The 144179-nt window shown below is 37.5% G+C and overlaps 1 protein-coding gene across 3 annotated transcripts; it reads right to left on the reverse strand.

Annotated features, from left to right (window-relative positions):
* Positions 1 to 721: 721 nt before the first annotated feature.
* Clvs2 (clavesin 2) lies at positions 722 to 83504 on the reverse strand. 3 transcript variants are annotated; one of them, XM_057763243.1, is made up of 6 exons: positions 83248 to 83504; positions 81433 to 82326; positions 64137 to 64311; positions 22741 to 22851; positions 11727 to 11947; positions 722 to 5453 (listed from the first exon to the last, which is right to left on the reverse strand). In XM_057763243.1, the coding sequence occupies exons 2-6, from the start codon at positions 81819 to 81821 to the stop codon at positions 5366 to 5368; spliced, it is 984 nt and encodes a 327-aa protein (XP_057619226.1). In that variant the 5' UTR covers positions 81822 to 82326; positions 83248 to 83504; the 3' UTR covers positions 722 to 5365. The 3 variants fall into 3 exon arrangements, with proteins under 3 accessions (XP_057619226.1, XP_057619225.1, XP_057619224.1); XM_057763242.1 differs by having other exon boundaries at positions 82892 to 83504; XM_057763241.1 differs by having other exon boundaries at positions 82884 to 83504.
* Between the last annotated feature and the right edge of the window lie 60675 nt (positions 83505 to 144179).

Raw genomic sequence — 144179 nt, forward strand, 5'->3', positions numbered from 1 at the left:
CTAGCTTTTCTGAACAGCGTAGAGAACACCTAATGGAGAAGCAATGAAGGATTTTTTTCCAGAAATCTTCAACAGAATTGTACAAGAGATTGAGGCATTGGCTCCAACGTACCCCAGCTGATCAGATAACAAACAGTACCATGAACATCATTGTTTCTCAACAAATATTCAAATGTACGGTGGATATTCATTTTAGAAGATTGTTTTCAATCTCTGTAGTTGTTGCTGTCAGCAAATGATAACGTTACAAACTATATTCGAGGCGTGGAAGAGTACATAACTTAAAATTGCAGCTATGCGTTGTCTTAGGTTGGACAAATTGTTTCCATGGGAAATCCAAGACAAGTAAGGTTGATTGTTACATTGTTCTCTTAAAAGAAAATGACACAAGCAGCCTGAGCACACAGTAGGAGAGCAGTCTTAAATCTTCAGTAATGTCAAGGTGTATGATAAACTTTGTGAAGTCTGGCAGGAATTCCTGTCTCTTATAATGTATGAGATATGTTTTATCATAATGCTTTGCCACAAAGAACTCTTCCCAAGAGATCAAATAGTAAATAATGTGTAGTGTAACACAAACAATGTATAATAGCAACAGTTATCACATCTAAGTCAATAAAACAGTGTTTGGTACTTTTGAAACACTTGGATAATTTTGTCTTAGATATTAGTGGAACTTTGGAGACAAAACACTTATTTAGAGCTTTATTTATTTTTAATTTTTAAAATTTATTTTGTTTATTATAAAAATTTCAACTAAAAACATCATGCAATGACACAAAAATGTAAAACAAAACTAGATCAGAAATAAGACAATGGCTTGAACCTGTGATATGCAAATCATTTATGTATTAGATCATTGGGATTTTTCAAAATAGGTTGGGACTTGTCCATGCTAAACATGTTGTTAAATTTTCATTATGTCTTCTGTAGGTCCAATTTATTCACAAAAAAATAATGTTTACATAATCAAAAATTCTGAAAACAGAAAGGGCAGAAATATTTGCGTGGCGATCTGAAACTATGTCAAACCCTGACAAACACCAACACTGTCAACGCTTCCCACCTCTTGCCGTAAAGTGCAGTTATCTTAGCCACAACTATTTGGTTTCTAAATGATCTTCATTTTTACAATAACATTGTACTCCTCTAAATAAAAAAGGTCCAATTTGAGCATTTTACTACAAAGAAACTCAGTTTTATGATTTTCCTACAGTTTAGGTGGATTTATTTCCGTATTTCTCAAATAACAAGCTTCAGAGCATTATGTGTGGCACTAACTAACCTCTAGCTTTTTTATAAGCTAAAATCTTGAATGTATGAAAGCTCTTCTTCAGACTTCAAAGGCAATGAGTTAATAATTTCATACTTCAAACTTGCTTGTATTTCTATTTTCCCAATCTAAAGTGCTAAGCAGTGATCAACCATTACAGTAGTCTATAGGACACTAATTTTCTCAACTGAAAACAAGAAAAGTCCATTTGTCCCCGGTATGTGCCTCTTCCAGTGGCAGCTTCAAATGCTCAATAGTGACCAATCACTATAGTAGCATACAGGAATCTATTTTCTCAATTAAAAACAAGAAAACACTATTTTCCCCTTATGTGTACCCTTTCCAGTGGCAGCCTCAAAGGTTTGATGAGCACACAGCTATTTCAGGCTACTGTGCACACAGCAGGTCTAAACTGGAATATCTGCCTGTGGCCTATTGATGTCATCTAAAAGCTGAACTAGCACATGCTGAGACGTGGGTCACTTTACTGTGTATGTTGAGAATCTTTCTGGAATGCCATTATGGCTCATGGTAACATTTTAAGGAATCATTAATAAATATGCAGTGAATGACAGAAGCAAAGGAATAATATGAACCAACCCAACCAGGCAGGTTTAATAAAGCATCAGAAGTATTAAGTCTCTCATCAGATTTCCTTAATAAAATGTCCTTAAAGGACAGACCATAGGTCTGGCTATAAACTTGTATTTCTGTGCAGAAAAAGAAACAGCCTGCCATGTCTATAAAGGTTTCCTTCTAACATGAGGCCTAAACTGATTCTCCTTTTCATGGTACTACACAGTCCATTCTGTTCCCTTAAGAATGCTGCAAAAACCTTAAATGCTTGGTTTAACTATGTGACCTGCAAACATACACTAAAGAGGACATCTTACATGCTTTTCTTTCTTAGGGATATGGAAATTTTAATAGTGTAAATAAGCATTTTCTATGAAATGGCTTATGGAATGCGCGTGCCTACACAAATGCAAACTATTGCCGAAATAATATCATGCACGCCCACGTCAACACCTTGCTTGAAAAACTCTACTTAATGCCTTTATCCTGCTTTAACATAGTACTCTATGTTAAATCGCATTTGGAATGAAGTTACTGCATTGATCTTGCACCACAAATACTGTATGAACATTGTTAAACCACACCCTTAGATATTCTTCTTCAAAAATATCTACATGTTACCCTTACAATACTGAAGAACATGTTGGTTTTGTTAGAAGAGTGTGCAAATAAACTGAATAAGTTGTTACTGATGCTTTGTTCACTTTTAAAGAGGCACTTCTTCATATTCTCTAGAGTACATGTTGTCATATTATCTTATATAGTAGCCAACAAACTATGTTTCTGAGAACATGAGAAAAAGAGCTCTTTATTTTTCAGCCAGTTTCGGAAGCAGTCAATCTTGAGACAACAGAAAGAAAGAAAATATTTGACTGACACAGTGAAAAAATATATAAAAAATGGAAATTTGGCATAGAGCTCAAAGGTAGAGCACCTGCCTGCATGCTCAGGTCTGGGTTCCATGCCCAGCACCATTTTTTAAAAAGCAGTGACCTATTCCGAATTGATATGGTATCTCGTAAAAGTTCATAAATGTCAAGGAAATGAGACCATTTAAATGACAGAATAGAGGATTCAAAGGAAAGAGGAGCAGCCATTAGAACCATCTAGTGTGAAAGAACACTGGCATGCTTATATACTAGAGAATGTACCATAAACACCGCTACATGATGTAAAACATTACAATAGGGAAAAGTTGCCTAAATCGTGCTTTAGCTGATGCTGAGGGGAAAATTTATGAATTTGAATAAATATCCCTTGACTAAGCAGCTTCAAAACCATTGCTAGAAAATCAAAAGACATCATTGTTTTAATTTGTTCATTCATTTTTTTTTAAATATTGCACACCATCTAGCCAACTTTCAGTTGCTCATTTAAAGAGGAGCAGACGCTTGGCAATGCCAATGAGAGTTTTCCAAATATGAATTGGGAGAGAGTGTGGATGATCCTAGTTATTTTTATGTGACAGTAACTTTACAGTTGGAGAAGGATGCTGGCCATGCTGGATGACATCTGAAGCTGGTAAAACTCTGAAAACTGTCAACAAACAGTGAATGTCAAGAGAATGATATTGACAGTCTATGCGTACATTAGTCTTCTTTTATTTCAATGACTTCTGCCTGATGCATGTTTACAACATGAGAAAAGTCCAGGACTATAGAAGTATGTCAGGTAGACAAAGAAAAACACACATCACTTATTGGTGCATCAGTTATTACGTAGTAGAATTGCCCTGGCATTTAATTCCCATTTCATTTCAGTTTCGGCTACAAGGATAGACAGAATACCCAGATAATCACTATTATTCTAAATTCAGCTGAAAGTTGTCATTCTTAAAATATCTTTAAAGTATATTTCAAAAACTCATAATCTTTACAATTTTATAATCATTAGACAGCCCATGTTACTTTAGACTGGTGTGTTGATTCAACTTTGAGATTTTGAGCAGCATGATTGAAACTGGATTTTTGAAATGTTGGCATATGTGTGTATCAAGGCTCTTATATGACTTTATTTGTACTAGTTTCCAAAAGTTATTGAAGATAATTTTTTTAAAATAAAAATGGTAAGTTCTCAATCTCAAAATTCACCGTGCCAGGAAAGTGATAACAATCTTGCCTTTTTACGCAGGAATTTGAAATTTAAATTAAGATGTTTAACATAGGCTATAATTATATAATTTATGAAATAAAACTTTAAATCATACACAAATTTGAGTCTAGACTTAAACTGCTGTATGCTGTCTTAGATGCCTTCCAGTACTCTCAAAGTATCTGTCAAATATCATGTACTTTTAATCTTTTCTCAAAAAAATGTGAGCATAAAAGAACATGCTAACTTAAATTTAAAAAAAAAAACTCTTTTGCTTTTTATTGCCTGCTATCTATGATATATGGAGATTCATGGTGTCTTTAAAAAGGAAAAACACACTCGTTAAGGTGCCACATAATCCAGATTTCATTTTCTGATATATGAAATCCTTTGAATAGGTATCCTGAGGTCTGTCTTATGTTTTCCTTTTTCTTTACTTCACTGAAAGTTATTTTCCATGATATATCAATGCCTATCATATCAAGAATTTATTGAAACTCAATGAAAATATATGTTATGTGAATATTGATATTTTTAACAAGTACACAATGATTTGAAATTAGCCCCTATTTGTAAGGGATAAACTTTATGTTCAATGCTGAATGTTGAAATTATTCAGGAACTAGTTCATCTTTTTTTAGTCAAATTTTGGATGAAAATATTCTTAAGTACACCAGACAAGGATTACAATGGGACTCTTAAGTAAAGAGGACATTGTGAAAGCAACAGTTTAGACAAATATCCATTCTCTATCAGAATGCTGTGTCTTGAGTGGAGAAAAGCATTTTTCTACAAGACTCTGTGAATCAAAGAACAGAGAAACATCGAGGTTTTTCATTCACCAGATCCTCATCCACTATTTTTCTTCAGAATGCAGTCAGGGATGGTCGTATAATACCTCCTCTGAAAAGAAAATCACTAAACAGGAAAACATTAATCATAACAATTTCCTGGAATAATTGTTTGCTGTGCCCAAAGTATGTTTAAATATTGACAGTGTTTCAGAGAAAAACGATGAAACAATTCACTATGATAGCAGAAATATGGCTTCATAGGAAACAGGGATACATTTAATTAAATTTCATAGTGTATGTGTCTTTATGCTTCTTTTTATAGTCCATTTCACTGGCTCAAACTTGTGAGTCAATCTTTCTCAAATTACTTTACTACCAAAATTTACAAACTTGATGTGAAGACTATATTGTATTTACAAAGAACTTGGCACTTACAGAATAAATTATTGACTTTTTAAAATCTAGCCCGGGGCACCCATGGTTTAGGCAAATGTGGAAGCCAGGTGCCTTATGCATTATGCTACATTAACATGAATAAGGTTTTCCAGCAGGTAGATGCCACAGTGCTGTCCCTGTTGTTGAAAGCCAATACCTCCCATTTCTAATCCGTGGGGGAGAAGTGGAGAAGTTCTTAGTCCAGAGAAAGTAAAGGCTGCCTGTTTTCTTCTTCGTTTTTATCCATGCGCTTCAGGGCTGTGGGATCCACCACCGATTGTGATCTAGAAAGAATGAAACCAGGGGCAAGGAGTTAGCTCCCAGGATTAACCGCATGGCATCATCTTCCAGCTTTCCCCCACTGCTTCTCCCAGGACCAGGAGCCTCATCAAGGGATTTATGAACTGCGGATACCACACGTTTAGAGTACGGCATCAGAGTGAGCAAACGATTCCCTCTGGCTTCCTGGGTTGTGAGCGGCAAGAGGTTCTGAGCAGAAAATAATAGGAGTAATGTTGTCCTGACAGCTGAGCAAGCGTATTCTCTCTACTACACTGAAATTTTCTAATAATTTCTAATAAAAAATTTCCAATTAGAAAAAGAAATGATAGGTGCTTTTGATGATGATTTCAACATCAGTATGAGGCTGAATTCCTGCCTTAAAATAACCCATAGAACAAATCCAAAATAACTGTAACTCATTTTTAATCATAATCATCTCTCATTTTCAATTATTACATCACCACCCAAACCAAAAAAATCAGAATTTGAATGTAATTATGTTAAGTTTCCCACTAGAAAAATCCAAATAAAATAAAACATATATTTGAACACATCAGAAAACATTTAAAGATGTTTAAAATAAAAAGGCTTATTTGGGCAGGAAGATTCTATAAATAAGAAAGCACACAATTTCAAAACCCCCCATATATAAATTCTTTTGATAGCAAGGTGGGATTCTATACCCGTTCATCATTAGGAAACTGCATGAGAATGTGAAGAAGAGAGAACAATGACACATGCTAATATTGTGGCAGGAAGATGCCCTTTCAATGGCTATGGCATTAAGAAGGAACTGCCCTTTTAGAGCCCTCGCTGGTAATGGATTCTTCCACACTGATGAACTCCAGCCAATTGCCTTTTGCTGTAGCAATGTGCCTCTTAGCAGACTTCATTAACTCCCAAAAAGGAAGACTCTCAGCTAAATTACAATTGCACATGCTAATAAAAAGAGTGCAATGGAACTAATTATGTTTTCAAGAAGCACAAGATTCACCAACAAATGCTCCATTTATTTAAATAAACAATCCTGTTTCAGAAAAGAAAATGAAGGTTCTTTTTCAAGTGGGGAGATGGTCCGTTTCTTAGTTAAATTTTCTTTTCTCTAAATATTAAATAGACACCAGATTTTGCAAAACAGACTGATTAAACTCTTCTGTGTTTCTCTGTGTGTTTTCATGAGAAAAGGATGATGAACAAAGAGGAGAACAGGAGGAAAAGAAGGCAGAGAGAAAAGGGGAGAGGCAGAGTAGAGGATCACAGAGTTAGATGCATAGTAAGACTTTGCTGTCTCAATTTCTAATGAATTTTCATACAAATAATAATGATATTAAACATTCAAATGAAAAACAACAAGAAATATAGAGTACGATTTAGGAAAACACAAAATACCATAAGACTACATCTACTATTCAGACTCTGAACTGCCTTAATCATCTCCAATAGGTAAAATCCAAAGCTGTGTTTACCATAATATTCTGTTAAAACACACTCCCAGATATACACATACATTATTTTCAGTTTAAATAAAATATATTGTCTGAATTGGAATTAAATTGCTACTTTATTTTTTCTGGCATTACAGTTTTCAGAACTGTTGGTGGGTAAATGTTGGCCCCAATTGCACAGCAATTTCACAAGAGAAAAAAAAAAAAACTACACTCAAAAAGATAGTGTTGTCTTTGGTACTTAGCTGCCCCAGTTGTATTACTATTTAGTCTGGGGTTTATTCTTACTCTCTTCTGTGAGGGAGGGGGTGGAATTCTCTCTATGAGAGAATTGTGTACAATCACAATTCTTCCTAAGTATTTTATTCCAGCCATGATGTAGGAAACTGTCTACCATTAACTTGCTATGTATATCTAGATATTTTATTTCAGTAATAAAAACAAGTTAGGGTCTGGGGAAATGACACTGTTTGTAAAATGCTTGTCATGCAAATATAAGCACCAGAGTTTGGATCCTCGGCATACAAGGACAAGCTGAAAATTTGCCAGTATCTCTAACTCCAACTGCGAATTCAGAGATAAGAGGATTATTGAAGCTCAATGGCCAGCCAGGGTAGTAAAATTGGTGATCTCCAGAGCCAACGAAAGACCATGTATCAAACACAAAGGTAAGAGCTGTCAAGAAAGACACCTGACATTGACCTCTGGCCTCCATACTTATGTATATTTACCCACATACACATGCACCTACACAAGTACCCACACACATACACACATTATATACACAAGCATATACAACACGAAAACAAAGTTAAATTTGTCAATATTTATGTATGCGGCAATTATGCAGCTATAATGGGATGCAATAAAATATTTTAGACCTAGACTTCAGAAACAAGTATTTCAATTCCAGTTGCTTCTATAGCCGATTTGCTTACCTTTCAACCATGGGAAAGCTATTAAAAGGCCTAAGATTATATTCTTATATATTATTATATATTACATATATCATTATTACATATATTATATATGTAAAAGTGGGGGAGAACCTCTTCTTTACATTAACATAGTGAAGATAAAATATAATAACGCATACCTAAACCTCACACACATGACAAACAGAAAGGGCTAAGGAAGTAGCTCACCGAATATGATTATTTGTTCACTGAAATTAGAACTGGAATTCACTCTCCTTCTTGTCTCTTACCCTTCTTATAAATAAGATCAGACAAGTACTATCTTGTCAGTTAATTGCAAGAAGCAAGAGTATGAATTTCTGCAAGTCAGTAGAATACAGATTGACACATAGTAGGAAGTGTTCATACCTTTCAGCAAAATGATTATCTGCAGGAAACAGCTGCTCAGGTCATATGAATTCACAGTGGCTGTGACTGCATGCACAAAACCTAGATAACAATAGGCCAGGCCAGGCAACGTCTCTGCATGGATGAACTGTAAGAGTTGGGATTGGGGCAACTCATGAAGTCCCACCACTCACTGAGATACTATTGACAACTGATGACTTATAAAGGAGGGAGAGTCCATTTTCTTTGGAATATCTGCTGCGGGAGCTCCTTCTGCTCCTTCAGCCAATAGCCTTTAAGATACTAGCCCACTTGGGCATGATCTCTTTTGCTTTCAAAAGCAGTGGTAGCCATGCACTCCCTCTCTTGATTCAGACTCTGCTTCCCGTTACTAGACTATTTTCCTGATTCTTCAGAGGGCTGTTATCTAGAATGGTGATTTGTAAGTTTTTCCTTTAAATAAATAACCCTTTTATTAATCATAATTCCAAACTGGTATGGGATTGTTTTGTGACTTACGCCTTCAAATATCATCACTGAGAGATTACTTATGTTTTGACAAAACTGTAGTATTAGTCTTGCTGCATGTTCTCAGGTACTAGCCTAGGGCCTAGAAGTGTAAGATACAAAACATTCCCAGCACTGAAGACAGGCATGCTCTAGTGAAATTTGCATCTTTTCAGCTGATCATGTTCTTCTCTTCCCAACAAATTCACACAGCAAGACAACGCCAATAGGATTGAAAAACCTTCAAATGCTATAAACACTCACTAATGAACAAGAACCTTTAAAGTTCTGATCAGCTCCCATCAGCAGCAAAACAAACAAATGGCATGGTGGATGAGCTAGAAAGCCTGCTCTTCAAGAAAGAAAATGCCCCAGTGAATTGGAGTAAAGAAACATAATCCCAACTGACTTCAAATTAGGGCTACACAGCTTATCTAACAAGGAGATGTTACTCCATCCAAAGCATGTTCCCGTGACAAGGTTAAATGCAGAGCATACAATTATGGGGTCATGGGCTAATAGTGGACTGTTCAGTTTAGGTGCTCAGTGGGAGCCAGCAATATGTTTTGATTTCTTACATAGCAACTACTGACAACCAGAATAAAAGCTAACAAAGGCAAAACACATAGACACCACTAGTCACAGTAGATTCAGCTGTTGCCTATTAGTTATGAATACTGACCTTAGGCAGCCATTGAAAGACAGAAAACAACACACTCTTTCACTCAGCTGGCATGTAGTGGGCCACCATGGAAGAAGACTTCCTCCAGGAACAAGGAATTCAGAGAACAGAAGGAATACATCCACCATCATCTTCACAAAGTTCATACTATAGAGTAAATAACAAACTAGCCCCAGTCATTACATTGGTAAATGATAGGAAGAAGAATTTAGAAGAACACTGTTTGATATGGAATGACTGGAATGAGTAGCATGTAGAAATGGTTAAGACTGAGTGGTTGAAAAAGGGAGCAAAGACCCTTTTGAGGAGGTCCCGCGCTGGGTACCAGACATTTCAAGATATGTGGAAAACGAACTCAAGCCAGAGATGTCAAGTAAAGGCTTTAGAGAGGGACTAACTGGAGAAGCTGATGAACAGAGAGAAGGCTGCTGCATCTGAAGGTAGGGGAGGAAGTTGCTATAATAACGTAGTGGAGAAATACAGCAGGCCCAGATGATACAGTGACTTAAAGTGTTGTTAGTCTTGATACAATTATCAGTCACTTGCATTTAAATGGGAGTTGTGTATGACATAAAGGATGTTTGTATTTCCATGCAGATTATAAACAAGGGAAAGGGAATCAGATAACAGTGGAATTTATGAATGCAATTTGATAATTCTTGGGAAGGGAAAAGACAAACTGTGAGTGACAGAGGTGCTGCTGGACTGAAGAGAGAAATGCATTCATGGGATGTGATGGAATTGTGTGAATAAAACTGTCACAGGAGGAAAAAAATCAAGGGAAAGGGCATTGTTAATAGCAGAAACTAGGGGCCATTAGAGACATCTGTCTCTTAAGCTTTATAACGTTCACGTCCAGAGAGGCCACTACTGTCACACTGTCATAAAAGAGTGAACCGACTTTTTGTCAACAATCTGAAAGTCTCCAGATGAGCCTTGTTCAACACACATACACACACACACACACACACACGGAATGGGAAAGCACTGAGAATACATTATTTTAACAAGTTTTCTGTGAGAACTAAAAGGCAGAACATTAAGTACCATTTTATGATAAATATGTAATAAGTGTTAGAATATAATAACAATTGTTAGTAGAATTACTTTTGTTATCCAGAGACATTTACTTTTTCAGCATTCTTGTTTAGGAACCCTTTTAGAGTTGGAGAAACACTGTGTAAATACACACACATACCCATTTAATTACACACATGCAGGCTTTGAAGGCAACTCAGTACCAAAGAGAATCCTCAGCAACCTATCAACAATCACTTCAGGAGGTTAATGAACCCTCAGGTTTGCTGATAATTACTGTATAAGGCTGCCAAGTGAAGGGAGCTAAGAAACCTAACGTAAGCTTTAAAACAAATTTGCTAACAAGTAAGAAAATGATAGGTAGCAGTGAAAAATTCCCCAGTTCTTTCCTTTTACTTCCAGGAGGTGTACAGCTGCCGGTAGTGAGCAAACATCATTTACAAACATCATGCACAAAGACATGTACATGTTCATACACACATGAAACAGAGAGAGAAAGACAGAGACAGAGACATAGAGACAAAGAGACACAGGAGCAGAAAAGGAGGAAGGACGAGAAAGAAAGAGTGGAAGGGAGGGGGAGATTCACTCTTTAGGATTTTGCTTGATACTACCTGAATCAATGCTTTAACCAAAGAACCATGAAACCTCCATGAAAAAAAAAAAAAAAAAACAAGATGCAAGATAGGGTTTGTCATGAAAAGTGAAATGTCTGCATCTTTCGAGAGGTAGCAGAACACCACATACTTCTGTTGATAGTGATTAGACTTGTGTGATCTGTTAGCATCGTTAAGCTGCACTCTGCTGGGGCCAGGGAAGTCTGAGAATCAAAGTAATATCGTTTGCTACAGGATTCAGAGGCAGAGCAATTATGCAAGCATACATATGCAATTCCTCCACCCGCTAACTGAAAGAAACAGCATAAAGCATTATGAGTCAAAACAGGAAGAGGGACTGTAACACAATAATGAACCTTATGATGATTAAACCTGTGAGGTTGGGACAGAAATGGCTACCTTTAGACAAAGACCGAAGAGAAAGATTGAGCAAGTAACACAAGCTTGATTGTAGTTTTCAAAGTGTGTGTGTGTGTGTGTCTTGTAGTTGTCTACATGACCCATAAAACTTTTTTTCCTAAGTGATCAAGTGGACTTTATGTACTTATAAAATGCCATTGTCACAGCAAGACTTTAAAATTCTATTAGAAAGGAAATGAGACACACACATGAAAATTACGAGGTCAAACTCAGTGTCCCTTCCCCGGGAGCTTTACCGACTTCCCAGTGGATTGGAGCATACCTCTTCATGGATTTGGGGGAGAGTTCCTTTTCTACTTCCTTCACAGGCATGCTGTAGGAGTCCACGTTGTACTCGCTGTCATCATCGTACTCATGGTCTAGCAGGGTTCTTGCCCACGTCCCCATGTCATATGGGGGCAACATTCCTCCAAACTCAGAAGGCAGGATCTCAGGATGGATTAGTTGGTGTAGACTGTTCAGGTTGTTACCGTGCAAGAATATCTATAAATGCAAGGTGACAGATGTGGGAAAAAAAAAAACACATAGAGAAAACTAAATACCACATAAAGGTTGGTGGGAAGGGGAGAGGCTAGAAAAGCAAATATAGAAGGTTTATGTGTCTCTTACAACATGTAAGTTCTTCTCTATGAAGTAAACAAGATTGTATGATTATCTAACATTTCATATAAAAGTCCTGAGGAGCAGGAATATTAGTTTCTAGAAGGTCAGATAGCTACTGGGCTAAAGACCTAGAATTACAAGTTTGGTTTTTCTGGTTCTTTATAAGAACTATGAACAGAATATTCTAAGTTTCACATCACCTTTGTAAACCTGTTGAAATACGTAATGGTGCTATTCAATCAACTTTTTCTCACAAGGGATTTTTTAATTCCAGAACTTTCCAAGTTATCCAGACCAAAAGCTGCCTCCATATCAATTTCTCATTATTGTCAATGAAAATAAAAATACTGTAACTATTCTACTTTAGCTTTATAATTTGAAGTGAATACTATAAGGGAAAGTTGATTAGTATCCTCATAAGTAATGGCTGAGTGAGGCCCGCATCTCAAAGGACACATGATCTGCATTATTGCCAAAATCCTCTGTCCTAGAGATTTCTATATTCATTGTCTAAATGAAAGTAGAACAGTGAATTGAAATGGCAACATCATAAGTAAATTTATTATTGGTATTATTTTCTACATAGGGTTTTTATAATCTGAAGATGAATTCGAGCACAGTTTGAATTACTTGCTACCTCCATCAGTTGCTACCCTTTCTACATTTTTATTAAGAATCATTTAAATTATTTTATTTTAAATGTTTTCAACAATACAAATATTAGAATTCTATTAATTCACAACCCTTTGACTAAAATAAGATTTTATCAGTGAACAAAAACTTATTTTCAGTAGTTAATAGCCAATTTGCATCACTATTAATAAGACTTTTAGAGAAGACATGATACACTGAGGTTTCAAGATATAGACAAAGCAAGCTAGAACTGAGCTGAATGCTTCCTACATGTTGACTAGTTTTCATAGTTTCAGAAGGTTCTGTGTATGCTTTTCTTAGCATTTTTTGACATGACACAGAGCCCAACTGCCTTCTAATGATTTATGTTTATATCTGTATACAAATGTGTATGTTTTAGCCATAGATACCACTCTCAGTTTTTAACCAGATAAACTCCTCTTTGCCGTGCATGGTAGTGAATATAGGGACACAATGTTGCTTCAGATACTGAGAATGGATGATTGAGGGCTCAGCCCTAAACAAGACAATTTATTCTATTCCACCTAAGGTTTGGGAAACGTTGTGGAAAAGAGGGCAGAAAGATTGGAATAGCCAGAGAAATAATTTCTTCTGGACATTGCACAGTCAATGCAGCCATGATCTCCTACTGCTGCAATTATATTGCAATAGATAGGGGTCTGCCAACAGTCAATCATGGACGCTTATAAGACTCTCCCATTCCTTGCTGAATTATTGGAAAGTAATAGGTTCTGGGACAAGGATCAATATCTTCTGCAATTAATTGCGTGTCCACTTATGAGATGATAAGGCTGCAATGGATAACTCCAAACCCATGGTCCCAAAGAAGGCCCTAGTTTAACTCAGTGAATAGAGAGATGAGGCTGTGGGTAATGGGGTGAAAATAGAAAAAAGACAATGGGTGACAGTAATCAGAATACACTGTATATACATATATGTCATATGTATGCATATATATATATATTATGTCTATGTGCACAAACGTGAAACTATCAAAAATTAAATTTTAAAAAGTTTAAAAAATTTATGTTTCTCTCAAGTCTTCCTTTATAATCAAGCTTTCATCATCAGCTATGGACCCTTCATTCCCCTCCGAGAACAAGAGATTTTTAAATTGTAACTCACTTTACTTCATTTTCATTCTATCATCACTAAATTATAAATTGATCAAAAAGCATCACTAACATCCTGTTGATGAAGGCTGCTTGTTTGTTCCCAGCAGCCCAGACCCCAAATAATCACATAGAAACTGTATTAATTAAAACACTTCTTGACCTATTAGCTTATGCATATTTCTAGCTAGCTCTTGCATCTTAACCTATTTCTATTATTTTATATTTTACTATGAAGGTTGTGGTTTACTGTCTCAGTGCATGGGCATCTTCCTCATCTGGTGGCTACATGGAGTCTCTTTGACCCTGCCTACTCTCTCTATATATCTTATCCAGCCTGGCTATATCTGTTAAGTCATTGGCTGAAAGCAGCTTCTGTATTAACCAATGACAATAAAACATATTCTTTGCATACAGAGAGTAATCTCACATCACCATCCCATGCAAATTTCTGTAATATTTATTTTGAAAGTATAGTTTATAGGTAACTTAATTTCACATTTTGGGTCCAAGATGAATAGATTAACTAGCACATTCATATTTGTTCTCTGTATCTTTAGAATCTACACGTGTAAATATATAGGAAAATATATCTTTAACATCAGGCAAATTTTGAGAAATTGCAATTACCAATCAGCTATTATTCTTAACAAATTATGGAAGACTAGAAACAGGTGTCAGCCAAACATTGGCGAGTGTACAGAACAATCAGATTCTTTAATAAGCAATTGCAGTGTTGGAAGATGCCAGCTGCACCACCCATAAACCAGGTTAATTGAAAATATAACATCTTCCCACTGCAATTTAAGACCACACAGCCTGTGTGTGTGTGCGTGTGTGTGTGCAAGCGTGCATGCATGCTCACATGCATGTGCATCATATATGTATGTATGTATGTATATATTTATGTATGAATGCATGTATGATGTATGGAACACACACATACATACTAATATTCTTCAGTTGAAATTATTTCCCCTGAAAGAATCTAAGTTTCAAAACCCTTGTCATACCAGCTCTCTAACTCTGAAAGCATCAGATGTGTTTCATCATAACAGAATCCTCCATCGAGTCATGAAGGAAGGTGTTGTGGTTAAAAACAACCCTTAGAGCAGTAAATTCTGCAACTCTCTGCTGCCTCCTCCCTCAGCATCGCTTTCAGCATTGGCCTTGATTCCACTCTCACTGAGGAAATAGGGCACTCAGCTGCAATCCACCCACCAGCATCTGTGCCCATGTGTTCTGCTTCACCACTAGAATAGAGACAGCATAATTCCCACAAAGACCAACCATTACACGAGCAAAACAAGAGCTATTCTCTTTTCTCAACCCAATTTTATTTCCCAACAATTACCCACATTTTTCCCATATTAAAACATCAATCTCTCCCATCTGAGGAGGAAAAAAAAAGCTTGCTGTCTTCAATACCTTGCAAACAGATGCATAAAAACTCCCTTGGCGCTTTGATTCTTATCTTAGCTCCAACTCTTTATTAACAGCAGAACTCACAAGGGAAGTTGTTTTTATGCATTGTCCAAATACTCACCTCTAACATTTTATAAGCCCAGCCCATTTCTACCCAATCTCTTAACACTACATGGTATCACCTTTTGTTCATATCGCTCTCCCTGATGAATTCAATGTCCAATTTTCATCTCATTTATACACAACCCTTACAGAACTACGTTCTTCTTTAATCCTCTTTGCTGATAACTTTTTTTAAGACAAAGTTTCACTACATAGCCTGGTTGACTGGGAATCCATTATGCTCATTGGGTATACCAGACTGCCCATGAACTCATAGAGATCCACCTTCCATGGCCTCTCAAGTGCTGAGATTAAAGGCATGTACTATCATGCCCAAGTAGACTCTACTTTTAAACCAGATTTATTATTCATAAACTACCATCTTTGTTGATTCTGTTCAATCTGCAGATTTATAATACTAACTATACTCTAAAAACCAGTGTCTTGAATCCAGACTTATCTTTAACTCTATATTTGAATGATCTCTCTCTCTCTCTCTCTCTCTCTCTCTCTCTCTCTCTCTCTCTCTCTCATTCGCTCTCTTTGGTATTTTCACTTCACTTTTCAATGGATGTCTTAAATTCAAAAGGTACAAACTGAACTCAAAAATCTTACCGCCAAACTGTTTCTCCTTATTCTTAGTATCAGTAAAGATTTGGTTATCTTTCCTGTTTCTCAAACCAATACAAATGAATCATATTTCACTTATTACATACCCAAATTGTAAAAAAAAAAAATGGTGATATCACTCAAAGTAGCTATAGCCCCACTACTAAAATCACCTTCCACTGTATTATACCACAGCTCAGATCTCCTGGGTCGTCCTGCTGCCACTCTTCTTCAGAATGCTCTTAAGATGGCAGCCAGAATGGCCATGACAATACATATACCAGATTACATCACTCTGCCCACAATCCACCACTGACCACTCTATTCCCTGCAATAAGTAAACCCTGTATAGCCCCATATTTCCTACAAGATCTATTCTTTTTAATCTATCTCCCACTGCTGCCTTAGAGTATTTGTAGTGCATCTTTCTTCTTCTTGAATATTTCTGCCTCAATATATTTATGAACTCCGGTGGTCTGCAGAAATCATGCAGTGATATTTCAGCTGATATAGCAGAAAGCTAATCCACCAGAATGAGTGCGTTCTGACGGAGATAAACCCAGTTTGCAAGGTGCTAGACCTACCACCTTCTGCATACTGACTCATTCTCATAATGGATCTCTTGTAAAGCTATAAGCACTTTTCCTTGGTGCAAGATTCAGCAGAGTATGGATTATTGGGCACAATTCTTTTCCATGTACTGGTATATTTGGTCATCCCCCCACCCTTTGTGAGACCTTCAGTGGGAAATTTAGTCACACAGTCAATAACTTTGGTTCCACAGTCTAATCTCCACTTTGTTCCCAGAGATATGTTAGAAGCCACCTCTCTACGACTCTCTTCCATTTGTCAGAACATGTAGTCAGGAAAGGACTCTTTCATATAGATCACATTTGGGACCTTCAAAGATAAAGGGGCATCCAAGCTCAGGAAATTGCCTTTGTTTTGCATGTGTATATAAACTAGAAACTTTACAGAATAAGAGGAGAACAGAAAGAGAAGAATAAAGAAACTGATGCAGAAAAGTACATAGTGGAGAGTTGATTTTGCCCTCAGATCTAAGTCCCATGCTTGTTGTGTGTCTTCTTCTGAGCCCTGAAGGGGACACTGAGGCTGGCACCCAGAGGTCCCCAATAATGAGTCACTATTCTATAGTCTTTGTTCATAAATACCCTTGGTGTGAAGCCATCAAATGGTGAACACTTTCAACTATCTGTTCCTGCCTACACGTAAGCAAGTATCAATGTTTTCTGTATCATGTGTTTTAAACAACATTCACCTGCTAACATAATACTTAATTTACTTAGAGTTGAGATATATACATACAGCTTTTAAAATTTACAAATCATCACACCACCGTTTCTCAAAACCAATAGTTTATTAATATCCTAAAAAGATACTCCTTCATAACTTTAAGTGTAAAGTGATCTTCTGATTTTGGCATCAGGAATGCATCACGACTGCTCAACAGGGAAATGTTTGCTCTTAGAGGTTTTCTTTTTCTTTTTCATTTTTTTGGGGAGGTCTCTTGAATAGTTTTATGTTAAGAGTATCTATTGAAGTTTTATTATTGACTTCCTTTGTTTTTCTTTGTTTTGTTTTGCTCTTCTGATATGAAAGATGTCTGATCTTTATGGGTTCCTCTGCTTCACAGCACTAAGAATTACCCTGAAAACTGTTTATGTTGCTTTCTAATTCATTTTCCTGTGCCATTTATGCCATCAAATAAACTACATCGGGAGACTGGAAAGAGAAAGGGAAAAAGTGACACAAACCTGAGAATCAGTAAAGTTTAGAATTTGGAACCCACTGTGTTGAGGACAAGAAAAAAACTCTGTGCTAGTTAATGAAGAACTTTATTCAGAGGGTGGCAAAACCATAAGGAGAGACCTGTTCAAGGTCAAAGTGGGGTGATGAGTTGAACCTGAGCCCTTGCTTTCCAGAGTCAGCAGCAATGCCTTTATTTGACTGGCAATATAGGAGCAAAATAGGCGAAAAAAAAAAAAAAGAGAAAAACTTAACTCCAGGAATTAACACTGCACTGAACCATGAGAACATTAGGCATTGGTTATGGTGGATGGGAAAAAGCTTGGTATGAAAATTCCAGGCATTGATGAAATTATGTGAAGAAAATTCATAATATTGAACAGAGAAATTTTCAGCATTCTGTTATGTTAGCATTTAACTTAATTTAGGAAAATGAAGTTGTAGCCATTTCTTGTACCTCTGGGTTTGTAGAGGAAGGCTCCCAATCTCCTTAAGTTTTTCTTTTAGCAGATTTTTCAGAACATGTATTTATACTGTTAGCAATATGAGGTGCTTGAATAATGACTGGGTATCACTTTAATGCCAGTAAGAATAAAATACCTTTGTCACATGAGTTCATCATATAAGTAAAAATTAAAGGAATTTAACCTTTAATTATTGTACATAAAAATCTTCAAGTCATGTAACTTTTATTAAAATTGTGGCGTTCCAAAGCAATCTACCAAAATCAGGAACAAGACGAGGCTGTCCACGTTCTCAATGTCAATGCAATATAGTACTCGGAATTTTAGCTAGAGAAATAGGACAACAAAAGGAAATAAAAGGGACACAAATTGGAAGAGAAGAAGTCAAACTTCCACTGTTTGTAGATGGTATGATAGTATACATATTTGACACCAAACATTCTTCCAGGCCACTACTACAGCTGATAAATACTGTCAGTAATGTGGCAAGATACAAGATTAACTCAAAAAAATCAGTGGTCCTCTTATATATACATAATAAATAGTTTGAGAAAGAAAATAGAGATATATCATCTTTTGCAATAGCCACAGATAACAAAAAAATATCCAGAGGTAACTCTAGTCAAACAAGTGAAAGACCTGTATGACAAGAACTCTAAGTCTTTTAAGAAAGAAATTGAAGAAGATATCAGAAAATGGAAAGATCTTCCATGCTCTTGGATAGGTAGGAACAACTTAGCAAAGATACCAACCTTACCAAAACTAATCTATAGATTCAATGGAATGTCCATCAAAATCCCAATGCAGTTCTTCACAGACCTCAAAAGAACAATAATCATATTCATATGAAAAAATAAAAAACCCAGGATAACAAAAACAATCCTGTACAATAAAGGAAATTCTGGAGGCATTACCATCTCTAACTTCAAGCTCTACTATAGAGATATAGTAATAAAAAACAGCTTGGGCTGGGCGGTTGTGGCACATGCCTTTAATCCCAGCACTTGGGAGGCAGAGGCAGGCAGATCTCTGTGAGTTCAAGACCAACCTGGTCTACAAGAGCTAGTTCCAGAACAGGCTCCAAAACCACAGAGAAATCCTGTCTCGAAAAACAAAAAAAAAAAAAGCTTGGTACTGGCATAAAAACAGATATATGGATCAATGGAATCACACTGAAGACCCTGATATTAATTCACATATGAACACCTGATTTTTGACCAAGAGTCCAAAATTGTACAGTGGCAAAAAGAAAACATATTAAACAAATGGTGCTGGAACAACTGGATGTCAACATGTAGAAGAGTAAATTTATTATTTATTACTCATTCACAAAACTCAAGTCCAAATGGATCAAAGACTTCAACATAAATCCAGTCACACTGAACCTGACAGAAGAGAAAGTGGAAAATAGCCTTGAATGCATGGACACAGGGGGCCACTTCCTAAATATTGACACCAGTAGCAGACACACTGAGAGCAACCATTAATAAGTGGGAACTCCTGAAACTGAAGAACTTCTGTAAAGCAAAAGACAAGGTCAATAAGACAAAATGGCAACCTACGCAATGGAAAAAGATATTTACCAACCCCACATGACAGAGGGCTGAACTCCAAATTACATAAAGAACTCAAGAGACTAGAAACCAAAATACCAAATATGCCAATTTTAAAAATGGAGTACAGGTCTACACAGAGAATTCTCAACAGAAGAATATCAAATGGCTGAAAGACATTTTAAAATTTGCTCAACATTCTTCACCATCAGAGAATTGCAGATCAAAATGATATCTTGATAGAGGGAGCCATTATGAGTTTGGGGAGAAATCTGGTGCTAGGGAAATTTCCAGGAACCGAAAAGGATGACCACAGCAAAGACTCCCAGCTACAGCGGAGATGGTACCCACACAAGCCTTACCCTATAATCAGATTAGTAACTACACAAATTGTCATCATAGAAACTATATCCATTAACTAATGGAAGTAGATGCAGTGACCAACAACCAAACACTGGGCTGAACTCCTGGAGTTTATTTGAAGAGAGGGAGGAGGGATCATATGAACAAAGAAGGTCAAGATCATCATGAGGAATACCACAGAGAGTTGACCCAAGCTAGTGGGAACTCACCAACTCTGGAATGGCAGCTGGGGTATCTCCATGGGACGGAACTAAGCCCTCTGAATGTGGGTAACAATTATGCAGCTTGATCTGTACTGGGACTTATCCCGGCTGCATGAACTAGCTTTTTGGAGCCCATTCCCTATGGTAGAGTATTTTGCTCAGCCTTGACATGGGGTCGGGGGGGTGGGGGGGGGGAATTGTTCCTTCCTCAACTTGATATGCCAGACTTCGTTGACTTTCCAAGTGAGGCCCTACCCCCTCTGAGGAGTGGATAGGGAGGAAGAAGTGGGAAGGTTAGGGTGAGAGAGAGAAGGAGAGGGATAAGGAACTGGGGTTGGTATGTTTAAAAAAAATGCAAAAAAAAAAATGTAGAATTCAGTTGCCTTGCTTCCATCTGGCTAGAAATGCTTTCAAGAGAGAAGGATCATGTCACAATAAGACTGATTGAACATCAAAGCATTTGCAATGCCTGTCAAAACCACATAAGATCTGATGAACAAAATTTCCTTCTAACTTGTCCCTTACTACCTCCCCACATAGTTCATTCTCCAGATTTTCTGCTCTCTTTGCTTTTGTTAAATATCTTAGACCCATACACACCTAAGACTTGTGCTTTTGTTACTCCCTCTGTGGAATTTTCCACATAAGCCTAAACCTCTAGCTTTTCTATCTACTAACAGCAATATATAGCAGATTTGTTTAACCTACTAAGTCTCATTCTCAACATATAAAATGAAAAAAAAATGACTTTCTCTAAAGCATTTTTGAGTATTAAATGAAACACACATAATACTCTGAGAACAGCATGTGGCAGGAGGGAACAAACAGAAGTGGGATTTGTGCTAAAATCCCCAGCAGATGTTTTGAATAACCTGATTACCACTTCATGGAACACAACTTGAAGGTGCATTTGTGAGCACTTCATTATATTTTTAAACACTCCAAAATATGCATGATTTCATGCTTAGCAGTAGAAACAACTCTTAGTATAAATTACAGTTGTTTGCAGAGTTCTTCCTCCTGAACTACTGGAATATTTTTAACAAATTCATACACAGTCAACCCTCTGCTCCCTAATGCTTGATGTGAACACATAATTACTGAGCTTTCATGCTTAGAATGAGGACTTGCAGTACTGGAAGACACGAAGGGCTTAATCACTGAGATTCACAACACTATTGTCATTGGCATAGGTTTAGAAGTAAGTATATTTCAGAGTGTCACTAATCATTGGATGGTGACGAGGACACAGAGATAAATAGAACTGGATGCTTTGAGGGCATTTTCTGGCTCTACAACTTCCCAACTGCGTCTGTGGGGAAGCAAGTTGCTTATCCATCCTCAGACTTCCCTTTTAAGCTCGGAAATAGGAGACCATGTTAACTAAATTTACTTTTCAGAGTTCAGCATAAAATCAGTAATCAGAGGCTGGCAAAGAAGAGCTAGGAATAGGTTGGTCTGTGGGTACAAGTTATTCAAGCTCTGGTGGATAAGAAAAATATGTACAATGACTCTTGATAATTATAGTCACTGTCCAGCTTTTTAAGCTACAGTATTTGGAATGCTTTCGTCACAAAGATGCATTATTTTTAAAAGAAGATACATGTTTACCTTTTTCTGAACTGCTCAAAATGCATATATGTTTAAATAAATAAATAGCTGAAAAATACTTTAAATATTCCTTACAGAGCTGTTAAATGAAAAAAAATGATATAGTGTACAATTAAAAATATTTTTAAAATCTATGTTCAGTCAACATGCCTATTCAATTTACCATGTACTGTGGTGCTAGCATTAAATGATTCAAATAATTATTATAGTTCCAGAAAAGTCATGATTTTCTTTTATGTATATTTATTACCATCCTCGTATGATAAAACTCAATCTTAGGAAAATCATATAACATGCTATTTAGAGAAATATTAAAACTTCAACACATCAGCAATGTTTTCAAAACCTCTCATGGATCATGACAGTCACTACGCAGATATATCAGATTCTACAAGATTTACTTAGTTTAGTAAATATTGTGAAATAATCACACTCATTTGTCAGTAAATAAAATAATAACTTGTGTCTAGACCTTACATGAAATTAATTGTGCCAATAAAAATGGAAAAATAGCCGGGTTTTCTGAGGTTTATAGTGAGATTGTGATATGAAGGTACTAATATACTTCATTATTTGGTTAAACAGTAGGAAAGCTCATTTTCAAATATCCCATTCATGAAACACTGTTGAGAATTTAGAAAGCTTATGAGCTCTCTAAAAATCTGCCCATGTCTGCTATGCAGAATATTAACATAACAAGACTGAAGAGATTCTAGCATGGCTGACATCAACAGTCGATATGTGCATCATAACTCATTGAATGTGGGCAGGAACAGAGATCAACTTTTAAAACAAAAAAAGCAAAGGTACCCTTTTCCGAGTCTTCTCCTTCAGGAAAGGCCGGATCACAGTGTACAGGGCATGGATATACCAAGGTTGGTTGACAAAATGAATTCCTCCAAATCTTGCGGGGAAGCTGTCCTGTAGCAACACAAAGGTAGAGAAATCAGTACAGACTCTTCTACAATGGAATGGTCCCAGAAACACTGCATGTTACTTCATTATGTGAATATATACAGTAAAGAAAAAGGAACAGGCCTTGTCACAGTGAGAATCTCTGAAGAAAGTCCAAGAGTACATAATACAGTGAATCCTCAAAAACAGGTTAGTAAAAGAAACTTCAATATCTTTCAGACTGAAATTTAAGCCTGCTAACTTCTAACAATTATCAGCATAACAGAAACACAATAAATAGACTGATTAGGAAAAGGTATCAAATACCAGATTCAGGTAGAATAGTTGTTTTATTTAAATTATTTATACTTATAATAAGATATATTTAAGTTCAGATATTTTATTGACTTCAGTAATCATTTCTAATGCATTATATAAAATGCATTTTGTAACCAGTGTGATGGCTCTGCAAAAAATGCTTGCTGCCAAGCCTCAAGATCTGAGTTCAATCCCTGGGACTCATACGGTGAAAGGAGAAAATCTGCAGGTTGTCCTTTGACTTCCAAATGTGCACTCTGGTGAACCCACCTACCCCTGACCACACAATAAATAAATAAGTCAAAAAGAGACTCAGTGGATGTGGTTAAGGGTACTTGACAGCCTGAGTTCAAGCCTGGGAACTTGCATGAAAGAAAGATAGAAACAAAGAAAGAAAGAAAGAAAGAAAGAAAGAAAGAAAGAAAGAAAGAAAGAAAGAAAGAAAGGAAGGAAGGAAGGAAGGAAGGAAGGAAGGAAGGAAGGAAGGAAGGAAGGAAGGAAGGAAGGAAGGAAGGCAGGCCTCCCCCCATAGCTTGTGCTCCTCTGCTAGCCAAAATTCAAAAATTAAATTAAAATGCAAACTAAGGTACATTAAAACATCCTTATTCTCTTTACATCATTTCTAGGCTTTATTATAAATGTCTGCCTTTCCTTACTTCAAAGAGTAAAAAGGAATGATGCTTAAGTAAGATGAAAACCCAGAGTTGTAGAACAGGAAACTTCAGGATACATTTGGTGGATTAAATGAGGATCAAAAATGCTCTGAGTTCACTCCAGTGGAGAAAAAAGAAACTCAGTTAAAACCTACTTTCTCTTTATCAAAATGTACCTGGGTAAGCTCAAGACCCGAGTGATGAAACAAGTCTGCTCTGCCTACCTGTGGGTAGGAATGTGCACCTGTGGCTCAGTCCCTAGCATAAAGCGATACCCAAGCCAATGACTCACAACCTTGACACCTGATTGAATATGCTGAGGACTCTTCTCCAAAAGCCCTGATTCTTCTCTCTTCCAGTTTGTCAAGTCCGCAAGAATCAGCATCACTGACCCTCATAAACACACAAGTGAAAGCAACAAAATAAACTCCTCTAACTAATCTTGTCTTTCAAGTAGCACCATAAGTAATGGGTATATTCTTGCCCAGAGCATGAATAGGAATGAATAAAAAACAAGGGTCATGGGGAAGGAAAATCTAATGTATTTTTTTTTTATTTAAGTGTGCTTTTGGAAAAGATTTTCTGATCCAAAACATGTGCCAGTGTAAGAAAAGAAGCTGTTTTTAATTGGGATACTTTATAAGTATGTAAACGAGAGAGAGAGAGAGAGAGAGAGAGAGAGAGAGAGAGAGAGAGAGAGAGTTGTATATGTACATATATAATTGTGTGTGTATATATATATATATATATATATATATATATATATATATGTCACAAAGTATCATTTCTGACATTCAGCACATTTGAGGGTGGCTACACATGCTTAGTGTCACTGTAATCCATTGTAACCCTTGAATACTATGACTATGGTATATGGTAACTGACTTCTCTCATTCATGCACGTCATTTTTTAGATCTTTTGTACGTTTGCCATGGCCCACATTACAGCCCTCAAGACATCTTTCACGTGCACATTCAAGGGTGTAGTAACACATTTTTCTATGCATTGATGCTGCTTCCTGGAGCAAATGCTACTCAAGTTAACAAAACCAGCAAGAGTGACTGAATCAATTTACACTCCTCCGTCCCCTTGTACTGCATGCCAATTCCATTTAGTTTGCAAAACTGGTATATTACCACCTTCAAATTTTATGAATCTACTAGAAATAAAATGAATTTTTCACACAAACTTTATTTTCTAGATTCTTGGTCTCTGTACATATTTATATTTTCACCAGTAGTAATAAATGTTGTGAGCACAAAATTACATTTTGTGTTCTTGAGAATGTGAATTATATGCTCTCTACTGATTTTTCCTGTTTATGGTTAACTCAACTTTGGCTCACAGTAATTACAAGCATGTAGAAGAAACTGTTTTGGAGATGCCTTTCTCTATGTAAATTCTGCTTCAGTTTTCACCAGGTATGAGATGCTAGTCAACTCATATGACTTCAAGTAGATTACCCATGCTGAGATTACCCTGACTCCAGCATACGTTCATATTTCAGACACTCTTGAAATAATCATGATCCTGGGCAGATGAGAAGGCTATTAACATAGTCATTATGACTATTGATATGGTTACTTTTCAGCAAGATATAGAAATGACAGAGAAATTTTCTTGATGCTTTCCTGGCCAGCTGAAGCTTTATTTCAAGAAACAGCATCCCATCCAGTCACCCACTTGCCGTCAGCATGTGCAAGCACACCCATACCTGAGTACCCATGATCCTCCACAACTCTGGGTTCTTGGGTTGGTGTTTTATTCCAGAACTGCCTGGACCTCAGCTACTCTCATGGTTGTCATTATAGAGTATTGTCTGTGTTTGTCTTCCATTCCTAAGAGTTCAACAATGCATCCAGAATTATTTATGCTGTAATAAATTCAACACTCTTCTCCTTCGTGACAAAAAGATGTTTTAAGGATTGGAAACAGGCTGCACTGTCTGGAATAGAACTATTTACTGTGTGTTTGAAATATAAGGCACTGACATCTACAACAAAGCTGAATGAGCATCAGTCATAAGGATATGACACTACAAGTTTCAAATCAGGATAATCAAATTTTTGACATTTTCGGGGAAGTCACTGTCTTCTCTCTCCTGAAAAGCAAACAACACTTGCATACATAGATCTTTTTAAATATACAACTGGATCATACCAAATTACAATTAAGTCAAAGAGAAATAACAGAAAAACTCTTTACTTTCCTATTAGGTTTATCTAGCTCAGAGTTCTGACTCAAATCATGTGTAGAAGTCCAAGACATGATTATGAATTCCTTCTTCTCCTTCACTCTGATCTTCCTCTAAGCATCCACCAAGTGCTGCAGTATTAACATCCCTGAACTCCAAGATTGTTGAAGTTTCATGTGCCCAAGCAGTGCAAGGTCAATCTGATGTTTCCAAACCCCAAACTCAGTACATTACTTTCCTTCATGTTTTTCCCCTGTGGTGACTGTGTCATGACTGTGGACTGTTGTCTCCCCACGCTCAGCATGGTTTCCTCAACCCCCTGACATATTTTCTACTCTTACTAAGCCCTTGTGCTTAACTCAGTCAACATCATATACACAATGCTCATTTTGGTTCCTTTTCTCATTTCTCATCAGAGTGCTCATTCACAAAAGTCTTCTCTCTGCTTCCAGCAACACCAAAATCCATCACTGCACTCATTTCATACCTTCTTCTTGTCTTTATATGTGTGCATGTGCATGATTTTGCAGACATGTGTGTAGGAGTTTATGGATATGTGTGCATGTACAACTAGAATGGATAAGAAAAAATGTTGTACATTTACACAATGGAGTACTACACAGCAGAGAAAAATAATGACATCTAAAATTTTGCAGGAAAAAATGGATGGACCTAGAAAACATTATTTTGAGAGAGGTAACCTAGACACAGAAAAACAATTATCACATGTACTCCCTCATAAGTGGTTTTTAAACATGAGAAACCCAGCCCACAAATCACAATCCCAGAGGACCTAGACAACAATGAGGACCCTAAGAGAGACATACATGGATCTGATCTACATTGAAAGTAGTAAAAGACAAGATCTCCTGAGCAAATTGTAAGCATAAGGACCATGGGAGAAGGTAGCAGGGAAGGGGAGAGGCCGAGAGGGGAGCAGAGAAAAAATGTATAGCACAATAAAATCAATTTAAAAAAGAAGCCCTAATCAACCTCAGATATAGTTCTTCATCTGTTGTTTTTGTTATCTAATCATTTTGTAATCTCTTACTGGGACCTGGGTCTTGTCAGTTAGGATAATCTGGTTAGTCAATAAACCCTAGAAATCCCCCTGTCTCTCCCTCTCCCCAGGACTGAGATTATATATGTGTGCCATTACGTCTAACTTGTCGCATGAGCAGTGAGTGCAAAACTCACATCCTCATAGGAATACATCAAGCATTTTACTGACAGCCATCTTCCTAGGCCTTGATAATATTTTTGTTGTCTGTCTTTGACAATGATTTGTGAACTCAATGAAATGAGTAGACATTGAGAGTTCTAAACACCCTACAAGGATCACACCCGACCGTAGAGGCAGGGTATGGAAAGCCAAATATGGATCTTTAATGGAATTATGAATGAAAGATTTCTGCCAGTGAGATGAACTTCAAGTCTGAAGGACCAAAGGCAATGATAGGGACCTTCCCGCTCTGGTGACAAGTACTGAATTAGCTCCCAGCGAGGACACTGTTGCAATTAGGCTCTAGATCCCCCTTTCACTTTGTAGATGACGTTTAGAAGACAAGAGGCCTTCAGGACAATAGCAATAAATATGAACATAGCAGGCCTCTGAATCACAGATGTAGAGGTGTGTACTCAAACCCAGAGCTTTGTGGCAATCTTCCAGGAACACCATTGCTTTGGTTTTCCATTAAACTTTAAGCACTTGTACTGTGTAAATAAATCTACATTTTCTTGAACTACACAGAAAGATGCTTTGCACATGAAATTGAGTCCAACCATGCCATATTCACGTTTATGTTCCTTGAAATTGCAAATGCATCGCAGAACAGAGATAGGCAAATTTGATCACATAAAAGACACTCTGGTATTTACAACTTAAATAAGCTATTTAAATTATTTGTCTTCTCTAAACCAGGTTTCCTTTTCTGTAAAGAACAACACTTAATATGAATGCTAATTTCAAATTTCTATTACTTGCTTAGCATATCTTATAGAAACAGGGCTAGCACACCCACTATCAGTCCACTGTGTAAAAGAGAAAAAAAATCCTAAAGGTATTTTATCATGTGATATAAAGGCAGTCCTTTGGCCCAAAATAGCACTATAAAATACAAGAGAAAAACACACAAGGTGCCTACATCACAGCTCTACTCAACAACCAAGAATAAAAGGATTTCCCTGCAATTAGGGAAAGGGCGGCTGGATTGGATGAAGAAAATGCAAATGTGTTCTACCTTCCAAGTATTTCTACTGGCTCCATTGTTTTCATTCATTGTTTTCATTCATTCTTTTTTCTTTATTATTATTATTATTTTATTACTTTAAAAAATACAGATCCGAATTCCCACTTCTTCCCCTCCTCCGACTCCCTCCATACACCCTTCCCCTGCCCCCTCCAACCTTAAGAGAAGGCAAAGCACCCTGGCCTGTGAAAAGTCCAAGTCTCTCCCCACTACATCCAAGTTGAGCAAGGTATACATCCAAAGAGAATAGAATCCCAAAAAGCCAGTACATGCAGTAGAGACAAACCCCAGTGCCATTGTCATTGGCCCCTCAGTTGGCCCCGACTGCCAACCACATTCAGAGGGACTAGTTTGTTCCCTTGTCAGTGTTTGATGCACAGGGTGCATTGCCTCTGTGCTGTAGAGAACAGAGAGTGTGCCACCAACAACCCACCAACATCTGCATTTCTCTAAGCCTGTGCTGCAATGACACTCTACTAAATATCCATCTTTAGGAAATGTTGGATTTAGGAGTAGCTCCAGCATACAGCATGACTTCCCTCCATAATGGATACTACTGTAAACTCAAGATGTAAAAAACAAGCCAAGACTCTGTTTTTTATCCAGCTCTCCAGACACCGTGAATGAAAATATATATCTAATACAAATTTATGTCAGTGAGTTTGTCATGAGTTGCTCTTGTTTTTCTCACACACACACAAAAAAATGTGTGCTTCAGATAAGGATTTTGAACTATTAGCATGTTATTAAAATTTGTAAATTAATTTTCTAAAATATAAAAACTGTGATAATATTATTAGTTGGTATTTTTGCCAAATGGGAAGCAATAGTATAATTCTGATGTTGTTAGGGTATTGCTTTTAAGCTATAAATGAAAGAGAAATGAACCACTTTATAATAATGGAATCTATAGTTGTGGAACCATTTCATAAGTGTGACTGTCTAGGTTTCCTAAGCCAAATGGATTCACTGGTGCATCACATATAATTATAAATTGTAGCAATCAGCATTCAGGGATACATCCTTCCTACTATAAATCTACTTTATTTTTATAGCCCTGAGGATTGAACGTACAGAATCATACTGGCTAAGCAAACATTCTACCACTGACCTTCTAAAAGTTTTTTTTTAATTAAAATAGAATTATATTCCCCCTTCCTTTCCTCCCCATAACACTGTCCACATACTTCCACACCTACTGTCTCTCTGATTCATTATGTCTTCTTTAATTTTGAGAAAAAGTCTGACTACATTGCCTAAATTGACTTTGAAACTCACTCTGTAATCCAGGAAGGCCTTGGATTACAAGACTCACAACCTTACATCAGCCTGTCACATAGTTTGATTACAGGCACGCACCAATATGTCTGGCCCACAAATCTACTTTTAAAATGTCACTAGGACACAAAGCATTATGTCCTTACTTTATGGCACTTTTGTTATAATATAAAACCTGTTTATAAGCAAGAGTTAACTATTGAAAATACTATTAAAGTGCCACTAGTGTTGTTGCCAATCAAAAGCAAAAGGAGTATTATAAGCATCTTGGTCTAAGACTCCAATTTTATTCGCTTAAGCTTTGTACAGATGACATGGAACTCTATAACAAAGCTTGTAACTGTGATATTAGCCATTCATAGATAGATGCCACACTCAACATTACTCTGTGTGTTGTAGAACAGGAAGCAGAGAGGCTGCTCTAGCAGCTGGTGCAGCTGGTCTGTTTTAGTGTCATTATTTGTCTTCCTCCTCTGTGTTTATACCTACTGCAATTGTTGTGGTTTGGCATGCTAACCACACTGTTTCCCTTAATACATCTTTTGAGGATACCACTTCTGGATATTTAGATAATATTTTAAAATAGCACACTCATCCTTTATAGTTTTACTAAGTATTTGCATCTCATCTCCAGAAAGGTCAAATTCCTAAAAGAGGTCAAGCTGGCACTTGTTCAAAACCCTAGCTCAGCTCTTACTACTAACATTTGGAACAGAAAAGAGGTAAATTATAGTTGTTCCTTACATTCCCTGTATCATTGTTTCTGGATCGAGAATTCTGGAAAGTTATTCATTCACTTCCACCATCACAAAAACAAAGGTTTTTATTGATATTTATTGAGCTCTACATTTTTTATCTGCTCCTCTCCCTGCCTCTCCCCTCCCCTTCAACCCTCTCCTAAGGTCGCCATGCTCCCAATTTACTCAGGAGATCTTGTCTTTTTCTACTTCCCATGTAGATTAGCGAAAAAATCCCAACTTGTATGTGTTCTGCCAAATTTAGGGGATAACACCTATTTAATTTCCAACTAATAAGAATGTCTTTTTTCATGTCAGTCTTATAAGTAGTAGTGACCATATTTAAATGAATGTGAATAATAGGTTGGAAACGAAAGGGTTTGATCCTTATAGGACATATATATGAAGATTTAGCTTAAAATTGTACTCTTGCTACAGGGCTCTTTATCTCTCTTGTAACTACTAACTCATCCTTAACATGCCATGCTACCCATGAAGACAAACAATGAACTTGACTTAATTCAAAGCATTGTATAGAGACAATAATTCAGCAATAAACAAAGATATTGATCTGACCAGAAAGGAAAATAATGAATCACGCATTCCATAAAGAGGCTATTTAACCCTTGGTAGTTTCTTTATCACAGATAAAAAGAAATAATGGTATGCTAAAGCAAAATGAAAAGTCAATTCCTCTTACAAGACCCAAGTCAACCTTCAAAGATAAGTAGTCCGGTGTTTCAGACTAAACATATGGTAAGTCATTCTAATCTCTGAAACAAAATATATGTAAACCACAAATTTATATTCTCGCCATTTATCTAAACAAATGTGTGTGAGTTTAAATGTTTTAAGAAAGTAATATGGATTTGCCCCAATGGACATTAAAAATTGTTAAGAAAAGAATGACTTAAGCTAGTTGGTTATGGCACACACCTTTAATCTGAGCACTCAGAAGGCAGAGGCAGGCAGATCTCTGTGAGTTTAAAGTCAACCTGGTCTACCAAGGGAGCTCCACGATAACCAGGCTACACAGACAATCCCTGAGAAAACAAAATAAACAAAAAGAGTGGCTTAGGTTTTGTTTTTTATGGGACTTTCTAGGTATAATTTTTTTTGAGTTTTAACCTTTTGAAATATCAGTGTATTTTGAAATGATTTCATATTACCAGCAGTTTAAATCTTAATATAAATATACCCAAATATTCAGATAACATTTGAGGTTCAGGTTTAATCAGAAGGCTGACTTTTAAGGTTTGTCCCTGTATAGTTAACTAGGTATTTGTTTTGGAACCAGTTGTCAGGTATTTTTCATCTATCATAAAAACACATGTCAGTATATGTTACTCATCACAGTAGTTGTAGAATGTAATATATATGTACATATATATTCATCATTTCTCACATTCTATTTAAAATTTTGTCATTTTTATTAAGCATATTGGTGTATGACTGAAATTCCATTTCACAGATAGCTGAGGTAGGGGATTACCAGTAACTTGATTTCATTCAAGGCTACATGATAAGACTTTGTCTCAAAAAAATTTTAATAATGATAAACTCTCATTCTCCCATTCTGTGTTCATTAATACTTGCATAAAAAAATTCATAATAACATGCCACATAAAAATTTTATTCCTACTGTCACTATTCTTTCTTAAAATTCATTTCCTCTGCAAGATCAGAAATAGTCTAGTTTTTCTTTTTTTCAGTTCTGTCTGAGACATGTTTTTCTTAAATTTGTTAGAAATGATGCTCTGATGCAATATTGTTGCCTAAAAGTTTTGTTGCATAAATAGATCTTAGAAAGACACGATGGAGAGACATATCTTCTCACTGCATACTCCTAGCAACCCTGTTATAACAGTGAATCCTCCAAAAGAATGATGTCCTTCAAATTATCATGGATATGTACTATAGGAAAACCAAGTATCATGCAACATTTAGAAGGGGGAAGCATTTGACTACATCATTTTGATAACTCTACTATCAGGATTTGTTGTTTGGACAAGATGAGATTCTTAGTTGTCATTCAAGGGAACCAGGAGCAAAAAATAGTCTCAGATCACTCAGCCAATAATGACATTCAGAATTGTTCAAGTTCATGAAGCTTACAGGCCCAGTGTAGCATGAATAATAAAGGCTCAGAGACAGAAATTGGGGTTCACCCCAAAACCCAAAAAAGTAAGGCAGCTAAGCCACTAGAAGTCTTAACTCTACCAAGGCTGGGCAACCATAAACTAAGTAGACTAAGCCACTCTCTCCTCCCATTTTATATTTCCTTTAGTACTAAGATTAAAAGTGTGACTCTCTAGTACTGGGATTAAAAGTATAGATTACCACCACCTGGATTTGTTTCAGCATTGATCTTGTGTAGCCCAGGGTGGACTTGAACTCACAGAGATCCATCTGCCTCTGTCTCCCAAATCCCTAGGTTAAAGTTGTGTGTCACCATTACCTGACATCTAGTGGTGTTAGCTTTGCCTCTGGTCTTCAGGCAAAATTTATTTACTAAAATGCAAATAACATATTATTATATTTCCCCTTTTTGTCTAAAATAAAAAAGACTGTAATTAATATTAGAAAAACTATATACAGTAAGTTCAATTACTACATACAATTTATACAGGCAATAAATACATCAATAATGTCTAGTCCCTTTGCATTTGACAAATTCAGAGAAAATATTCCATATCTATTCTATCTTGGTGAGTTCAAATTTTTATTACTAATTTACTTTCTATTATAACTTGCTTTTTTTGTGTCTGGTAAACAAGACAAACTATAGCTATCTTGTCTTCAACTCCCTCAGAGACCCAAGAAGGAAATAATAACTGAGTAAGCAGGAAATGCAAGCAACTTCCAAAACATGTGAGAAATGACAAAAACAGATGGCTGTCTGGACAGCCACCCAAAGTTCTCTGCAACATTACGGCATCTATCTTCAGTCTACAGGCCAAGCATATCTGACAGACTTTTCTGTGAAGCAGGATAATGTGAAGTGCTATCCCTCCTTGTCTTGACAATGTTTGTCAGTCACTTTCTTCTGTTTCCTGCTTGTCCAGTTAGGACAGCATACTGTCAGCAGTTGAAGCAAGGGCGTTTTCCTGTCCAGTGGTTTACTTTTGCCACAAAGAAATTAAGCTCTATGTGGAGTTTTGTAGAGACACTTCATTTGTATTTTAATAAATAAAGCTTTCCTGAAGATCCTAGAGTAAAACAGTCCCACTAGTCAACCTTACATATCAGGCAGTGGTAACACACACCTTTAATCCCAGTAGCCACACTAATTTGCCATAGAAAACCAGCAGTACATGCCTTTAATCCCAGTGGTGCATAACTTTAATCCCAGTCCTAGAAAGGATTATAAAACAGGAGGAGACAGCTCACAGTCTCAGTCTCATTCTGAGATTCTTGAAGACAGGATTGCCATTTTGGACTGAGGTAGAGGTAAGAGTCAGTTCCTGGCTGCTTTGCTTTTCTGGTCTCCAGGTTGAACCCCAGTTTCTCTCTTTGAGTTTTTGTGCATCGGAGTTTCTTCAATTCCCATTATCTTCTCTGAAGTAGATTGGTGCTGCCAGAAGCAGACATGTCTCATTGTCATAAAAGAGAAGAACCTAGGTTATTAAAACATCTTAAATTACATATTCTGTAGATCTTTAAAGTGTTTGAAAATGACCTGTCTGTCTAAAATATATCTTTGTTTGACTTTGGAAACATACCTAATGTGACTACAAGTTTGATTATATTAGGTGATTAACTACTAACCTGCATTTCCTTATTATCCTAGGTAGTTCATAATAATAATTTTCAAGGACTACAAATTTTCATTACATTGTTAAATGAGTTATATAGGGACAATAGCTTGAACAAGAGTATAAATGTATGTACAGTATGGTCTAACAAAATTAATCTCAATATACCAAATTTGTATACAATACACAAAAGTACAATCCAGTACAAAACATGTAAAACTAGTAGTTGCTCTCTAAAAGTATATTCAATAACCTACTTTTTTATCTAAACATAACTATGTCATTTCCTTTTTCTTTTCAGAGTAAATTCAATAATCTACATTTTTATGATATCATCCAGAGAGTAACATGGCATCCCATTCTACTTATCAAAGAGTGAAGATTATTTCCACTTGACCATGTTAAAATGAGGATTTTTTTATATTCTGGTCATTATTGTATTATAAGACAGGCTATCATTTCCAATTTTTATTTTATTTTTTAAGTCTGAAAAATAATGCTAGCAGAGTTGTTTTGTTTGAATTTATAATGAAAAACCCCATCTCACCTTTCACCACTGAATTATCATGTGTAAACAGGAATGAAATATTTAATATTTATGGAAAAAATACCCACATTGCTACCCTATTCTTTCCTTCCTTTTGATGCATATTGAACATATGTATGTGTTTATATTTATAATATGCAGCATTCTTGACTTATAAATTCTAATAATAAATCCACTATTTCCCAAAATAGAGATAGTAAAGACAGCTTAATTATAACATACTGACTCACTGTGTAACTGAATGGGCAGAAAGCCTCCTTTTCTGTGCAAGACAGGAGTGTTATTCTCTCAGCTGTTCCTATGTCAGGGAAGGCTGATTATACATTAAAGGGAATCCCAACCACCAGACCCAACATGAAGCACAGACTCTCTTCTGTCATTGATTGTTATTATGTTCCTGATGCAATTCAACACTGAGGGATCCCTAAAATCATGACAGAAACTATGTTCACATATTCTCACAATCCACTAATAGCAGAGGAGAATGTATAGTAAAATTACCCACCTTCTAACAAATGTCACACCAACAGGTTGCTAAGTCAGGCTCTTACCAAATCTTTTAGCTCCCATCCACATATCAGCTGGCAGTAGGAATGCCTTACTCTTACACTGACCTTCATATCAATAATGGATCTGATTTCCCACCTGTCTTTTAAGTTATTTAAAAAAATGTGCACCCAGAGCTGCTGATCCCACATCCAAACTTGCCAAAAGGTGAGTTGCATATCAGAATATCCTAGAAGAATCGAAACTAGTGAATTAAAGTAAAATCAGACAAATGGCCCTAAATGGATATTTGGGGACCCTGTTGGCTCTTCTATCAAATGTGAAACTAGAGTCAGCATTGTTCTAGGTGATCAGACAGTGCTAATGGGTTTGGAAAACAGGAATTAATAGTCATATCTGCTAAGGGTACCTAGACATAAAATAACTCTTGAAAAAAAAACTTAAACTATCTATTACTCATGCCTTCTCATGTTGTTTCTTATCATCAATTACAAGAAACTAACTGAAGCAAAAGTTTATGTACAATAATGCTTACTTGACTTTTAAATTTGGTAACTAGTAATATATTGGAATTAATTTTAAGTTACTTCAACAGAAGAAGGAATAAATGAATAATGTATTTGGAAGTTGAGATATTAAAGAACCAGTTAATAGTATTTTCAAACAATTCCTATTTGTAAAACAATCAAGAAATCACATGAAAACTTATTTTTCAAAAGAACACTAAGCACTTAAAATACATCTAAAATACATCCTAGTTAATTTCATTTTGTAGAACAACAAATAACTTTTTCCTTTCCCTCTGTATAATTTATGTGCTTTAAATGTTCCGAAATGACTATATACTTCATACATCTTACATGTATCTCTATATACCTTCATAAGTATATATAAAAGTAAAAGATTACATAATTTTATAATGTTAGTACAGGGGCAATAATAATGGTATTTAGTTTTTAAGCATCAAAGAAATTTAATAATAAATATTAGCTAAATCTCAATGCTGAGAAAGGTGAGAGGAATGGGAAGTACTCTTCTTACCACAAAGTAGATGATGTTCTAGTAGGAAGAGTGACAAAATTGAAAAGGAAAGATTATTGCTTCAAGGTCATAAAGTTTAAGGAAGAGAAAGGATTGTTGTGGAATATTAGATTAAGTTGTTACATTTGTTTATGTAGTGGAATATTTGGTTGATAATGCAAAGATGCATTGCATCCTTTTATACTGCATTTGTGAAGCTGTGTTACTTTGCCTGCCTAAAACATCTGATTAGAGTAAGAAAGAGCTGAATGGCCAAAATCTATGCAGGAGAGAAAAATAGATAGGGCTGCTAGGCAGAAAGAATAAATAGAAGGAGACAAAAAAGGAGGGAAGAACAAGAAAAGGAGAAGGAGAGGATTCCAGGGACCAGTCACCCAGAGTAAGAAGGAAAAAGAATTATATAGACTACTGAGAGGTAAAAGCCAGGAGGCAAAAACTAGACAGAATAATTTTAGTTAAAAATAGCTGGCTAGAAGCTAAGGTAGGACATTCATAAGTAAAAATAATTCTCCGTGTTTGGGAGCTTGGTGGTAAGTCCCCAAAGAGAAAAGAGAAAAAAAAACCTACAAAGGATGGATTAATAAAGAGAAGATTTAGAAATATGGGGAAAGAGGTCCCATAAGAGGCAGTGTTTGAGAGACATCATTTAGAATTTGTAGAGTGTCCCAGGAGGAAAGAACTAAGAAAAATGGTAACATCCAGGTCTCCTTAGAACACAATTGCTAGAGGTAGCTTAAAAGTATGTTCACAAAGGCCTGGCAGTGCGGCAATGAAGGCATTTTTGAGCCTCCTTGACAGTGAGAATTGTCTGACTTTGAGAGTAGAGACTGGCATTCAGGAATGGCATTGTAGGATCATTACCTTAGCAGGAGTGTATAACCTAGAATAGAAACTTAATGTCTTAACATTCATATGTAAGTGCAACAAGTGTGGAGACGGCTAATTCCAATATGTAAAAATAAAAAACATGTAGAGTTTTAGTTTCATAATTTGTTTGGTGTCCAACTAACATGTAAGACATGGAGCTAAATACAAATGACCCTTTTAAATCTATTCATGGTCACCATGGGCAACAAATATGAGACAGTGAGGGTTAGGAGTAAATTAGACTGAAGTGAGGCCTAAGAACAAATAGAGATGAGAATGAGTTGTCTCTGGTGCAAATTTGTTGAAAAAACAAGCAAGACGTGATTTTGTTTTTTGACCTGCTTAGTCTGTTGGAGGGAGATGAATAGAAAATATTCCTTGATTTACGCTGGGCGGTGGTGGCGCACGCCTTCCCAGCACTTGGGAGGCAGAGGCAGGCGAATCTCTGTGAGTTCGAGACCAGCCTGGTCTACAAGAGCTAGTTCCAGGACAGGCTCCAAAACCACAGAGAAGCCCTGTCTCGAAAAACCAATATATATATATATATATATATATATATATATATATATATATATATTCCTTGATTTAATTCCAAAGAGAAATAAAATGCAATGATGAAATTAAAAAAAAAGATGTGAGATCAATATTAGTAGTACCACAAGGCTGTTAAAAGACTGAGTCTTAAATTATATCATTTATAAACTCTAAAAGGAAAACAAGGTGAGGCGTGCAGATTGGAAGTAGGATAAGGCCGAGGCTATATAAGTTTACAAACGACTGGAGGGTGCAGAAGAGACATAGAAGAGGATACTGTTCAGTTCAGTCTTGGTTAACTGAGACAACTCAATGGTATTAGAAACTATAACATGAAAAGGATAATGTTTAAGGGAAAATATTAAATTTCAAGTATCAATAGATTCTTATATAACGATGATACCAAAATACTATATATAGGATAGGTACTTGGAAAAGCAGGAATTGATCCATTGATGCACATAAAAACATCTTAAATAGTATGAAATATATATGCCTTAACAAAAATATTATTAATAAAATATTTTAATAACTGATAATAATTATCAAATAATAATTATCTTGGTATTATTATGTGTGTGGTTTTCCCTAATTGAAGCTATTAGCTATTGTCATGAAACTGCTCAGAGTACAGAAATGGAGGAAATAGATTGCTTGAAGCCAGACTCATGATTTCCAATAATTTGCAAGGACTCTTTTAGCTCTACACCACTTTCCAAGATTTTTGTGGTGTCCATATGGGTTGTGAAGCAGGGGACTATAAAGATAGCTTGAGAGAATCTAAGGCACATGTTTTTCAAAGAAGCTCATACGAACAACAGGATGTGGCTCAGGCTGAAGGCAGCTGCTGCTCTTCATGTTCTAGCTACTGAGGACTTCCCATTCAGTCTCCAAAGATTTGTTGCAAGGCTGGGGGTGATAAAGATGTTGGGGGTCATTTTGTCTATTATGAGAATTTTTGTTACCTATTAGTTTTACAGCAACCAAAAAACAATGGGGTTCATTTTGGTATCCTAACCCTCTTTCAAAATTCAGAAACACTGGCTGTATCTTAAATATGATTTTAAAATAACTTAGTTCAATGCTCCAAAGGTTTTACTGTGCTTTTCTTGCATTTCCTTTCAAATCTTGTAGATACTTAACAACTTTGATTAAGATTTTAATTAAGCCACCAGAAAATTGATTTGTCCCAATTATGACTTTTCTGTCTTTTGCTTAAGGCCCTGTGGTTTTACTGCCGTGTAATAGCCACCCCAAAGTATTCTTAGTTTCCTTCAAATAACTAATCTCTTCCTACAAACAGAACTTTACAGAACAGAGAACTTATCAAACTGTTAGACAATGGGGCACCATACTAGTGTCAATATGCCAGTAATTAGCTTGTATGCCCACCATAGCATTGCTCTGGATTCAGAGCCACCACTCACTCTTAATTATCATGATGAGGACTGGAGGGTGGCATTAGACATTTGGTAGCAATGGTATCAAGACATACAACCATGTTTATATTCCTGTGCACAGACATTTATAACCTTTCTTTCCAAAATCTTAGCCATGCCTATATGAAATTCCAGCCAAACAAATCACTGGAGAATAAAATACACATACACGTTTTCTAGAGGAAAAAATATTATAGTAGGACTGTGTGTGTGTGTGCATGTGTGTGTGTGTGCACTTCCATGTGAATTTATCATTTATTTTGTTGGGTGTAACCACAATAATATTCATAATAAAGAGTGACAAATTGATACTTATATAAACATTGTCTAAGCAATCCAATTTGTTCAGAATTTAGTATTTTCTTTCATCAATCCAGTTTCCTAGATGGGGGACATGTCAGGGAGGTTTGAATTTCTTTTCTCTTACGCCAAAGATACTGTACATCATCTCATATGTTTCTTTACCATCTGCAGGCCCACTTTGGTGAAATCTTCCTTCATCTGTTTTAATGATTTGCTTATTGTTTGGTTGTAAGACATTTTTAAAAGTATCCAAGAGAAATTGGGTATGTCACTCACAAGTCTTACCCACGGAGCAGTTTTTTTTCATCTTTTTAACATGGTATTTTAAAAATATCTTTAAAATTTATCACTATGGAAGTCAGGGCAAAAATGTAAAAACAACAATTACCTAGTTCTTGCTTGCCTAGCTTTCTTAGACAATTCAGGATACCTGCCTAAGGATGACCATAGTAAGATCAGTCTTCCTGCATCAATTAATAAGTGTGACAATCCCCCAAAGTCAATGAAGAATTACTCACAATCCAATATTACCAAGGCAATTAGACAATCAAGGTTTTTCTATCAGGATATTTTAGATTCAGTCTGAGAGCTAATGCCAACTAGAATATCATCTAACTAAATAAAGTATCTTTTACTTACTGTGTTTGACCAGAAAGTTCTTTGATAGGTTACAATCTTAAATGAAATTATTTAACAGCAGGTGTTTCCTGAAATAAAAATAGTAGTCTGAATCCATTCATTTGTCTCCACTACTTTTTAGATTTCTTTAAAAATGGTGAGAAAAAAGTTTCACGTGTATATGTGTATGGGTGTTGTATGCACAAATGTGTGTCCAATAAAGATGCACACACCCATACACGCACCTGTCAAGGCCTGAGATCCATGTTTGGTGTCTGCCTCTATTACTTTCTGTTATTATTCTCCATGCTCCTTTTTACACAAGTTTGTCACTGACCCAGGAGTTCAAGTTTCAGCCACAGTAGTTTGTCAGGAAACCCATAGGAGTCACCTGTCTCCCCCTCTTACACTCAGTCCAGTCTTTACATAAATGTTGATGATCCAAACACAAACATTAATGTTGATGATCGTTATGCTTACAAAAGAAGGAATTTAACCACTTACGCTTCTCCTAAGTCCAAGAAATACTTTGAAAGCAGTAAAACCACAAACAGTTGCAGAACTGAAGGATAAATTCAACACTTCAATTACTCTGAATATGTTTTAAAATAGTAGAAGTAGATAAGTGGCCGATAGATGGCAGAAACAACATAAACATAGAACGCTGGGAGCAGAGGAGTAGCAGATATTTTGAACATGGATTAGTATATTTAAAGCACGAGTTAAATGAAAAACAATTCAGAGTGCAAGCCATGCAACCAGAATAGAGAACAGCCACATAACTCAGAACCAATGTGTTCTAAAAAATGGTTTTGAGAAGGAAACAGAATAAAATCCCAAATAATTTTTATAAGAGGTGACTGACTATAAAACAATGATAATAGATCATAGGTATGTTAATCAGGATTTTGTTATTTTAAGATAATAGCTGGGAGAAACAACTGAAAAGATTGAGGATTTTCTGGGCTTACATTTTCAGAGGACTCATTACTGTGGAAATACGTGATATAAGACAACCCTTCACATCATCTGGACATAAATCAGAGAAAAAAAATCAAGAAATTGTAAGATATGATGAGCTTCCAAAGCCCATCCCCAGTCACTCCCTCATTCCACAGCATCCTAAAACAGGATGACTATCTGTGACCAAAACTTTAAATCATGAGTCTACAGGGGAGAATTGTGTATTCAGTCCATAGCCCTGCAGAAGTGTCTCTAATTACAAGCACATGTGTTTTATTATTTTAGAGATACATTCTTACTTAATACTATAATATTATGTCAAGTGTGGAAGAAGGAAAAGTAAGGTCAAGAGCTTCCCTACTGAGGCAGGCCAGTGTGCTTCTTCAAATATACTCCAATGGGAAGACATTCCATGCACTGTTAGCTGCTTTAGTAGCAGAATTTGTACTTTTACTCCCTTAGAGTCTTTTGAGGGGGCCATGTGAAAGAACATCCAGTTTTTTTCTTTAGCTCCTTTGAAGATACAAACTGGTCATTAAAAATGTGTACATAGAGAGAAGTAGATGAATCTGAGAGGTCAGTCTAGCTTACATAGTGAGTTCCAGATCATCTACAGCTACATATTAAGATTCCCTCTCTCTTCATATGTATATGAATTATTATAAATATGATACAATCTAGTGTCTTAATATATTTATAATGTGAAATAATAATAAAGCTAATAACATAGCCATAACCTTCCATAGTTGTGTGTCTATATCTCTGTGTTTGTGTGTGAGAGAGAGAGGGGGTTAGCACTTATGTCTGCTCTCCTAGGAAATTTCAAGCATACATTTCAGACATATGGCATCATTCACTCTAGTCATCCTGCTGAATGATATATATATCCCTAGAGGAGACTCACCTTCCGTAAGTTAACTTTTTGTCATTTAACCAACCTACCCTCATTTCTGCCTCTTTTAGCAGATATGTGAGCTAGAGCCCACATTGTCACTTTCTTGTGGGAACAACTATCCTCATAGAGACCCCTCAAACAACAGTGATCCTCTTTCCTACACTCTATAAAGATCCCAGTAATAAACATTAAGAGAGGATTATGATCTTTCCTGTGATATTGTCAGAGGTTACCCTACAGCTAGCTAACACAGGTTTTTCTCTCTCTCTCTCTTTTTTTTTTTTTTTTTTTTTTTTGAGACCTAGGGACTTACTTTATTTAGTTTGGCTGTGCTAGTTTTAGTCTGATGTGAACACAGAAGAAAGACGTGCTTTCATGGGGATCTGCTCAGAGTTCATGTCACTCAGATATTAGCTGGACTTTGAGACTGATTTACAGCAGTGGAGAGTGGCAAAGAGAAGCAGGTCTGGAGAGAGGGTGACCAAAGGTCAGGCTGACCTTTATGTTTCACCAGCAGGGACAGAGCAATTCTCCAAGCAAATGATCGCATAGGAGTCTAAACAACAGAGTGCGAGCTGGCAGAGAGCTTGACTCGAAATGACTCATCCCTGCCTCACACTGCCAAGGCACCGAGAGCATTAAAGCAGAACGCTAGAAAAGGTTCTTAGGTAACTGGAACTCCACTGAAGATTAAATATTCCTCGGTGAACTCAAGAACCCAGTCTCTTATCTGTCTCTTATAATAGCTGCAAAGGGCCAGAGATAAAAATCAAAGACGAGGCATGGTGCTGAACAAGAAAAGATCTAAATTCACACACCTTTTTTTTAACAGCCCACTTAAAAGTCTATTTCAAAGAAATAGGGAAAGTGATATTAAGATATGACGAGACAGACCAGGGTTAGTTATAAACTATGCACCCCTTTTCAAGGGCATTTATACAGCTCTTACTGTGATCTCTGTGACTTGCTAAAACCATGCAAAGGTTGCAAACCTTCACTAAGGTAAGGCAATGTTTCTCCAGATCTAAGAGCCATTCTCCGTGTCCTCAACCTTCCTAATGCTGCAACCCTTTAATACAGTTCTTCATGTTGTGGTGACCTCCAACCGTACAATTATTTTTGTCACTACTTCATAACTGCAATTGTGTTAATGTTATGAATCATAATGTAAATATCTGATATGCAGGATTCTGATATGTGACTCCAGTGAAAGGGTTGCTAAACTCCCAAAGAGGTTGCAGTCCATAGGTTGAGAACTACTGAAGCAAATGATTCAAGAGATCTGGGCACAATGTGCTTTAGAAAAACCTACTTCACCAATCTGTGTTTTTATACATGAGCTTCTTGGTGCCCAAGCATTCCATCATCAGACTGTATTAGTTAAATACATGGTTTATGATGTATTCAAAATGGATTGCCAGCATATTGCAGCTGTTACTATATTTCTCATTATGTCATCTTTTTTCACAGGATTACCATCTTTAGCTATTAAAATACACTTATTTTGTCAAGTCAAAACTTACCCTTGAGAAAGCATTATTTTAGAATTTTAAGTACAGTATTTATTAGGGTATTTATTGTTAATTGTCAAAAATGACAAAATTTAAAATCACCTGAGAGATGGACTCTAGGCATGCTTGTTAGAGATAGCTTGATTACATTAATTGAGATGGGACCATCCACTGATTTTTGGGGGCACCTTTCCCAGTGGGATCCTTGACTATATACACAGAGAAAGGAAGCTGAGGAGCCACATAACTTTATTATTCTGTCTCTTGGTGGTAGGTATGATGTGATTGCTTTGAGTCCCTGCCACACTAATGCCTGTGCCATCATAGGTGTGGCACCTTTCAACTGGGATCCAGAAGGAACACTTGTTAGTCACTCTGGTCAGCATATTTCATCCCAGCAACGGTAAAAGGAAGACAATGAACTTCTACTCTTCCACCTCTATTGAAAAAAAAACTGTCTTTTTTCTTTTTAGTTTATTTTTGAAAATGTTTCATCCCAACATTTCTCCCTTCCCTTTCCTCCATCTAAGTCCTTCTGTGTACCCCTCCCCACTCTTCTTCAAACTCACACTCTCTTTTTTTTAATCAACTATTATTGTATCCATGCATTTCCCAAATGTAACCTAGTGAGTCCATATAAGACTGCTTGCATGTTTCCAGAGGTGACCATTTGTCATTGGACAACCAATAGAGGCTAAGATATGACTGAATTAGTGGTTTCTGATGTCCATATATGTCACTTTGTATATTGCCTTTTATTTGTAATCATTTTAAAAGTCCTTTAGCCATATTTTCTTAGGCTCTTTTCCTAACAAAGTTCTAATTGCCTTTTCCTTTTAGACATATTGCCAAATTATTAACATTTTGCTAAACATTTAACACTTTAAATTAACATAACACTTGAAAATATAATTGCATATTTTTCTAATGATGAATATTCCTATACTGTATAAGATCCATCTATATTATCTTTCCTTCTTTAGTATTTTATTTTGAGTACTATAACAAAAATAACACACATTGGTTGTCCTAAATGCCACTCAGTTCTCATGGTTATGAGGATTTAGAAGGTCAAGACCAAAACAGTTAGCATCAGGTGAAGGCTGGCTTTGATATCTTTTCATATAGCTAGCATAAAGTGACAAATTGAGGACACAAGTTTTCCTAAGTATCTGTTGCCAGAGCACAATCCCACAGTGAAGGACCTCTCCTCGTGTTAACTTCAAAAGGATACAAACGTTCAGTCCATTTCCTTGAAGATAAGCTAACGAACATGAACTTTTGTAGAAAATGAGAAAGCTGTACTCTTTAAAAACCAATTTATAAGGTAAAGGAATGGAGACACAAGGAAAAATATATAAATGGAATGTAACGGGGAGGACGCTGATCAATCAGACTTCTTATACCTGTGTCACGTACATGAGAGAACCAACTGATAAGAAGAATTATTTGGGCTCATGTTTTAAGAGGTTGCACTTCACCCTGGCAAGGGTAAGGAGGCAGAACACAGCAGCTCGGATTATGGAGACAACGAAGCAGAGATACATCATGCACACACTAGCTATCTGTCTTTTCCCCCACATGGATTCTGTTCATGTACTCAGTCTATGCAATCCTGCCACTCACATTCAGGAAATTCTCCGCAAAATTATTTCTTTCTGTAACTGCCCGCATGATGCACCCTCAGGTGTGTTTTAGTCACCTCATAAATATTTCCCCATCCAATCAAGATTAACTATCACAGCCTATTGTCAACTGGACACACGAATACAGTTCTTTAAACAGAAATGAATAGCTTCAAGTTTCTAAAGGAACAGACTTTCTATGTCTTTGAAAAATTGCTTATGTATGTAGCAGTGCATTAAGAAGAGGACATTAATCCTATGTTCAACAGCTGCTATACGATGAAGGTCCTTGGGCATACTTTAGCTGAAGTCCAAAATATTCTTGTTGCCAAACTCTCAGAGATAAAAAATGTTGCTTTATAAAGTGATTTAGTACTCCTTATACAAGAAAAAGAAATATCTTAAGATTGCAGAAATAATCTTCCATTAGAGTGGTCCACGTAATTTCTAAGAGTCTAAGATTCTCAACTTTTCCTCTACACTAAGTTTTCCGTTATACAGTCTGACACAGCATGTGCATCTGCAGTGTGGATCTGCTCACAGTGATTTAGATCTATTTGTCCAATCAAACATTCCACATACAATCATAATACATTAATAAACAGCATTCATGGGATGGGGAGACAGTTAATGGGTGAAGAACTTGTCACAGAAGCATGAGAACTGAATGCAGATCTCAATGCAGTAGCACACATCTATAATGTTAATGCATCTATGTAAAGATGCATAGAAGAAACCGTGAAATCGTAGGGCCCAGCTAGCAGAAAACCTGTCGCAAAGAGAGTAAAAGAAAAGTAAGGATACACACTTAAAATTATCCTTTGAACTTCACACTTGCAGTGTGTCACAAGGATGCCTGCCCTCTCAAATGAATGTATACATGTAATCAGACATACATGTGCACATAGCACACACAAACACGCATATTTCACAAAAAAGATAAAAGAGATGTCATGTCATTACTATTAATTGAGGAAGATTATGTTGGGGTCTGAAATTTTAATATTAAAATCTATAGTTATAGAGGACTAAAATTAATCCAAAAATCATAGGGCATAAAAACATACAATAGTTAATTTTGACTTATTATTATTTGATCAGATTTTAGAAGAAAATGAATGACCGTTTTTGTTTTTTGATGTTTTTAATTGAAATAGAATTGCATCACCTTATCCTCCCTTTCCTCCATCCTAGCTCATCTCCCTCTAACTCCCTCTATTCATGGCCACACTCTCAACTTGATAGACCTTTTTCTTTGATTATTACTGTGACATATATAGGTATGTATGTGAATGCAAAAATATATCAAAGCAAAATGCTGAGTTCATTGTGTTGTTGATGTGTATATAATTCCAAAGCTGACCACCCTGCATTGGGCAATCCACAAGGACACTCATCCATGGAAAGGACCAATTGCTTTCTCCCAGCAATTATTACTTGCCTCTAGTTCATTGTACTGGGGTGGAACCCTGAAATTTCCCGTCTTCCATGTTAACATGCCAGCAATAATGCCATAATTCCAGTCTTGTTTTTACCGCCGTTTCTAAGAAAGACTGTGTCACAGCAGACTTCCTGATACTCTCATAAATTTACTTCTCTAAAAATATGCAGTACACTCATATGGTAAACAGAATTTATCACTTGAGTCTAAGCAAGTGCAAATGCAAACCTTTTTGTGCAAATATTTTCCACAAGAGAATTTAACTTAGACAAGCCGTTGTTCTTTCAGTACATTCTAAATTTGTTCTCAAACCATTGTTTCGTCTAAACATCTATTTTATCCTATCATCTCTTAAGCCAGATGAGCTCTGAGTACAAACACTCTGGTAAATCCTCGCTTCTCCTTTCTGCAAAAGAATGGGTGGGTACCTACTGAGAAATCCTGTGGTTGGGAAAACAAATGTGATCAGTATGTTCAGGTATAGAGCAGTGACAGGCATTTGACAAATCTCTCTTTCCAAAGAAAAAGTTGAAGTGGTGTGTGACAAGGGATAAAGTAAGGACAAGAGAAAAATAGATAGGAATCAATTTAAAAAAAAGGTGTTCTCTCATTCTGTACATTATTAAATGACCAGGACTGTGACTATATGACCCTCCATCATTCCTATGGTAGGTTATTTCACATCTCTGAGCTTGGACTGGAAAATGGTTCAGTGGTTGAGAGCATGTACTGTCCTTGCAAAGGAACTGATCTTGGCTCACAGCATTCATGTTGGGAGACTCACAACTGCCTGTAACTCTGGTTGTAGGGGATATTATACCCTGTTCTGTCAAGAGTGAGCATGTGCACTCATGTGCATACACTCATACACAAACACACATTCATAGAAAAAAATAATTTTTCAGTTCTTAAAAGTATACCACCTGATGAGTACAATGATAGGAAAAATGACACAATAAGTTTTTATTTTTTATGTTTTTTATCTTTGATGTTATACTTACTACATTTCTTGCTTCCCTTTTCTCTCTTCCAACGCCACCCAATGCCCCTTCCTACTCTCCTTCAAATTCATGGTCTCTTTTTTTTCATTAATTGCTATTGAATGTGTATGTGTGTGCATATACATATATATTCTTAAATATAATCTACTTAGTCCATATAGTGTTACATGTGTGTATGTTTCTAGGGCTGACCATTTGGCACCAGACATGATAGTATATTGTTTAAGTTCAAAGAATGTCCTATTTTTCTCCATCAATCAGATTTCTCCAGCTTCTCTTTCTTGACCCTCTTAGAACAACAGTTCACCTGAGATTTCCAAGACTCATTATGTCCAAAATACATTCCATAAATTTTTATTTAATTAAAATATAAATATATAATTCCCTCCTTCCTTCCTATCTCTCTTACTTACCCTCACTCCATCCCAAACTCATGGGGCCTCTTCTTCTGTAACCACTATTACTAAATATACATAAAAACAAATAAATATTCACTCTTCATCTCTCCATATAGCCATTGTGCCATATTTAGAGATTTATCTCAATTTTAAAAGGCTTCATAAACCCTCTCTAACATTTTCATCAGTGCATTTTAAGCAACATTCTTAAGTAATTCCTGTCTATAAAACTATCTACAAAATGCATTTTTGTGCTATGAAATAATTTTAATAATACAAGATTGCAACCTATAAACAATAACATATACTGTAAAAGCATGTGTGTCTTAATAAGATGATCTTTATCAATATTAACATTTCTTTCACAGCTATATTATTCTGTCACTCCAAAAAAATCATATTTTAAATCATGCTACTAATGGTTACTGGACTAAATTCAACTTCCTTCCTCCAACCAAAAACTGCTTAGCACATGTTGAGTTTAATATTAGCACTATATTTGGCATTTTATATGTGTCTGGTGGCTTCAAAAACAAGCTTTCTAAAGGATGTGTGATTTTTTTTTCACCAATATATGTTTGGATTTTTGTTGATCACATTTCCCTGGGTCTTGATGTAACCTTTTTGGGGGCTATGAACCCAGACATGAGCCATCAGGATGCTAACAATGACTTATCCAAGCATGGCAAAGCTGTCTAAGATGAACAGCTGCAGCTGTCTTCATTTTATTCATTAACTCATCAAATTGTGCTATTATTTTTAAATAGAAACTATCTTTCAAACATGGCACATTACATAGTTATTTGTTAAACGACTTTTTATTTTGTACTTTTGTACTGTGCATCACAGCTCTTTGAATAAAACTATCTCTATAAGTAGAAATACTATATTCCAAAATGGCGATGCCTTTGCAGACAGAGCAGAAAAGATAAGATTTCATCCTGCTTTTGCCACTGGGGCGCATCACTTTTTCTACTAAATGTATTTTTTCCTCTCCCTCATTGAATATATTAGCAACATAAATATGGCAATGTTTTACATTAATTTATGGCGCATATGTCATATTCCACTTAACACTATATGTAACATTTCCCATATTATTTATAAATTCTGCAATCAAGAATTATCTCTGACATAAAAGGAACATCTACCGTAGCCCAAGAACAAATCTCATCAGAATCCAGGGAAGCAGAGAGAAGTAGAAAGAGACATCCAACTGCTATAACAAAGGCCTTGGCTTATCCCACAAAATGCTCTGGTGTGGGCTTCTACAGCGCTACTCAGAATGGAGGAAAGAAGACAATGTATTTGTATTTATACAGTCCTCTGATTACTTGTGCTTGTAGATTTCTTAGAGAAATAAACTCTGAGAAAGTAGTTCCTTCTATACATTACTTATATAAACAAAAACAAAACCCATAGACCAATACAGAATGGTACTAATCAGAGGTGTAGCCTTTTTGGGAGTATGGCTTTGAGGCTTCAGAAACTCAAGCCAGGTCTAGTTGCTCACTGTCTCTTTCTGTTGCCTGCAGATCCAGATGTAGAACTCTCAGCTAACCCTCCAGCACCATGTCAGCCTGCTTGTTTTCATGCTTCCTGCCGTGATGACAATGGACTAAACCTCTGACCCAATGTTCTGAACCAGGCCCAATGTTTTCTGTTATAAAAGTTTTTGTGGTCATGGTATCTCTTCACAGCGATAAAACAATAGCTAAGACACTAGATTAACCCACCAGCATCTAGTCCCTGGAAAAATAACTCCCTGGATTCTAGAGAGAAGTCTAAGCAACACCCTAGATATATCAACCCCTCCACTTGTTTCATATAACAAGCTCATACCTTCCATAAGAGCAACCCCAGTGTCCTGTTGAGTTTGTTTTACACTGGAATTATGAAAGGAAAAAGTTATATATAACACAGTTTTCACTAAAACTATTGGTGTCAAAGACTTTCCTCCCTGCAATGCATTTTTTTCCAAAAAGGAGTGAGACGAGCCTGATATGATCCTGTGGATCAAGAGGACATACTATGTGTAAACTTTCATCCATCCCTGTAAATTCCACTTCAATGTAGAGAGAGTATTTTATTTAAGGTTTTTCATGTCACCAGATATGAATGGCACCTTGGTTCCTGTGTTCAATTGCCCTTGAAATGGCTGTGTAACTCCCTTATTCCAATGTGCTCTGATCCAAATAAATGGCTGTGGATCTAACTGAAAATGGAGGTACAAATTAGTTTGTAAAGTGTCTGTCTGGCCTGTATAAGGCCAAAAGTTTTCTTCCCAAAACCATATAAACTGGATATGATTATGTATACCCTTCAGTCCCAACACAGAGGACAAGAAGACAGGAGGACCAGAAACCACTCTTGGTTATAGAACAAGATTGTGGCCAGCCTAGGTTGCATGAAATCATCTCAAAAATAAAAAAGAAATAAAAAGTAATGAAAAAAATATCATAAGATATGTGTTCTTCTGTGTGTAAATTTACATTCTTTACTTCATGAACTTGGAGTCTGAAAACTGGTCCAGGTTAGGAACTAGGCATGATATTTGAAATTTATTGGACTCACTATCTTCACCTCGTTAATTTCATTTTGTTGAATATTTAAAATGGAACATTTATTGTCCTCTAGTCTATATTTCCTTATGTGTATATTTGTGTGTCTGTTTGTATACATATAAGTGTTTCTGTGTGTGCATGTGTAAAGGAGATACACGTGTGTGCTTGTGTGCGTGTGGAAGCCAGAGTTCAACAGCATGCCTTTCTCAATTGGTTTGCACTTTATTGTGTGACTTAATGTATGTGCATGCATGAACATGTGTGTGAAGGTATATGTGCATGTGTTGTATAGGGGGCCACTTGTTTGTTTCCGGGCCGCCCAGACTCCTGAAATAACCACACAGAAACTATATTAATTAAACCACTGCTTGGCTTATTAGCCTATTATTGGCTAGCTTTTACACCTTAATTTAACCCATTTTTATTATTTTATATTTTACCACGAAGCTTGTGGCCTACCAGCAAGGTTCTGGTGGGTCTGTCTCTGGCGGCAGCACCATGGCTTCTCCCTGACTCCACCTTCTTTTTTCCAGCGTTTAGATTAGTTTTTCCCTGCCTAGCTCTCCACTCTACCCTATCAGGCCAAGCCAGTTTCTTTACTAACCAATGGTATTCACAGCTTACAGAGGGGAATCCCACATCATGCATGAGAACAAATCTTCGCATATCAGAGAAGTTCATTGGGTGTATTTCTCTGTAACTCTTTTCCTTATTCTATCAAGAATCTCTCGTTGACCTGGAACTTGTTATCAGCAAGCACAAGAGAGTCTCTTGTTTCTACTCTCTCCTAATCCCCTCTCTCACAGCACTAAGATTATAGGTATGTATAGATATGCCTCATTTTTGCATGGGTGCTAGAGATATTAACTCACATCCTCATTCATGAGTAGTGAGTTCTTTTACACCTTGAGCCATAACTCAAGCCCATACCACCTTATTTTTTGATCCAAGGTCTCTGAATTTGAAGCTCACTGGTGGGCTAGACTGGCTGGACAGAGAGCCCCAGCATCCTACTTTCTCCACGTCTTAAGCTCTGACTTTCCAGGCATTATGCCTGCATTTTCACATGAGTTCTGAGAATTCACACTCAGGTTCTATATGGTGAATAATGAGCTTCTCCTTGACTCTCTTGAGAAAGGTTGTGAGTTTAACAAACTTATCTTTCTGAGATCTTATTATGAAGCTAGGTAATAAAGTATCTCATCTACCTAAATCACTGTCTCTTTGCAAATGAAAATGACATTCTCAGAGGTAGAGTGTGAGTTCAATCTGCCCAGATTTATTTATCATCAATTTTATTGTGTCCTTTGAAATTCTGAATTTGGGGAATAAGTGTCTGCATATTTCACCCCATGAGGAAATATACTCTAAAATTTCATGCATGTCAAGGAGCATTAGCATCTTCATCACCACCATCACCATCATCTTATTATTGTCATTCAGAAAAATAATAGTGTCTTAGAGAATTGGTAAAAACAGTGCCTCTTGCCCTTCACTTCTGTGATTTTGTGATCATAAACTAAGGGGTGACTTCTTAATTGGTGTTTAAAGGATAAATTTTATCTCTATCCAGAAATTTAAACACAGAAAAGACTGCCAAAGGTACAAACTAAAAATAATTTACAAATAACCAAAACAAGTAAAATTATATTAATGCATCAGATATTTTGAATAAATTTCATGAGAAGAAAAATATAGGGAACTCTTATTTCTTTTTTTTTAAAGACTTTATTTATTTATTGTGTATACATACATGCCAGAAGAGGGCACCAAATCTCATTATAGATGGTTGTGAGCCACCATGTGGTTGCTGGGAATTGAACTCAGGACCTTTGGAAGAGCAGGCAATGCTCTTAACCTCTGAGCCATCTCTCCAGCCCGGGAACTCTTATTTCTATTGCAATGAAAGGTAACCATATCTTTCTCTGTTCCTCCCCTTAAGAATAAGAGTGAGGGATGGCAGTCTGTGCTTGCAATCCCAGCACTCCTGGGGTAAAAGTTGAAGAAAGAAGAGCTCAAGGCCAACCTGTGCTATGTATCAAATTTAAGACCAAAAATAGACACTGGAAGATGTCTTCTCAAAAAAAAAATCAGAAAAGAATAACTGAGACACTTGCACAGGAGTAGTAAAGCATACTAGGTAGAAACTCATGACCCAGACTAGCATCATGGCAGTTCCTCGAATATGATTCTGCAGCACATACCCCAGAACAAACGCTCATAAGCTGTTGGAAACAAAGCTCACTTTAATGTTTCGACGTGTCAGAAAGAATGTATATCAACAACACATAGGACTTTTAAGCAGTAACTACTCCAGTCTAGATAAATACTACAGCAAGGAAAAATGTGTTCTCATTTTCACCCATATCAAAGTTGAGAGAAGTCAGTCATGGTACACACCTTTAATCCCAGCACAGGAGAGGTGGATGCATGAAGATCTCTCTGAGTTTAAAGCAGCCTGGTCTACATATCGAGCTCCAGGACAACCAGTAAGACATAAAGAGACCTTGTCTCAACAAAGAAAAGAATAGATATAATGTGTGAACTTACAGGGAATAAGAAGTATCTGGAATTTATCTAAATGTGCACTCTGGGTATCTGTGGTGCTGACTTTAGGAAAGATTAAGATGTGAATTTAGAATGACAAAACCAGATTCTGTGGGCTTCATTCAATCCACTGAAAAAGCCTGTGTAAAAGACAGAATAAGAAAAGGAAATTCCTCCCACATGCCCTCCCTCCTTTCCTCACTCTGCCTGAAATTGTGGTTTAATATCTCCATTCCTTCAGTCCTAGGTTCAGAACTTGTCTTGTACCACAGATGCTTCTGAATCTCTGAGTTCCCTAACCTTCAGAGAAGAACTAAAAGAACTCTGTCAGTCTGTGAGATCCAGGCCCTCCCAGATGTATTCTTTTTCTCACTGTATCTATTGCATTGTATTGGTTCCCGTTCTCTAGAGAACAGAGAATACGGCATTCCTGGAAACCATGGTGAGCATTTAGAGGACGGAAGCTAGGAAGATGGTTGTGTCTGTTGCTCCCGCATGAAAATCTGAGTTTAGATCTCCAGAAGGTGTGTGAAAACCCTTCATGGTGGCAGGCATTTAAAACCTGAGCTCTCTAGGATGAAAAACATATAAGCATCCCCCTGAATATTAACCTTCATCAGGCGATGAAAGAAGACAGAGACAGAGACCAACATTGGAACACTGGACTGAAGTCTCACCATCCAAATCAGGAGCAGAAGGAGAGTAAGCACGAGCAAGGAACTCAGGACCGCGAGGGGTGCACCCACACACTGAGGCAATGGGGATGTTCTATTGGGAACTCACCAAGGCCAGCTGGCCGGGGTCTGAAAAAGCATGGGACAAAACCGGTCTCGCTGAACATAATGGACAATGAGGACTACTGAGAACTGAAGAACAATGGCAATGGGTTCTTGATCCTATTGCACGTAATGACTTTGTGGGAGCCCAGGTAGTTTGGATGCTCACTTTAATAGACCTGGATGGAGGTGGGTGGTCCTTGGACCTCCCACAGGGCAGAGAAACCTGCTTGCTCTTTGGGCTGAGGAGGAAGGAAGACTTGATTGGGGGAGGGGGAGGGAATGGGAGGTGGTGGCGGGGAAGAGGCAGAAATCTTTAATAATTAAATAAATTAATTAATAAAAATAAATAAATAAAAATAAAAATAAAAAAATAAAACCTGAGCTCTCAGCTGCATGCAGGTCAGATCCAGATATCACCATGTCCTCAGTGGCTACACAGGTTACCCAGACCATTATGGCTCCAGTAGCAGCCAGGCCATTGAATACCAACAGGGTCTTAGGTGGCTGATCTCAGGTCCAGACATACCCTGAGCATTGTATAGACCTCAGTGGCAATAGGAGCCACATCCATCGGTTTCTGGGACAAGAACCCAGAAATGGCCCTAGGCAGCAGCACAGGCCTGGATACCACCATGGCTCAGTGTGGCAGTGCAGGCAACCCAGGTTGGCATTGCCACATGGTGTCATAGTTCTCAGACACCAACATGGCCTGACCTAGATTGCAGGCATTCATGTGGTCTTAGGTGTCACTGTGGATATGAACATCAATACATACACTGGCTGTGGTAGGACCACTGAGGATCATGTCTGGCTTCATTGCCAACTGAACCTCAGGACTTTGATGATATCAATGGCCCATGTTGCCACAGGAGGGACATAAAAACCATGGATTTTGAAATACAAAGGCAGTGCTGAGCCAACCCCATCCCTCACTATCCCTCAGATGACTGACCCTGCCCCTCATTGGACACTACAGCAGGGGAGCTAGCCATGCTCCCCATGGAATATCTGGCCCCCACAGTCAGGAGAGATGGTCTTGCCCCATACCCTGGGCATGGAAGAGCTGCCCCCTATGACATGGGCCTACAAGAGCTGGCTCTACAAGTCGCCTGAGGGGTGTGGTCTCAGGCCAGAACTGAGCAGCTCAACTATCACCCAGACCCACATCCTGGGCCTTTAATTGGTCCACACTAACATCTCACACATCTATGACCTGCTGAAGTGCATGAAGGGTCCGGTCCTGTGGAAGAGTAACTGTGACTTGGGGCAATAGCAGGATGTCCAAGAGGAGTTTTCAGTGAGGGTCCAGGGATGATGGTGGGCAAGAGGCTAGAAGACTTGAACCAAGCCAATGAATCATTGTAATGGATATTTTGTGAGTGGAGCTGATTAGACAAAAGGATATGTTTCCTAACACAGCACCCAGCGTACCTAGGATGAATGAAAACTTGTTGGGAAGATGAAGAAGTGAGGTAGTTTATTTGACTGTGTTTCATTTTGATTTTAAGGAGGGGGAGAGGATTTGGGGAAGCATGGTGCAGGAATAAGGGGAGGATATGGAGGGACTGGGAGGTGGGTGGAACTATGGTACATCTTGCAAAATACCTAAAGAATCAATAGAGAATTACATTGAAAAGAAAATTACACTTTGGCTCTGAGAGTGTAGGAACAGGCCCATCCTTGAAGTTCATCGACTAACCAGCCTACCAGAATTGATATGCTCCAGATTCAACCAGACAACCTGTCTCAAAGAATAAAAAGACACCACTGTCAACCTTTGACTTCCATTATTACACACACACACACACACACACACACACACACACACATGTGCACTAGAGCATGGCGGAGAGAATTTAGAGGATTTACTTTTCTCCTTTTAAATTCAAAAGGTTAGGAGATTCTTATCATTTGCAGAACCAAAGTAACTTTTGGAATGCATAATTTATTACATCATAGCTGTTGGAGAGACATACTATACTAATATAGGAAGGTAGAGATTCCCTGCAAATTGTACAAGCTAAGCAAGAAATGGTAGTCAGGACATGGGATGGATTGTAGCAATGATGCATTTATTCCTTTGGATTTGAACATAGAAACTGGAGTTCATTGAAAGACGGTCTAATTGCTCTCTCTTCCTTTCATGGAATAAGAAAAACATTCCTTTAAGGGTTGATTGAAGAGTCATCAAAGTGACTTCATTGGTCAGCATGGATCCCTCTTCTCCCTGGTATCACAGGGATGCTTTGCTTCTTCCTCTACAACAGTGGGCATTCACTACTTCAGTTATAGCAAAGGAATGCCAAAGGCAACATGGGAACTACTTGCAAACCTGATTTGTGGGATCTGTGACAGTGATCCCTCAGGTTTGCCAACAGGCAAGGTCAGTGAATGAGAGTGAGTAGAGTCACTGGGAAGCACACGCAGGAGACGGCAGTCAATGAGGAGGAAGAAAGCCAGGCCACTGAGTCAGGAGCAGCACCGGCTGCTGATGGCAGATGCCTACAGAATTCATGTAAGAGATGGCTGAGCTGAGGTATATACTCTGGCTTGTCAGTTACAGCAGCCAGCATTCACTTAAGTATCTTTCTCACATTTTCTTATCTCATTTGATTGTGGGGTTTCAAATGCAGTCCACTTCAGGGTACAGAAACACCACACTATTAGCCGTGTGTCAAAGACTTCCCTGGAAATACTCCAAGGAGGCATTCCTCTTATGCCTTTATTATGGCTTCTTCAGTTGCAGAAAAGAAAAGTAGTCACATTAGGGTGGGAAATGACTCTCAGAAGAATGACAATGAGGGATGGAGAGTATTTCATTTCCAGAACCATGTTAAGTGAATAGAATCAGAGTTTTATTCACCAATGAGATAATACGATAGCAGAATTTTAAATATCAGAAAAACAAAATAACACTTTCATTGATATTTCAAAAGACTTTAATTAAGTACTCAGGATTAAAAATTCTAAAGGAGAGCTAAGTATAAATTTGTAGGCTAAGTGTGTAAGTATAATATATACTACCTTTATATAGACCCAATGCCACTCAAGTAATAAACACATATATAAAATGTAAGCAGATGTTCACTTTGGGCATTGTACATATGTACGTGCATATCTCTGTGTGTTCATGTATGAGAATGCAGGCACAGGAGCCACAGAGTGGGGAGGTAGAGGACAACCTCGGGTGTCAGTCTCTTACACCATGTTTGTGACAGTGTCTCTGCTGTTTTCACCTAGTTGACTGGGGACTCTCTGGTTTACCTCCAGTGTCTGAAGGGTGCTAGGATTGCAGTACTCATGCTGTCCTTCCAGCTATTAAGTGAGTTCTGTGAATTCTTCCCATTCAGTTCCTCAGGCTTGTGCAGAAAACACTTTGCCCTCGGAGCCATCTCCCCAGCCCAACCATTTTGCAGCCTTGATTTGAAGATACTGATTAAGATGATGTTCTGCTAAGAGGAAAGAATCCATGATGCATTTATGTTGCTGCTGTAATGAGTAAGAGAGATAAGCTATATTCATTCATCTCTATCTTCTGGTTGAAGATACTTCTAAACTGAGTTAAAGAAATGAAATTCAAAATACTTCATTATATCCTTGAGTTTTCTTGATAGATAATTGTTTCCTTTTCATTCATTGAAATATCAATGGCACAGACAAAAAAATAGGTGTAATTTCTTGATGTGGGAATGTCATATCAATCTGTTGCTTTCATTGGCTAATTAATAAAGAAACTGCTTGGCCTGATAGGTTAGAACATAGGTGGGTGGAGTAAACAGAACTGAATGCTGGGAGGAAGAGGAAGTGAGCTCAGACATCATAGCTCTCCTCTCTTAGGTAGATGCGATGAAGCTCTGACCCAAGATGGAGGCAGGCTAGAATCTCCCTGGTAAGTCACCACCTCGTGATGCTACACACATTAATAGAAATGGGCCAAGCAGTGTTTATATGAATACAGTTTCTGTGTTGTTATTTTGCGGCATAAGCTAGCCAGGCGGCCGGGAGCTAGGTGGCAGGAATGCAGTCTACAGCTCCTTCTACAATTTCTTTCTTTCCTTTTTGTAGTTTCATTGGTTCAACTACTTGAAGGAAAATGATAATAAACCTCTTTGCCAGAAGTTCAAAGAGGACACTATAAAGTCTTATTGGTATTTACTACTGCTTTTTAAGTCAGAAAATACATGTTAAATAACTCTACAGCACAGAAATCTTTGCATTTGTTCAAATTTAACACCTAGTTCCTCACAATTAGGTATTTTGAGCACACTTTGCTATTAAAAAAAGGAAATGAATAGCACTCTGATCTAGTAAAAATGTAGATCCTATATGTGTGTGTAAATATATATATATTATATATATATACTTGCATACGTGTGAGTCTATATATGAAACACTAGTGTATACTATTATAAATGTCTTGACCAGCTCATTGAACTAAATTTATATATAACTTTTATATATCTAATGTCAGGTTTTAAGGGAAGCGGTGCCCTACTTCTATGAATTGAACCTCTCAGCCAAAACATTCTCACACCACAAAATCAAGCAATTTCAGTATCTTCACTCACTTGTTTCAGGCTCAGTAACAACTTCCTGAAAGTAAGCATACTTAGCTCAGACAGCTATGCATGTGATAAGAAAAAATGTGACATTTTTTCCCACATTGCCCTTGTCACTGTTTCTCAATACGGTTCTGTCTGTGCATACAAAATGTGGAAGTAAACTCTGCTCCCTCAGGCTGTCTGAGTGAATACAGATCCTGAGACTATGTGTTCCTTTTCAAGCTAGGATATCATTTCAACACCATCTAGTCAATCCTGCCTTATAATTCAAAGGTCATTTGCAAGCAGGAGGTGTCTTCTATTGTCCAAATATTGTGTGCCTGAAAACTACTAGCAAGCACTACAAAGAACAATCTCTAGGTTTCCTATGAAACCCTAAATCCATCAATATTTCTTTTTTGTTTTTCTTGATTAGCCTCCTTGCAAATGTGCATGCACACATATTGCTTCATAGTACCCACATTAACAGGTAGGATTTGCAAGGTTAAATACACTGAGGCTACACCAAAGTTAACGGAGTTCCTTATTCATTAGCCTTCAACAGGTATGTTCCAAGTTGTTAGCATGTACTATGACTTTGGCAAGATTCCCTGTGTGTAACTGGCCTTCCAAAGAGTCAGAATCAGAATGTGTAATGGCAGCACTTTCTGCCTTCTGCATGAATTATCAGAGCTCTCCGCATTAGCAAGGTCCTTGAGTCAAATGAAAGAGCCAGTGAATTGACAACATATTCTTTATTCTTTCTCAAGTCCTACTTAATAAGGAATCTTGGAGTAGCTGGCACGGTGTTAGGTACTTTACAATGGTCCTACATCTGTGTTTTATGTAGCAATCAAAGACCTATTCAGCCCCTTGTCACAGCCAACCCCTTTGCTGGCAAGCTTGTCTTGGATGCATTATGCAGATGGAATTAGGGAATTCCAGGGCAACTGTGAAAGCAAAACCACAGAGACACAGCAGGATAGCACCAAGGAGAATAGCAGAAATGCATATCTGAGAGGCAGCAAAGAACGCTGGGGGGAGGAGAGCACATTTTAAAATGTTTATAAACTGCTAAAAAAAAGAAAAAATTAATAGATCAAGAGAAATAAAAGACACTCAAAAAGTATATCCTCATTTCCCTCCAAACTCAAAGACTGATCTGTCCCAGGTACTTCCAAACTTTTCTTACTTTAATGCGATTCTCAGGAAGAAGCCTTCCATCTATAGGTCACATTCATTAAATCTTATATTGATTTTAAATGAAACTTCCTGTTTCCGTGACTACACTAATCAATTAACTTTTTGTAAGTGGCAAGACAATTTTCTTTTCTTTCTCTCCAAAGAAGCTTAAATATATTCTTCCTTCAAGCAGAGCTAATATTGACCATATTTGTCAAGAAAATGTACTATGTTGATCAAAACATTTGATGCCTTTTATATTTTGAAAATGTTTGATATTCTTTACAAACAAAACATACAAAACCCTCTTTGTGTCAAAACTAAATACCTTGTCAATATATACTGGTATTCATAAAAGATCTCCTGGATGCTAACAAAACCTGTCTTTACCTTCTCCCTCAGAGAACTGAGTCAGTAGGCAGTCAAGGAAGTTATTCACCAGAGAACAGATTACGAATCTGAGGAGTGTCAACAAAGTACAAAAAACAGGACAGTCATTAGTGACTTCTTTCACTAGAAGGGAACTTCCATATTATGGACCTTTCACCTGTATTTAAATGTGAGGATCTGGAGTTACTTTAAGCTCATGCCACCTAATATTTCTTTGTTTTAAGCCAGGAATCAACAATAACAATAGAAATCCCTGGGAACCCGAGACTTTGGAGAGGCATTGATGTCCAGATGCAGGTAATATGGATTCAATACTAAGTATCCACTGAGAAAACTTGGCTAAGTGCCTTAAGTTGAACTTTCACTTCCAACTCTGTAAATGAACTTGATTAACTTAGGGGTAATTTGGGGGTTGTCAAGATGCAGTTTTATATTCTTTTGCCTCATTTCATCTTCTACTCAGAAAATATTTGCAAAGCAGAAAAGTGATCAAGACATTTCCCACCCCCAATTCTACTGTCTGGAAAACACTGGCCAAATGACGTAGATTGGAATATTCTATCCGAGTGATCCAGATCGTGGTCTACCTCTCCAAGTTCATCTTCCTTATTTTATTCCTTCCTGTAGTCACAGGAATGGATTCATTATGTATTCCCAACTCTCTCTAGTTCTGAATTGAGTTGTTCAAAGTCCCCTTACCTGAATCTCCTTCTTGTCCTTGTCCCCTTAGCAAACTTTTGCACAACATTCAAAGCCAACACTATTTTCACAAACAGCACCTTTACAGCTATGGCGGGATTGTTTCATCAAAGAACTAAATGCTAAATTGCTAAAAGAGAAATAATCTCTTTTTTTTCCTGACTTCTCAATTGAAAGAATATTTTGTTTTATATCCATTGTGAAGTATATAGAGGCTATTTAACCACAGGGAACAAACATCTAAAATTTTAGTTATTTATACACAGCATGAGCATCAAGAGAAAAAAGAGACTAAATTTCCAAAGTCAATCAATTACATCTCAGATTGAGAAATTGCTGGTTTTCTCAATTTTTAAATTTCTCAAAAAGGAAACAATCTCTCCTTATAACTAAAAAAAAAAAAAAATTACCTGAAAATCATCTGATCATCACCAACTCTAGCTTAAGATATCACCTGCAAGCTGCAAGGTGCAAGATGTATTATTCATAATGACACTTTAAATTAGTGTAAAGACCTAGAATGAGATTCAAGCAAGGTATGCAATTTCACAAGTACTTGATGTGCAGCAGGGCTGCCATCTGGATCTAGATCTGCTTGGCTCCTGAGCATATCCTGCACCCATCCTTGCATATGGTCTCTCAGGCGACCTTGTACTGGGATCACAGGTGGACCTACAGTACTTTCCATGAATCTGTATAATGTGGGGATGATATCCTAACTCTATCCAAGTCATTCAAAATAATTTTCTTCATGAAAAATAAGGAGTAATTATATAAGACAAATTACATAGATGAATCAAGAAGAGAAATAGGACCTCTTCAAAATAATAACATGCATTCATAAAAGACCTCATTAAAATAAACTTCCCATCTTCCATAAGGCTTACTGGTAGCCTTTCTTATTTTTGGTTCCACACCTTAGAATATTATTTATATTTATCTAAGTAAAAGTCACATTATTGCAGAATTGCAGTATACTAGAGCTGAGCTGCTAAAAACCTTCAGATTTCTTAATTTCCCTGATTGATTTAGTTGGGGGAGGGGGATTACACTGTGGCAGTGGTGGTAGTCTTGGTTCAAATAACTTTAGGGAGAGGTATCTAAAATTTTGTGTCTTTATTTCATACACGTTTTGACTCATGTTTATCTTGAAAAGCAGCTAATTTTATATCCTGATTGGAATATGAAACAGAGCTCAGTAATAGTTTTTTTCTCCACAGAATAAATGCAAGCAAAATTAAAGACTTAATTTGAAAACTCTGTTTTCTTACTTCACTATGAGGCTAACTGTAAGCTGGGAACTATAAATCCATATAAATTCTTTCTCCAATATGTGCCTTGGTCACGGTGCTTTTTCTCAGCAGCAGAACAATAACTAATACATTGTGTAAAATACATTCTTAGGAAGACCTTCTTTTTTTTTAAACATTTCCTGGTTGTTCTTATAAATGTTTTAGGCCTGTTTACCACATGTTAATTTTGCACAAAATAGGTGCTTGAGTAATTTATGTAGAATAAAGAGAAAGAATATGTACAATAAAGCCTGTACAGGAAAATATTTCCATTCTAGACACAAATGAAGCTTTATGACTAACTGTAGCTCATGTGAGGTTCACACTAACCAGTTAAAGCTCTGATAGTCATCACACAAGAACTTATTTTAAATCCCTAAGCTTTTTTCTATCAATGACTTAGTGAAGTTATTAAAGGGTATCTCATCCAGTATGTGTTGGATGTACATGAGTTTTCCATCTTCCCTATAACAAAAGCCTAGCTCAGCTTCTATATAAATAAAAATGAGACTCCTGCTAAATAGAGACAATAATTGGCTGAGGTGACCATTCTGTATCAAGTGGTTGCTGGTGATAATTTCTTCACACAATAATCCACTTTATGGATTGCCAGAAAGGGGCAGAATGCATAATATGCACATTGTACAATACGCATTATCCTTGCCCTCTCTCTGTTCTTATTTAGTGTCTCTATGAAGTTATAAAAGAATACGTCAGCAGCAAAGTTGACTCACCAAGAGTAAGTCAGGACACTTGCTTCATGAAAAACCTATGTGGAGATCAGTGTGTCTGCTTCAGGACACTGACAGGTCAAAAATTGTGAACTAAATTTGGTTAATATGTCCTGCAGCCTGGAGGAACCATCACTGTTAAGAGCTCAGTGGTTATCGATTAAGTTGCCTGCAGAAACTAACAAAGATAGAGTGAGATAAATAGTGTTTTGGTTTATTTATCATCTCAAAGTGCAGTATTTTTCTTAAGTGAACATTAAATATATAATTTGTCATTTTAAAATAAGAGATATTCTGATTGAGAAAAATGATAACCTACATACTTCTAGAATATGTGTTGGGAATACAATAAATACTAAAAAATATCATTTTAGTGAACTTATAAATGTTCTAGGAGCTCTAAAATAGTTCCACAAATTAAACAAGTGGAATTCAGGACACAGAGAGAAAACAGAAGAGTGTTAGAGACCAGCTTCAACAAGGATACCACTTGCCAGGTTAGAGGCATGAGATTAGAAAAATAAGTAGAGAGAATGAAGATGCAAGTGAAAATAATAAAACAGAAGCATAGGCTAGTACTGGAAGGGAGTTCCACTAATTATTGAAAAGCTATAGCATTTGATTTTGTATACACATTTATACCCCAATACAATGGGGGAGGGAAGGCAAAATACTGGTCTAACATGATACATAGGACATCTAGAACAATTACTTGCTTCAATACTTTGAGACATCAAGCCATTAATTCATAAGAAAAGCATTCTATTGTTTAGGCTCCAGAACAAGTACCTTGAAGACAACAACTCCTTAGGTCAAACCTCTTCATTCAAAAGAAGGAACAGAAGTGTGCTTGAAATCGCTGACCTTTGATCAGGGTGGAGTGGATCTATCTGTAGAGGCCATCTTAATGTCCAAAACACCAAGTGACCACAACTTAGGTCAGAGTATGTAGCTACACTTGATGTTAAAAACTTCAAACAAGCTAAAACTCTCTGACCTTCAGACAAGGTGAAAATCGGTTCACATTTTTGAGCCTCCACAAAGAGTATCCTAAAAGTTAGCAAGACTTTACCAATAGCAGGATTATGAATGGCACACATAAGGACTCATTTCCCACTTTATGATTCTGTACAAGTTAAATACTATTCCCTAGAAAGACTCACTATTGCTGCGTAATTTACATATTACTACCCCTTCTACTGACAAAGAAAAGAAAACAATAACTCCAATTACATCTGAAGAAATATTTCAAAACGGATTTCTATACCTTAAGGAGCTGTAAAGTCATTGATTATTAATTATGAACAAGACAGCATAATTCAGTCTCAAGTTCACTAGTTTATAAAGTCGTTAAATAAAGTTTTGTTAATTTGCTCACATCACAGAAAGTGAAATGAAGCAAAAAACAAGTCTAAATACTAATACATCAAAACCAAAAATACAAAGTTACATGTTCTGGCTGTCAACACAAAAACCTTCATTCAACCCTAGTGCTTATGTGTAGACTTAGAGCAGGCAGGCCTCACCTCTTAGAAGGTTTTTGTACTTTCCTTATTCAATCTTTTGTTCCAGTGCTGTCCTTAAGATTTGTGCTAAAAATACAAACTATGCCCTTTTGTTTATTGTCCATTTTTCTATAAGACATCCAATATCCTAATATATTAGACAAGTAAAATACAGGAGACAAGGAAATGATATCAGCATACCCTTACCTGAAGGCCTTCAATGGCAAGTCGCAGCATGCTTGGTGTGAGCTTGGAGGCTTGCTTGAAGGTAAAGTTACTCCAGTCTATGATCAAAACAAATCCATTTACTTGCAGCTCGGGATCTTCAATCATGGCTTCTAAAGAAAGTAAGATGGCACGCAAAATATCCACCAGTGTGTACCTATCAGCAACAGAAAAGGACTGAGTTAAAGCTACCAGTCACTTTTTATAGCTGCATGGGTAAAAATCATTGAGGTTTTATATTTGGGTTGAATTAGGAGGATGTGTTGTCTATTTGTTTGATTGACCATTATTTTTTCTTTAGCAAGCTAAGGATTCTCTTTAAAAGCCCTCAAAATTTTCCAGGAAAAGATTTTTGTGCATGGTTTTAAGAAGAGAGTGACTTGAAATGAGCCATGAGAACAAAGCAGACATTGGCAGCAGTGGATCAACAGTTAAGAGGGTTATGAGCATGTACTTTGCTTGCAAAACAGCCAAGTTCAGTTGCCAGCACCCATATCCAGTGGCTCACAACCTTTTGTAAATTCATTTCTCGAGAGACCCAATGCTTCTTGCCTCTGATGGCACCTGCACAAATGTGTACATGCTGCCCCCCACACATAATTTAAAATAATAAAAAACTTTAAGAAAGAAGCATATATTCTACCCTAACAAATGACAATGTTGTTCTTTTTAACACTACAGCTTATTTAAAATTTTATAGTATTTTTTTTTCTTCTAGGCCCTCCATGGATTTGCACATTCAACCAACTGAGGATCAAATACATTTTGTTACTGTTTAAACCATGTGCTGTGGGATAATTCCTTTGTACACTGTAAAGATTTGTCACGTGTATTGGTTTAATAAAACACTGACTGGCCAATAGCCACATAGGAAGTATAGGCGGGGCAATCAAACTAAGAGAATTCTGGGAAGAGGAAAGGCAGAGAGTAAGTTGCCATCCAGATGCAGTGGAAATAAGATGAAAATGCTGCACTGATAAAAGGTACCAAGTCACATGGCTAAATATTGACAAATAGAAATGGGTTAACTTAAGCTAGAGCTAGCTAGAAATACACCTGAACCCTCCACTGAACAATGTTACACTTAATATATCTTCTGTGTGATTATTTGGGTCTGGGTGGCCAGGAAATGAAAGCACAGTCTGTCTACAACCATGAACATGTATGGGCACTCTTTATTATCCAATAAATACAACTATTTGCACAGCTTTTTAACTTAATTAGACATTGTAAGTCATCAAGAGATACTTAAATAGAGACACTAAGATATAGATTAGAGACTTAGAAATCACCTAAAATACACTGCCATTTTAGCAAGAGACTTAAGCATGCTCAAATTTTTGGTGCTTATGTAGAATGCTGAAACCAATGCCCAAAGACACTGGGAGAGACAACTAAACTTGAGAAAAATTGAGAAGTTTCAGATTCTCATCCAAAAAAAACAAGAACACTATATGTGAGAGCTATGTATAAAAATCACAAGTCCTAAATGCTTCTACTGTGTTTCTCTCATAAATATGAAAAATAGAAGACAGGAGGAATGGAATTAGAAACAATAAATAAAAACAAAAAGAAAAAACTAAATAAATCCATACCTCTATTATAAACTAAGCTGTCCAATTTTAAGGATTAGTATCTTTAGTTTTACTGCCTTATACTTGGCACTGTGCCTTCGCACAATTTAGAAACTCAATAGGTGCACACACTCTCCTGTAAAACACCATCAAATATGAGTGCAAGGACACTAGATTATAGGTTAAGACATGGCCTCAGTGAGGAAAGTAAAAGGAGGAATCATATGGCTAATTTGACAAGTATTTTTAGAGGTAATCTTATGATTCTTAGAGGTAATCTTATGAAAAGTTGGTAGACTGAAGAAAATAAAGGATGACATGAAGAGTATAGCTTCAGTCACTGAGAAGTAGTAAAGATGTTTACTAAAAACTAACAATGTAGATAAATAAAGCAAGGGGGTGGTTTGAAAAGAATTTTTGAAGACAATCTGTTGTAGTTGATAAACACAGTGTACCCAGAAAGGTACAGTGGAGAAACACTTGAGAAAGTATATCCTAAACTCAGGAAAGAGCTCCGAGTTAAAAATACTGGAATCAGAAGCAAATAGGCCCTATAATCAAATAACTTAAGGGATAAGACAACACTAAAAATTAGTCTAAGAAAGTAATTGCTAGGAATTGCATACTTTAAAATGAGTCAGAAAATGTATGAACAATGCTGGCAATTTAATTCTTAAGCAGTAGTATTTGATTTTGAGTCTTTTATCTAGATAAATTCACCTTAAGATTCCCAGTGAAAGCTATGAAAAAACCAGAAACTTGGGGCAAAGAAGGAAATGGAGAGTGGGTAAATTAGGAGTAGAAACTGTCATCACTCAGTGAAAGAGAAGGGATTGCCAGGATGACCGTGTACACTTAAAAGGAAGTTATTCTCTCTTTACTTGTAAAAAATATTTGGATGCTAATAGAGAAAGTATATTAGTTTAGAAGGAAAAAATAGTTAACACTGCATCTTCAAGCAATTTCTTACCCTCTTGAGATCCCATTCCCTACCTGTAAAGCTAAGACTCTGAACCAGACTCAGCCTTACTATTCTAAAACTGACAGAGCAAAGCCATGATCTCAGAAAATTCCAAGATGGAATCTCTACCACACCTATGGTAAGTTGATTTGTGTGGTCCTCAATGTAGCGCTCGTTTATAATTCTGAGGTGCACTTCCTGTATCTGAGAAAAATACTAGTAACTATGTATAGCACTGGGCTGAGACTGCAAAAACAAAATGATCACTCTGTTTTTTTCTCACAGATCGGCAAACAAATAAGTGTAATAATATAAGTGAACTTAACAACAGAACTCACATGCTTAACAAATGCACAAAAGGACTTTGACAAAATCCAGCATCATTTCACAATAAAAGTCATAGAGAGGATAGCTTCAGAGAAACAATGCCGCAACAAAATAAACGTGATAAAGCCCATACTAACATAGTTGATACAGTCCGTTTAAATAAGGAACGGGAAGGGACTTTATCCTCACTGCTGCCCTCCTGTTCAATAGAGTGTGAAAAGTCTTAGTTCAAGCGATATGATAGCAAAGAACTTAAAAAGAATACAAAAAGGAAACTAAGTCATGCTCTCCGTCTGCCAATAATTTGATTCTGTAAATAAAATATGCGATGAGTTCACCAAAAACTTCTTGAAGTCCTTAAACTTTCAGCAAAGAAGCTGGATGCAAAATTAAAACAAAAAATAGTAGGCATTCCACATACCAAGACCAAACATACTAAATGAGAGACTGGAGAACTGCTCTCATTCATAATAGAAAAACAAAACGAAACAAACAAATGAACATATACAAAGTAAAAGCACAAGAAACATATATAGATGCATAAACACACACATTTGAACACAAAGGAATCTGAGGAAAACACAAAACCTGAAAATACAATACATACATGAGACAAAGAACTTCTAACAATGATGTTGAGTTGGTTTTGTGTTGGCCATCTGTGTCTGGCATGAAACCTGCCCTTAAGAATAGTTTATTTCCTTAAGACTCACTTAGATAAAACTAATGGTTTTATTTGCAAGTGGTTATCATTTGGATGTAGGTTTTTGGATTAGAGATAGGGGCATGTATTCACTCCTTTCTGTTACTGGACCCCATCTGGTGCAGACTCCTACAGGTTCTGTGCATGCTGTCCTAGTCTCTGTGAGTGCATGTGTGCATCATTGAGGCTGTGTTTAGAAGGCTTTATTTCCTTGGTGTTTTCCATCCTTCTGGCTCTGGATGGGAGGAGTGGTGGGGAGGAATTGGGAGGAGTAGGAAGAGGGGAAACTGTAATCATAGTATAGTGTATGAAAAAAATATGTATTTTTAATAAAAAAGAAAAAAACTTGAAGTAAAACTAAACAAGAAAAATTTTAAATGTTTGAAAGAAATTAAGTTAGCCCTAAAGATGCAAAAACCTCCTATACTGACAGAGTAGAAGAGCTGACATTATAAAGACGATCAGCTTACAAAAAGCAATGTACAGATTCAATGCAATACCAAACAAAATATCCTTTCCATTTTTAAAAGAACTAGAAAAAAATCTTCAAATTCATATATAAACACAAAATACCTGTACATCAAATGTAACCTTGGGAAAAAAATAATGCTGTAAGCATTATAATATCCAATCTTGAGAGTGAAACACAAAATAATAATAAAAGCAGTATGATGATCTCATAAAATAGATACATATATTAATGAAATAGAATAGAAAATTCATAACTAAGATTACCCATCCACTGATTTTTTTTTTTTTACAAGGAAGCCAAAAATACAAATTGTAGAAAATACAGTGTCGCCGGGCAGTGGTGGTGCATGCCTTTAATCCCAGCACTCGGGAGGCAGAGGCAGGCAGATCTCTGTGAGTTCGAGGCCACCCTGGTCTACAAGAGCTAGTTCCAGGACAGGCACCCAAAACTTCAGAGAAACCCTGTCTCGAAAAAAAAAAGAAAACACAATGTTGGGGAAATGGATGGTATCTACATGTGTAAGAATTAAACTGGACCTTCATCTCTCACCTTTCATAAAAGCTAACTCCAATTCAGCTTCTATACAGCAAAGAAAATAGTTAACTGAGTGGAAAAACAGCTTACTGAAGGAGAGAAAAATTTTCCCATGTACCTTTGGACAGAGAATTGATACTATTGAAAAAATCACAAAAAAATGAAACATAAAACATCAAGAAAATAAACAATCAAGTCAAAATCAGGCTGTAAATCTGAGGAAAGAGAACCAAAGAAATAAGATACAAATAGCTAATATCCATTTTGAAAACATTAAATCCTTGACTGTCAAGGGAATGCTAACTAAAATTGCTCTGACTTTTTATCTCTCCCATTATAGAACAACTATTATTAAGAAGTAAAATGACAACCAAGACTGGAGAAGGGCCGGGCGGTGGTGGCACACGCCTTTAATCCCAGCACTTGGGAGGCAGAGGCAGGCGGATCTCTGTGAGTTTGAGACCAGCCTGGTCTACAAGAGCTAGTTCCAGGACAGGCTCCAAAATCACAGAGAAACCCTGCCTCGTAAAACCAAAAAAAAAAAAAAAAAAAAAGACTGGAGAAGGTGTGGAAAAAGAACAGTTACTCACTGTTGGTGGGAGTGTAAACTAGTGGATCCACTATGGAAATCAACATGGCGTAGAAATGTAACAATATGAGGCATAGCTTTTCAACCCCTGGGCATATACCCAAAAGACTCTACTGCAGAGATGGCTGCTCACCCATAACCATTATTTTCACTGTTTGCCACAGCTAAGAAGTGGAATCAGCCTAGATGCCCATCAACTAACGAATAGGCAAAGAAAATGTAATACCTATACAATGAAGTTTTTTATTCAGCTGTACAGGAAAATGACATTATGGAATTTGAGGTCAAATTGATGCAACTGTAAAACTTATACTGAGTGAAATAACCCAGACCCTAAGAGACAAGCACGACATTTCATTCTCACACGTAGATCTTAGCTTCAAATTTCCAATTTTGAGTGTTTAACTTGAAGTGCCCCCAGAAACCTGAAAGCTAGAAAGAAGACATTTGCAGGGGTGGGGTGTAGGGGAGATAATAGAACAATGGTAATACCAGGGCTGGAGAGGCTTAAGCAATAAGGGGGAATACTACCTAAAAAAAACCAGGGGTGGGGAGAGAGGGCTGACTAAATCAAATGGTCATATGGAAATCTATTATCTTGAAAACCACTTAAAAAGTACAATTTTTAAAATGAATTTGAAAGGACATGTCTTGCATGAATGGACAATGTTGCTCCTAGAAGCTACCGATTATTATTAAATGTAATCCCAATGTTAGGTCTGAAATGTTCTTTATGAGTTCTTAATCACCGCCCCCCCCCAACGAACAGCAAAATAATAGACAGTTCCTACTATTCCACTTACTTGCCACACCAGAACTCAATAAGAGCCAGTTGCTGAAGACACCACAAACCTTGATTTCAAGATATATAGATGTCAGACTGAGCTAGAAGTCTCCTCCCTGGTGGCTAGCTTTCATAGTTCCAGAAGGCATCATCCAGGGTACCAGAGGAGAAAAGTTATCAACAGTCTTAATATACAACGCTAACCTACAAGGTAAGATAAGCACTCTTGTGCACTAGTGGAATGCATGACTGCTATGGAGATAGTCAACCACTCACTCTCTAATTTGATAGAGACAGGAGGGAAATAAAAAGAGGTAGGAGGTGAGAGTAAAGAAAATGTGTTATACATATGCTCATAGTTGGGGAAAAAACTGCAAAGAATGATCTTAAGTTAGACTATCTACTTTTAAAAGAAGTAAGCATCAAAATTATTTTCAAGTACCTAGAATATATCCAGGTTACTACAGGTCTCAGTGTAAAAAGTCTAAAGATAGTCTTTGAATATGTAAAATAATAAAACTACTCAAAATTTGTATTACTCTTATTTATTTGTCTGGGCCAGGGTGGGTACAGTTGTGTACACTCTAGAGTTTAGGTGCAGAGCAGAGAACAACCTTTGGAAGCCAGTTCTTTCCTTCCACCAACAGGGTCCCAGGGGTTAAATTCAAATGTCAGGTTGAGTGCCCTTGTACCTTGACCCATCTTGCCAGTCCCCAATATCAGAAAACTTTTGGGGAGAGCTGAAGACTTCTGCAGCTCATCTGCCTGGAATCTGTGGAACATGCATGGTAGGTTTGGATCCCACTCTGTGGCTGACCCACATTCACTGTAGACACAATGTTCTGAGCGTGTTCTGAACTGGAGTTTGTCAGTCTGCAGACACAGCAAGTTAGAGCAGAAGGAATTTGTTTTAGGCTAAAATTGGGCGCCTATTAAAAAAAATCATTTTTAGTTTCTGAAATTCACAATAAAACCATGTTGAAGAAAGAAATTTTCATTTGCAAAGGCCTAATTTGGATATTCCCCCATGAGGATGATTTATCCTTGCATTACCCATAAGATTCTCAAATGTTATTGATATGAAAACATTATAAAATGTAATTTGAATCTGAAATATGCTTCAAGGGGGTGATGAAATTGTATGTAGTGAAAATCAACCATGGCTCCAGTGAGGATGAACCAAGAGACAATCTGTTTCAAAAAAACACACTTGGAGCATGGTCCTTCAAACCTGTATCAAAGTCAAGAGATGTATGCATATCATTATTCCTAAGGGAGCAAAACAAGGCAAATTACAGTGTAAATGAGGGAAAAACTCAGACATGCAAAATTTTCAAGATGAAGTCTAACCTTTCAAAAGACATTCAATGTCTTACTTCAAAAAGGGAACTAAACAGCCTGATATAAACAAATCATTTTAATGTTTAAGTTTGAGAACAGAAGCATTAAAAGGTTCCAGGCTAAGCTCATTCAGAGGGCAGGCCAACAGCACTCTCGACTTCCTCTGGCCCTCTGTTGTCAAACATGTCATATTCTCACCATTAGCAACACAGCAGGTGCTTGCTTTACAGAACATTATTACTCAGGCTCCCGCCACTGCCTGGAAAATACCCTCCACAAAGACATAACATCTACTAAAAAAAAAAAATCATCTCCTCGGGTATTTTCCCATCATTTTCTTTTTAAGAATATTTTCAGATGATATTTTTAAATTAAAGTCCACAACAATGGAATATTTTACATGTCTGCATTTGGGGTATAGACCTCAACTGTGTGAGTTCGGCCATTGCTGTCCATCTTTTGCCTATCAGGGAAGAGTCATGAATAAAAACTAGCACATTGTTGCAGCTCCTGACTACCAACTGTGCTTCCCAAAATAGCAGGAACCAAGGCTTGAATCAGTTGAAAGATGCAGAACACATAATAAGAGGAAATCACGCTTCTAACAAAGGGCAGCATACCATCCAAACCATTGCTCTCAAAGGAAATTAAACCTTCTATAATAATTTTTTCAAAAAAATCATTGACAGTCATAGCTCCTTACTCACTGTGTAGAAAGAAAGCAGTGAACTTCTCCTGGAGCCCATCAGTTAGAAAAATCAGTCTTCCTTACAGGCTATAATACATCCCTGAATTCATAAGTTGGGGTCATTTTTATTTAACTTAAAACCCTAATGTAAAACTTATAGCCATACAAAATGCAAGATAAAAGCACAGACTACTATTTATTTCTCTAATCCCAGCTTCCTTTTGTGCACTGAAAAAGCTGTTGAATGTCATTAAGTTTTCATTTCCTTTTTAAAAGTCTGAGATAATACCATTGACCCCGTAGGACAGACTGTAAAATGTGAGGCTTTGTGCCTACCAGACTCCATATTCAGGTGTGCAGTTCTATGATTCCTGCAGGCATCTTCTCTTTCTAAATTCACTTATTCTACACTCGGGATTTGGACCTTCCGAGTATATAGTCTTAGTGTCACAAAAACTTTATAAGGATAAAAATGAAATAAGGGAAGTGTAAGCTAGCAATTAGTGGTGCTGGGTCTGTAATGAAAACAAGAGGAGTATTTGCAATCATCTTTGCTGCTGAGACTACCTTGTCCTGCATTATTACACTAAACGACATCTTTTCCCCTTCCACTTCTTCCTCCAGTCTCCCAAATGTAGAAATAGAATTCGGTCTCCTGCTTCTTCATGTGGTAACTCACAGTCTTCCAGAGTCATGTGTCTGAACCTTTGACCATGGTACTGGGTAAAGCCCGATTGGTGGAATCAGAGCCAGTGTCACTCCTGAGGCATGCCTCATCCTCCCAGTTGCTATGTAAATACAAACACTTCAGTATCTTTTGTTAACTGAGATATTTGGTACAAATGTAATGTATTTCAGTGTTACCCAAACCAGCTTTTCCTCTGTGATTGCCTGCACTGAGCACTTAATGAATAATATTTCATTAAATTTCCTTTTACCTCTACATTTAGTCACCAAAACCCAACTATTTCTTTTTTTCCTTATATTCATGTATCTTTGGTATCCAATGACTCCTTTCCACCAGAGTCCTATCTCCATTGTCTAATGGCACTGTGCCTCTTTCTCTTTGTCACCTCTCTTTGTCTTTCCAGGCATCTTACCTACTCTCTTGTGTGAATCTACTCTTCTTGACAACTGCCTATAGCACTAGTCATCCATGGCTCTTCCCAAATCCCACCATTTCCTTAAAAGTCTTGCTTCTTACCTTACAAACTCACATCCCACAAGCTCACTCCAGACATTGAGATTTTGTCACACCGCAATCCTCCCAAAACACTGGTATATTTCTCTCCCCTTCCTTTTCCTCAGTCTCTTGAATTTGCCACTGCTTCTCATTTTCCTTGTTTTACCCTTCTCTCCTCCAGTATGCTCTGATATGTGAGGTTGTCTCCACTTATTGGAGACTTTGGCACCGTTTTCCACTACAAACCTATATGTCTCACAGGAAATCTCTGCTTGTGTTTTGACCTCATATGTCTAATCTTACCTTTACAGCTGTGTTTTCACACAGGCCCTGCACACCCAGTTCTCTAATATGATAGGCAAAAAATCAAATTATTTCCAGAGGATACAAAGCACATTGTTTATTCCCACACACAGAAGAAAACAAGCTACCATCGCTTGTTGTAAATATGTGGATTATGTCATTCACTTCAAGCTTCCCTCTCCCTCCAAAGAACAATATGAAAAGTTACCTATATAGGACAGAAAGTTATATAATAGTGCTTAGTAGGGGAAGAAAAATGAAACTTTGATCTTTTGTAATTAAAGAAATGAATTACAAGAAGTGAATTACAAAATGTGCTTCTCAAAAACACTCAAGGTGACCAGGCAAGGTTCTTCTTCTGCATCTAGCCAAGCAATTTTTGGCATTTTCCTTGGACCGTGTTTCCCTCCTAGAGTCTACAGCATCCCTGCTTTTAGTGCAAAAAGACCCAACTAAAATGCCAAATAGGTTGTGTCCTCTTCTTCCCAACCTTTTCAATATCACAGAGAAAATATGAGCTAGCATCCCGGTATCACACTGAACAGCACAACAGCTAACAATTTCCCTTTGTCATTAAATCAATCAACCATTATTAAAGTATTCATTAAGGATAGCCCAACCCCCCAGTTTTCATTAAACCACATTTTTCTAATGTCAGAAGCATTTCCTATTGGAAATGTGCTTGAGGTTGAAACAAAGACAAAGAATTGCTTTACTGATGCTGCAATGTATCATTAGTGCTAAAGCTGATGAACCCATCTAGAGGTTTTATATTACCATACGGTGATAATAATGATTAATAATAATACTTCTATCTGGGTAATAGTTAAGACTTTCAAAGCAATTTCAAATATATTATTTAATCTTGACATAATAACGAAGTCTCAGTACAGGTTTGAGCCTATTATTTTGCATGGGTCTCAGAGAACTTAAGTTTTCACAGAATCTTCGTGGGAAGAACGAGGTGAGTGTATATTAGAAGTCAGTGTCTTTTTGTCACCATTTAGAAGAAGGCTGTTTCCACTTCCTTTAGTGTCTTATATCTAGAACACAGTTTAATGAAGTTGATCTGCCTTTTTGTGCCTTATCGGCATGTACATGTGAGAACATAGGAAACTGGAAAGTCAATACAACATGGCACCTTCCTATTGAGCCAGGCACTCTTCAACCTAGCCAAAGTAAAAGATTTTATAGAGGAAAACCAGTAGCACATTCAATGGAGGCAGGATGAAGTGGCTAAGTCTACATGCCTTAGATGGAATATGAAAGAAGTCATGCCTGACTTCGGTCACTGAGTACAGATTAGCTGTACAAGAGAATCACAGAGATGTGACATCCACAGAAAAAAATTCATTCTATGGACAAAAGAAAGGCCAAAAAAAAAAAAAGAAAGAAAATCCACAACCTAAAATAAAACAGATTCCTTCCAGACAACACAAAAGCACATCAGGAAGCCAAAGTTCCAGGACTAGCTACTCTAAGCAAATGCCACTTGCTACAGTGTTTACTCTCAGAACACTTTTTTCACCTTAGCATTTTGTGCTCCCCCTTTTTTCTATACTCTTAAGATTAAGCAAGATTTTTTTAAATCACAAATGGATATTTTAAAAATTAACATTAAGGCTGATTCAGGTTGGCAGCTATCTGTTCACAAAAAGAAATCACTAATTCACTCAGTAGTCAATGGAAGCCAAGGATGTCCATAACCTAGTGCACAAAAGACGCAGAAGTGTTTTTGGATAAATAGATAAATAAAAGGAGGGAGGGAGGGAGGGAGGGAGGGAGGGAGGGAGGGAGGGAGGGAGGGAGGAAATTGAACAGTAAGACTAAATTTACTTAGCTAAATAGACAATGTGTTCCTTACACAAACTGGGTAGTTCACAGCTGCTCTGATGCCCCAAATTCTAACAACATCTATAGTATCTTCAACAAATAATTTGGGGCCCAACTGGTTGTTAGTTCTTTGTTCTTTCACATTTTCTCCATAAAAGTTATATATCCCTTAACATTACAAAGTAGATGATACGTGTTATGCTCGTCCTTAATACTTAAACATCTTCAGATAAAAAAATCACTCACAAAAATTATTTTTAAATCAAATTGAATGAAATGTTAATAACTCAGTTTGTTGCTTACTATCATCAGGGCATAACACACCAGAATAGATTTTCCTCCTGCTGTTAACTCTGTTCATTATAATAACAATTATGTATCTCCTTTGGACAACATTTAAAAAGCTTAGTCATGGCCGGGCGGTGGTGGCGCACGCCTTTAATCCCAGCACTTGGGAGGCAGAGGCAGGTGGATCTCTGTGAGTTCGAGACCAGCCTGGTCTACAGAGCTAGTTCCAGGACAGGCTCCAAAGCCACAGAGAAACCCTGTCTCGAAAAACAAAAAAAACAAAAAAACAAAAAACAAAACAAACAAACAAACAAAAAAAGCTTAGTCTTTGTTTTCCCAAATGGAAGAAACTCATCCAGTTACTAAAGATAACTTGCCAAGCTACTAAGTGTTGGTACACTGTTAGACACCTCATTTGAGTCATCCTGTAGTAATGCAAGTCCTTTGCTACTCTTCAACCTTGTTTAATACTGCCTATTTATAACATAGGAAGAGCCTGGACCAAACCTAGTCAGCGTGCTAGCAAGAGTTGTTTCTCTCATCTTTGCTGCTATTTTAGTACTATTCCACTAGTTGCGGCATAATTGGCCCAGTTTTAAGAGACTGTCCTATTTTTTTTTTTTCAGGAATCTGTCACTTTATCTCTTTACCACTTCCCAAGACAGCTTTTTATATCACCTTCAGGCTCTCTATGGTCTGTACCTTCGTTTGGCATCAGTTGCTGCTTCCAGAACATTGTTGAGAGAACTTCCTTACAGTTATGGGTGTTCTTCCCGGACAGAAGTCCCATGAAATGCCCATCACCCATTGATAGTTTCAACCTAATCAAAACCGACCCATAACACCACACAACAGTGCCCTCGAGTTTGTGAAGGTGCCGGGTCTGCACTGCACATAACAATAATGGTTCAAGTAAGAAATATTCCAAAATGCTGAGAAAGGAGCGGGATGGGGGAAGGGGAGGGAAGTGGGAGGAGGGGAGAAGGTGGAAATTTTTAAGTAAAAATAAAAAGTTAAAATTAAATTAAATTAAAAAAAACAAAAAATAAAAAAGGAATTTTTTTCTAAAAAAAAAAATCAGACCAAACAATTGAGTATTTTTAAGGATTGTTATCAGCGTGTCTCCCGACTTCTCTGGCTAATTGCCCATTACTATTTCAATCTATACACAGTTGCTTTTTTACTTCAGTCTACATCTTTTAGAGCACTTTAAAGAAGACTAAATCATTGCCTCTGGCACTAAATCAAGTTTTGTGTTCTATGGCTCTTTTTAAGTGTTAGATGGCTGAGCAATCTGTATTTCTTTTGAATGTTGACCACACTCTTTGGAGAAATAGGAGCATGGTCATAATTTGAAGGGAAGCCATAAATAGCTGTCCATTTACATGGTTTCTTTTAACTAAAAAGTTATACAATACCAACAAATATACAACAGTAATAAGCAGATTTCTGGATAATTTGGAGTATCACGGCCGTATCTGAACAGTGTGCTTCCTAGCTCTTCCAGAACTTTAATACTGTATGTGATAGTCAGTCCTTGTGACAAGACAGGGACAGGATGGCTGCACACTCTGAATTATCACTGTTAAAAAAATTGTTTTAACTATAGTTACATTTAATTATTTTCTAGTGACTATCAGCCAAGTTCCAGATGACTGTTATCTACAAACGTGTTAGTAGTGGGCTGACAATATACAATCCAACTCCAAAAATGTCATCTTACATTTCATATGGCAAATATTCATGAATATTCATGAATATCTCCAGTAAATATTACTGTCCATCGATCGAGTGCCCTCCCTTCTGTGTACATGTACGTGAAATGTGTGGTGTACAGACACAAGTAGAGGCCAGAGTTGACAACCTTTGGTGCTGTCAATCCTCATCTTCCATCTTCTTTGAAAGGGGGTTTCGGCAGTTTTGCCACTGTGTAAAATAAGCTGACCTACGAGATTCTAAGAATTCTCCTGTATCATATTCTTGCAAATGAGAGCACTGGGGTTACAGAGGCACAGGCGCTGTGTCTAGCCTTCACATGGATTCCAGAATTTGAGCTTAAGTTACCATGCTTTTGTGACTAGTGCTTTTCCACACTGAGCCACCTCCACAGCTATTATGTATGGATTCCAATTTCTCAGATATTTGTTCTTACTATCTAGAATGTTTTTCCTTTTGATTCTAAGCTTCCTTTCCACAAGAAGCTATCTCTTTTAGCTTCACGGCCATTATCCCCAGACTTTTGACAAAATTGACTGGAAAAATTGAATTTATCTACTAGTCCTAAGCAAGGCACTATCACTGAGGTGGGAAATGAGGCATGTGATATCTGGGGTCCAGGAACAACTGTGACAGTCAGATGGTGCAGCGTGACTATCAAATTGCTTATAATTTCCTTGTGTTTACTTCTATTTTCAAAAATTATGTTAGGCGATCTGAAAGGAAGAAGACAAATTTGTATGACTCTTCCAAGGTATAGCCTGATCGATGAAATACACATCATCTGAGCCTATTCCAGTTCTTTCTAAAAGAACCGCAGACGAAAGCAAAAGTCACTTTGACATTTTAGACTCTTCAGTTGCATTCGATTTATTATAGAGTGGTTACACTGCAAACACTCAGCCCCACATAATCTTATTGATGACTCCATGTCTCTGAAAGTTTTTGGAAATGCTTCTTTAGTTCTTCATAATGAATCCAAACTAAGTTGTGTTATATTTCCATAGAAAAAGTTACTATTTTATTTATGCTTGCCTCTCACATACACTTAAATGTCCAGTGTCCTGGGGAACATCAAAGCTTTTCTTCTTTATTCAGTACAGGAGAAAACTCACCTAGAATTTTTGGTAAAAACTCTGTAACTTTTATTTAAACTCGGCTTCTTTCTGAGTCTCTCTACTCTATCTAGTTCAGTAGCTTCTCTCACCAGATTAACTTTCTATAGACTTGGCTTTTTTTTTTTTAATTCATATATTTTCCTCTTAACTCTGTACTTGGAAAATTGTACATAAGTCTTTTTCCCTTAAATCACATGAGTTGGAGATTTTTCTCAGTTTCTGAAATTTCCCTGTATACACTCCCCATGTTCTTTCCTAAAAAGAGCATTACTTTTAAAAATAGCTATTCAATGCAAGGGTTGTGGTCAGAGTTAAGTTCAGACATGCAGTCTTCTTGAACTCAGGTGATTTGGGACTGTCAGGATGACAAAAGGAAAAAAGTGACTGTCTGAATCACAGAGCAAGAGAAGGCTGGGGAACAGGAGAATGTGGCTTGTGACATGTGCACCTAGCAGAGCATCATTACCAAGTGTCATAGAGAGAAGTTCCACTGGAATCAAGTAAGATAAGCCACAAGACTTAGAACAGAAAGAGGAAATCCAGATTGAGATGAACTGGGGCGGCTCTGGCCCTGGGAGAAACCACTTTCCTTTCATTTTAGGGAAAACATCACAACACTATTTCAGCACATATCCTGAAGATGAAGGCTTTCAGAGAACGCCAAGGTTCAGAACTCTATCTGTGTCCCTGTCCATCATTACATGTTGATTTGAAAGGTGGCATAGGTAAGAAACGAGAAGGAATGATTTTCTGAGTATTTTATAAATAAAGAAGGAGGAAATACCTGAAATTTAGAAAAGCCCTAAACCAGGTTTGTCCTTTTCCTGTTGATGTACTATGCCTTCTAGAAGAGAAGTGCCCCCTCAACCACAGAAATGATACTCTAGGTGTAGACCCTGAGACAGAAATGATACCCTAGGCATAGACCCTGAGAGTCCTTGTCCATAAAAGGTGGCTTCTCAATTTTAATTTTAACTACACGTGCATTTATTATTGCTTATCATCTTATATTGGCTTATTGAAAATAATTCTATGTGCCAATCAATAAATTCCCTCCCACTATAGATTTCCAAGGAGAGTCTTGATGATTAATAGCTTGTCTTTTATATTAATGCATTCAGTAAGCAACTAAAACATATTCTATTTCCTATAGCCAAAATACTCTTCTTACATGAGAACTGTAAGTAACAATCACTTTGGTGTGGTTTTTAAATTGTGACTATTTGCACACTTACAGAAAAATACAATATAGTGTGTGAGTGTGTGTGTGAGAGAGAGAGAGAAACCTGCTTTTCTAAAGACTTCAAACAGATTCAAGACATATTTAAATAAATGTCTTCATATCACCATGGTCCAATAGAGCATAACATCATAACTTAATGAATGCCTTTCTGATATAAGGAACATGATGTTCTGTGCCATTTTGCCATTTTGTTTTTATATTTTGGTAGAAAAAAATAGTTTGCATAACTCTATAGTGAACTCACATTAACAGAAAAAAACACTCAAAGAAAACATGTAGTCAACGGGTGTGATTTCATAGTCTTTTAAAATTTCCTGCCGCCCCCCCCGCAATAAAAATCAATGTAAGATTGATAGCAAGGGAACTCCATCCCATTTTATGGTTAATCTTGTCTGTGAGCTCCTAAAATCTGTGATTCTCCAGATAATAGGTAATTTCTATATTTACTAGGAAAAATTATCAGTAGAATCTTTCAATCTAGAGTTATAGGAAAGTATGACCAATTAAAAGAGAAAAACTATTAAAATATCCATTTACATTTTAACATACCAATAACACTCTCCGAAGTCTGTCGGGAAATCTGTTAGAGCTATTGTATCTCTCTTTAACTGCAGAATCATTTACATTGCTCCAGAAATAGGTTAAACTAACCAGATGCATCCGAAGACACTATTCACAGGACTGAAGAAACCAAATGTTTTAACAACTGCTTTCATAAATCTGATGAAACACGTTCAACTTTGTAATTGACAGAAACTACCTCGCCCTTTTTAGGAGCCTTTTATATAAGTTTTATGTCTTCCAGTCTGAGAAAATAGTTGTGATGAAGAATATAGAAATGTCACTGTCAGCCTTTTTCTACAGTAGAGGAAGTAAGAGCATTATTTCTCTTCCACTAAACAGCACCTGAGCTCACAGAGTCTTCTAGCCGATGTATCTTTAAGTTTCCCACTTCAAAAAGATGTGCAATCACATCAGACAGGAAGCAAACCCTTCAGATTAGTGACAGGTGTCGAACACAAACACCAGTCAGCCTTTATTTTCAGTGTCGCTGAGCATGCTCCGCGACAGAGGGGACAACTCTTCCTTCTCATTGAAGTGACACAGATCACATGATGCCTTCATCTCTACACATCACCAAGCAGAAAAGTTCCCAAGCAAGAAAGCTGCCTGTTCGTGGTTAAGTATGAGCCTGTTTGGGTGAGATAAAATGCCAGTACGAGGGACCCACAAAGGCAAAAATGCCAATGATGAATTAAAGAATTTCTTAAGGAAGAAGAAGGAAAAGTTGGCTCTATCCCCTCCCCGTTATTAAACATCAGGATTTAGAAGCCAAACGCTATTCAGTAGCTAATTAGTTCTCAGCATAATAATATGCTGTGGGGAACACATAGAGCTACAGTAGGAACTGTGTCAGTCAGCGTAGGAAGTTTTAAAGGCAAAAAATACAAGCCCTTCCCAGAGAGCTGACCTAGAGCTTATTTCTCAGTCCCATTTTCCCTTAGCCGCCAGCCAAACCATCAAAAGCATTGAAGCTGCACCACTCCAAAACTCCTCGGAGTCCACTCTAAAAATTAAAAGATCAAAAGATCATAAGTGAAATTTTGGCTTTAGGATTTACCTGCTCTGGTCCCAGTTGGCAGCAAACAGGACTAGAATTTTCCTCCCATAGTGGTCCAGATTGGCCAGGCCTCCAGGAAAGCCATCCTTCAGTGCCTGCTTGATGCCAGGGTCAGTAGCCTTGAAGCTTTTGAACATATCCAGGTTCTGCTGCCGATACTCAAAGTACTGGGCCAAAAGGCGGAAAGCCTCGAAGTGATGAAACTTCCTGGCCCGCAAGAAGCGTAAGATGAAAGCGTCATCCGTGCGCAGAAAGCCAATGTCTGGCCTAGTGATGACCATGTCCCTCACCTCCTGGATGTCCTGGTGCAGAGTGTCTGGGTTCTCATTGAGTTCCAGGCGAGCTTTCTCCAGGGTCTCAGGAGAGAGACCAGCTTGCAAATGAGTCATTGTTCCCCTGCTCCCAAGCTGTCCTTTCTGAAGCTCTCTTTGTGTGTCTAACAACGCACCTGGCCTTTGCCACCTTCACACCACACTCCAGACCCCAGTTCTAGCTGCTCTCTGCTTCCTTTCCTGTACAGGAAATGGTTCCTCTTCGTGTTCAGTCAAGTACCCTGTTGCTCCTGTTTTCCCCCCCAACCCACACACAGCTTTTCTGGAGAGTACTTAAACTTCTAACCCCAGGCCCCCTAAAAAACAACGCCTCCCATTAGAAGTGGGCCACTGGGCAGGCCCTGCCAGCCTGCCTCTTGTCCTTTATCTCTCCGAATAAAAAGAAAGGGGGGGGGGGTAAGAAATAAAAGAAAAAAAGAACCCCTAATTCCACTTAGCATCGGCGCTTCAGGTCTTGAGTCTGTCTTCTTCTCTTGCCTTGTACGATGTAAGGAAAACAACCCCCACGCACATCTCAGCCCCAGCACCGTGATGCTGCTGCGGTCCCTGCTGAAGGATGTGCCTGCCAGGGATAAAGACGGGAATTCTGATTAATAATAAGGTGGCTCTTCAGCTCTGAGCTCCAGGGCGGGGAGGGAGAGTCTTTGGCAGAAAGAAAAGGAGAGAAAGGAGGAGAAGGGAGCTCATTTCTCCTTCTGCTTATTCAAAGATGCTATTTTTACAGACTATCTTTGTGCGATTTTTACTTTAGGTTATTGTGGTCCAATTAGGGGAGACTGCAGATAGTGTGCACCCTTCCCTCCGCCCCTCGTCCACACACCGTGAACTCATAAGGCTCCAGCTGGGTTTTGAGTACCGTTGACACGGGCGTGGGCTCCCCCACCCCCGCCCCCAACTTCTGCCTAGTCTAGCCCTTTATTTCAGAGGACTTGCCAAGGGAGTGGAGGGTGAGGATAAGAATTGGAGGAGACCTCTCTGGGAGCATACATGTCAAAACCAGGGTGGATGTATGGAGTTGTAGAGAATGAAATAAAAAAATGTCTCTATCTTTGCTATAACCCCCCACCCCACCCCAGCCGCCCCCAAAGCCAGAAAGAAGAAAGAGCAGCCAGCTCCTACCAGCAAACCTGGAGGCGGGGACGCTAAGCAATGCGGCACTCCCCAGCATCCATCAGCACTGGCTTCCGCGGAGGTGGTGGCAGGGGTGATGCCAGCATCAACTCCTCTCAGAGGGATGGAGCAAGCAGAGAAAGAGCCTGTGGCGGTGACCCGGCTGAGGATTCGCCAGGAAGCAGCCTGGACCACCTCATCCAAGGACAGCCCGCTGCCTCTATCAGCAGGAAGGGTGGGAACGGGCTGAGCTAGGACCACTTCTTTCCCAGGTCCTCGCCCGGCCCATTCATTTTCGCCTTCGGGAGAGGAAGGAGGAAGAGGACCGGAACGCCAGGACTAGGCAGGCCACAAGGGCTGAGGCCGCCTTTACCTTTGTGCGCCCAAGCGGTGGTACGCCAAGGCCAGCACCAGCTGTCCCCCAGTGCGCTCAGAGCCGCTGGGTCCCGCGCGTCCCTGGGGCTGCTGCTGCCACTCCTGTGCCTGCTGCTGCTAAAAGAGGACTCGGCTCAGCCCAACTCCTGATTATCCCAGCACAGAGCTCAGGCGACGTAAGCGCTCGCGCACGCACTCTGCTCCTCTCCCTGCCTCTGAGGAGTAGGACCGCAATTTGGGAGGCGTTCAAATATCTATCCCGATCCTCAAGTTTAGCCTGCCTCAGGTCCCCAGATCCCAACTCGGGCGGGCTTCAACTGACCAGGAGGGACAGCTACGACCTCACAGCCTCCCCACACCCTTCGCCCACCCTTTGTGTGCTTGACCCTTGAGTACTGGTAGAGTAGCCCTTGTTCTTGATCAGTAATTGAGGTTGACAAACCTTTTTTCTGGTTCCTGTGGGGAGTGATTTTTGACAGAAACATTTTGTAATTTCTGCTTTTGTTGTACACAGAGCTATTTAATTTTAAGGACGACCACAGAGGTTTCAACACATTACTGCTGTTTACTCCCCTGAGGGAACTTACAGGGATTAGTTTGGGGCTGTAAAGGCTCCCTACTAAATTCCTGTTGAAGTGAATGGAAATGACAGGGCAGAATCAACAATACCCACAAGAATAAGACAATTGTCAAAAGACGTGTTGGGGGTGGAGGGGAGGCACTTGACTCCTAATAAATTTTATTGTCAGTTACTTTTAGAGACAGGCTTTTTCGCTTATGATGCATCTTTATACTCGAATTACCATAAATAAAAGAGCCCTTCAGCTTATGGTACCTGGAAACTACTTGAAAAAGGAAGAGGAAACGTTTTCAATTTTCAAAGCACCATGTGTGTTACTCAAACTGTAAGAAAGGGTCCTGAGTTCAAAAACCCCTATGCAGCAACTCTTTACTGCACTCAGTTTGGGGCAATGTTCTAAAGTCTGCGGATAGGAGGTGGTCTGGAAGCTACTGCACTTTAGAACTGTTAGACTCGCAAATTATACAACATTATTGTTGTTTGCTTGAGCATGGCATTGATAAAAAGAAAAGAGTGTGGTTACACCATTTGTTAATTGAATTTGTGTGAAATCACTTAGGGACCAGAAAAAAAGGGAATAAATCATATACAATAGTCATTGATTTGTATTTTACATGCAAGAGATGAGAAATTAGTCATATAAATAAATAAGGGTATGTTTATGTAGGTATCTGATAAGTGTGTCTGTGGTATACATTTTACATGTACACTGTACATCCCTTGGGATCTATGGGAAACTGATTCCCACATCCTGTAGATAACGAACTCTGCAGGGGCTTACATATATAGAATGCTACTGTATTTATATATATATTCTACACACATCTTCCATGTACTTTAAATCATCTCTATATTACTTAAGATAATGAACGAAATCCAAGTGCTGTGTAAATAGTTGCGCTGTATTCTTTAGAGAATAGTGATGAAAAAGACTGCCTATGTATAATTAGTAAAGGAAATTTTGCAAATATTTTAAGGTACAGAAACCACAGATATGATTATTTTAATGTGTCTATGTAAATTTGCTTTAGATAATATCTAAAAGGTGGAAGAAATTACTGCCTCAGCAACTTATAAACATGTTTGAGCTATCACCAGCTACAACTCTCTGTTTTCCAAAAAAAAGGATACTGTCTGTTTTGCAGACTAACTTTCCCAAGATGTTTATATAGCAGTCACCTTGGAGGGGCCTTGAAAGATGGAGACAATAGTACCTCCATTTGCAATAAAGATAAGTCTATATATAGTCATGGGACTGTAATGACTCTGCATTGAACAAACGTCAACCAAGCTTCTGTAAATACTCTGAATTTAGAGAACACTGCCCCAAAAGTGCTTCCTGGATGTACAAATATCACCTAGCTCTTTTTTCTTAACTCTGTAGAGATGAAGCTCAGGACCCAAAGCCTGTATGAGGATGCTCATACAGCGTGCTGGGTTAACAACCCAGGAGTATTTATCATATTTGCTACCAGCATCCCTGAAACTATAGACAGTTCACTTGTAACCTTAAAGAATTAAAACATGGATTTCTTGGTGTGTTTTAAAAGCTGCCTAATATCACGATAGAACTCAATATAACTATTTGACTACATTAAATAGATAAATAGATTATAGATAGATAGGAGATAGATAGATAGATAGATAGATAGATAGATAGATAGATAGATAGATGGATAGGTGATAGATAGATAGATAGATAGATACATACATACATACATACATACATACATACATACATACATACATAGATATTGCTAGTGTTGTTCCTTGGTATGCTGGTGTTGGAACCAAAACCTTTAAGCATGCTAACAAGCTCTCTACCTATCACTGAGACATATCTCAAGAACCTTTTTATGGTATTTTTATTATTTAAAACAAATTTTAAGTTTAAATGTATTTTGATCATATTCTTTTTCCCCTCAAGACTTTCCAGATCCTTTCCACTACTCCCCCAGCATCCAACAAAAACCCAATACAAGAACAAAATCCCCAGAACCAATAAAACCATGTCCAAAAATCAAATCAAAACAAAACAAAACAAAAGCACCAAACTATAACCAAATAAAAGGACAAAAACAAATTTTGGAGTTCATAACATGTTGGTCAACTACTCTTGAGCATGAAGCCTGTCCTGGAGTGTTTCATCTACCCAGTGTCACTGTATGGAGAAAAATGATTTTCCCTCTCCCAGCAGGTATAAACAACAATTCATTCATTGACCTTTACCCTTTCAGATAGGTTTTCATTCATCCATTCTTGTTTTCTTTTAAATGAAACAAAATTAAATACACTAAGATAAAACAAAAATGATCACATAAAAGTTGGACAAGACAATCCACAGAAGGGAAAGAGCTAAAGAGAAGGCACAAGAGTCAGAGACACACTTGTTCCCAAATTCGGGAATCCCTAAACAAACTACACTGGGAACGATAATATATATGCAGAGGACCTGATGCAGAACCACGCAGGCCTTGTGCAGTCAGTAATGGAGCCTTGTTGTCGGTTTGTGGAGAGAGACCCATGTTGTCTTGTCAGTAGCTAGGTTGTTTGAGGATTTCCATGGGAACCCTTCAGTCCACAACTTCGTTAGATGTAATTCTCACCCTGTCCGTCCATACAAAGTTATCTTTCTACTTCACTTGTCTAGTAATATCTGTCTGTTCCCTCTAGTCCCTGACTCTATATCTAGCCTCTCTGGTTCTATTTATAGTTTGGTTACCACGGACTTACCAGTTAATAGCCACATATAAGCAAATACATATCATACTCATCTTTCTGACTGAGTCTGGGTTGCCTCATTCAGCACGATTTTGTCAGTTCCATTCATTTGCCTGAAAATTTTATGATGTTGCTGTTTTTTTTAATGTCGGAGTAATAGTGCAATGTGTAACTGTAGCACATTTTCTCTATTTTTCTGCTGAGGGGCATCTAGGTTTTGTTTCCAATTTCTGACTATTATGAATAGAGCAGCAGTGAATATAGTTGAGCTAGTGCCTCTCTGATAGAAAGAAGCTTCCTTTGGGTAAGTTAATGCCTCCCCACAAAATGGAATAGCTGGATCTTGAGGTAGATCAATTCCCATCTCCTAAGGAACCACAACACTGATTTCCATAGTGCCTGTGTGAGTTTACACTCCCACCAGCAATGGATGAGTGTTCCTCTTACTCCACATCCTCCCCAGCATGAGCTGTCACTTGTCTAACAGATCTTAGCCATTCTGACAGGTGTGAGATGAAATCTCAAAGCAGCCTTAATTTGCATTTCCCACTCTTTGTCTTGACTTTTCTTTCTCTGGTAGTGTTTTATTGATTATCAGAATGGTAGATGTTGTGGAATAATCCTCTTGTACACTATAAAGATTTGCCACTCAAATTGCTTTAATAAAATGCTGATTGTCCAGTAGCCAAGCAGAAAATATACGTGGGGTGACCAAACTAAAGATGATGGGAAGGAGAATGGAAGGTGTCGGGAGTCTCCAGTCAGGTAAAGAGTGCAGGAGATGAATGTGCCATGCTAATAAAGGTACCAAGACATGGCTAAATGTAGATTAGATTTATGGGTTAACTTAAATGTAAGAGTTATCTAGTAACAAATCTGAGCTATCGTCTGAACATTTGTAATTAATATAAGCCTCAGTATGTTTATTCAGGGTGAAAAATGACCATTTACAAGAAGATTTTAATGTAGCTTCAATTTCCCCTTATTAAGGACGTTTTAGTTCCTCTGAAAAGGTTTCTACTGTTGTTTCATATTTCTCCAATACACCTACAAGTTTTATCCTTTCTTTTAACATGTAGAATTTTAGTCTACTTGCTAATATGTGTAGTGAATGACATGAGGAAGGAAACAAATGTTTTGTTTTTCTAGAATATCCAGTTGATTCTACATCATGTATAGACATCATGTATTGAGAAGACTATCTTCCCTGCCCTATGGGAGAGATATGATACCTATTTTCACAAAATAACTGTTCATATATGCCCAGATTTTAATTTAACATAAAATTTAAACCCTACAGCCTTTTATATACTCAAGATTCCTCAATGTTTCTCATATGGGCCCCAGCAGTAGCATTGGTAAACACCTGGAAACTTGTTCAAAACGTAAATTTTAATGCAAAAAAAGTGCAAAATCTAATCTACTGATTGGGAAAGCCTTATGAGACATAGGAACTTACAAAGTTTGGGGAGTAGCCCTTTCAATGATTTTGAAATCAATGCTCATATTTATCTATCTCATACTTTTCATTGTTTCTCTTCAAATCTCTGAGTTTCAGTATAGAATTTACTTTGTTTTACTTTTTACCTGAAAAACACCTTTTAGCACATTCTTCAGTCTAGATAGGAGGGTCATAAATGACTTGCCTGTGTACCTGAGTCATCTCATTTACATTCACTTTCACTTATTTCATTTTCCCTGGATCCTCTTTTATATCTGTTGCAAACTCACAGCATTTTCACTGTTTTTTGAAAGTATTCACGGTATTTCTCTAACTGACTCTATTTTGTCTGGTTATATTTAAATTTCAGGCATTTTACACCAATTTTTATTAATATTCTTTAAATCTATTGCAACCTTTTACTTTTTAAAAATTCTGTTTGGAGCACTGGGGCCTTTTCCCGCATGCTAAGCACTCCCAGTCTCTGGAGTGATGCAAGTCTTACTGTCTCCAAGTATTCTTTATGCTCCATTTTTCTATGTCTTTCAAATTCCAGGTATACAAAGCTTATATCTTTTTACTTATTTCCTCTTTCTTGTCATAGTCTTACTATCCAGCTCTGGCTGGCTTGGTATTCCCTATATAGGCAAGGCTAGCCTCAGTTTCATGGAGATCCACTGGACTCTGCCTTCCAGGTGATGTATGAAAAGTGTAAGTTGCCATGCTTTCTTTTTAGATAGCATTTTTCTTCCCATCTCTAAGGTTTTTATAATCATCCCTGAGTGTGTTAAATAATTATTCATTCTTTCTAATTTACTTCATTTTCTGATCTTCTTTCCCTCTCACTTCATTGAATTCTTCAATAAATCATGTTTACTCTTTCGAGAATTTCTTCTAAATATATACAGAGACACATACACTGAGATATGCCAGTAATACTGTTAATATTGATTACAGTTTTTCAATCTATTCGTATGTAACAAACCATAATTTTGATATCTTTCCCTACTCAAATGTCTGAATAAATATTGCGGTACCATTTATAATATTATATATATAGTATATTCTTTCCTTGTGTGCCTGTTATTTTACTATAGTCATGTGCCATTTAATCAGAGAGACGAATTCTGATAACTTTTCTGTGAGGCGGTGCTGTCATATGTCAACATAATATATAAACTTTGACAATACATGACATTATACATGCTGCCTCTATAGCATAGCTTATTGATTATAGTCACAAACATATTACGACACTGCATAGCATGGCCAAGTATAGCACAACAGTGCTCACATGTGTATGTCTAAACATAGAAAAGGCATGCAAACATGCAAAACTTTAATATTTTTATTAAATTAAATGATTATACCTATAAAATTAAGTGACATTATGAACTAAGATTCTGAAAGTTCCTCTGGAAATTGAGTGAACAGGACAAGAACACAGGCCTAGGCCATTACTTCACTGCTGCAGACTCCTTGAACACTGCACATAGATAACGCTTCGTTTATCAAAAGCAGATATTACTGCAGTTTAACCTTGGTCCACCGCAACATTATTTTATAAACTTTTCAACCTCGAAAACCGTATGTTCCAGGGTAGGAGCATGAGGATTAGAATTATTAAGCAAAAGGAACAGAGATATGAGAGATATAAGAGACAGAAACACAGAACAGCATCGGGAGGGACTTCCATTGAATACTGGATCTTTCTTCGTTTATTGTCCACCTGCTTATACACTTCACCTCAAAGTGGGAGGGGAAGGCAACAGATTTCATAGCATGATATAAGGAATAGACTTGAATTCTCCGACCTTTTGTCCAGGTGGAGTGGATCCATCTCTATACCTAAAATACTAATTAACCACACCCTAGGTCAGAACCTCTTCTTTGTAGCCATATCCACTGTCAACAACTTTAAAAGAGCAAAACTAAACACAAAAGGTAGAACAGGCTCACATGTGTGGGCCCTCACAGAAAACATTTGAACTTTTAGCACAAAGACACCCATCAGTGGTCCAGAAAGCAGACACTGTAAGTTTTATCTGCCTTGAACTTACACTTCTCACATCTAGAGCTGTGAGAAATGGGTTTCTACTGTTAATAACCTTCACAGCTCAGCGTGTTTGTTAGAGCAGTCCAAAGGATTTAAAGTACTTCTCAAATGTTTTATTTCAAATCCATTTCTCTTGGTGTGCCCTTAACTCTAAACCCATCTCCTCAACCTTCTGAAATGTTGAAAAAAACAAAAGTACTGGTTTTCCTGTCAGGCATTTTCCTCAGCCACGATAGCACTCTCATACAAACATGGTGACGAATACTGGCCCATCTCTGATCTTCCTTCACGTCTATTTGTTTCTGATCAATATGCTCAGGTGGGTTTTACTTTTTATTTTTGTCACTTCTAAGCATCCTCAGCAGGTGAGTTGATCTCCAAATCAACAAAAATAAGTCTTTAAAAAAGAGATTATAAAATAAATTAATTTCTTACTTAAATTACTCGTAGACATTTTAATGTCAGAGAGCAGAGCATGAGGTTGTATCCTGTGTCTTTCTTTATACACCTGTAATTAAGGGAAATATAGAACTGTTACACCATAAGGAACCAGGGGCTCACAATCAGCCAGAGGAACAATAACAGCAATACAAAGCACAAAACCCACACCTATTTCTACATTCCTCCTGCAATATTTATTTTTCTATAACTCCATGTGTAAGTTTCACACATTGGACAAGTGATAACCTAATCCTAAAAGTATAGAGGGAAGTTTGCAGGCTTAATATATACTTAAAACTTTTAAATTGAGAATTTTTATTAAACTCTCTTTATTTTAAGATAATTGTAGAATCACGTTAAGTCTAAGGGATAATACAAAACTTATCATGTACTCTCTGCCCACATTTTCCCAGAGATCAAATCTTAGAAACCTACCCTAATACAAGAGAGCACTAAATACACTGGAATCAGAACTTGGAAACCTTTCTTGTCTGTCCATTATCTTCATTGGGGTTGAAGATGCAGCCGATAAACCTTGGTTTCATATCAGTTCTGTGACCAATCACATCACACCTCCCAGCAGCTGGGAATGGGGAATCCATCCAGTCTCCCATCTTGTGATGCAGTTCCTTCCCAGGAAGGCCAGAGGCTGTAGTGATGACTATAACACTTTCCTTCACTTCTGAGACATTAATGTAGTTATGAAAGTTATAATATTAAATCTTGTTGATTTCAGAAGTTTTAAACTGACACACTATAACATACCATATGCAGATATTTTATTAATATTTTATTTCATAGATATATTACCTTTCATCATTTATCATTTGTTTTATCATATCAAATTTTACTTTTATAAAGGTTCTCCTAAGAAGATAGATTAATTTTTAGGTTGGGGGGAAGTTGTTTTGTTTTGTTTTCTTGAATCATTTACGTTCATGTGTCATTTTTTTCAACAATGGTGTAGGAGAGTCTTCTTTCTATGTGTTGCTTTCATTGGTTGAATAAAGAAAACTGCTTTGGCCTTTCGATAGGGCAAAACTTAGACAGGCGGGAAAAAGAGAACTGGATGCTGGGAGGAAGGAGGCAGGCAGAGAGTGGCCCACCATGAAGTTGCCAGGTCAGATATGTTGAATCTTTCCCTGTAAGCCACGAGCTCGTGGTGATACACAAATTTAGTAAAAATATGTTGAATCAAAATGAGAGTTAGCCAATAAGAGGTTAGAACTAATGGGCCAGGCAGTATTTAAATGAATATAGTTTCTGTGTAATTATTTCAGGGGTTAAGCTATCTGGATGGCCGGGAGCCAGGTGGTAGGACACAGCCTGCCACTCCTTTTACTGCACAGCACACATAGTTATACAGGTGAAATTAGCCAAACATTTGAAAGAGAGTGTTGATGTGGGATTCCCCTCTATATGCTGTGATTACCGTTAATAAATTAAGAAACTGCTTTGAACCTATAGCAAGGCAGAACTTAGCTAGGTGGGGAAAACTAAGCTGAATGCTGGGAGAAAGGAGGTGGAGTGAGAGAGAAGCCAAAGGAGCTGCGGCCAGAGACTTGCTAAAACTTTGCTGGTTGGCCACGACCTCATGGTAATGCACAGATTAATAAAGATGGGCTAAATTAAAATGTAAGAGTTAGCCAATAAAAAGTTAGAGCTAATGGGCCAAGCAGTGATTTAAATAAAATGGTTTCTGTGTGATTATTTCAGTTTTGGGCAGTCAGGAACCAACAAGCGGCTTATTACAAGAGAGTGTATGTTCACAAATGTGAACATTTGTATGTAGAAAGTAGAGTTGAAGGAATGCACACACAAGCTTTAAGCATTCTAAACACACCAGCAGCATTGGGCTCCTTCCATTAACAACTTGGAAAAAAATCAGCATTAACCTGTTAAAATGAGTATGTCTTGGGTAAGAGATCTCAGTAGTTAAACATAAAGAAAACTGCTATTGCTGAATATGCCAGATTTGACATTTCTTAAGTGAGGGCAGTAAACGTGCTTGTGACTGTCACCCTGTTAGTGATATCTTGTCGGTAGAAGAGAGCAAATTCAATTCTGTCTCATTGCTCATGTTTTGAAGCATATAATTTCAGCTGTAACATATTTTCATACCAACTGTTCAAATTCAAAGTTATTTCATTTCCTCAGAAGAGATTCTGTTCTCAAAAGCACCAGCAATCTTATTATTGCATCATATATGTTAGTAATCTCCTAACGGAACCCAAATTGTTCAGTGGGACATTATTTGTTAAACTTTACAAGTGGCTGGAATTAATTTTCTATCACAAGTTCATGCAAGACATATGTACTTTTCCCCTGTCTTATAGCACTAATTATTACCTTGTGTTACTCAAAAATGTCTCCAGAGAAGGAGAGGGAGTAAAGAAACATAAAATTCAAGGGAAAAAAAAAAAAACAAAACAAAAACCTCACACCAGTCAGAAAACCCAGTCAGGGAAATAGGTAGGCAGTCCTCAGAATTTCTCTCCTCTCCTTCTCTTCTCAAAATCCAATTCCACAGTCTCATCTTCAGCTCTGTAACGAACTACCTACAGCAGCCTCTCCTTCCTTTCTGCCCCCATCTCTAGCAGATCACGTAGATCTTCTCTTACAGCCTCCCTCCCTCACCAACCATGATAAAATCTAATGTAAGCAGTATCTTTCTGCGAATCCAAACCCATAGAAGACCAACCTCAACCAGGGAAGGTTAACCACACCCAAGAAAACACAAGAAATAAATATCAGGAGAGCAAAGTAAGAGAGAAACACACACACATACTAACAACAAAAAATAGGAACAAACATGCTTGTTAATAACTCTCAACATCTCTTTGTCTCAATTCTCTAATAAAATGACTCAGACTAACAGACTGGATACAAAGAAGGAGCCATCTTTTTGCTGTAACCAAGAAACACACCTTAATGTCATAGAGAGACATTACCTCAGGGTAAAAGCATAGAAAAAATATTTCATATTTCAAAGAAATTGACCTAAGAAGCTAGTTGATGTAATCATTTAAATACTTGACAAGATAAATTTCATCAGATGAAATTGGGAAGGTACCTACATAATCATCAATTGAAACATACACCAAGAAGATGGTGAAATTCTAAATATTAATATACCAAACACAAGGACACCCTAATTAATTAAAGAAGAATTACTGCAGCTAAAATCACATACTAACCCTCAAACTATGATGATGAATAGTTCAACAACCCACTCTTGACAATAAACATGTCATGCAGACAAAACTAAACAGTAAAATGATACAGATAAATGACATCATAAACCAAACAGACCTAACGAATATTTTCAGAATATTTCAAACATAAAAGAATACACCTTCTTTTCAAGACCTCACGGAACTTCCTGTAAAATTGACCACATATATAAACACAGAGCAAATCCCAAGAGATATATTAAAATACCATCCTAATCCTATCTGATGATTATAGATTAAAGCTAAGTATCAACCAAAATAGAAAAAACAGAAAGTTTACAAACTCATGGAAACTTAACAGTTCATTATAGGATGAAAAAAAAAATGGGTGTAGACAGAAATTAAGAAAGGAATCAAAAATTTTTAAATTGAAAGAAAATGAAAATACAACATATTCAAACTTATGGGACATGGAGAAGGTGGTTCTAAAGTCTTTACCACTAAGTGCCTACATTTAGAGAGGGGGCGGTGAGAGAAGGACCAATCTTATATGACTGACTTAGCATAACCGAAAGCTCTAGAACAAAAAAGAAGAAATAAAATCCAAAAAAAATATGCAGAATGAAATAATGCATGCAGGACTGAAATCAATAAAATAGAAACAAAAAAAATAATACAAAGAATCAGTTAAATGTCAGATGGTGGTGATGCAGTTTGCTTTAACCCCAGCAAACTGGAGGCAGAGGCAGGTGGATATCTGTGAATTGGAGGCCAGTTTGGTCTCCAGAGTGAGTTCCAGGACAGGCTCCAAAGCTATAGAAAAACCCCATCTCAAACAAACAAACAAACAAACAAAAAAGGAATCAATGAAACTAAGAGTTGGTTCTTTGAGAATACCAATAAGATTGACAAAACCTTTTCCAAATAACCTTAAATCCAAATTAGCAAAATCAGAAATGGAAATGGGGGGGCATAACAACAGACCCTGAGGAAATTTAGAGAATTTTAAGGATTTTAAAAATGTACACTCCAACAAATTAGAAAAGCTCAAATAAGTAGATAATTTTCAAGACATATGCCACTTACTAAAGTTAAATCAAGATTAGATGAGGAATTTAAACAGACCGATAAACCCTAGTAAAATAGAAGTAATAAATAAAAGTATTCTGACCGAAAAACTCAGGGCCGGATGGTTTTAGCACAGAATTCTACCAGACTTTCAAAGAAGAATTAATGTGAGCACTCCACAATTATTCCACAAAATAGAAACAGAAGGAACATGAAGGAACATTTCCCAAATCTTTCTACAACACCACAGCTACTCTGATAGTCAAACTGCATAAAGAGAATTTCAGATTAATCTCCCTTATCAACATGTGTTGCTGGTTTCTTTTTGCTGTCTGTTGTGGAATCCCTGTTTATCGGGGCAGAGATGGGGGGAGGTGAGAGGGTAGGTAAAGTCGGGAGTGAGAAGATGTGGAGGCATCAACACAGACTCTGAGAGATTTCAATACAGAAACTCTTCATTGTAAAATTGTGCGTGTGTGGCCGGAGGGGGGGGGGTATGGAGTTAGGGAAATTAAGTTGCTGCAGTAACCTTTTCAGTTGGTCCTTTTGAAACTGGCCGTCGCTGCAGGCATGTTGTGTTGGCTAGAAGTGTGCATAATTACTTACTGTGCTTTTGGTCTGCTGACAGGTTGTTTTGGTTGATTTTGCTTATTCACTGTGAGTTTGCATGAGCTTGCTTGTGCTCATGCTATTGTGCAGCCTCAAAAAAGGTTATAAAATGTCTCAATAAAATGCTTGAAACCCAAATCCAAGAATACTCAAAAAGTCATCCAGCTTATCAATTAGGCATTGTCCCAGACATGCAGTGATGATTCAATATATGAAAATCGATAAATATAATCCACCATATAAACTGAAAGAAAGTAAAACACATGATCTTCTCATTAGATGAAGAAAATGCCTTTGACAAATCTAAAAGCACTTCATGATAAAAGTCCTGGAGAAATTAGGGATATCCAAGGAACATATCCCAATATAATAAAGGCAATTTATAACAAGGCCACAGCCAACATCAATTTAAATGGAGAGAAACTCAAAGCAATTCCACTAAAATCAGGAACAAGACAAAGTTGTTCATTTTCTCCATACCTATTCAATATAGTGCTTGAAGTCTTAGCTAGAGTAATAAGACAACTGAAGGCTATCAAGAGGATACAGATTGTAAAGAAAGAAGTCAAAGTATTGCTATTTGCAGATGATGTGATAGTATATATACATAACCCTAAAAATTCCACTAGGAAACTGGTACAACTGATAAACACTTTCAGCAAACTGGCTAGTTACAAAATTAACTCACAAAACTCACTAGCCCTCCGATGTACTAATGACAAACTGACTGAGAAAGGAATCAGGGAAACAGCACCTTCCACAGTAGCCTCAAATACTTTAAAATGTCCTCGGGTAACTCTAGCCAAGCAAACAAATAAAAGGCTTATAATAATAAATAAAAAACAGCTTCGAGCCTTTGAAAAAAGAAATTAAAGACGATATAACAAAGATGAAACGATCTCCCATATTCATGACCATGGGATTAACCTAGCAAAAGATGGTCATCCTACCAAATACAATCTACAGATTGACTAAAACCTCTATCAAAATTCCAACACAGTTCTTTACAGCGCTTGAAAGAACAATTTACAGCCTCATATGGAAACACAATAAAACTAGGATCAAAAACAAAAAAACCTCCTGAATGATAAAATAACAGTTAAAAGTATTCCCATTCCCTATCTTAAATTATACCATAGAGCTATAGTAATAAAAACAGCTTGGTAGTGCCATAAAACCAGACTTATTGATCAATGGGATAGAACTGAAGATCTCAATGTAAGTTCACACACATTTTTTTGATTGAGAAGCTAAAAATAGACACTAGAAAAAAGACAGCATCTTCAACAAATGATGCTGATCAAATCAAGCTGTTGTTTGTAAAAAAAAAAAATACAAATAGCGCTTAATTATCACCCTAAACAAAATTCAACTCCAAATGGATCAAAAAGCTCAGCATGGAATCTTATAGAAGAGAAAGTGGGGCAGGGGGATAGTGTTGAAGTCAATGACATAAAAATGTTTCTAAATAGAACACCATTATCACAGGCAATAAGATCAACAATTAGTTAATGGAACCTCATGAAACAGAAGTATTTTCTCTGCAAAGGACATCATCATTCAAAGTAAAAGCTTTCAGAATGGGAAAAGATTTTTACCAACTACAAGTCCAACAGAAGTAAAGAAATCAAGAAATATTAACTCAATTAAAAAGGACGTACAGATCTAAACAGATAATCTTCAAAATAGGAAGCACAAATGGCTGAGAAAGAGTTCAGTATCCTTAGTCATTAGAGAAATGCAAATTAAACCTACAGTGAAAATTCATTTTACATCAGTCAGAATGGCCAAGATGAAAAAAAAAAAAAAGTGACAGTCTATGCTCAGGAGGGTGTGGAGTAAGAATAAAACTCATCCATTTCTGGTAGGAGTGTGAACTTTTACAGTCACTATGGAAATCTATAGGGAAGTTTATCAGAAAGATGGGAAATGATCTACTTTCATATGCCACCCTTGGGAATATACTTAAAAATGACACTTAATCCTGCTGCAGAGAAACTTGTTCAGCCATGCCCATTACACCTCTATTCATGATAGCCAAAAATTGAAACAATCTAGATGTCTGTCAACAGATGAATGAATAAAGAAAATACGGTGCATTTAAACAATGGAATATTGCTCAACTTTAAACATTGTGAAATCATAAAATTTAGAGATAAAAACATGTAATTAGAAAAAAAACACTGAATTACACTGAAGTTACACTGAAGTAACTCAGACACAGAAAGACAAAAATGGAATTCATTTACTTATATATGGATGCTTACTTATATATAGCTCTTAAGTCATTGATAAGCAAGCCACACTCTGTTTTAATCTTCACTCAACTGGGCCATCAATTTTTTTTTCTGTAAACAACCATAAGTTACCTTCAGAAGCTAAGCATCAACTCCCTGGCTTCTGAATGTTTTATAACGGGTCCAGGTACTAGATGCTGCATCTTCCATACTTGGACATGCAGTCACAACCTAAAACCTAATGTGACTAAACTCATGATCTCTCTTGTGATATTGCAATGAAAAGTATAAAAAAAATGCCTCGCCTCCCCCATCCTACATAAGCAAATAGATTCTAGAAGCATCTCTGTATATCTTTCATTATCCATCAATGTTCACAAGTCAACAAACATTGCAATGTGAAGAAATGTACACTCAAGCCAGAATAAGCATTCAGTTTTCATCCTCTGTATATCACAGCTTCCTCTTCATGATTCAAGAACCTGTGTGGAGCCTACTGTTCGTGAATAAGTGGGAAACCATTCATACATATGTTATATATACTCTATACTGTACCTGTAAAAGCAGAAGTCGGTTTTATGAAACTAGCTACCATTCTCATACTCCTTTGTGGAAAAGGCTAAAAGACATATTCCCCACATATAACTCTCCATGACTGAGCTACATTATGACATATGCATCTTAAGAGAAAAGTTCACATTATGCTCAATGTGAGAGAAAATCCAATAAGAAAATAAAATTAAACTCTTTGTAGTAATTTTCTCCAACTAGAGCTCTGGAGTTTTTTATTGGTAGAACATTAATCACTGAAAATCATATCCTACTTGATCTTCTAATCCCCTAATCCTCCAGGCAGCTGTAAAGAGCCGGAATGCAAGTCATAGAGAAGTGGGAGAAGAGGTCGATTTGTATTCATTGGAGAATAGATGAAATAAAATTAATCAAAGTGTAATGCCCTTATTAGGCTATGAAGATTCTTCAATGATAAAATTATAGAAAAAAAAGTCTTTCCAAGTCAAAACTTGCCCGCATCCCCAGCCTCATGAAATGAGGTCCTCTTGTTCCTATCATCACCACATCCTTTCTCCAAGTGCTACCCCTTACTTTACTCTGAACCCTTTCGTCCTGCTACAGGCACCCATGCTATCTGGCTTCCCAGAAGAGGGCACTGCAAACTTCACAACAATCTAATTAATAGGAAGCAAAACCTCACTGGTCACATAGGGTTTTTGCTATCTAAAACAAATCAAAAGTAAGATGATGTGGTTAGAAGCACCAAAAGATGGCATTTTGCTGTCAGAGAAATAATAAAGAAATCAAAATAAACTGAATATGTGACACATGTGTAATCTCAGCACATGGGAGACTAAATCAGAAAGATTTTTAATTCAAGGCCATCATGGACTACATAGTAAGATTTTGTTTCAAATAAAAATTCATGCACAGAAGTTTGGGAAGAGTATTGTCTTCGTTTCTTGCTTTGTTTGTTTTCCTGCAATTGATAAAAGCAAGGTAAGGAGAAAGGAGTGTACTTTGGCTCAGAGTTCAGTGTTACACATCATCATGGCAGGGAAGTCACAGCAAAATGATCGTTATTACTGTTCACGCTCCTTCCACAGTTAAGGAGCAATGAATAGCATACGACTGTCCTTGGCTCGCTTTCTCATTTTATAGTCCAGGACCCAAACTCGGTTAATGGTATCTAGCTAAGAAAATTAGTCTTTTCACTTTGATCAACTTAATTAAGATAACCCTTATAAGGCTGACAATCAAGATTATACATAACAAGTACAGTCCATGCAATTTCCATGAGATTTTCTCACTTTAAATTCAAATTTTAGCGGGGTAGTGGTGGCACATACCTTTAATCCCAGAGCTCAGGAGGTAGAGGCAGGCAGATCTCTGTGAGTCCAGGCTGGCCTAATATCTGTGAGTTCCAGACCAGCCTAGTCTACAGAGTGCATTTCAGGACAGCCAATGCTACACAGAGAAACCCCATTAAAAAAAAAAAAAAAAAGCTTAAAATTTAAATTTTAACTTAAGGTGCCTTATTTTATCTGGCAAGCCCAGTGGAAAGGTCTGTTTGCTGGTCTGCTGCAGAATGGAAGACATAGTACTAAATAGCACTCATCTTTAGCAGTGAACAATGAGACCTGTTTTGTGAAGAGCAGAAATGAAAGCAGAAGTGGAAATGTGTGACAAATAGATTATTAGCAACATTAAACTCACAATGAAAGCTAGGACTGCATCTATCCAGACAGGTGACCTCACAGCGGCAGAACAAGGACTACATGACCCTCAGATGGGCATTGTAGGCCTGGGAGTGATGATGGTTGTCAACATGGTAGAATTTAAAATCACCATGGAAACAAACCCCTAGCCACACTGAGAGGGAATTCTAAGGTTAGGTCAGGTGAGGTGGGAAGACTCAATCTCATTGTGGGCAGAGGCTATGACTGGGATCGTGGAATGAATAAAGATGAGAAAATGAACTGAGTAGCTAGCAGCCTTCATCTGCCTCTGCTCCTGAACTGCATACAGGATGTGATCAGCTGCTTTATCCTCCAGCTACCACTTCTTCCCTGATAAGATTAACTGCATCCTCCATCCGGAAGTCTAAATTCCTGCCTCCATTCTTAAGTTGTTCTGTTGAGTATTTTGTCACAGCAAAGAGAGCAATACCTAGTATGACCACCACGTCTTGCTTCTGAGCCTTTGCACACTCTGCTATCTAATCCTAGAACACATTTCTGGTCTCCTTCATTGTGGTAACAACCACAAACCATATCAGATTCAACTTAAAGACAAAGCCATTATGTGACTCACCTGCTGTGTGCAAGCTTCAATCATTCCCTAATCCCTAACCAAATTATCGTCCTTACATTTTATCACTTACCATGATTATGGGTAATTGCCTACTTTCTTCCTTTTTATTTAGGAAAAAAAAAAGTTTCCCCGTGTAAATAAGTTCTTTAAAGTTGATGCTTAGTCCCCCAGGGATGTGATAGATCTTTGTTGCATTAAAAAACAATACCATTTGTCTTTACTGAGAGAATATGCCAGCTTTCTTGAGCAATGCAAAAGCACAGATAAATGTAGTAAATAAAATATTATAATTACATACTTACAAAACAGAGATAGTTTTAAGTATGTGGTAGAAATTGCATTAATAGTAGTCAAGAGATCAGATATTAGTTATGCTTTTCTTGCTTGCTCTGCTATTAAGTGAAGTCATTTCGTATCGCCCAGCCATGCCTTTTTCACTTGTGAAGTTATGGCATTCAGTTAGATGATTTTATTGTTCTTTTCCAATTCAAAATTCTCTAGCCTGATAATAACACTGAATGCAGGTATAATATATGAAAGGCACAAATGTTTCCCGGACTGTTCAACTAAGAATACATTACATTTATTCTGTTGTCTAAGATAAGTAAGAGAAAATGTATATCTTTGCAAATTATCAGTGTTTGACAAAATATCTTCTGCATTCTCCTGATAAAATGGTCTGTTTTTGTGGTTATGTTACTGAATGGAAATTTTCTTTCTTCAATAAAATGAAGCTGAAAAACAACTTGTCTCAACTATAAACTGTGACTTGAAACCCACTTTTAAATGTAGTTCTAGTAATTCAATTCTAATCACTACAATTCAGCCTTAGAAGTTCAAATGCCATGTTGCATAACTCTGTTTTAGCAATATCTTTTTATGCACTTTTTTCCTTGATCAGAGTAATACAGAGGCAGGCATGCCACATTCAAATGTTGCTATTATTTTTTCTCCAAATAATAATGCCTAAACATCACCACATGACTCTGCACCCAGAAATTCCAGTTTTAGATAAGCAAGGTAATCTGACCTTTGAGAATCTATTCACTAACTGCCAAAACAAAATTAAAAGCTATTCTCAGAACAGCCGATTGATGACCTTAGCAGAATGGAAATTGATTATGTACCAATTTAGGCCAACATGACTCACAATGAACAGAAAACCACCAACTCTATCTGGATAATAAGCAATGACTTCCCTTCATTGTCTTGGAAAACAGAGCTATGAAGATGGCTAGAGAAAGATGCGTTCTTTATGTGACACAATGACGTATTGGAGATCAGGAAAGCTGAAAATGGGACCCAAAGAACGTTTGGCCAAGAAAACACCCGTCTACATGCATGCTCTGATGCATAGAGAGAGATTACTCTTAGTGCTCTGAGATCCGAGATTTCAATGGAGCAAGATTATTCCTAAATTAAGGGGGAAACTGAATGGCAAATCAAAGAGATGCTTGTGCCAGAGAGCCAAGCCTTGTACAAGCTTTAGGGCAGAACCATAAAGGTCTGAGCTTTTAAAGTGGTATCAAGCAGGGCAACAACGGGATGCCCAGAAAGAGTCCCAGTGAGGTGCCAGCATCAATAAAGTAGTAGAGACCAGGGACCTCGGACGAGACCAGTATAGGATAGGGTCAGGAGGCACGATGTGAAAGAAACAAAGAATAAATAGAAAGTTAAAAAGAATTAGTCAAGGTGTCCATAGCCCCTTCTCAACTATGGGAATTTCACAACCTGCCCTCCAGGTGTCACTATGATACGCTTAGAGACTCCTCAACAGGATTTCAAACAAGGAAAAAGCAGTCTTAGATTCTACACACTTTATTACTTTGTCGATGGAACAGTGAGAGTAGAGACCTCAAATCTCATCAACCTCCATTTATGAGATATTGTGAACCTTCTATGTTTTCTACAGACAACTGAACAGTGCACTGGAATGAAAAAAGAGCTGTCACAAGATGCTTAGACAAGTTCTGCAGGCCACACGGGTTCAGTAAACCGGTCACACACACAGCTCATGGTAACTGCTTGCTATAGTTTCTATCTCCCTCACCCATATGATGAGCAAAAGATGCCAGTGATTCTGTTTAATTGCTTCTTCTGTCTTCTTGGTTTGGCCATGGTGAAAGCACTTTTGCTATTCTGCTGGGCAGAAATTAACTGCTTGCTTTTCTTTCAAATAGAACTGGCAAGTGTTTTAGGGGGATACTCAGGGCTAGCGTCCCTCACAAATGCAGGAATTTGAACACTTTAAAGAAAAAATTTAGTGTCATCGAGTTAATTCAAAGTAACCTTGTTTTTGCATCACCGAGAAAATTATTTTTCTCAAGAACAATCACTATGGTCATGGAGGATACGCAACAGCCATCAGGAACCCAGGGGAGACTATGGAGCTGAACCATGCTAGACGTCAGTGTGTCCCAGTGTACAATATAAATAGTAAAACACACCATGCCTTCTTTTTTCTTCATATTTTTTATTTTAAAAAATTTACTTTTCATTTCACATACAAACCCCAGTTCGCTCTCCCTCCCCTGCCTCCCTCCTTTCCACCACCCATCCACTCCTTAGAGGGAATAAGGCCTTCCTTGGGAAGTCAACAGAGTCTGGGATACCAATGTGAAGAAGGACCAAGCCTCTTCACCCACCCCAGTCCACCCCTGTATCAAGGTTGAGCATGGTATCCCATCATAGGGAATGGGCTAGAAAAAGTCAGTTCATGCACCTGAGATAAGCCCCAGTGCAACTGACAGCCCCTCTCCCCACATAAGTGTCACCCACATTCAGAGGGTCTTGTTTGGTCACATGAAGTTCCCCAGCTGTCAGTTCATAATCTGTGAGCTCCCACGAGCTCGGGTCAGCTGTCTCTGTTGTTTTCCTCATCATGATCTTGACCTCCCCACCTTGTTCATATGTTCCCTTATCCCTCTCTTCAACTGAACTCCAGGAGCTCAGCTCAGTTTGGCTGTGGGTCACTGAATCTGTTTCCATCAATTACTGGATGAACCTAGGTAAGACTCCTAGCAATAGTGGAGAGGGTATCTGAAAGGGCCTTCCCCTTTAATCAGATTAGTGACTACCCTAATTGTCATCATAGAACCTACATCCCAATTTTCTGAGAAACTACCACATGATTTCCAAAGTGGTTGTACAACTTTGTGCTCCCACCAGCAAGGGAAAAGTGTTTCCCTTACTCATCATCCTCTCCAGCATAGGCCATAATTGGGGTTTTGTTGTTGTTGTTGTTTTGGTTTTCATTTCTCAAGACAGTTTTTCTGTAGATTTGGGACCTGTAGTGGAACCAGCTCTTGTAGACCAAGCTGGCCTCAAACTCACAGAGATTCGCCCACCGCTGCCTTTGAGTGCTAGGATTAAAAGCATGCACCACCATCACCAGGTTTCATTGATGTTTTTGATCTTAGTCATTCTGACTGGTGTAAGATGGTATTACAGAGTTATTTGGATCTGCATTTCCCTGATGGCTAAGGATGTTGAGCAGTTCTTTAAGTGTCTTTCAGTTATTTGAGATCCTTCTGTTGAGAATTCTCTGTTTAGATCTGTACTCCATTTTTTAATTGGATTATTTGGTATTTGATGTCTTTATATGTTCTTGATTTTTTATATGTTTTGGAGATCACTCCTCTGTCTGATATGTGGTAGAAGGGGGAAGGACAGAGAGGGAGAGCAAGAAAGGAGATGTATTGATCAAGGGAGGGGGAAAGGAGTGGGAGGAGGAGAAAAGGAGTGGGGAGAGGGGGAGGGGCAATATGTGGGAGGAGGGGGAGGGAAATGGAAAACGGGGAGGAGGCGGAAATTTTAATTAAAAAAGAATAAAATAAAATAAAAACAAAAAAACAAAAAACAGGAAAATATAAATTAAAACTATTTGAAGATTTGATGAACATTTAGGTTGTTTCTATTTCCTATTTTAATGAGCAATTCTTTCATTAGCATAGCAGCAGAAATAATCTCTTCAAAGTCCCACACCCAGTCATTTCACATGGGAATCCAAAAGTGAACTTCCTGTCATATGTGGTATTGTTTTTGATTTGAAGAAATATCACATTGCCTTTCCAAGAACTAGCTGGACATTTTCACATTCCTGCCAAACATGGAATCCTAGTTTTCCCATTCGTCTCCTGAGAGTTTTCCCTTTTGTTTTGCTTCTATGTGGGTAAGGTCATTAGTGTTTGTTTCTGAGCAAAGTCCTCCTCACCAGCAGGTATGAGTCCTTATCTTCTTGTGATTTTAACTTATAGTTTTCAGATCATTAACATTAAGTTCTTTCTCATCTTATCAGAGCTAAGCAGGGAAAACTAACTACACTGGATGCTCAGAGAAAAGAGGCGAAGTCAGAGAGAAGCCATGTAGTGCTGCCAGAGACAGACATTGGACAGAACTTTACCCAGTAAGCCACAGCCATGTAGTGATACACAGATTACTAGAAATGGGTCAAATTAATAGGTAAGTCATCTTTGGAGAAAATATATGGTCTATTTCCTGTTTTTTTTCTATTTTTATTTTATTGAAATACATTTTTTCATACAATATATTCTAATCGTGACTGGTCATCTCCCAACTCCTCCAACATTATTCATACCTTCTCTACTAGCTGAATCCACAGCCTTTATGTTTCTCATTAGAAAACAATGAGGCATCTAAAGAGTAATAATACAATAAGATAAAATTTTGTTTCTATGTTAATTTGTTTTGATAATGAGTTTGGAAATTCCCTACAATTTTAGATAACTATCTTTTTAGACATTAGGCTTTCTTTCTTCCATATGTAGAAAGTTTTTCATTCATATTTTACTATGTTATGAGTTATGGAAACTTTCTCAAGTCTTTAAAGAGATACAGACATCAAGATACATAAGTAACTTACAGAGGAACCGAGAAAACATTTTTGACAGCATTTTCCATTCTCTAAGCCACTCCTGAAGACCACACTGCTCCTCGCTTCCCTCCCTAATTCTTGCTGACACTTCCAGACTAAACACATGGTATAAACTGAAAATGCCATTCACAAGCCTGAAGCTTACTGCTCTGAGCTGCAGACTTCCCATCATGATCAAATGTGACAGTGTTTATCAAAACTCCATCACGGAGTCACACACGCTGAGTTCTCACTCAGACTTCTTCCTTGGGCATTGAGGCTTACAATTTCTCCCTCCACACGCTTCAGACATATCCAGGGAAGTAATTTGTGGTCCTCATTTGCTAAGGTTAAAATAAATCTCTCATGGTTCTCATAAGGAAAACATGCAATTCCTTTATCAGAAACAAAAATTTTATCTGTTGTTCCCAATAACAAGATTATTCATTCAAATCCTTTTTCCATTTTCACCTCCTGCTCCAACTTCTTTTTAAAATTTTTGTGTCTAAAAGAACTATTGCACGCCAAGCAGTGGTAGGGCAAACCCTTAATTCCAGGATTCAGGAGGCAGAGGTAGGCAGATCTCTGTGAGTTCGGAAACAGCCTGCTCTACAAAGTATATCAGCTATGGTTGTTGCATAGAGAAATTCTGCCCCCACAAAAGAACTATTGCTCATTATGTTATAAAAATGAGTCAATAGAAACATAATCCCAAACTATCAATCCATGCTCCAAATATGAGACTAAAAACAGCCTTCCCCCTTCGGTCTCTATTCAGTCAGTAGTCTTTACACAGTAGAAACGTGGGACATGTACAACTGTAGAAGGCACTGGGCTAGACCAAGGGGCTCAAGTCATTAAAAATGCTTCAATATGTACAAAACAATACTAGAAGTCTTGATGTCCTGTCGATAATCATTTGTGTTCCAGGATACTGGCTGATTTAGTAAATCCAACCCAGCACATTGAAATTGAAGTCCCCGTCTTTCATAGATACCTTGGATTATCAATCAGACTGACCCTTAGCCATGTAGCAAGCTAATATGAACGTAAGCTGATATAGTAATAATAGAGTGCATCATATCCTCTTGGAAAAGATTTATGCACTTATAGGTTTCATCATTTATACAACTTATGAAGTCACTGGATAAACAACACTGATAAAAAATGATGTCCTCAAGGTAACATACAAAAGGTTTTAAAATGTGTTTGGTGTCAGGTAGTAGTGATGGTACTCAATAAGTTCTCCATTTACATCACTCTTGTCTCTCCATCTCCCTTCAACTCTCCTTATTCCCACTATGACACACATATTCCCAAGTACTCACTCCTAAACACATGCACATTCAAGAAACACTAAGTGGACCTAGTCAGTGTGTATATTCATGAACAATCATGTATAATCGAAGAAGTGCTCATAAATTTGAAAAACAACTTTGTATTTAAATTTTTTTAATTCAGTTTTTTAAAGAAGAAAATAGGTACCTGTTTTCACAATCGATTACTTGTTTGTATTTCTACCATTATTTTTCCCTACACCATACCTGCTTTCTAGATTTCTCATATAAACATCTCAGCATCATAAGGTTAATAACAGAGCAGTGAGCTGATTAATATAGCTTAAACAAATGCTTCATCTTGAAACCTTTATCAGTTCTGAGAAAGGGAGACAAGGAGGCCCTGCCTTCTCCAGGGGACCTACAACCCTCATTCACTGTTTGCTGTTTGGAAAGATGGGATGATTCACGTGGTCTAGTCCATGGGGTTGCCAGGGTGGTTTCTATCTGGCCACACACACTGAATCAGGCCAAAATAGGCTGAGAATAGGAAATGTGTGCAAGCAGCTGTGGACAAGAATCTGGTAGATCAGCAGGAGATCCAGATAGGTATAGTCAGCAAAAGACATCCGGTCACCCATGATGAATGCCTTGTCTCCATAATTCTGGATACGTGGGGGGAGTCCTCAAAGACTTCATGTGTTCAAGAATTGTCTTTACACGGTCATTTCTTTTTAATTACTCTTTTTTTATATAATATAATTCTATCATTTCCTTCTTTCCTTCCCTTCCTCCAAACCCTTCCACTTACCCCTTCTAACTTTCTTTTAGCTTCATGGCCTCTTTTTTCATTAATTGTTATTACATGCTTATATGTATATACATATATACATAAATATTTCTAAATACAACTTTTTTAGTATGTATAATGTTACTTGTATGCATGTTTTAAGGGATGACCACTTTGTAACAAATGAAGGTCATCACAGAAAACCATATAGTCATTCTTGCCTTTATGGTATTTGGTGTAGATGAGGGTGTCATATTTGTAGTGAAGGTCCTCCACCCACAATGTAGGATTTCCCTCTATATGCTGTGATTACCATTGGTTAATAAAGAAACTGTCTTGGGCCTGCGCAGAGCAAAACAGAGCTAAGCAGGGAAAACTAAACTGAATATTGGAAGAAAAGAGAAAAAGTCAGAGAGAAGCCATGTAGTCCTGTCGGAGACAGACACTGGACAGAACTTTATCCAGTAAGCCACAGCAATGTAGCGATACACAGATTACTAAAAATTGGTTAAATTAATATGTAAGAGTTAGCCAATAAAAATCTAGAGCTAATGGGCCAAGCAGTGATTTAATTAATACAGTTTCTGTGTATTTGGGAGTCTGAGCAGCCAGGAAATGAACAAGCGGCTCTTCTTACAACACACCCAGTCATTCACCGTATCCAGCAGGGCATCCTCCTTCAGACTTTTCCCACAGAGCCTGAAGGTGAAACCAAGGTGCCACAGTATGGCCTTCAACTGATACAGAATGTCCTCTGTTCATGAACTTGGAAAACTGACCATACAAATAGGTAGGTTTGAAGAGCCCTTGCCATCACCTCCCCTTTTGAGCTCTCCTTTGTCAACAAGCAACATGTGTGTTACTGTACAACAAACTGCTCCCAAACTGTGAGGTAGAATGTGAACAGAATTTCAATAGCTTGTAAAGTGACTCTAAGAACTGACACACTGGATTGAATAAAGTTAGACTCTTCTGGAAAGAATAAAAAATTCAACAAAGTGATAAAAATAACTACAAAATTGAAAACCTTTGCCACCTATAATTGGAAATAGCATTGTCTAGAATCTAAAAAGAACACCAAAAAGTAAATGTAAAAGAATAGTAGTTAGTAATAGTAATAATCTAGTCAAAATTGAAGTCATCAATGGAATAAATATAATAAATATTGGCAAAGATGTTGGAAAAGATCAACTTTTTTATACTGCAGGTTGGGATATAAACTGGTACAGCTACTATGGAAATCAGTACAGAGGTTCCTCACAAAACTAAAAATAGAATTTACATGTGGCCAAGCTATGTCTCTAGGTATGAATAAATTAGGGTCAGTACTCCATAGAGATATCTCTGTATCCATAGTTGTTGTTGCATAATGTACAGTAGCCAAGATATACAACCACCATCAATGCCCATCAACAAATGAATAAAGAAAATACGTAGTGTATCACAATGATATTTTATTCAGCTTTTAAAAAGAAGGAAATTATGTCATTTGTAGGAAAATCAAAGTGAATAAGCCAGACTCAGAAAGATAAATATCACATGTTTTATACCAGACGATGTGAATGAAGAAAGGGAACCATTTGAGGAAAGAAACATCCCAGTTGGGGAAGCTACATATAAGCAAAGTAGTTATAAAAACATAACATAATAATTAAGTCCATAATTTGTATGATACCAAAACATTTTATTAAAATTAAAACAATTAGGTTTGGATGTCTTCACAAATTAAAAAGAACTGGAAATGAAACTTAATGATAAAGTGTTTGCCCAGCATGTGTAGTAGCCCAGGTTACATCCTCAGCATGGAGAACATAGTGCAGCAAGACTGGGAAACAACACTCAGAAGGACAACACTGGGAAAACAGAAATCACAATAAAAAAAAAAACAATGCATTCAAAAATTAACCATGAAGCCACATCCTGTACATACTTCTCCAAGGCCTAGCCAGGGAAATGGACAAAACTAGAAGTAATTGTATTGAGTGACGTAACCCAGATTCAGAAAGACAAATGTCACATACTCTTTCATTTGTAGTTCCTAGGAGCTCCAAGTCTCTAGATGTGAATATATACCCTGAACTAATTGCAGAAGACAGGAAAGTAAAATGGGGCCATGGAAGAGGTAGCAATAGAGAAGGAATAACAGCGTATAAGTTATTTGAAGCAGAAAATGGAAAAATCTGGAGCGGACTATTATTGGTGAAAATGGAGAAAGAGAAGTGCAGAAGGAAGTAAGGGATAAAATAACAATAAAGACGTCTGAAAAAGTCATGAGACAGCATATTATTGCTTATCTACCTAAAATTATATATAACAGATATAATTCTGTATACAGCTATACAAATATATTTAAATAAAAACCTCCCATCTGGGCTGACAACACTTCATACCAACAATGCATAAGTGAATATAGTGTCTAACAGCATGAGACATAAAAATAACTTTTGAGTTGTCGGTCAGATTTGTTCAAGAGACTCCTAAAACATTATAGGCTATTGTTGTTGCACTTGGTTGCCTTCCAGAGATGGAAAGTCGGTCGCTATTGCAGAGAGTGCCATGCACTTCTGACATACATACCAGAAGACCAGAACTGGGCTTAACCTGAAAGCCTCGACCACGAGGATTAACTTTCATGGTACCATACTTTTCCATGCAAGCATCCAAATGAGGGAAGCAATCAACCAGTCCCACCCAGCTATGATATTTATAGACCACAACTACAACCAGCTACAACAGTATGACACAATAATCCAAGGTGCAATAGAGGCACACATATCTTTTTCTTTAATTAATTTATTTATTTAATAAAGGATTCTGCCTCCTCCCCGCCACCCGCCTCCCATTTCCCTCCCCCTCCCCCATATCTTGATTGTGACCAATATCTCTCTCTCGAATAGGGCTTAATACCCTCAACAATAGAGAAAATATGTCTGGTACTGGAAACTTAGGCAACTGCTCAGGGTTAGTGAAGTCATCCCAACCAATCACTTTGAAAGGCTGAAATTTGTCATTGTTAGAAACAGTGCTTTAAACTGGTCTTCCAAGTCAATTTAGGAAACTGTATTCCAGATTAATAGTTTCATATTTTATTTGTAAATTAGAATTCTACATTTTACTTGACATAAAATGAGATGCAGTAAGCTACGGCCACTGTCTTAAAACCACACTGTTTATCAGCAAGGATGACATGGATAGGCATATGTCTCACAGATGGGGATCGATAGGTGGCCACTGGACCTGAAATAGTTCAAGAAACAGATGGCATTTGTCTGTGTGTGCACAAGAATGAAGAGATTTGTGTTTGTCCAATTGGCATGGCAATCCAAGAAGACATAAACATAGAGTATCTCCTTAAAAATGATAGTAATCAAACTGGATAAGGGGATCATATGTGCTACAAAAGAAAGAGCATATTTTTCCTAATTAAAAATACTTCAGTATAAAGAAAACTGATTCAAAACCCAAATCAAGGCATATGAAATACAAATTATAAGATCATTCACAATTATTACTTCTTGTTTTTGTTTTGTTTTACTATCCCAATACAAGCAGACGTTTAATTCAAAATTATGTCAGACTTTATTGTGGTTAAAACTGTGTTATTTATATAACAGCACTGTTTCATCTCATGCATTGTCAAGGTAACAGAAATTAATATGGTAAACTCTAAGACAGGTGGATAATGAAGTAAGATAAAGACATTTAAGAACTAATGATAAGATAATATTTTATTTATTTATTTATTTATTTAAAATAGCAAATAAACACAGTGATAGAAGTTATCACTCTGAGTGTCCTTTGCCTAGTAATGTTGTGATACAAACTTAATTTAGGAAGTCTAGTGATGACCTAAAGATTTTTTGCAAGTGTCTTTATACATGTTCACATTCTGGTTGACACATTTACCACTTTACCCAAACATCTTCCTTAAAAATTTTCAAATAATTTTCCATAAACTTTATTATATATAATTCTATAAACTAATTACTTAATTGATTAATTATTAAGGATGTGAGTATGCCATGAAGATTTCCATAAGACTTTGATATAGATTCTGTGGTATTTTGGAGTCAGACCTGAATTTGAAACCTCTCCCTAATTCGACAATCTTGAGACTCTGATCACCTATAACTTAAAGTCTTTAAGACCACATTTTTCAAGCTTGAAATTATACTGGTAATACTTAATACTTAATACAAAAATCAAAAACCAAAAAATGGCATTGTTAACTTTTGTCACTGTGACCAAGCTACCTGAAATAAACAACTCATAAGAAGAATTTATTTTGGCCCACAGTCTCAGAGAAGTTGGTTTTCTATGAAAGGGAGACCATGGTTGAACAGAACAGTCCACTTCACAGTGTGCAGAAAGTATAGACAAGGAATCACATGAAGGAACTGACCTATGACCCTGAGCATATGCCCCTAGCCATCTACCTCCTAAAATTATGTCCTGTCTTCTATTCATCAGCACCACCCAGCTCTGAAAGCATATTCAGAAAACATCAAATGATTCATTTATTGATTGTCTTGAAGCCCTCAGGATCCAAACACTTCCAAAAACCTATCAACCAAACACCAATGTGTGAGGCTATGGGGACACTTTTCATATTCAAACCAAATTAGGAAGAATGTTTGATAAATTATGTTCGTCCAGGGTCTAGCACAGTATACGAATCAGAGAGTAGAGTTTGTCAACATAAACAATAATTTGAGATTTTTTTAAGTAATAGGATTACATTCACTAAAATCAATTGCCTGAAATTCTAAAAAAAAAAATCATAAATATCTTATTTAAAAAATAAAATAAGATGAACACCAGCCAGTTTTGCCACATACTTTTATTTTCAGTACTTAGTATGAAGAGATCTATGAGTTTAAGCCAGTCTGGTCTACAGAGAGATTTCAAGGACAGCTAGAGCTACACAGAGAAACCTTTTCTCAGGGTTGGGGACATGCTGCACGTCTTTAAACCCAACACAAAAGATTCAGAAACAGACAAATCTCTGAGTTCAAAGCCAGACTTGTCCATGTAGTGAGTTTCTGGCCATCCAGGACTATGCAGTAAGACCTTGTCTAGATAGATAGATAGATAGATAGATAGATAGATAGATAGATAGATAGTAGATAGATAGATAGATAGATAGATAGATAGATAGATAGATAGATAGATAGAAGATAGATAGATAGATAGATAGATAGATAGATAGATAGATGGTAGATAGATAGATAAATGATAGATACACACATACATACAACATACATAGTATATACATCGATACATAGATAGATTTGAAGAGACTGGAAAAGAAATTTTAAAAAGCTTATTCAATGTCACACACTAAATAAGAAGATAAATAAAAAAATAAAAATAAATAAAATATATTAATCAGCTAGAATTTTATTTAATAATTGTAAAGCAGACATAAAAAAATTACCAGTTCAATAAGATATCTATGTACACAGTAAAATATGACAAATCAGCTATTTCACAGCTCAGGCAGTTGGAAAATAATCCATAACTAAAACTAAAGAATAACCCCAGACTTGGACAAGAAGAAACCTTGTTTCATCAGTAATCATGAAAGCTGGGAAATATATTTGGTGGGGCATTGAAGGAAGTATGAAACAACACTCAGTTGCGAATGTGCAGCCCAAAGCAAAAATAAAATCAGTCTACAAAGAAAAATGATGCAGCCCATGTTGACCTGCCTGAGAAGCTGCCAAACGCCCTCATGGACTTGAGTGATGGGGTGGAAACCATCTGCTGGATTCCCGCATTCCGAGGCCCACCTGCACCTCCAGCTGGAGAGTCTGACAATGCAATTATGAAACCTGTCATTGTTTTCCCATTTTCAGTTGCTTTTGAATGGCTTTGGTTCCATGCAGCTATATTCTCCTGACTTTGTAAAGGAAACGGCCCATAAGAAGAAATCTTATCAGGATTTTAAACATACCTTTCAGTTCAAATGTACTTGATTTTTAATCATACATCTTCAGATGAAATTTTCCAAAGAATAAAGTGAGTTTAAACTCAGCTATCATTTTATTAAAAAACAATTATATCCATAGCTTCAGGTAAAGTAAGAAAGTCAGAAAATTCTACAAAAAAAAAAAACTTTAAAAAGAAAAATGGAAAGGAAAAGATAAGAAATTAGAAGTTGCTTGAGTAAAACAGGTAAATCAGCTAAGGCTGAAACCTGAAAAACATTCCTTGTATCTCAGCTACCACAGCATGGGTGAGGTTCCTTGTAAAATTCCCTACTAGAATTTTTATTGTCTTAATATGAAGCAATATGAATCTATTTGAAACTTGATGAATGGACATGACAGAAATATAGAGAACTTTCGAAACAAATGTCTCTGGTGGAAGGAAAGAGTCATTGCTTCATTATACTAAGTGACTCATTAGTTACTTATCTCACTGATGCAAAAAAAAAAACTCTGAAAAAACTAATTTAAGGGAAAAGGGATTGATTTTGACTCAAAATTCTAGAAGATACTGTTCATCTTGGCAGTGGAGCTACAGAAACAGAAGCACAAGGTAGCAGGTTACGTCATGCTCAGTCAGGAAGCAGAGAGCAATGAACGTTGTGTTCAACTCGCTTTCCCTTTTGTGTTCAGTCTACGACGACAGCCCACGGAATGTGATTGCCCACATTTACATAGGGTCTTCTGATTTCAATTCACCTTTTTGGATAATCCTTCATAGACCTGCCCTGGGATTTGTTTGCATGGGTATTCTGTCCTGACCCTACTTGCTAAAGATTAAGATGCCTCAAGCTGTGTGGATGATGGTTACCAAAGTGAGAGAATCAGTAAAGTTGCTCTTGAGTAGATACCTTAAGAAGAAAAGAGTCACACCTAGAGAGATGGGGTCTGCCCTACCTCATGCCTAGCTCCATCATGCTTCAGATATCTATACTTAACAACCATGAACATCAACATAAGACAACTAAGGCCTCACACAAATGTATTATTTTGATTTTACATTTCAGGACACTTTCTTACCCCAAAGACATGCTTTAAGAAGAAGAAACAGAAGCCTGGTGGTGGTGAAAACATTTGATTACAGCGCGCAAGAGAGAGAGGCAGGCAGATCTTAGTGAGGCTGAGGCGAGCCTGGTCAACATATCAAGTCCTAGGATAGCCCAGGTTACACAAAGGAGAAGGAGAAGAAGGAGAAGGAGAAGGAGCAGAAGCAGAAGCAGCAGAAGAGAATGATGATGATGACTTCCCAATGGCCTCATTAAAGGACTGTATTGTTTACTCTACACAATGATAGTCATTGCTATCATACCTTCTTCATGGTCAAATCTACTTTCATAGCTAGAGCAGCAGTTTACCTTCCATATGGTCACTTTACTCTATCCACCAACCATCTGTTCAATACTTATTTTCCTTAGACATTCTAATCTCTGCAGAGTTCTCTCTACCTTCTTTGGAAAGTCAAGGGTTACTGTTAATTTAACCACTTCCATATATTCTCTAGTTCCAGTAAACATGACCATTCTACCATTTCTCTTGGCTTTCATCTCATTTCTCTCCTTACTTTTGGTTCTGTCAAGTTACACCTTTGTTAGTTCCAACTCATTAACAAAGGACAACTCCTTAATTTATCTCACCATATCACCTTTGGTTTAGCTACAATTGTAAGTTGCCTTCAAATAATTGACAGATGATTATACAATGCAGAAATAATTATTCATGAGGAAAAGTAGGAGAAAAATTTTCAGGAAATAGTCACTCGTTTTGATGAAATGGCTTTAAGCTTATGCTAAAAGGCCCTTCTCAAACAGCTCTTTGTGGAGGTGGAGTGAGCTGCCTCATAAATGAAGAGTCAATTGTATCCATTCAGAGGCTAAAAGGCCATCTATCAGGAACAGTGTCCTATGTAGAGGAAATTCTATCACTAAAAAATTGAATAGGTCTTGTGATAATTCAGGAACACATTTTTAAGTCTCTCAATCGTATTCCAAACAGCTAAGGTTCCATGCTGTTGCATTACAAGAATGGCTATAGGGGCTATACATGGTAACTGCTTTATATTTACAATGTCTCTTTTTCAATGATAGTCTTGTTTTGTATTAAAAGCATGTGTGAAATAAATTTTCAATATTTAAATAGTAAGAAGGAAGGAAATAGTGTCATAGTTATTCTGTGACATATTCAATTCCTATGAGATTTGAGTTGCATCAATGAAATGAATATGGGGTACATGTGTGGTATGTGCTGTTAAAGGCTGTTCATCATCATTTTGAAACAGTACATGTATCACCAAGGATGTGAAGTGTGTGATATTTGGACATTAACAGGTTTTCTCCCCCCAAGAAAAGGTACTGAGAAATGACAAGATGAAACTGTCTCCCAGAAGCCAAATACAACTAGGAGACTGCAAAGAGAGGGAGCCAAAAGAACAGATGGGGCGGGAAGCAATCAAGTTATTAGCCATTTCTGTGATGGTGGACTTTGGCCAGGCATTAGTGTTTGTCACTCAGAAAAGCATGCCATCAACTTTTGTGAAGGTCACTGCTCAAGATTATAATAGGATGTAACAGATCTGTTTACACATTGCCTACTTTACTTGGAATCTTATTCTGACAAATACATCTGAATTTAACTCAACAAAATTTAGGCAAGACAGTTTTCTACAAAACATATAACAAAGAATTGCATTAGGGAATGAATTTTGCACTTGCTGAGTGTGTATGGGTATTCCATATGGCTCTGACAAAAGGCTCGGGATTAGGTCTTCGCAGGAGTGGGGCATTCAGAGTGTACCAAGCAATCAAGCTCCATTGGAAAAGACTATTTTAAGAATGTATCAAAATGAAATGTTAGTTTGGTGGGAATGGATCCTGTTTAATCCCACTGTAGTCTAGCAGGCTCTACCTACCAGATGAAGCATGTACACTGTGGTGCTGTGTGCTCCTAAAGTCATTTATGTTAAAGCTAAAATGTCGCTATTGTCAGTTACTGTTGTAGAGTTGTACATATTGTTAAAACATATGAACTTCCCATTTTATGTTTATTTATGTGATAATTGTGATTTTAGCTAAGAGTCATTCAAACCAACTACGTAAGCTCATCCTGGTTTTCAGTCATGTATAGTAAACACAATACCACTGTGTACACTTTTACCCATGATCTATTTAGTGTAAGAAAAGGAATAATGTGGATATGAGTTAGGGTGTCTAAACCTCAAGCTCATAAAGGTAATTTGAATGACAACTATTTCTTAAGAACAGTAATGGTTTTTCAAGCAAGCTTTTTCTAGGACTCCAGTTCTCGAATTCTAAGAGTGTCTGTGTCTCAAAGCTGCACCACTACTCCCTGACCCCTGCCACTTACCACTGATGTAGCTGGTGATCAGTTTTCCCTCCCCCATCCTTGTCAGTCTCCGTTTATCATCTTCTTCCACCTTTATATGCATATCCCTAAATTAGAATACAACTATCTCAAACCTAAGAATGAGGAGGAAAACATTCTCAAGTGTGAGAAAAGGTAAAATGTTAAGAAAAAAATAAAATGCTTTTAAAACAAACTGTTGGTAAGCTTAGTGTAACATTTGTGTTCATTGTTTAGCAAAGGATCACTAACCATTCTCGTGATTCAGGCACTATTTTGCTGCAATGCATCACTGAACAAAACAGATCATGGTCTGTGGACTTAACTAGCCAAAGTTTTATCAGAATAAGCATTATGATAAAACTCAGAAGAGAAAACAGAAAGGTAGAATGACTTCAGGGGAACTGAGACTATTTTTTCAATATTTATTTTGTGTGTGTGTGTGTGTGTGTGTGTGTGTGTAATAGTACACACATAGAGGTCACAAGACAACTTGAAAAGTCAATAATCTCTTTCGGCAATATAGATCTTGGGATCAATCTCCTCCCACAATGTAGGTCTTGGGATCAAACTTACACCATCAGGCTTGACAGCAAGTGCCTTTATTGGTTGAGCCACTTTGTCAATCTCAAGAAACTGAGATTTATAGCTTGAAAGGTATCCCAGAGGAGGGAGTTGTAAATCATGGGTGTGACACTTGAAATGTCACCATGTCATGTGACCTTTGAAATGGCAGATGTTTCAAAACACTTGACAGTAAAATAGGTATCTCCACCAGAACCATGAGACATTCTTAATTGGTGCAGTGGAAAAAATTAATAATAGAACTGAGTCACTGCCTGAATTATGTTGACATAGAATTGCCAGACTGACAGGAAACGTTCTCATAATGGAGTTATGAGATGATAAACTCTAATAGTAGTAGCTAGATTTCGCAGATTCTCCTTCTATGGGCAATAATTGATAGACTCCATTAGCATATAAGATATTCACTGTTCCAGTTAAGAATATGAAGACACAGAACTGGTTTCCAGATTTATTTTGAGATGCATTGATAAACTGATTGACTCCTCAGAATAACAATTGATAGTAAAACTAGGTAACTTTAACCAGAAAATAAAAACAGTATTATGGTCAGAGAATTAGTGGTATAATATGCAAAATATGGCTTAAACTAGTAAGTAAAATATGGAATATGTCTGTCTCTATCTACACTACTAAAACCCAAGAACATTTAGGTTTCAAGCAAAGATAATTCATTGTCTAGCAGTAATATTACTTTTCTTTTCTGACTTTCTATATCATTTGTAAATGTTTTGTTGTTTCAATTTATAGTTATGATAAAAGTAAAGTATAAAGCATATATGTTTGTAATACTGTAGGCAGAGACTGCTCACTCATTTCCCAGCTACCCAGACCCAAATAATAACATGGAAACTATATTAATTATAACACTGTTTGACCAATAGCTTAGGCATACTTGTAGCTAACTCTTACATATTAATTAAGCAATTTCCATTCATCTGTGAATCACCATGAGGTTGTGGCCTACTGGTTAAGGTTCTGGCTGGTGACTGGTGACTTTCTCCACCAGCAGCTACATGGTGTCTCTCTGACTCCACCTACTCTCTCTATATATCTCTGTTTGGATTTCTCACCTGGCTTTAAACTTCTGAGCCATTGTCTGAAACAGCTTCCTTAACAGTCAATGGTAATGAAACACATTCATAGCATACAGATGGGAATCTCACATTATAATACTGTGAAGATGATAACTGACAACTTTATATCAACGATATACTTTATAAAAATTAATCTATATATTACACATGTTTATAGGTACATATATGTCAGTATATGTCCTAGTATTAATTATAAATTTGCGTTTCATTAATGAGAATAATCACAGATTATTACAGAAAAGTTAAAAAGTTAAAGGTCTGTGAAGACTCACAGCTTTTCTCGATGTCACATGTCAAGAAACTCAAAGTGGTTCATGGCCCAGCTCAGTGGAATTGAGGAAGTCTTACATTTGTAAGGCTGAGAAATACAGAATTTCCCACAGACTCATGCTTTATGTCTCTGGTTTTGTGTACTCTTACAATAGTAACAAAAGGACTCCTGATTGTAGCAAACAAGAACAAATCAATGTACTTTAAGCACATTTGGGGATAAGTACACTTTCACAAAAATGCATGTGAAAAAATAAACACAATCGTAATTTCTCTAGAGAAATGCTATAAAAGCCCCCAGGACAAGTAATTTACACATAAACTCAGAAATGACATATAAGTGAGTTAATACTAGCTAAAATGTTTCCTTTGCTCCTTATGTATTCAGCTGTTCCAATGTTTAAAATAAATGTATTTATTGTGCAATATATAATCATTTAATAAATCATGTCCACAATCCTGTACATTTTATTAGAAACAAAAACTCTTAAAAACCACAGCAAGTGTTGTGTTTTTACATAAAAGCACAGTATTGTCTGCCTCCTGCTCATCCATATGCTCTAGGAAGGGCAAGGATTATATTAAGCAGAAAATGGAAATTATGTAAAGTTATCATCTAGACAGATAATCCCTTGAGGGAGGAAAAGCTGTCCTTAGCTCACATTGTGAGAATTGTCTAGATTATTGCTCACATTGAGTGCCTGCCTTGGGGATAAGGAATTGAATTCCAAAGCCCCTCTCCCTGCAACAGTGCTACCTTCGGACATGGAAACCATGGTAACCTATAATCATAGTGAAAGGAGCTTGCTGTGCACCGTCTATTTTCTAGATCTTTGCAGTAGAAACCTGAAGCACTGTCCTGCAGTCACCCAACCTTACAGATTCTGAAGTGAGCTTAGTGATACATTCACAACATTAGGTTTCTAGAAATATATATATATATATATATATATATATATATATATATTTGGCAATATTGTGGGTAGAAGGAATTAGCATGCTGTTGTATTTTGCTGCCATCATCTGGAAAACTATGATAGCCATAATTTATTATTTTAATTGAATTATCAAGAAACAGGTTGAAAGATTAAAAAATGCTGAACCTAAACTTATAGGCTTCTCAGATGTTTTTTGTTTTGTTTTTTGCTATTACTTTTATACTGTTCTTATATTTTAAAATTTTATTCATTTTATGTGTATGGATGTATGTGCATGCTTGCATGTATAACAATGCATTGCATACATGCACTGCCCTTAGATGTCAGAAGAGGGCATCAGATCTTCTGGAAGTGGAGTTACAGATGGTTGTTACCTGTCATGTGGATGCTATGACCCAAACCCAAGTCCTCTGCAAAAGCAACAAGTCTTCTAAACTACTGAATCATTTCTCCAACCCCTTTTACATTATTGTATCAGAATGTTCCAGGAATTATCTTTTATATGAGCCATAAGTAAAGAAAAATATGTTTGAAAATTTCCTGTGTATGTATACATGTTGAGGGAGGGTGGCAACGGGAAAGAATCTTGTTAAATGTCATGAAAGCCAGAGTAGCTTCATTTTTTGATGGGAGGTCATCAAGTAAGCACCACTAGTAAACATGAAAATATTCCTTTGCCAGAGCCTAGAAATGTTGAAAGACAGAAGTGTATAAGTCAAAACACAAGATCAACAACTGACTTCCTGGGTTCTGCATATCCTCTTTCATGACTGATGGAGGTGGGTCTTGTATTAATCTGTTGCTTTCATTGGTTAATTAATAAAGAAACTGCCTAGGCCCATTTGATAGGCCAACCCTTAGGTGGGTGGAGTAAACAGAACAGAATGCTGGGAGAAAGAAGCCGAGTCAGGAGTCACCATGATTCTCCCACTCTAGACAGACGCAGGTTAAGATCTTTCCTGGTAAGCCAGCTCGTGGTGCTACACAAAATATTAGAAATGGGTTAGATCAATATGTAAGAGCTAGCCAATAAGAGGCTGGAACTAATGGGCCAGGCAGTGTTTAAAAGAATACAGTTTCCGTGTAATTATTTCGGGGCATAAGCTAGCCATGCGGGCGGCCGGGTGCTGGGGACGCAGCCCCACCGCTCTTATTACAACAGATGGCATTGGGGACACAATTAGCATCCCTAAGGTCCTTGCTTTGCGATCTCTAAAATAGAGGGAGTCGTCCTTATTTGTTTGAACTGTTACAGGAATTAGAGGAGTTTTCATAAATTGTTTCTAATTATATCTAAAATTTATGTTTCTAAATTTTACACTATTATATTAATCACATTATTATTGTTGAACATATAAAATTGAACTTCAAAAATCAATTAAATCCATAAATTAAGTTAATAAATAAGTACTAGAGATAAAGATGTAAATATGCAATCACTTTAAATAGTAAAATAGTAGTGAAGACCTTAAACTTGGTCATGATGGTACCTATAAAATTCTGTACTACCAGGTCTGTTTCTTTGTTTCCTTAGATAAAAATAACATTATTCAAATACACAAATCCATTTTTATATCAAAAAGAGATGCAATTGAAAACACCATTTTATTGATCAGAAAATGTGGTATCTGAATAAGGGCTCTGCCATCTGCTAAATATAGAAGCAAAATATTCCATCTGAGATTTTGTTTCTTCATTTAGCAAATAGATGAGACTCAACCAACTTCACAAAGTTGTGATTGTTGTCAAATGTTCAATGCTTGTAGATGAGTATTTGATAGTCGTAACACTCTGAGTGTAAGTTATCATTTTTATCGAGTTTACTTCACAAGACTCTGAGTAACTAAGGTGCATATGTAAGAAGGCAGAAAACAGTATAAAAGAATCTGGATATTATGTGTACTTTTATCGCTAGGGTGAAGCCTAATGCTAAGGGCAACACAAACACACACACAACATGATGAGTTCTTCCCTCATCATGAAGAGTGCTCATATCCATTTCTTTTTCTGCACTCCCTGTCCAAATCCTCAGTCTTCAGTAGAGCACTCAGACCTCAAAATATAATTTAAAACCCCACAAGAGACAATAAAATACAATCTGGTCCAGAACTTGAAGTTCTAATCTCTTCATTCAGCAAAATCCTTCCTCCTTAGCATTCTCTCCTCTTTTTACACAGCTATCATCATTTCTCACTTGGAAGCATCCTGGCTGGTAATCCAGCTTCCAGCTGTTCCCGCTCCCATCAAGGCCCCTTTGGTTGTGTTGAGAGACCGTCTGACAGTTCCTCCACAGATTAGCTTCTGTGCTTTAAACTTTTTAGGAGTATAACACTGTTTCACTGTGTGCTTTGTAGGTTATTTCCTCTTCCTTGAAATGTTCTTTCGATCCTCCTTTGTGAGGAGAATGTTGAGAGGATGAAAACAATTTCTGTATTTATTACTTTCATAGTCACTGTGATAAAGAAAAGTCTGATTAAGTCATTTATTTAGGCTTATATTCAAGAGATACAACTTAACAATGTAGGGGAAGCATAGCAGCAGAAATGGCTTACTTTGTGAAGGCGGGAGATTGCTCACTTCTAAGTCAGGGGAAGGATAAGAGATGAAGACTGGCCAGCTGAGCTCACTTTTTCTTTTCTCTTCTCTCATCCCACTGAAGCCCCCAGTCCAATGGATGATGTCACCTATATTCAAGAATTCAAGGTAGATTATATTCTCTCAGTTGATATGAACCTCATAGACACATTCAGAGATGTGCCTCAATATTCTTAGATAGTTGTATATCCAATCAAGTTGAAAACAAAGATTAAACATCAGACCTATTTAACTTACCATTTATGGAAGATGATAATTTAGCAATTCTTTTTTTAGGAACCAGCTGACTGCCTGTTTAGTTTTCATTACTAACCACATCCTTTTGAGCCAGTGTACTATGAAAACATTCAATAATACTTCAGTACTGTTGTACTATTAAAGGTAGTATATGAACTACAAATCTTTTAACAGATTTAAACAGAGTAAATGACTCAGAATTTTAAATTGGTCTCACTCTTTCTGATGTCTAGTATACATGCACTACCAAGTTATTCTGACACAACTATTAAGGAGTCTTTGTGGTTATGCAAAAATCAATCAACCTTATTACAGGGTATAGTAAGAAGGGGGCCACTTGTTCTTCCCAGTTGCCTGGCTAACTTACACCTGAAATAATCACACAGAAACTGTATTAATTAAAACATTGCTTGGCCCATTAGCTCTAGCTTCTTATTTGCTAACTCTTACATATTAGCTTAACCCATCTCCACTAATCAATTCACCACCACGAGGTCGTGGCCTACCAGCAAAGTTTCAGCACATCTATCTCTGGCATCTCTCTGTCCCCCGCCCTTCTTCTTCCTTCCTCCCAGTATTCAGTTCCATCTTCCCCACCTACCTAAGTTCTGCCCTATCAACAAGCCAAGGCAGTTTCTTTATTCATTAATGCTAATCACAGCACACAAAGGGAACTCCCACATCAACAAGGAGATTAGCTGATGGAGCTGCCCAAGTTACACAGGTCCTTTAGAACAGAGCAGAGCGTCAAACCAACACATCATTGGCTAGTGCACTAATTCCCAAGGAGGACAAGAAGTAAAGATAGTGAACTTAGGTGGCTCTGGGGGTTTTCCTGTTAATAGGAAAAAGGGAAGGAAAAATAGGACAGCGTTGACAGTCCTAGACCTAAACAGAGATGAAAATCACCAGTGGTAAGAATGAAGTTAGCAAAGGCTATTTCCCAAGATCATCAAGATGAGGAATCCATGTGACTAGCGTTCTGGTTTCAGCTTTATGATATCATGAGTGGAGAACATAGCCATTCTGCGTCAGACTTCTGGGTTGCAGAGTTGTGAACTAATAACTGGGTTTCTTATACAGATTTTGAAGACAGATCTGCCTGTGTAGGCTTGGCTGCTCTGGTTCTCATCATGCAGCCCTGTACAGATGTGAACTCATTTCAATCACCTTGCCTCAGACTCCTTATACCAGAGACTATGGGTGTAAATCACTGTGCCCTGCTTAATATACTTTCCTTTAATTCACTCTGACTATAATACAGCCTGTTTTATCATTTTAACTAAATGTAAAGGTGTGGCTTTTCCTAGGGAGAGGTAGACAATGTCATCTCACCCCAGAGGAGTCACTGATGACAGACTTGTTGGAGGAAGCCACTTGTTGGTTCCCAACTGCTCAGCTCTGAAATAATCACACAGAAACTACATTATTTAAAACACTGCTTAGCCCATTAGCTCTGGATTTTAAATGGCTAACACTTATATCTTAATTTAACCCATTTTTAGTAATCTGTGTATTGCCACGTGCTTGTGGCTTACCAGGTAGAGTTCCAATGTGTGTGTCCAGCAGGGCTACATGATTTTTTTTCTTACTCTGCCCTTATTTCTCCCAGCATTCAGTTTAATTTTTCCCACCTCTCTAAATTCTGCCCTGCTATAAGTCCAAAGCAGTCCTTTCTTAACCAGTGGTATTCACAGACTAATGAAACAGTTCCACCTAAATCTAGCTTGGTGAACCAATGAGTTTATTAGTGCTATTTAAAAAGCACATTGGTGAAACAAAGGTAGTTACATCACCTCAGCATGTGTGATAACTCATGATTGCTGCCTGCATCCTTGGAGGTCCCTGCATGAGCAATGCCGCCTGCCTTTTTCCTCCTCCCCAATGTTTTTGTTTTCCCTGATTGTTTAACACTAAGGCCTGGATACTTGTTAATCTTGTAATTTTCTTAATACTGAGCCTTGTAAATTTCATTTGCTTCTTCAGTCTTTTGAACCTCCCTCCTGTCTCCAGAGGGAAATGTTTCAATTGAGAGGAATTAATCATACAATAAGTAATTACTTTAAAATGATAAGAGTGACCCGTGACCCCAGAAGAAAAAGTAACTACACTCCCAAACACATGCACATATATACATGGTCTCTGCAATAGCAACTTCAAAGCCAGACAACAGTGCAAGCGATATGAGAACTATTGAGACATTTTCCCAAGTTAACATCAGAACACAGAATTTCAACTTCTGTACTAAACTGAGCTTCAAGCCTGCTCAGTCTCTGGTCTTGTGTATATTTTATTTTCTAGCATGGCAGCATTTCTTAAGTTAATTTGCATTAGAATCTCCTGGGAGCCTAGTTCTTTAAAGATTCTACTATAACTGAAGGTTTCTCTTCCACCTGCCAGTTCTTAAATAACCACTCTAAGATTTAATAATATATACAAACTGTTTGGCCTATAAACTCAGGCTTATTATTAACTAGCTCTTACAACTTAAATTAACCCATTTCTATCAGTCAATATTTTACCACAAGGCTCATGGCTTGTTACCTTACATTGTGTTTCTCTGCTGGTTGCTGGTGTCTCCCCGATTCTGCCATTTTTCTCCCTGTATCTCTGATTGGATTTCCTGCCTGACTCTATTCTTCCTGGCTATTGGCCAAATTAGCTTTTTTATTAATCAATGATAATAAAACATATCTATAGCATCAAGAGAAGACATTCCACATCATCTTATAACCCAGCATTATCCCAAACTGTCCAATTAGAATACCAAAGGCTCTTTGCAAGCATTAACATTTCATGTTTGTTTGTTTTCTTTCTTGCTTGTTTATTTAAAGCTCTCTCAAGATTCCAGGGTGCAACCAAGTTTGAGAATTACTAATAGATGAAGAGAACTAGATGACATGATTCCAAAAGCATTTTCCTGTTCTAACAGCCCACAAATGTGTCTCCTAAGTATGAGGAGACTCCGAAGCACTGACTTAATGATGATGAACAGGGAGAATAAGAGGCTCAGCTATTACCGAAGCCATAATTTTTGCTTCCCCAAGAAGGTGTTATAATTTCAGTCCACAGTACATAACTATTTTATTCCTTTGCCAATAACCTTGAAAGAACAATTTGAATATGTGCTCATGCTGTGTATGATTTTGAGATGGCTAGAAAATAAAACAAAAAGAAGAGGTTGTAGTGCCAGGTCAGGGAAGCAGAAGGACAAAACATTTGCAGGGATAGCAATGACAGGTGACAGACTTAAGTACAACTGCTATATACACAGACATATATACTTGGAACTAAAGAGGTATCCGCCACAGACCTGTTCCTGAGAGTTTACTAAAATACGCTTAGATGATGAAATGTAACAACAGATGTCTATTGGCTGCAACATAAAAAGCCTTCTGGGAATAGAACTGATTCAGGAACAACAATGAAAAAAATGGTATTTTTCTTAGATTGGTACATACAAGGCTAGAAGAGAAAACTGCTCTGTCAAGTGAAATCTAATCGAAAGTCAGGACTCACAGGAAACAATGCTATCACAAAGCTGTAGGAGCAAATGAGCCCTTTGGTCTTTTTGGGTTCCTGAGAGCACTGGAAATTCCTCTGAATCAGGAGTAGGGGTTGGAATTCATCTCACTCTACGTGGTGTAAACAGACCGATGAGGAGTTTTGCAGCACAGAGCTATTTGAGGGTAAGATGATTCAAGAGCTCTAAACCACTAAGAATAATATTTGGCACATGGTGTATATAAATGTTTGTTAAATAAAAATCAAACAACTTGAAATAAATAAGAAAGAATAATTAAACAGACTGGTATTGGCAGGGGACTAGGCAAAGAAATCAATGGAATAAATTCAAATGTACGAACAGACTCGGGATGTGTACTCATTTGGTATGTGAGAACAATCACATTTCCCTTCAGGAAGAAAAATAAATGTTGGTCAAACTGTTCCTTTCTGATTTTCCTTTATTTGTGTGTGAGGTGCAGACAAAACACCAAAGTCTCATGTGGTTTTTGTTTGTTTGTTTATTTTGTTTTGATTGCATAAGCTTTGATCTAAGTAAATATTTATGGATTACAATTTATGGACTGCATCTTCCAAGCCCACAAAAAACATAGTATATAGTTCAATATTACCAATGTTTCCAGCTCCATCCTGGTATTATACTGAGAAGTTGCCTTTAACTCTATACGTGGAACTGAAAAACTGTTTAAGACATAGACAGGTGACTAACCAAGGGTACAAATGAAGAGCAGAAGGAGAGAGAACATGAGCAAGTAAGTCAGGACTGCGAGGGGTGCGCCCACCCACTGTGACGATGGGGCTGATCTAATGGGAACTTACCAAGGCCAGCTGGACTGGGACTGATGGAGCATGTGATCAAACTGGACTCTCCGAATGTGGATGACATGGAGGGCAGACTGAGAAGACAAGGACAATGGCACTGGGTTTTGATCCTACTGCATGTATTGGCTGTGTGGGAACCTAGTCTGTTTGGATGCTCACCTTCCTAGACCTGGATGGAGGGGGAAGGACCTTGGACTTCCCACAGGGCAAGGAACCCTGACTACTCTTTCGACAGGAGGGGGGGAATGGGGGGAGGGGATAATTTGTAATAATAATAACAATAATAATACTAAAGATGCAAAAAAAGGAACGCAGTTATTGTTGCTGTATCTTTTTTTTGTGACCAAATACCTAATAAGGAGCATGTAGGAAGAAATGAGCTTGTGTCTCACATGGCAGATAAAGCAAGGGAATAGATTGTGAGATGTTGTGGAATATTAGTTGAAGATGTGTTATGTTCATTTATGCTGTGAATCATTTGTTTAATGATACAAAAAGATGTTGCATTTTTTTATATTGCATTTGTTTAACTCCGTGATGCTGTGTTACTTTGCCTGTCTAAAACAACCGATTGGTCTACTAGAGAGCTGAATAACCAATAGCTGAGCAAGAGAAAGGATAGATGGGGCTGCCAGGCAAAGAGAATAAATAGAAAGAGAAATCTAGGAAGAAGCAAAAAAAAAAGAAGAAGCAAGAAAAGGAGGGAGGACATCAAGGGTGAGTCACCCAACTCCATAGTCAGTCACTGAGTAAGAAATAAAGAAAAGTATACAGAAATAGAAAAAAGTAAAAGCCCAGAGGCAAAAAGTATATGGAATAGTTTAAGTTAGAAAAGCTGGCTGAAAGCAAGCCAAGTTAAGGCCAGGCATTTGTAAGTAAGAAATGTTTCCACATATTTATTTGGGAATTAGATAGTGGGACCCCAAAAGAGCAAAAAATAAAGAGAAAAAAATAAAACCAACAGTGAGCTGTCTGATGATAATTCATCTCCTGTTTATAAACAGGAGTGGGCAGGAAGCAGGTCAGGGATATAAAACCTTAAGGACCTCCCCTAATAACTACTTCTTACAGAAAAGTTCCATTTTCTATAGCTTCCACATCCCTCCAAACATCTTCCTCAGCTGAGGACCAAGGGCTCAGCGATAAAAACCTGTGAGGGATATTTCACAGTTAAACCACACAACTCTATGTGCTAAATGTCTGGTTTACATGGGTTTTTAAAGATTTGTTCTTGTTGCTTTTAATGAAATCTATGTGCATGTGTCTGTATGTAGTGGGTATGGGATATGTGTGCAGGTACCAGAAGAGGTCAGAGGCATCAGAGTCCCCTGGAGCTGAAGTTACAAGCTACTTTTGTGCTGGGAATTGAACTCAGGCCCTATGAAAGAGCAACATGTGCTCTTAACTACTGAGCCATCTCTCCAACCCTGGTCTGGATTGTGTGTGTGTGTGTGTGTGTGTGTGTGTGTGTGTGTGATGAAGATACTTCTTGACAACTTAAATTTTTCTAGTATAAAAGAGATTAAGCTATTTAGTAGGTTAAACTGGGCTCAAAAAATCCAGAATATCCTCAAACTTCAGGCATTCAGTTGGACAGGACTAGGGACTCCCTGAGAGCACCTTCCCAAGCCAAGAATAGAATTTATTTTCCAAGTGTGACCTTGGTATTAACCAAAAGCAGAGAGAGAGTAAGGAGAGTATCAGTTAATATATTGACACATCTCTTACTGGCTTTTGGGGCTGCTAAACTACTTTTAACCAGTTTCTACATGTATTCATTGGATAAGACAACATTGTTGATATCCCCCTTTAGTAAACAATCTCAAGAAGAAAAATTTCCCTTTTTAAAAGCTAAAGCTACACCCTTCACTATCTTCACCTCCTCCCATGTACATGATTAAAAAGAACAGACACATAGATGTTTTTAAAAGCTCTAAAAAATACACCTTCCTTGTATGCATGTATGTACCAGCTTCATATTGTAAGAATAAAATTATTATGGGGAGCTAGAAAGATAATTCAGTAATTCAATGCACACTGCTCTTACAGAGGACCACATTAGGAGACTCACAACAGCCTATGACTCCGAGGAGAAATGACACCTCTGACTTCTGAGATTGCCAGCATGCACAGGCACACACAAGTACACATAATCAAAAATGAATCTAAAATATAAAATTATCAAATAGAATTATTATGGCTTGTTTCAGAGATATAGCACAAGGATCTTTGCACAATATTTCTTCAATCAAGATACTCAAACTCATTGTTTAAATAGTATATTTTAATATTATCTCAGAAATGCCAAGCATGGGTCTCTGCAGGTATGAAACAAAGAAACGAACTACAAAGAGAAGTTCAGACAGACTGGATCTGACTTGGGAAATCTGATATCAGGAAGTTTATTCCCAACATACTGAAGCCCAGTGTAATTAGGAAAAAGAATTTTCTGGTGTAATACTTCCCCCATTGCACAAGGAAGAGTAATTACATTGAAACTCGGCTCAGGGTACCTGTCATTTCTTTCTTTTCTTTTTTTTTTTTTTTGGATTTTTTTTTTTTTTTTTTTTTTTTGGATTTTTTTTCGGGACAGGGTTTCTTCATAGCTTTTTTGGTTCCTGTCCTGGAACTAGCTCTTGTAGACCAGGCTGGCCTTGAACACACAGAGATCCTCCGCCTGCCTCTGCCTCCTGAGTGCTGGGATTAAAGGCGTGCGCCACCACCGCCCGGCCTGTCATTTCTTCTAAGAAGATGAGTTCTAGAAATAGGTTACCTGAACTAGATTAAGAGCCTATGGATCTGATCTGGTCTCAGTCATACAGATAGTGTAGAGATCATTTGGACTATTAACCACCTCCTATCCTGGCTGTGGGAGACTGGGGAAGCCCAGGCTATAAGTATCATTTAGGTCACTAGCCACCCCCAGTCCTGGCTGTAGGAGCTTGATATGGCCTTGTCCTACAGATAATGCAGATTACCAGGATAATAATCGCTTCTAATTCTCAGCTTTCTGGATGGAAGAACAGGATTTTTTTTTTCTTTTTACATCTTTCCCATTGGAAAGACAATCATGCATGTGTAGCATTCCTGGTTTCCCTGGAGATCTGTGGATGAAGACCTTCGTGCTGTGCTCCAAGCACTGTCTGACATCCTTCCTGTTACCATCTTCTATCACAATATGGTCCAGCTCCCATCTAAACAACTCTTTGAGGACTATAGCCAAAATTTTACTCAGCTCCTATGATAGTTTCCCCAGTGCATTGTCATCCCTTATCCTTGGAGTGCCCCCTGCTGGATTCTCTTGGGAATATTATCTATGCTTAAATTTCCACATACATACACATTTCAAATTCCACACACAGTTTCGCAGAAGAAACAGGGTATCTAAAGTTATGATCCTCCTTTTCTTAATTTATAAATTGACTCAGCTACAAATATTTAAATCAACAAATTTCTTTATAAAGAGGGTGGTTTTCCAGTGCTTAGCACTAAGCTTTTATGATCCCATTTAAAGGCTCAAGGCTAATCCACAATAATAATGATATGTGGAGATGGAATCTTCGGAAAGTAATTACTTGATGATTGAATTCTTTTTAAGCATCATTAGTGACCTGATGAGTGGAGAGAAACATCTGTTTCTCTCTTTTCCTCTCTTTCTCTCTCTGTTTCTCTTTACTTCCCCCCTCCCTTTATACCACTCTCCTCTCTTTTCCTCTCTTTCATCTCTGTTTCCCCACACCTCCCTCTCTCCCTTTACAACCCTCCCGATTTTATCATTCCTATTCTTTTGCTTTCAGGATACAGCCAGGGACTGTGTCTTTCCCAGACACTGATCTGCTGTCTCCTTCACAACTGAAATCCCCACCATAGCAATAAAATGCAACTGTATATTCAAGTATGCAACTTAAATAAATCTAAAAGAATTCTGCTGAATGGAATAAAGTCAGACTCAAAGCATGATATGCATAACTGCATGTATATTGCATTCTCAATGTTACATTACATTCTCAAAACCCCAATGATGGAGAGTAGATTAGCAGTCACAAAGGGTCATAGGTCATGTGAGTGAGACTTAAGAGGAATAGCAGCAGGATTTTGAAGTGGGGAGGTAATAAAACTTTTTTATATTTGTACTATTGTATTAAAATTCATGGAACTATGCCAAGAGAAAGGCTATTTTTAATTTTTTAATTTATAAGCTTCATAATTTAAGATTTGCTAATAAACTATGACAAATTAAATAAAATACATTGCTTAACTTAGTTTATGTTTTAAATATTTTCACCAGACTAATTCACACATGTGGTCACACCTCTGGGGAGTCCTCCAAGAGTCCAGTAGCCATGTTGTAAATACTGGACCTGAAACTGGGATGCCTTTCTCAATATTGGGCATGCCACTTGGAAGCTAGATGGAGCTGCTTGTTCATCCTGGCCGCCCAGAACAGAAATAACTACACATAAACTGTATTAATTAAATCACTGCTTGGCTCATTATCTCTAGCTTCTTATTGGCTAACTCTTAAATATTAATTTAACCCATTTCTATCAATCTGTGTATCACCACATGGCTGTGGTTTATCGGCAAGATTCTAAGCAACAACTGTCTCCAGCGGGGCTACATGGCATCTCAGTGTCTCTCTCTGACTCCGCCCTTTTTTCCCAGCATACAGCCTAGCTTTCCCCACCTACTTCTGTTCTTCCCTGCCATAGGCTCAAAGCAGTTCTTTATTAATAACCAATAAAAGCAACACATAGACAGAAGGACCTCCCACACCAGGAAGCTGTGCCTATGGTTCCCTCGCAGCCTCTGACCATCGTCTTCCTAACTGAATACTATGCAATTCCAATGAAGTTCCTTTGCAACAGTCTAGAAAAATTACACTGTTCAGGTTTCAGCATGTAGTTTATGCCAATTTCCCTGAGTCTCGCAAGAGTACAGTTCACCAAGAGACAGGAACTGTCTACTACTGACTACTACTGACTCATTGCCAGTCTTCTGTATTTATTTATTTTGTGAGTGAGGGAGATGGTGTGTGTGTGTGTGTATATGTGTGTGTGTTGATTTGTGTGTATGCTCATGCGTGTTGTGTATTTGTAGGTGCATTTGTAAGTTGGAAGTTAAATCAACCACTTGCCACCTTACTTTTTGAAAACAAAGTTTCTCACTGAGACTAGGGCTCACCAGTTGGGTTGTATTGGCTATCCATGAGTCCCAGGGATCTTCTTGTCTACTTCCTTATCACTACAATTACAGGCATGTGCCATTGTGCCTGACATTTTTTCAGACACTGAGAAACAAGAGCAAATCCTCATGCTTGCACAAGGAAGCACTTTGACCACCAAGCCATCTTTCCAGCTTAACAGAACTCTTTGAAAATGGCACCTCACTGCTCCTCCAGTCTTTTTAAGATAGCATCTTGCCACTGTTCAAACTTAGTGCATAGAGGAAAGAGTTTTCCTAGCATCTCTCTTCACTCTGCTTCTGACACGTACAACCATGATCTTCCTTCCTCCATCTTTCTCTCTCCTTAAAATATCTTGTAGTAGAAGTATGATGCCCTTTCCCCACTAGACTTTGTCTTAAGTGTGGCACCATCCACCCCTCTCACCAGGAGTGGGTAGCTTCTCAGACCAGCCAATCCTTCTGGGTCAGGTGTTAATTTTTCTCCTATTCTGCTTTTTAATATCTCTTATTCCATTTTGCTGTTAGACTGAAGGTTATAGGGTCTCACCCCTCTTCTGATAGCTGTTATCCACTGCTCCCCAGTCTATTCCCTGGAGATTCTATCAAACTGTGTCTGCTGTTTCCATAACAGACCACATGGAATAATTTCAGGCATGCTTTATACACTTTTTAAAAATAGTATCTAAAGTTCATCCACTCTCATTTGAAAAAAGTTAGAAAGATGTTTAAAATCATTCCTTTGCCAATCACTTGAAGGTTTGCACCCTTCCTAAAGACTGATCAAGAACACAAAGCATGGTAAATACACAGCTTTTTGAATACTGTAGGACTTTTGCAGTATCTGCATATCATATCTCAAAAAAAGCAACTTCATGCTAATTATGGATGCATAAGCTGGTGTTCGGGTTGGCTATAACTTAGGCATAAATGAGGTACAGGTCAGAATCCAGCCGCAGATGCTTGGTTCTCAACTATGCCTCTGGTCACAGCATAACTAAGTCGCCCTGGCTCTTTTGTATGTATAGGAAACTCTGATCTCTTTATTTGAAATGAAGTTCAGACACATATTTTTTAACCTAGTATCATGAAACTTGTCCAGATTCACTTTAAAATGAGTATGAGTCTTACTGTTCATTTTCAAAGTGCATGAGTAGACTGTCTATAGAAAGCACTGTTAACAAAAAGATAGTCAGGGGCAGCTCTTGGCAACCTAACTGCACACTGAAGGATTCTTTGTTCTCCTGGGTTTGTTTTTCCTATTTTTCTTTATCGTCTAGAAATGTAAGAACCATGGACTCTGAACTTGCTTTATTCTTTCCTAGAGCAACTGTTCTTTATCTTATATTTTTTAAAAATAAATTGCTTTCTGGGAAAGCAAAATTTACAGATGTTCTCTGAAGATTCTTCCTCGTCACCCCAAGTTCTCAGGACATGGATTGAGGAAACAGAAGGAAGGCTTACTATAAACTGAATGACTTTTGGTGATTATAACTTGCCAAAGAAAGAAGCTCTGTGCTGACATAAAATTTTCATATGTACTGCGGCCTCTAGATTTTTAGATTAAAAGTTATGGAAGTGTTTATGTTAGCATTACAAGCATAACGAAGCAAGTGAGCTGAATGTGTGCAAAAGTGCCTCCAATGCAATCAGATATAGCCATCCATAGAACTTAAATCTAGAGCAGGAGATATAATTTGCTGTAAGATGATTTTTATTAACTTTACAGATTGGACCACTTTGTGATTCGCTTATGCAGCATGCCAAGGCATCTGGCAAAGCCATTTCAAGTGTGTTGGGAAACAGTTTTCTGACTTAGTCACTCAGGCATTAGTGATGGCAGAGGACCATCAAGGGTATACCAGCGACTTTGCCAGTTGGGAGAAGACACTCAGACAAAAACAGCTTAAGTGGAGCATCTTACTTGGGCTTATATGTCAAGAGTACAGCCTCTTATTGTGAGGAAGCCAACATGGCAAGATTCTGAGACAGATAGTCACATCACATCCATAGTGAGGAAGCAGAGGGCGGTGAATGTTCTTAGCATCCTCCCTTTTATGCAGTCAGAACCCAAATACAAGGAATGGTAGGACCCACTTTGGAATGGGCCTTTCCTTCTCAATGAACCTAAACAAGTTTACTCCACGTAGGTATGCTCAGAGGCTAGCCTACTATAGGTTAACTTTAATAGGCATGTCTGGAGGTGTGTCTCCTAGGTGACTGCAGATCCTGTCCAGCTGTCAATCAACATGAACCATCAAAAAGAGTCAACTCCAGCATCCAGGTGTAGTAGAGCAGGCTTGCTATCCTGGTCCATAGGGTGTTACAATGCTGGTCCATAGGGTGTTGGTGTCAGAGGATGAGAATATGATGACAGCCTAAACTATACAATAAGAACTTGTCAGAAGAATAAGAAAAAAAGAGGAGAATGAAAATGATGGGGAGAAGGAGTAGGTTCAATTCTGGTATTCTCCCCATTTTCTTTCCCAAGCAAATCTTTCCTGGACTAATGTGTCAAAATATGGTCACCAACAACCAGTTGGGGAAGATACGCTTGCAGTACAGTTACAACAGAGAGCATGACTCCATAAAAATAGTCAGTGGCTCACCTCTCCAAGGGGCTGGGCTTTCCAATCTTCAACCCTAGCAGTCTGATTCTGATCTCTAGGGGACACCAGGATGGAATCTGAAACACTCTATCACTAAGAAATACTAACAAATAATAAATCTATATATCCAGGTGATATGCTTTTTAAATGTTTTTTATTTTATGTATTTCAATTAAAATTTCACTATATCCCTTCCTCCCTCCAGCCTCCCATGTTACCCCTCACATTAATAGCCTCTTTTTCTTTTATTATTATTGTGACATATATATATATATATATATATATATACATATATAATATGTTAGGAATAAATGTATAAATAAAACCTACTGAGTCTATTTTTGTTGTTTGTGTATGTGGTTTTAGGGCTGATCGCTTTGTACTGGATAGACAATTATGGGGCTCATCCCTAAAAAAGAGTTATTCATCCTCTCTCTCTCTCTTTCTCTCTCTCTCTCTCTCTTTCTCTCTCTGTCTCTCTCTCTCTCTCTCTCTCTCTCTCTCTCTCTCTCTCTCCAGTCATTAGTTGCCTATAGTTCTTCGTCTAGGACTGGGGTTGTATGAGACTTTCCCCCTTCTGTTTTCAGCCATAAATATAGGACAGTGAGCCTATAATTCGCAATCCTAGAGAAGCTAAATAAGAAGGTGAACCCAAAGAAAAACATAGTTATCCTCCTAGATATTGGAAGTAGACAAGATTGCTGGGCAAAAATTGGGAACTGGGGGGTGGGGTAGGATGGGGGAAAGGGGAGATGGGGAGAGACAAGTGAGAAGGGGATGATGGGGAGAGCTTGGGGGAATGGGATGGTTGGGATAATGAAAGGATGGATATGGGAGCAGAGAAGTATATATCTTAATTAAGGGAGCCATCTTAGGGTTGGCAAGAGCCTCAACTCTAGAGGGGTTCCCAGGGGTCCAGAGAGATGTACCCAACTAGGTCCTTGGGCAGCTGAGGAGAGAGAGCCTGAAATGGCCCAATCGTATAGCCATACTAATGAATATCTTGCATATCGCCATAGAACCTTCATCTGGCGATGGATGGAGATAGAGACAGAGACCCACATTGGAACAATGGACTGAGCTCCCAAGGTCCAAATGAGGAACAGAAGGAAGGAGAACATGAGCAAGGAAGTCAAGACCGCGAGGGGGGCACCCACCCACTGAGACAGTGAAGCTAATCTATGGGGAGCTCACCAAGGCCAGCTGGACTGGGACTGAAAATGCATGGGATAATACCGGACTCTCTGAATATGGTGGACAATGAGGGCTGCTGAGAAGCCAAGGACAATGGCCCTTAGTTTTGATCCTACTGCATGGACTGGCTGTGTGGGAGCCTAGCCTGTTTGGATGCTCACCTTCCTAGACCTGGATGGAGGAGGGAGGACCTTGGACTGCCTACAGGGTAGGGAAGCCTGACTGCTCTTTGGACTGGAGAGGGAGGGGGAGGGGAGGGGGCGTGGGGAGTGGGGGGAAGGGGAGGGAAAAGGGAGGCAGGGAGGAGGCAGAAATTTTTAATAAAAAAAATTTTAATAAAAAAATTGTGGTTCTTACCTGTAGATATAGTTGTGAACTTGTTCCTACTGGAAATGAGAGATGAGCACTGGATTTAAGATATGTGTGTATTACTAAAAACTCTTGGAATATTCTTCATCTTTTACATCTCTGGAACATCTATTGTCCCAACAGTAACATGTATTAAATAGATACTACTAACCTCGCTTTTAAATACTATATTTTCTATTCAATTAAGCTTCCAACTATGAAATATTGAATGGATAGCTTTCTAGCAATATATCATTTCCTAACAAATGAATATTCTTCATCTAATATTAAAGTATTTTTATAAGCTTTAAAAAAAAAACATTTAATTGAGGACTTCCTTATTGTTTCAGAGGATGAGACCATGAACACCAAGGCAGGAAACATGAAAGCAAGCAGACAGGCATGACCCTGAAATAGCAGTGGAGAGCATCTATTCCACAAGATGAAGGGAGAGAGAGAGAGAGAGAGAGAGGAGAGAGAGAGAGAGAGAGAGAGTTGTGGGATTTGGAACCTCAAATCCCACCTCCAATGACATACTTCTCTAACAAATCCACACCTCCAAATCTTTCTCAAACAGTTTCACTAACTAGGGACCAGGAATTCAAATATATGAGCCTATGGAGACCATTCTCATTCAAATAACCATATTCTTTCTTTTATTACATTGATATGCATCCCCAATTGGAGAAGCTCCCCTTTTTTCACACACTTTGAAACCTAAAACACTAGATCTTCTAGAAGAAGACATAGGCACTACCCTGTAAGATATCAGTGTAAAAAAGTATTTTCAGAATAATATTACACTTCCATAGCAATTAAGGCAAACAACTGACCTGAGGGGGCCTCATAAAACTTAAAGTTTCTGTACAGATTAAGAAAAAAAAATCAATCAAGTGAAGATGAAACTCACAGAATGGGTACTGTGAATGCAACTCACAGATTATTGAACTGTACATCTGGGAGAGGACTAATATTCAGAATATACAAAGAACTCAAAAATTAAAGAGTCGAGGAAATAAATGATCTAACTAGGAAATCAGATAAAGATCTTAACATAAAAGTCTCAAAAGGAAAAATAAAAATGCTTAATAAATACCTCAAAAATGATTCAACATCCTTAACAACTAGAGAAATGCAAATTAAAACATTTCTGAGATTTAGTCATACCATAGCCAAAATGACTAATATTTAAAAAAAAAAAAAACTGGCAAATGCTGGTGAGTTTGTCAGGAAAACCAGAACGTTCATTCAGTATTGGCAGGAGTTCAAACTGGTACAGTCACTTTAAAAATAACTATGGAGAATGTTCAAAAAAATAAAAATCAATCTACAATATAATACAGATTCATCACTCTTTGGCATATACCCAAAGAACTTGCACTGGGTAGTTTTATTTCAACTTGACACAAGCAAAAACCATCTGAGAGAAGGGACCTTGAATTAAGAAAATGCATCCATAGGATGAAAATATAGGCAAGACTGTAAGGCATTTACTTAGTTAGTGGTTCATGGGAGAGGTACCAGCCCATTGTGGGTGGTGCCATTCCTAGCCTGGGTTCTCTAAGAAACGGGTTGACCAAGCCATAATAAGCAAACCAGTAAGCAGCACACCTTCATAGCCTCTTCATCAGCTCCTGCCAGTCCCTGCCCTGCTTGAGTTCCTGCCCTGTCCTTTGATGATGAAGAGTGATGTGCAAGTGTAAGCAGAATAAACCCTTTCCTCTCCAAGTTCTGTTTGCTCATGGTGTTTCAATACAGCAATAGTAACCCTAAGACAAGACTAAATATCCTATTCACAGATCTTTCCTTAGTGATGTTCATCACTGCCCTATTCACAATAGATAAGAAATGGAAATTAAAACGTCCTCCAAGAGATGAATGCATCATGAAAATATAATACATATACATTTCAACTGTAAAGAAAAAATGAAATTTGAACGTAAATGGATGTCACAAGTTTATATTGAGTGAACTAACTCAGAACTATAAAGGCAAATATTTCCTTGCTCATTTACAGTTCCTAGCTCCAAATCCTCAGATATGAGTACACAGCATGAAGAGTCTGTAGAAACCAGGAAAGTGTAAAGGGATGCTGGGACTAAGGGACATGAGAGGAGAATAGCTCAATACAGGAGATAGATTCAGAAAGAGTGAAAACGTGGAAGCTCCAATTGGGGAGTAGAGAGGAATATCAATACAGAAAGAGCTGGCTATGTGTCTTATTATAGAATTGAAATACTAAACATATTTATTACACAATAAAAAATGCATACCTGTGTGAACAGATGCTTCATGAGTGTGGGTTTATAACCAATAAACCATCATAAAGGGACCATATTGTTCATTCAAAATGTCTTTGACATGAAATGGGGAAGAAATAACTTGAGCATTGTAATATATGGCAAATCTGTCCCAGGCACTCAATCAATAATAAATGGAGAGAATTGGCCATAGCATATTTTATACTCATGGATGACCACTAATGCTCAATTCTGTATGAAACATTTATAGATTGGGTGGGCATCGTCCTTGCTTTTTACTCAAACAGCTCATTAATTTTCACAATTTCCAAAAACTGAATGATGACTTAATCAGATCCTGCTTTCTCTTATTTGCTATTTTCAAGGTGAATAATGGAATAAATAAACTGATTTATAAATCCTGAATATCCTTTGGGAGATTTTCCCATTATAAATTTAATAAACATTCTGTGAAAAGCAGAAGAAATATTATTGCATGCATTTATTAAACCATTAGGCAGATGCAAAAATATGTCTTTAATTTCATAAACCTAAAATAAGATCAAAATGAAATTATATCAAGAATGGATCTACTCTAAATTAACAGTTATTTTGTTTTACACATGAATGAAAAAATGCAGACTTCAGAGTTATATCACAGACTATGTTTTATGTATATTCATATTTAATATTGATAGTTTACAAACCAAATGCTTTATATTGATTGTCATATATAGAATTAACTAGAGAAAAACCTATTAAGCAGTGTCTAGGTTGAATTTGAGGGGTGGGGGGAAAAATGCCCCAAGTGTAGGCAACACTATTCCTTGGGAACTAAATTCATGACATGACTAAAAAAGAGACAGTGATTTGGGGCAATTATCATAAAGTCAAGCATGTAGTCTTTGTTTGAACCCAACAAAATGAATATCAGGATCATTTAAGTTAGCGTACACTGTATTGTTTTTTTTAATCTAACATGATACAGACATTACAAGATAATCAAAGCGGTTTAGCATTTACAAAGTTGACACTGACTGGCAGTGAGTCTCCAGCAAAAATAATTCTACTACTGGGGACATTGGTCAATATCTAGAGACACATAAAGAATGAAGAGTTTAGAGAGGTGCTGCTGGCTCGGGTGCAGCAAATGCCCAACCTTGCACTAGCCACAAAGCATGGCTACAGATTTGATGAAGCTAAAAAACACTCTCACCGGAGAAGTTAAGTGCTTGGCAAACTTAACTAACCTAAAACTACAAGCATAACCCCTGAAGATCAAGTCAATTAAAAAAAAAAAAAAAACATGGCAAGCAATATGTGTAGTTATGGGATTCTAAGGTATTCCAAAATCCTGGCATCTGCAATTGGAGGCTGAGATTGAGGAAAGTGGTGGTGAAAACCTGAAATCCTAAACTGCAGGGTGTGCCATCAGAGGTCCCCTTGTTCATTAACTCTAATGTCCAAGAGAAAAGAAGTTGAGTACTCCTAGTTGGAGAGAGAGAAAAAGAGCAAGAGAAGGAAGGAAGGAGGAAGGGAGGGAGGGAGGGAGGGAGGGAGGGAGGGAGGGAGGGAGGGAGGGAGGGAGGGAGGGAGGGACGGGGAATGTGAGAATACTCACTTTTATAATGTAGCAAACAGCTGAGAGAAAACAGCTTAAGGGAAAAGACTTATTTTGGTTTTTTTTTTTGAAGTTTCTGAAGGTTCAATCTGCTGTCAGCTGACTCTAGAAGTTTATGCCTAAGGAAAGGCCAAACATTGTGGTGGCAAGAATGTATAAGGTAGAGATGGTTCACTCCCTGGCAGGGAAAAGACCCATCCTTCAAAGCTGTGCTCCTTCCAGTGACTTACTTCCTTCCAACCCAACCTCCCAAACTTTCCATCATCTACCAAAACAGTGCCCCCCCCCATCTGTTGGTTAAACTTTCATCACTATGGTGAAACTTTTCAAACTCAGACCATAAGATGCTTCCTCCACCATTCTGCTGTATCTGGGCATTAGCAGAGATCCTCTTTATCTAGCCTACTGACTCAAATGCCAATCTCTGCCATAAACACACCTTCACCCCCACCCACACAGTGTTTTCCCAGTTATTTGTATATCCTTTAACTTAGTACAGTTAACACATCATGTTAACTATCATAGCTCTATTTTCTAGTTTAGGTTCAGTTTCCTGAAGAACACTCATCTGTTCTCATTCCCAAAACTTGCATGGAATGCTTTATGACTCCAGTGTGTCATATCTTGCTACAGAGAAAACCTTCAGGAAACAGCATAGGCACCTGCTCACATAGAAAATGGAAGTGTCACATTTATACATCTTTGAATTATTCATTGAGAATATATTATATTATGAGCACTATTCAAAACAAGTTTGAAAATGCAATTCACATTGCATTGTAATATAAGGATGACTTAGGTCTGATGCTGGAGGTAAATCTGTCTTTAAACTTTGTGTTTAAGGAGGGGTTGCTAAAGATTATAGGATTATAATGATAAGCTCTGGGAGATGGAAGTCATAGGATAGAGATTCCATTTCTTACCAGAATTATCCTCTATTTTGCCAAGTGAAACCACCTGAGGCTGGGAGACAAATATGTTTTATCTTCCAATTGCATTATGCTAGTAACAATACAGTAAACATTTGTGCCTTGACTAATTTAGGGTTTGAATTAAATGCTTGTAAATTGTTCCACAAAAATAACCATACTGTGTCATTTCTGCCTCCACTTGTCCCAAATATATTCATTTACTGTTTTAAGCCAAAATATGTAAGCATGTGGTCTGGTCATCTTGCTTCTCCTCTCTGCTTCCACAGCAGGAGTGGAATCAGTTCTTTCTTCCTCCCTCCTGAGCCTGGGCATGGCCTAAGATTCCCGCTGTTCACAAAACTCCAGGCAGTCACTATTAATAGGCAGAGTTGGCATTTGCAATAAAACTTACTTTCATTTCTTAGGCAAAGATATTGACTCAGGAGAAGACATACTAGCAAATGAATGTGTACCTCTAAAGTGTAACTAAGTGATACTTTATTTTTGTATTTGAGACTGTCTCTCCCTGCATAGATAGATACCTGATAGGATAGAATATATAGCAACTAAGATCTGATAAAGGGCTGGAGGAGTCATAGAGAGACAATTCTCAAGTCATAGATGATTACATTTATAGGACAGATATGTGTCTTCAGATCTGCAATTGTACCTCAATATATCGAGTCCTTGCATAACATGTCTGAAGCTCTGAGTTCAAACACCAGCATCATGTAAACCACGTGCGGTCTTATACACTTATAATACCAATACTCATGAAGTGAAGACAGGAATGTCATAATGGAAAGGTAATTCTCAGCTACACATTGAGTTCTAGGTAGCCTGGGATACAGGAGGCCCTATCTCAAAAGAAAGAAAGAAAAGAAGAAAGGGAGAAAGGAGGGAGGGTGGGAGGGAGGAGTTAGAAAGAAGGAGGAAGGAAGGAACAAAGGAAGGAAGGAAGGAAAGAGGAGGGGAGGAAGGAAGAAGAAAGGAGGGAAGGAATGAAGAGATATACAGATTATTAGCTGCTTTTCTCCTGTTGTAAAACACCATAACCAAGAGCAACTTATGAGGGAAAAAAAGTTTATTTTGATCTAGGGTTCCAAAGGAATAAGAGTCGGCCACATTGAGGAAGCATGACAATAAGCAGTAGACATGGTATCAGGAAGCTGAGCAATCACATCCTCAACTGCAAACACAAAGCAGACTCAGTGAACAAAAACTGGGACAAGACTATGAACTCTCACAGCCCCTCACAATGATGTACTTTCTCTAACAAGATAGCACTGCCAAATGGGGGCCAAGTCATCAAATATGTGAGCCTGCAGGAGGATATTTCTCATTCAAATCACCCTGAGTGTGGTGTGTGTGTGTGTTATAAAGACAGGCAAATCAGACAAAATATAGTGTTAGTTTCTAGCCATTTGACATTGGTAGCAATTCTAGTGATTCCAGAGAGAAAGAAAATGGAAAGAAAAAAGAGCCTGTGACTGGCCCAGTTTATTGCTCACAGGAGATTTTTAAGCTCAGAGACAGAGGGAGAGAGAAAGAGAGAGAGAACCCAAGTAGGGTTCAATTTCTAGCACCCACATGCCAGCTCACAACTGTCTGTAATTCCAGTTCCAGGCAACCTGACACCTATGGCAAACCACCAATACACAAACAACAAGAAAATGACTCACACAATGAAATAAAGGCAATCATACATAGATGGTAAATGTGTAAATTAATATGAAAATCAAACTTTCCCAAGTTAAAATCCTGTTCTCTTCCCACTTGATGTTTGGCTTGTTTGGTCTTTGTTTAATCGCATTTGATGGACACTCCAATTTGATCATAAATACCAGGCTGAGCATCTAAAGACCAACATTACTTTGCCTCTTTCCTAAACATTCTACAACACTACATTAGCGGAAATCTGCTCTCTGCTTCCGAGCATGCTTCAGGGCACACCTCCATCATGCTGCCTCGGCCACTGCAGTGGTCTCATGGTAGACCACTAACCTCCCCCTGGCCCCACCAGACGTTCCTAGCCCCACCTTTACACATTTCATTCCTCATATTTCCACTCGCTTAGCTTGGGATTCCTGACGACTATTGTGCCCTAATGTGACTCTGCCACCCTCACATATCCTTGCTAGGCCATTTTTTTTTCCTGAACACCAGTGTAACTTACCCTCTCACATCTTGAAGTCATCTTCTCAACATGTTGTTTTCTCGGCGACCCCAATTCATGACCCAAATACTGAAAGTTGTGACTTCATTCACACAAATGTGTTCTCTCTTGCTTACCTCTCAATCACTCAAATATTATATCCCATGTTCACTATCGTGCCTCTTTGTACTAAGAAAAAAACATCTACAAGGACTAGAATACTGTCTACGTATTTTACAGATAAAACTGAAATGTCTAGAGAACTGCTAGCATATTTGAGATGTTGGTATTTTCAGACTATGCAAATCCATGGAAGTGTCAGCTAGGGTCAAACCTTGCGGCTGTAATGAACAATTCTTGTCACCAGAGGGCAGCACAACAGCACTAAGTGCTAAAGGATGGGCCACAGCTATTTTCCAAATCCAGGTTGGGCAGTGGAGCCTACCAGAAGAGGAAGTGCAGAAAAGTGGAATCAGTTATTGTTTTTCCACATGTAACCTTGAATGTCACTTCCCTGTCTAGTCCTCAGAGTCCACGTATTTCAATTCAAATGTTAGCATTAGATATTAAGTTGGATTCTCTTCTGACCTGAATGTTCCATGATTATAAGACAAAAAAGATCTTCTCCGTACACCCCTTTTAAAGTTCACATTCAGACTTGATGAGAAGAGCTATGGATTTCCCATTATGTTCTATCTGAGACCCTGGGGTTCAATTAAATACCCACAAGTCCAAGACGGCCCTGATCTGTGAAGTCAGGCTGCTATTCAGGCATAAAGTTGGAATGAGTAGTAATTCTCACTGCATTCTTTGAATAAGAATGGCAAGTACTTCCTGGAATGGAAGGGAAAGAGCCTCTGCGGGGCTCTAGGGTTGTAGCATTGCTTAAATACTCACATGCTGTAATTTCTGTCTTGCTTATTACTTGGAGGGAGACGCTCATGTAACAACATTGAGAGTCGTGAAAAGAGGAGAGCTGTTTGTGGACAATATGGAGATCAACAGGAGGGGAGAAGGGTGAATATGAAGGATAATACACAATGATAAACATATATGAAAATTGTGATGGTCTGCCCTGTCCCTTTAAGAGACAAGCCCTGCCCACTCCCTCCCCCATCTGCAGAGACAAGGGGATGCAAGGGGATCTTCCTTCCCAGTCC

This window comes from Chionomys nivalis, chromosome 2, assembly GCF_950005125.1.
Source record: "Chionomys nivalis chromosome 2, mChiNiv1.1, whole genome shotgun sequence".
In the NCBI taxonomy this organism is placed as follows: Eukaryota; Metazoa; Chordata; class Mammalia; order Rodentia; family Cricetidae; genus Chionomys; species Chionomys nivalis.

What these genes read in the sequence shown, in the direction of transcription:
- Clvs2 (XM_057763243.1), bottom strand. Translation starts at nt 81,821, where the DNA reads ATGACTCATTTGCAAGCTGGTCTCTCTCCTGAGACCCTGGAGAAAGCT. An exon ending in GCCAACTGGGACCAGAGCAG is followed by an intron (nt 64,312 to 81,432) that starts GTAAATCCTAAA and finishes TGTTGCTGATAG; the next exon opens with GTACACACTGGTGGATATTT. An exon ending in TCCCCCAAATCCATGAAGAG is followed by an intron (nt 5,454 to 11,726) that starts GTATGCTCCAAT and finishes CATTCTTTCTAG; the next exon opens with ATCACAATCGGTGGTGGATC.